Source organism: Lactuca virosa, chromosome 1, assembly GCF_052849685.1.
Source record: "Lactuca virosa cultivar CGN04683 chromosome 1, Lactuca_virosa_CGN04683_v6, whole genome shotgun sequence".
In the NCBI taxonomy this organism is placed as follows: Eukaryota; Viridiplantae; Streptophyta; class Magnoliopsida; order Asterales; family Asteraceae; genus Lactuca; species Lactuca virosa.
Genome location: NC_136426.1, coordinates 222,337,752 through 222,481,930, shown reverse-complemented (window position 1 = coordinate 222,481,930; position 144,179 = coordinate 222,337,752). Strand labels below are relative to the sequence as shown.

The following is a 144,179-nucleotide window of genomic DNA, read 5'->3' as shown; positions in this document are numbered from 1 at the left end:
AGGGGTGCCATTGGAAATTCTCTTCTTTATCATATGTATCATCTAGTTCAGAATTGTGAATCTGCACAAGAAATGATGGATATGCTAACAGTTTCCTACAAAGGCACTATAGAACTTCAAGCAACGTAGATAAACAACTTGACTTGGAGATATGAGAATTTCTTTTCTCAACAAAGTGAAACACTGAATAAGATCATTAACAATTTTACTTGTTTGATCAATGATATGCACACGCTGCGCACCACTAAACACTCATCTTAGTTGGTGCTGAAGTTTTTGGACTCAATGGGCAAAAGTTGGAAACATCATGCTGATTTTCTCAAAAACAACAAGAAGATAAACACCATGGACCTAAACTCACTTTTGGAAATCTACGTTACTCTGAAGATACCAATGCTCTTCGTGAAGACCTCATGAAGGACTACAACAATGAAATATTTATGGCATTGTTCTCAAGAAATGAGACACCTGTCAGTGAATCTACAACATCTAATCATGATGAAACTTATAATGATGTTTACCCCGATGAGTTAGTTTCTAGCACTGCATTAATTATTAAACGTTATGAAGAAAGCAGGTCAAGTGGACGTAAGAAGTTTTAGTCTAAAGGAAGTAACTCATCAGCAAGAAAGAATGTTACTAATAAAAAAGATGATGGAAAGTGCTTCAATTGGAGAAGCACCGATCAGTTTGTTATGGAATGAAAAGAAAAGAAAGCACCGCAATATTCAGAAAGCTACAAATTGTTCTACAAGAAGTTGTTGAGTCATATGAAGAAAGAAAACATTTCTCTTCTAAAAGCACTTGCTGCGAAACAAGAGAAACCTGAGGAATATATAGATGAATAAGAGTCTTTGGAAGATGAGGAACCAAGCCACCAGAGACTCAAAGATGCAAGACTCGGACTTTTTATTATTTACGTCTTGACCTTGCAAAGTCTAACTCTGAAAAGTTCATACATAAATCAGAGATTAAGGTTTTAAAAGAAAATTTGATTTTCACTGAAAATTCACCCGCTCTTTTGAAGAAAGAGAACACAAATATGTCTTTATCAAACAAATTATTCATCACTAAAAAAGAAAAATCTGATGAACTTGCCAAAAAGCTATAGCATATAGTACACTATTGGGAACGTTCACATTTTAAAGCAAACAAAATTATTAATTCCCAAACTCCTTATCAGTGTGAGAAATTCTTGGTGGCAATATTGATGACGCTATAAAAATGCTTGAACATATTGATTCTAAACCAAAATTTGACACTATTTGTGATCTTGGAAAGGACTTTAAAACTATTTTTTAGTACCACCTATATAACTTAAAGTTTCATTGAAAAATATTATGTCACTGACTCAAATAGACATACAGAATATAAATCTCACCTTACTGCTCTTGATCCATCACAACAACCGCCAACTCGTGAATATGTGTTGCCATAGACTAAAATCTTACTAAAGTATCCTATTTCAAATGGATAATTTAATTTAGTTAATTAGATTCTTAGTTAATTTCCTCAATGCATTGTATGTGACGTTGATGAGTCTTCCAACTCATCAGCGTGTGATTAGAACGTTTCTCCACAGTGCAACGTATCTGGTTCCAAAATAAATGAAAGGGTTTTGTAAATTAAATTTTAAAAGAAATCAAAACTCAAGTTTTAAAAGGAAATGTATTGAATTCAAAGAGTGCACCATTAAATAAAAGTCCAAACATGTTGACAACATCATAGTTCGAAATAAGAGACGGATCAAAAAGAAAAACTCTCTAAATTGTATTCCTAATGAATTCTATAATTTTTTCACTTCTAAGAGACCCATTTCAAAATGATTCAATGTATGCTAATGTGTGCTTTATTACTCTGGCGCTAAGAGCACATCTGGTAATTAGACAGTGGATGGTCGTGACATATGACAGGATTCAAGTCTCTCATGTATGATTATGTGAAGAACTATAAACCAATAGTAACATATGGAGACAACAACAAGGGAGTAATAAAAGGTTTTGGTTCTATAATCTGCAAATCAATGAAGGCGAAGAAGGTGATTCATGTAGAAAGCCTTCAAAACAATCTCATCTCAATGTTTCATTTATGTGACGTTGTCTATGAGATTTTCTTCGACAGGGAGGAAGGAATAATTGTGGATTCAAGGAACTCTATCATGCTTACTACCATGAGGAAGAACAATGTTTACATGTTTTATGATTTTTTTTTCTAATAAACAAGTACTTCAATTTGCTTTCTTTACTTCACTACTTTTCTTTGAATAATTTCAAAATCTTAAGATTTTTTCTTCAACAAAAATACAAAAAAACTACCTTTGCTTTTACCAAAGTAGTATACATGTTTTTTCTTACAAATTTCTATATCTAATGATTCTCGAATATGCTTCCTCTGTCTTAATATTTTAGTCTCAGGATCATCTAACTTTTCTTATGAAGATGAAAAATATCATTTTCTTAAAAAATAAAAGATTAGCTCACCTATCCTTGCACACCATTTGTTGCAGGATCATATCATTGAGTTTGGCTCTGCTTCTTTTCTCCAGCTGTTCAGAAGACATTGAGTCACCCACTCACCCTAACACTTATGCACTGACATATCTTTCAGCGTGAGATTGCCTATTTCTATTGAAAAAAATTATAAGGCTTGGGTATTTACTTTTTGATCAATCATTCATCCCAACTTTGTCCCTGGAAGCATGCTTGTGTTGGGTTATATGGATTGTGTCAATTGTATATGTTTATGTATAGTCTATATTGTAACGGGTTGGGCCTGTCCACACGGTTGTTTTAGTGATTAGGGTTAGGCTATTTATAGTGCATGCATGCACCATGTTTAGTATCGTTCAAGTTGTAACCCTACATTTCCTTTACAGTAGCAGTTCTTAATTCAGTTCTTCTAAGCCAGTGCTTTTCAATCATTAAGCAAAAATTTAATCATTGTTTTCTTTATCTTGACTTGATTACCAATTTACAATCTGTCGATCTACTCGTATTTCTTCTAACAATTTTTTTTCAGAGCTGGAGATTTTGTAAATCATACGTAGTTCTTCTCTCGAATTTAATTAGCGTTTCCGCTTTTATTGAATCTATTTTAGCCATCTTCATCGTCATTATCAATTGTATACGTTGGATCTTGATTGATATTCTAACCTAAACTCGATTTTAGTTTACACATCTTATTCTCTACAAGTTTTATTAAATCGACAACATGTAGCCTGGAGATTCACATGTTAACACCATCAATCTCTCAAGCAGCATTAGATCTACAACTAGGATCCCTATACTATTTCAAAATGATTATAAAGTGTGGGCACTGCACTTTGCGGATTACGTACCAGGTCATGAAGATAATGGTTACTTGACATGGGATGCCATAACCCAGGAGATGTTCGTTCACACTGCTACAAAAAGAGCTATCAAAACTCAAGCCTAGTAGAACAATCTGTTGGATTAGGTGTCTTAGCCCATAACTATAATTGGTATATACTTGACCCGATAGTAGCATGGTCCATTTCGGGTTGCCTTCATCAGAACAATTTGATAGGATGGATATTTGAGTATGAGGTTATTTATGATTTATTAATATATTATGAGTATAATATATTAATTGAGAAATTATATTATTTAATTAGTATTGATCAATAATTAATTTGGAATTAATTTTGTGATCAAAAGAGAATAATTAAATTAACGGGGACTGATTATGTAAATCAATGATACATATAGTCTGGGCTAAGGATCCATGATTAGTAATGGACTAAGTTTATGTGAGAGTCCATGCGGAGTTAGTCCAAAAGGCTATCATGTGGATTATTAGATTAAAGGCCCAAGGAAGTGTATTAGGGTTTACAAGTTGAAGCCCTAGGAATTCCACACTATAAAAGTAACCCCTTAGCTCCAACATTGGCACCCCAAGAGTTCTATGTAGAGCCTAGCCGATTTTGCAAGCTCCTAACCTCTCTCTTACTATCCTTCATTTGTTCATGGTGTTTGTGACTTGTTTGAGGCATCACACTTGAGGTGCTAAGCTCTTGAAAGGCCATCTACTCCAAGCTACAAATAAGAGGTATTCTTCTAACTTGTTTTATGATTCATGTACCAAATTTGCATGCTAGATAGGATTCATGCTTTGGATAATTTTTGTTGCATGTATACCTAGAGAAAACTTAGATCTTAAGCTATTAGGGTTGTACGTGCATCATAGGAGTGTTATAGTACACAAAACCCAACAGTGGTATCAGATCCAAGGGTTGTTTTCTATTATATTGATGCATGGCTTATTGTTCAAAGTTGAAAAAACTAAAAAATTGTTGTCTGGACAGTGGACTCGACGAGTCCCATGAGTGGACTCGAGGAGTTGGATCACATGAACATGAACACGACGAGTGCATAGCCTGACCCGACGAGTTGGATCATTAGATGGCAAATTTTTCGAGTTTTTAGTCTGTTTTGGATTAGTATCATTACCATAAAATGTTTTGGCTCATAAAATTCGATTTTACTAATATGGTAATGATTTTCCCCATCCAATACCATATTGATTGTCAAATTCTAAGATAATTACTTGATTTTGTGAAAAAGTAATTATTTATAGAATTTGAAAGCATTTAGCCATACGAATTCAATTACTTTAAATTAGTAAAAGATAGAATTATATGATTATTTTATTAGTTTAAAATTTGAACTAAGTGGCTTGGAAGAGCTTCATAACTTTCCCTGAAGTTAAGGAACTTGGAAAGTCTCTTTTATGACGAAAGAGAGTTATAAAACTTGCCATCAAGTTTTGGAACTCAAAAGTTTTTTAAGGAGTTACAAAGCTTGCCAACAAGTTTGGAATTCAAGAGTTTTGAATTAAGTTTTGGAATTTGAAATGTTTAATCAAAAGGTTTTAATTTTAAATATTGAATTCTAAATCATCTAGTAATTGAAAGGTTTCAAAAAGGTGCAACTCTTGGGTTCATAACTTAAAAAGTAATTGAAATAGTATTTAATTTTGAATTTTTATAACCTTGATGCCTTGAATAGTTCAATTACACCTTATGGACTTTATTAAATTGATTAAAGTGTTTAATTAAAAGAGAATTAATAAATCCATAACCATATGGTTTAAAGTTAATTAAATTAAGAGTATAATTTACTAATAGATTAAACCACCAAGTATTTTAAATGTGTAAAATACACCCTTATACTATATAACATTAAAAGTTTAATATATTATATATGTATAAGTAAAAGGTCAGTCTTACCGTTAGTAGGCCTCATTCACGAAGCCAATCTATAAGGGGGGTATAAGGTTACTGCCTATAAAATGGTGGTTTAATGGGTGTCCACTCTCACCCACCGCTTCCTTGATTGGTGGAGGGTTGTTACCCGAATGGGTAGGATAGGACATTAATTCTAATTAAAAGTATAATGAAATACAAAGTAACTAAACATTTATAAATTCCCAATCTTAGTTACTTAGGAAAAATGTGAATTTGGTGCTAATCCATGAAATTGCACATTGCACCTTATTAGTCGTTAGTAGAGCGTGTGTGGTTAACCGGCACACTAATATGGGACTAATGAAGGATGGCAATGGGTAGCTCGTAGTTTGTCATAGATGAATTTAGTTTGTGTGGTTAAACGGCACATTGATTAGGTGGACTTCGAGAGTACCAAGCTATTTTCCATGGATATTCACACCTTGTTTGTGATCCTCGGTATCCCATTCACAAACATGAAGGGCATAATCGAGATTAAACATGCCATTGACAAGTTCAATTAATCTCAAAAGAATCTAGGAATTTGAATTCATTTAAAACCTAATAGTGAATTATTGTGTTGGGTCCTACCCTTAAAATTTCATTTTGGGTGTTATATCAAGGACTTAATTTAACTAACTTGAATTTCTCCCTTGTAGACGTCTAGTTCTGACAACTATGGTCTTCTCGAATCTTTTGGAAAAAGCTTTCCATATGAAGATGATATTTCACAATATCATACTTCACTTCCTCCACCACCTCTAATTATTATCCCTAACCCACATGATCGTCGACTTGAAAAGTTTAAGGTCACTCAAGCCTATTGGATAGCAAACACCAAGATGGAAGGTCTGTGTGTGCACGTGTCTTGACATCAAGTCACACATTGACAATTTGGGAATGTTGGGTGTCGACTTCCCAAGGAAGTTGGTTGTTGACTGGGTTCTTCAGTCACTTCATGAGTCGTATAGTCAGTTTGTTACAAACTACTATATGACAGATCATGATGTGACCCTTATCGATCTTACCTATTTGCTAATTGCTATTGAATCTGCAATGATTTGGCGCACTGGTTAAGCAAATTTGTTTGGAAGATCTACTTCCCAAGCTGTCCAGAAAAGATCCCTTATCCTATGGGAAGGGAATTGTTTATGGTTAAAATATTTGACCATAAGAGAAAAGCCAGTTCTAAGATAGTTTCATGCATAAATGCCAAAGAGTCCACTTGTTTCTATTGCCATTTAAAGGGACATTGGAAGCAAAGCTTCCCTCACTACCTGAAAGATCTAACAGAGGGTAAAAATCAAATTGTATGATTCTACTTCAGGTAAGTCCACTATCTAACTCTATTAAGTTCCTATTTATAGATTCTTAATACATGATGTGATAAGATTACATTTTGATGTTTTGTAGAATCGAAGGAAGCTTAAAGGAAGAAGCAAGCTGAGTGTGGTCGTGAAGTAGATGTTTGAGTTGCTGCTTAGGAGTTATAATAGACTGCTTAGAAATATTTGATAACATAGTTTTCATTTGTAACTTCATTGTAAGGATAAGTTTTCCACAAATAAAGAAAATTTTGATTTTATCTTATTTCCTTGCAATGACATTTGAAAAAATTGATGTTTGTATGTTTCTATTTTTAGCAATGTTGGAAAATGGATTAGAAACTTCAAATCATGCAACTTGTATTGTATTATGGATGAGAACTTTCGTCTTTGGGAAATTTAGACTAATTCCTTGTTCACATGAATATGTGAGTCAAGTGAAGGACTAGGGGATCTACTACACCTTGTTGTGTACTAGTCAAGTCCAGCACAAAGAACAATAAGACTATTCACCATGATTTCCTAAAGTTTAGTAAATATGGTTATGCTTACAAGAGTAAGTGTAATTCTGAATCATTGGAAAAGTTTCAATGTATAGCTGAACGAATAAGAAGAATCAAATTAGGCAAAAAAATATAAAATTTTCTACAATCTGAAAGGAAAGGAGAGTAGTTTAGTATCATATTTTATGATCATCTTAATGATTATGAAACCATATCACAATTGATCCTCTAAGGACACCTTATTACATTTGTATGGCTAAGAGGAGGTATCGGGAATTGCTGAAATGGTTAGATCAAAAGGATGAGTCATACTTCGTTCCAAAATAAGGTCTTAGAGTCATACTCCAAGGTTGTGACTTGAGTGACATATCTTAAGTAGGTTTATAACACATCATGAAATATGAAGTAGAGAAATGTTTTCTTGCTCTTGCATATTCAAATTGGTAGTTGTGATGTTTTAGATAGAACAAAGACCAACCAAGTCCAATTATATGAAGTGTTATTCTTGATAAGAATCCACACTAACTCTTGAATATTTGTTTGTCAAGGAATGGTTCTTGACAAGAGAATCTTATATGTCAAGGGTCAGTAGGAGTCTAAATGGTATTAAGTAGTTTAAAGAACTAATCAGGAATAAAACCTATTGTTCATCACTAGCACACGACTTGAGGTTTGTAACCTATCGTGTTGACATATTCTTGTTTCTATGCCCATTCCAGTTAAAGTTGACTATGTATGTGACTTCTATGAGTTCTCAATTGTATTCTTAAGACAAAGCACCTTGACTAGTGAAAGTTCATTAATATGTAATGGTGAGCTGCTCAACAACTTGGACGACATGGTAGGCCCTTGGGCTGCCAAGTGGCAAAAAATTAAGATTGAACAAGTTTAGTCCATATGAGTTTGAATTTGTCATAGACTTTATCTTATTGTAATAGTTGGAAATGATAAACTCACATGGATAGGAACACATACACTATAAAATCTAAGTGTCGTAAGGTTTCTCTCCAATTCATGAAAATGAATAGCAGTTGTGTTGATTGCGTTCTCAAATTCGATTATGATTACGGCATCGCTCTCCATAGTTCGAATTATGAGAAATGGCAATTTAGTCCAAACATTCGGAACTTATTGCTGTAAGTTCTGAAATAGTTTAGACACACATATGAACTTTCTAATGAAAGGTGTATGAGTTAGATAAAGGCTTATCGCATCATGTCGCATCGGAAATCTGAACTTTGGAAAGAAATTCAATAAGTATTGATTTCTAGAAGTCAAGCTGAGTTTTGGGTACATGTCAAAGCTAGTGGGAGCATAAGTATTATGCTAGTAAGGTAATGATTATTATGCTATTGGGAACATAATCATTATAATAAGTGTTGCAGGTTGGCAATACAAGTTATAAGAACAAAGGTTACAAAATTGCAAAGTTGCAAAGTTTGAAAAGTTGTTTCGCTATAATAAAGGGAGAGGATACTTATACTTTATTTCGTATCTAAAAGTTTAGATTGAAGTATTAATCTGACTTAGTCATGGATATGTATATGATTACCATATTGGAATGTTTCAACATGGGAATTCTATATATAGAAGTGTTATAGCAAGAGACTGGTCTAATATCATATCTTTATGTAAGACATTATGAATCGTGTCCCGTATGCTTCAGATATAGGATCCATTGCATATGCAATAATATTCACGTGTTCTAATTTTCCAAATGCCTAGGGCATTAAGAGGGAAAAAGGTCTAGAACCAGATATGACTAAAGTTATTAAAGAACTATCAAGGGCGATCTGAGGTTCGCTAATGATTAGTTGCTTATGGATAGTTGGAAGTATAGTAATGAATGGACCATGTTGATATAATTCTGAATGGATAAGGATTCTATTAAGAATGGATAGTCATATGGAAATTATGGAAAGGTTTCAATAATGGGAGATGGATATTAATATGTTAGAAACTTTTACGTAAAAAGGATATTCGAAGGAATGTACTTTGAATGTGAGACTTCGCATCTATGGAATTGTCTTGGAAACAATCTCCAAAGGAATACCTTGTAATATCATTGGTCAAGTCTTTGTGACTTTTGGAACCTAGACATTACAAAAGGAATCATTGCATGATTGTTCAGAATCTAACACATTCTAATAATGGAAAGAATCAGACATTCTTACACTTATGATAAGGATTTGGAATTGTGAAATGAGCATCATTGAAATGTTTTCAATTGATCTATTTTACAAAGTAAGGACCATAGATAAACATAGTGTGTGTGCTTCGAGCATGGGATAACTTTTGTTTTTAATTCAGGTATTAAGTTGATTAATCGAAGCATTATACAATGAATAATGTGTAATCAATATGGTGATGAAATAAAAGGTGTTTTATTTATTTTCAAAAGTTTTGAGACCATATTGGATTCGACTATTCTTGTTTTTCACTTCGCATGTATTACTTCCCGAATAACTAGGTTATTCAAACATCCACAGTCAATCATACTTTGGAAGTAGGTAATAAGGTAAGAGTGTCATGAATCCATCTGTAGATTGTCTAAGCTCTTAGACATAGCAAAAGGTTGTTGCAGTGTTCATGAGTACTCCTGTAATAATATTTGAGTATTGGATTAAACCCACACTCATCTGAATCACTTCATGGATTTTATCACGAGTGATTGTGAGACGCTAATATGTTATATTATTGAAACGGAGAGATATGAGTTGCAATTTACAAGTCTTCTGCACAATGATGATATGTAAATGCACCAGTAAATTGGTGTTATAAAATGTATTGTTGTGTGTGATTTGATGAGTAAATAGAGCAAGCATATGAGTCAAAGTTTATCCGTTCCTTTTACCCTAAGAGGGATAAAAGCAATATTTGTGCGCCCCTTGATGATTTAGTGATGACAACCCTAAGCGCTTGGCCAACCCTGGACTGATTTGATTTGTTCAATTAGTCGGTCGTCATAAATAGGAAATCGGGAAACAACACATGAACAGTGAGAATGATTATAATCCGTGTCTCGGTTCATACAATATCTAGAATGGAGGAATATATTATCCCTTATCTAATGGACGCATTGATGATAAGATCAGAGTTCAACTGCGGTTTTTTGAGCTACAATTGCTAATCCGATTTTGGAGTCCTACTTGGAATAATAGTTATTAGACTTATCCAAGTGGGAGACTGTTGGATTAGGTGTCTAAGCCCATAACTATAATTGGTATGTACTTGACCCGATAGTAGCATGGTCCATTTCGGGTTGCCTTCATCAAAACAATTTGATAGGATGGATATTTGAGTAAGAGGTTATTTGTGATTTATTAATATACTATGAGTATAATATATTAATTGAGAAATCATATTATTTAATTAGTATTGATCAAGAATTAGTTTGGAATTAATTTAATGATCAAAAGAGACTAATTAAATTAACAGGGACTGATTATGTAAATCAGTGATACATATAGTTTGGGCTACTGATCCATGATTAGTAATGGACTAAGTTTTTGTGAGAGTCCATGAAGAGTTAGTCCAAATGGCTACCATGTGGATTATTTGATTAAAGGCCCAGGGAAGTGTATTAGGGTTTACAAGTTGAAACCCTAGGAATTCTACACTAGAAAAGTAACCCCTTTCGCTCCATAATTGGCACGCCAAGAGTTCTATGTAGAGCCTAGCCGATTTTGCATGCTCCTAACCTCTCTCTCACTATCCTCCATTTGTTCATGGTGTTTGTGACTTGTTTGAGGCATCACACTTGAGGTGTTCAACTCTTGAAAACCCATCAACTACAAGCTACAAATAAGAGGTATTCTTCTAACTTGTTTTATGATTCATGTACCAAATTTGTATGCTAGATAGGTTTCATGCTTTGGATAATTTTTATTGCATGTATAACTAGAGAAACCTTAGATGGAAAGCTATTAGGGTTGTATGTGCACCATAGGAGTGTTATAGTACACAAAACCCAACACATTCTTCTTCTGGAAGTTGCAGATGTACCTAAAGATGAAAAAGACAAGTTAATCAGTAATGTCAAGGCTATGAGGATCATCCGGTTTGCTTTGACTTTTGAAACGTTTCGATTAGTGATCTCCTGTGATACAACAAAATAGATATGGGAAAGGCTTAGATAACTCTACTCAAGTGATGCAGATCCTGAGCATTCTATTCAGACATTGTTACTTTCAGAGTTTGGAGCCTTTGTTCAATAGCCTGAGGAGAAACTGGACCAAACGTTCAACCGTTACAACTATCTCTTGAGCAGGATGGTGAAACATAAGTTAAAATGTGAATTGATAGAAAAAAAGGTCACGTTCATGAACGGTTCAAGATCTGAATGGAAAGTTGTGGTGCTGACGGTTAAAGCGCATGAGCAGATTAAAAACTACTCCTTGACGAAGCATGTTGGGATTCTTAGGTCACACGAGGATGAAGTGACCAAGGAAGGAAATATGGTGTTTGGGATGGAATCTTTGGCCTTAGTTGAGAAGGGCAAGAAGGTTGTAGAAGAAGAAAGCTCATAAACTGATTTATCTGACTGCGAACTCACAAAAGAGGAGTATGCACTGATCGTGTCAAATCCAAGGAAGTTTGCAAACAAGAACTTCAGTCACTCCAAGAATAGGAACTGGCAAGGGAGTTATAGTTCTGACAAGGTGAAGAAAGAAAAATACAACAACTAGCCAAAAGATGAAGTGAAGAAAGAGAACAAGCTGGTTGGAGATTTTGGCTAAGACTATAATTATTGTCATGGCAGGAATCATCTGGCAAAGGAGTGTATGTTAAAGAGATTTAATGAGAAGAATAAAGAAGAGGAAAAGGATGAAGCTTATCATCTTTGGAAGATAGATGATTTGAAGAAAAAGAAAATTGTTGATTCTGCTAAACCTGCTTTTATTGTGCAGGAAGATGATGACGAGTTCGGGAGAGTTGAAGTATGGTCGACTGATTCGGAGGACGTAGAATTTCGCAGACCTACACATGGCGAGTGTTTCGTTGCGAAGGATGACGCTCTGGTGTATGAAGTAAAGTGCATGATGGTTTGCAACGATGTTTTGAAGCAAAGAGGATATGCTTCGGACAACTGCTTCGCTGCGAAACCTGTCATCGAGCAGATCAGTGAATTATAGAAGGTGATAAGCAAGGTACACTCTATTCTTGAATCTTTAAATATTCATGTGTCTCGATGTGAAACTGAATTAGATAATTTAAAATATACATTCTCTAGTTTCAATGAAAGTTTAAAAAGAACCCGTGTGAATAATTCTAACATAACCGATCAACTCGGTAGGGTTTCGAACAAAAGTCAAGAAAAGTGCATGTGGATTGAAAAGTTAGAGTCAAATTTATCTAGGTCTAGGGATGATTTAATTTATTCGCAACGAGACAATTCAGGGCTTTTGAAACAACAAAACATTTTTTGTTTCATTGCTAAACATCTTTACTTTAATATCACTCAGCTGCATATTGATTTTGAAATAGCAAAGAAAATTCACAAAATGATTTTGCCGTTTCTCGAATTGAAAGTGGAAAAAATCGATGCAGAATGTTACAAGTGCGAATCCATCGTGTCATCTGACGAAGTTTCGGATGCTTACAGAATTGGACTGGACAAAATTGAATCTTACATACAATCCAAAGATCATAAAAATATGTTGAAACAAATTTTGGATGAAAAAGTCAAAGAGAAAGTTAAATCTGATACTGTATAGAAATTTGACTCTTTATGCACTAAGTTGAGTTCAAAAAATAAACTTAATGTTGAAAATGTATCTGAATTCGACGATGATAGTGACATGAGTGAGATTCTGTGGAGGATGAGGTTGATTGTTCATAATTTTTTAAAAGTGAACATGAACCTGCAAAAGTTTTAATTTCTGAATATTCAGTTGATTTTGCTTGTCTTTATGAAAATAATTCAAAGATTTTAAAAGAAAAATCTTTAGTTTTCCAAAAGGTTAAAAATGTTCCAAACCAAGTTTTTGCAATTACCGGACTGAACAAAAATCAGACAATAGAACTAACGTCCCTGGTTGAAGAAAACAATGCTGATGGGTGTGACGAATATTTTTGGTCTGCTCCCATTGACAGATGAAACCAAAGGTCTCTCTGAAATGACCTCTTGGAGAATGAAAGAAATATATGTAGTAGAACTACTAAACAAAGTCAACTCAAGCTATGAGAAAGGAAGTCCGAGTGGAACCAAGAACGTTCCAAATGATACGTCATCCGAACAGGCTGAAACACCTGTTAGAAAGTCGAAACCTAGGGCTAATCATCATAAGTCCTCTAAGCTATTTACTGCTCAAAAACATCAACGAAATGCTAGATATAATAAAAATAAAAAAGAAAGAAAGTATTTCTAGAGATCCAAAAATCCTAACTTTGTTTATCAAGAAAAATCAGCAAATCCAAGTGCGAAAGTCTCTTCACATCCGAACCCTAAAAGTTTTTCAAAAACTCAGTCTTCGTCTCCATAGGTTTCAAAAGCTAAAGTTTTTCAAAAACCTTCTTTTTCAAAACAAGTGAAACCATTGGAGAAAACAAAGTCTCACTTCTCTCCTAAAACTGATGTGTTACAATCTGGTAAAACAACGAAAGATGTTAAGGGCAAAGGAAAGGTAGTTTCGGAGCCTAAAGTACCGTTCAAGAGGTCCGAAACGAACTCAAAAAGAGTTGAGAAGAAGTTTGTTAAACAACAAATCAAAGGTAAGGAAAGGAACATATCTTCAAAAAATAAGAGCTCAAAAGACAATAGGATCATTTTTTTTCCGAATCACAAAGAAAGATAATTCCACCTTGATTAAATGATCTTATTTGGTTGATGTAGCAATTACTTTTCCTATTTCTGTGAAAGCCTCACGTACACCCAAAAAACTTTGGGTTCCTAAATCTCTTTGATTTTTTTAGGTGATTCGTGACAAGCAGTTTGATTCTGAATGGTACATTGATAGTGGCTGCTCGCGTCACATGACATGAAGGAAGGAAGAACTGAGAGAATTCACAGCATTGAAGGATGGAGGAAGAGTGAAATTCGGCAATAATTCGCTAGGAGAAATAAAAGGATACGACATGATCACGAATGGGGAATTTTCCGTTCGGAAGGTAGCATACGTGGAAGGCCTGCAACACAACCTAATCATTTTTTCTCAATTAGTTGTAGGTACCAGATTAAAAGAAGACTAAAACAGTGTTGCTAAATTCCTAGCGAAAAGGCGAGATGTATCCGTTAAATCTGAATCCTATCAAGGGAAAGCCTGTTGTCTACCTTCTTTCCAAAGAATCTTCGGATGATAATTGGCTTTGGCACCGAAGGCTATCACATCTCAACTTCAAAGACATCAATAAACTCGTACTTGGTGATCATGTGCGAGGACTTCCACTCCTGAAGTTTGAGAAGGAGCATATATGTGTTGCATGTGAACTAAGGAAGCATAGTAGGAAGAGTCATCCATCAATTGTAAACACCAAAGTGATAGAGCCACTTGAGCTTTTACATATAGATCTTTATGGTCCTTCGACTATCAAAAGCATTAGTGGTAACAAATATATTCTTGTAATTGTTGATGATTTTTCCAGATTTACTTGGGTACATTTTCTTAAACAGAAATCACAAGACACTCCTAAGCTCAAGGATTTTATCAAGCAAATCGAGATTCAAATCCGAAAGTCTGTCCGTAACATTCGAAGTGATAATGGTTCGGAGTTCAGAAACCAAGTGTTTGAAGAATTTCTAGCTGAAAAGGGAGTTGCACACAACTTCTCAACGCCTTACACTCCTCAACGGAACAGAGTTGTTGAAAGACGAAACTGTTTCCTGTGCGAAGCTGCGTAGACCATGCTTTACACTCCTCACCAAGGAAGCTCCGAAAGACTTTGACAAAATGAAATCGCGTAGATTACGAAAGGATGGCTAGTGTATGGCATTTCACATCAAGGAGAGAACTAAAGTTGATTATCACAGAGTTTTCTTTTATTTGGCTGCCAAGCATCTCTACTCGACTTCTTGTTTGGGATATATTTTGGAGGTGATGGACCAATGCAAAGAGAACAATGCATGGAACAAGAAGTGTTTCTCGGATATGATTAACTGGTACATCCAAGTTTGCAAGTCTTTGCTGAGCATAATGCCAAAAATCTTTGTAGTTCAGAAGCGCCAACAACAGTGAATAGTCTCCTTCATCAATTAACATAAAGGGGGAGATTGTTGGGTTATATGGAGTACGTTTATGTATAGTCCAGATTGTAACGGGTTGGGCCTGTCCACCCGGTGTTGTAATGATTAGGGTTAGGCTATTTATAGTGCATGCATGCAACGTGTTTAGTATCGTTCAAGTTGGAACGCTACATTTCCTTTACAGTAGATGTTCTTATCGAGCTCTTATAAGGTAGTGCTTTTCAATCGTTAAGCACAACTTTGATCGTCATTTTCTTTGTCATGATTCGATTACCTGTTTAGAATCTGTTGATCTACTCATATTTATTCTAAAAACTTGTTGTATGCATCAAGTCGTATGTTATGTTAAAACAACAAGAATTACCCAGTGGCTTACCCTGATTGCATTGTCATCAGCATAAGAGATACTTGTTTGATTCTTAGTTGACAAAGCGTTACTTCTTTTCTTCTAATATAAAACTTGATAAATTACTATATAATATCATACACTGATAAGAGTTTGAAACTGATTTGTGCCAATGGTTACACTATGTATCATAGTCTATCACACACAACAACCCCTTCTAGACTATTTTCTTCTAAAAATTTTAATTATTCAGCATAAGATGCCAGACACTGATGAGAACTTGTAAAATCTGTGCTGATGGTTATATCGTGTTCCAGGGTATATTACATGCACCCATCCCCTCTCTCCCTATTCTTCAAATAAAATAAGCTAATGATTCAACATATAAAATCATGTGCTCATGAAACTTTGCAATACTATGTCAATTAACTATAGTATCACAACATACTATCAGCAAACATCACCAACCCACCCATTATTCTGCTGCAAGTCATGATATGCTGATATCTTCCACGACAACGTGTAATATAATAATGTATTCTGTTAAAATATATGATACACTGTTTCAAAATGGTAATTCGTTTACAATAACTTTCAGTTGAGGATAAGAATATAAACTGTTACCTTGGGATTTGACGTTTTTTGTCACCTTCTCTTCTACAATGATTACATGAAAAGTGCGGGATTTTTTAATATAAATTGGAGTTTTCTCTCTCCTAGGTCACTCCATTTCTCTTTTCAAGCAAATTCTCTCAAAAATCCCACTCCGATTATTTTCATCTTTATCAAAAGTTCTGATGCCCCAGTTATAGTTCTTCAAAGAAATAATCAATGGCTTGAGTTCTACTTGCTTTCGTTCCTGCAACAAATGTAGTTAAGGCTCTAGATATTCCTGATACCCAAATTATCATCCATGCCAATAATTACGCATTCTTAGATGCGATTCCGCCACAACATCAAAATTCAGGTATCAAACACTTCGTTGAATATTTTAACTTCTGCCCTCTTCGCTACTCCATAAGTGACATTCTACAACCCTTCTTCCCAAAGCAAATATTTTTGCTTTATAACTCATTTGTTTTTGACGCAAATGCTCAGACAATCTATACAACTATCGGAGATTGTCATTCAATGGTGGAAATATCTGGAAAACTCATACGACAAGTTCTTTGTCTCCCTCATTCAGACACATATGACGAGACTTGTTCTGAAGCTAGATGCAGATAAAATCTTCCTTGAATTGCGTATGATCCCTCTATTCAGCATAAACGAGACCCAAAAAAATTTGTTCTTCGCCAATGTCTTAATGTTGGCTGGTAATATGTGACGGGGGTCATAGGGAAGTGTCTAGGTCACGAAACTAGTAACTTGGACCAGTTGAATTTGTTTGAGTTATGAATTTTATATGCCATCAGAAATGAAAAAAACCTAGATTATCTACAATTGTTCTTCAATGTAATGGTGGAATGTATCAATGGCAACATGCATCCAACATATGTGCCATATCAACAATATATTGCTCTTCTTTTGGCACATGCCATAATGGGGCTATAACATCAATCACGAGGCATCTTTTCCAACTCCAGTTCTCTCCTAAAAATAATCGATACAAACCTTGAAGAAAGAGATATTCACTTATTTTAGTGAATGATTCTCTGGGTAGAACATCCGTATAGCTATTAGGATGTAGAAGACGATGAACATGAGGATGAAGAATCAAACAATTTCTCCTGTAATGGTAAAGATGAGGATGAAACCAAATTCTCCAGTGTAACAACCCCGAAAAAAATTCCGTCACTAGTCACCATTAAGAAATAATAGGAAAATAAATGTAAAAGAAAGCATTGTAATATTCGATATTTAAGATACTAAGAATCGGATATGATGTTACATTTATTTGCTAAAATTCGTCCATTAGGCCCTAAAAATTAGTGATAAAAAATTTATGAGGTTTTCCGATTTGGTTAACATACTTGGATTGTACTTGTTAATGTGATCTCAACGATATAATATTCGTTAAAATCCAACTCTGAATGAGACTGTTATGAATTTTATCAAAATAGAAATCAACCGCGTAGTTAAAATTAATTACGTCGAAAACAGGATCCATATGAGTAAGATATAATTTTTACAAAATAATTAATTCATACACCCGTTGGGCTAAAAAATGAAAGTGAAACCGGCCATAACAACCAAAAGGAAACTTGTAGTGCATGTAGAGATCACAACGTAGATATAGAGAGGGACTAGACCAGAGCATGCACAGGGAAGTAATGATTTTCGAAAAATATTTACTTGTGTGTCAAGTGCGTGCCACCACATGCAGCGCACCTTACCCCGAATTTAAACAAATTCAAAGTGACGTAGCTGAGTAGGATGATGACACATGGAAACTTCCTATGGAGCCACAGTGTTTGAATGCACATCGCGCCTACGAATGGCACGACGTGCACCCCCAAAACATGACTATAAATAGAGGGTTGTGTCAGTCAGTCCAACACACCTTCAAAACACCCCTCTCTTTCTCTCTGGTTCGTGTGTTACCTCGTGCAGCGGTCCCTGGAGTTCTAAGCTCGTCTCTACCCTAGATCAGCGATTTCAAACCTTTGATTGGTTTCATGAACTTTATGAGATGATATGTGTCTAAAAGATATGATATCCGATAATCGAGGAGTATGTGTTACCAAGATGTTATAATGGCCAAATCCCTAGGAAACCTTAATACCTCGGACAAGATTTACGATATGCACTGTACTTAGTTGTTACGCTGCCTAAATATCCTCTTAAAACAGCCAAAGTTAGAGTATATATATATATATATATATATATATTTGACAATTTATATATATCAGATAATTATGACATAAGAAATAGAATTATCAAATACACACACACACACACACACACACATATATATATATATATATATATATATATATATATATATATATATATATATATATATATATATATATATATATATATATATGGGAAAAGTGAATATACCCTTAAGGGTATATAAGCTTAGGTAACCAAACCCACCATAATTTTGTTTCATATATTCATTATAACGTTCTTAAACATCAACCCCTAACTTGATTTACATTAAAGATTTTCGAAATTTCACTTATTATATTCCTCTTATATCACATCTTTTTGCCGAACACCTACTACGCTATATATATTATAGTTGAAAATGAAAATTGTGTAAGAGGAAGATAAATGTGAAATTTATAAAAACGTTGAAAGTAAATCAAGTTACATGTTGAAGTATAGGAACATTGGACAATTACAATATATATATATATATATATATATATATATATATATATATATATATATATATATATATATATATATATATAATACAAAACGACGTACTATGGTGAGTTTGGGAACCTAAGCTTATATACCCTTAAGGGTATAGTCACTTTTCCCTATATATATATATATATATATATATATATATATATATATATATATATATATATATATATATATATATATATATATATATAGAGAGAGAGAGAGAGAGCGAGAGAGAGATCACCAGATGATATATACCGGGGAGAGGTATGTAGAAAGATAGTGTGATATATATATATATATATATATATATATATGTGTGTGTGTGTGTGTGTATGTATGTATGTATGTATGTATGTATAGGGGTAATTATGATAAAGATAAAAGATTCAAAGATTCAAAGATAAAGGCCTAGTGTTAATGCGTTAGTAAGTTGGTTACTCATCAAAAAACCTTGATTAAATTCGGCATATCCCCAATACCTATAATCGTTAGTGTTGCGAGAGTTAGAAAATTATGTATAGATCTATACGGGTCCATGACAACCCCACCTGCGAATGCTAGCTACAATCTCGGCAGGACACCTTCCATATAAGTTACTATTCCACGTCCGACGTAGCGTCGTGGTTAGGGGTACATTTACGGTCGTTGCATCGATTATATGGGCTCACATTAATTCATTAAAAATTGCCTTAATGCTTAGATTGCCATTAGGGACGCCTGGTATGGTAATTAAATTACATTAGGATCGTCAGATATCCTAAAAAATAGTAATTTATGATTACTAACATATATCATAATTAAAATATGTTAGGATCGTCAGATATCCTAAAAAGATAGTAAATTATGATTAATAAAAGAGATCCTAATTAAAATACGTTAGAATGGTTAGATATCCTAATATGATAGAAAGCTAGATTAATAATTAAGAAAGGTTTTCTCAAAGAAAAGGATACATAAAAAGAATCCAAAAATAAAAACTTTTGCACTCACCTACATTATGTTGACTTTCAAATTACATGTATTCTCAAGAAGATGAGTGTGCACGAGTCTCCCCCAAGTATGAAGGAAGTTGCAAGGAAGCTATTGAAGTTTAATAGAGTTATTTTTAGAGTTTGTATATGTCCCTAAAACAATGAAATCCTTTAAAATTCAATAATAAATAAATGTTTAAAATATACCTTTGTGTTTTATTGTACCCATTGTCGAGATCAAATTATCCCTATGTCGCAGTGCCTGGTGTTTCCGCCAACGGCTGGGCAGGGTGTGGCAGATTGGTATCAGAACCTCAGGTTATAGCGAACCAGTAATTCCTTAGGAAATACGACTATTGCCTAGGGCATAAAAACTCTGAATTAGTAAAACCTAATAAAAGTATTAATAATAATAACTGTATGAATAAACTACTCTTCGTGTTGATAGGGTTGCTGGATTTTAGAATAGGTGTATGCCAAAATGGTCCTGCCTTCGACTTTTCCTAAGTGGCCGATCCTTGTAGTTTATAAGTACACACAGATAGGATTAAATAAAATACCCCAATCAAACATTAATCAAATAAACACTTGTGTAAACTCTTATAAATACATCCTTCCATAAAAAGATTATCCACTCAAATAAGAACTTAAGAGTTTAGGTCAAAAACGAATCCTAGGTTTAGTTAGTACTGTCACCGACCAACAACGACACATATAATGCTCAACTAAGTTTTATTATGGTCCGTCCGACACACGCTAAAACCTGGATGTCGTAGTTATCAATCTAAATGCTTAATGATTTATGGATTGATAGTTAGTACACCTAGTTAGGAAATTAGGATGAAGTCTACGACTAGAAGACGATCAGATCAATAGCACTAATCGACTCCCCCGAAGACTAGAGCCGTATAGAGCGACACGTTGAGGTTTACGCCCTAGAGTTATTAGGATCGAGTCTGACTTACTACTCGAAGAGTTCCGTTCATATCTCAAGGATGATGATCTAGGCGGCTCATACCCGACAAACCCTTAATAGAAAATCACAATATGTACTATGTCCCTATAATTATATAACTATTCATATTATGATTTTACTCTTATCTCTCATAAACATCTAACCCTTTTGGGTGTCTTATGTAGGTTGGTTGGAGCAGGCGTGATCATTAAGAGCTCATCAATGGATGAAATCTGAGATTGGTTTTCATATCCCTCCCCAGAGGGAGATCAGGTGGTGCCCCACTACCCAGTAATGGAGGAGGCAGACTACGATCCATGGATGCCGATGCCATATACCCCCACTGATATGCAGTTTTGTGAAAACAATGATACTATGCGCAGGGACATGGTTTGGAAACTCAAACCGCAAGTTAATGATTAAGATCAATATCTGCTTTTAATTAGATGTTCTAGTCAAGTCTGATAATACGAGTCGAGACTGAAGAATAGATTCAACAAAGAACTAAAATATTAAATGAAGAAACTATGAGCATAATCAAGGTAAAGGCAATAAAATGAACAAGAAGAATGTTGTGAAGGGTTTTGATTTGAGAGAAAAGTGAAAGTGAAGTAAATGAGCGTTTAGCTCTCTTTTGAGCAACAATCCGTAGTTTACTTGGCATTCATAACAATCCTTATAAACAAAGGAGGTACATCGTACAATCTACAAAACATTCTAAGGACTGGATAATAAACAGCTTTTGACAACTGATTATCTAACAGACACAAAAGGCTAAGTCGTATGAAACATTACATCAAATAAAAGACAATCATAATAATCGTTCAAACAGATGACATATCTCGGATCTTCATTCTACTTCAGACTATTCTCCATCTCGTACCAAAAACACATCTCGCACCACTACACATCTCGGACTCCAGCTGACTTCGGATCTTCATAACTTGTGATTGCTAGAGGTTGACTTTCAGGTTCCAACAATCTCCCACAAAGCGAACTTAGCAATCTAGTCAGCTCAGTTCACTTCTTCGATGATAAACACATATGCGATGTATATCCAATCTCGGACTTCAAGATACCACTGAAGTTGACTAATGAAATTGCCCTTCACATGCTCTGGGGCATCTCACATTGCTGCCTTTTTGATAAACTTTTGAAGGGATTTGGAAGCGACCAGATGCTTATCAAGGACTCGGAACCTGAAAGGCAATTTCATTAGTCAACTTTAGTGGAAGCTTAAAATCAATCTTTGCTAAGACCTTTTCGGCTTGCTAAGAACTGAGATAAATTGCTCTTGGTTTCTTCCCTTTATCTTGTTGCTTGCTGAGAACCGAGATAATATGTTGCATGTTTTCATCTATGGAGAACTATGGAGGAGGAAGAAGCAGGGACTCATCAGGGATGCTTTCAAGTTTTCGAAGAGGAGAACCTTCGTCGATAGGAGCAATTTAGGGTGATGGAACCGGGGGGCAACATTGATTGAGTGGCTCGAAATTCTTCAATATTGAGCATCGTTTTTTGCCTTTGCCTCTTCTCAACTTTTTTCCAAAACTTCAGTCATGGATGATGGCCAAGAGACTGCATACCAAATTTTTCTTTCATCTTCTGAGAGAGTTTTCGATGGGAACTTCTTTGACGCTTCAACTCGTAAACAACATTGGTAATGATCTTGTCTTCATCATCATCATCACTTGGAGCACCAGTAGGGATAATTTTCACAAAGTCATCATCAGACTCATCTTCATCTTCATGTTTGTACTCCGAGGCAAGTTTCCATGAGATGGATTGATCTCTTCTGCTAGGTCCTTCTCCCCCTCTTGCATTGGATGCTCCTGCAGCCGAGGAAAGTATGGTTGAACGCTGAAACTCTGAGAGCTGTTCGAACACCTTCTAAAAACTTGTGTTCATCTGCAGGCTTAGAGCATCATAAGCTTCAGCTGTGGGAGCCTGGGCTTTTAGGTGATTGACCAAGGATGCAAGGATCAAGAGCATTTCTTCGAATTTATTGTTTGGAAGATCCACAATACTCCAACATGCTCTGAGGAGTTTGATCAAAAATTGTTGCATAATTAGGTTCATCTCATATTTCTTCTTAATCTCCTTCTTCATTCTATGAATTTTCTTCTCGTGACGGACATGTGTTTTTTTGATCAGTTCATTTGTGGCACTAATCATCTTGTCCTAAACCTTTAACATCGTGGTGATTGTGTTAAGGTAGTGGTTAAGACCTTCATTGTACTTATGTTCAACTTCCTCTATGGTATGCTTGAGACGAAGGGAAATAAGTTGATCTAGTTGCGCTTAAATTTCTACATTCGAGGGTCCGAACTTTGTGGCTTCGGACAGGGAAAGTAAAATTGCATCCAGCTTGGAGTCGAGACCAGAAGCTTTGGCATCAATCTTGGAGTCGAGACCAGCCATAGATTTCCAATTGATGTAAGCTTCTTGATTGTTTCAGAGACCTTGTCTCGGAGTTCCAACAAAGCAAATGGATCATCATAATTGTCAGCTGATGATCCCATGTCCGAGGTGGAGTTCCGAGACTTGACTTGATTACCTTCTTCATTTATGGGAGATTAGGAGGGGCCGGGATGTGTTGTAGTGGCGGTTTGATCTTGTTTGGGAGTGTTGATTTCCGTTTCGCCTTAGAGATGTAGTTGAGCTTGGTCATCAATCTTGAATTCTTCATCAATCGAATATGATGAAGAATAGGAAAGGCCGAAGTCATAAAGAGGACTTGATTATGATGGCTTCTAAGGAAGATGAAGATAAGAGAACTTCGGAAGAGTTGCAATGGAGGCATTAACGTCATAAAACATAAACTCATCATAAAATTCTTCATTAAGATCTGGGTGAAGGGCATCATGGTGAGGAGATTTGGGAGGATCATTCGAGATGATACTGTCTTTTGTTTCTCTTGAAGCGAACTCTAAGTCTGTGATTTCATCAGTTGTAGGAACGAAGTGCAAGTTGCTCCGAATGGCCCTGTTCCTCATTAAGATAAGATTTGCTTCCACCTAAGTCATTGTGAGCTCTGGATGTCTGGCATGAGCCCTGTTAATAAAATCGCCCCAATCTTGATCAAAACAACCTATTGATCCTTTACTTGTGCCATGTATCAGACCAGTTGTGGCATCTGAGGTAGGAGGACTACTCCAGCTTCGGAATGCTTGGGGTCTGAGACAGGTAACTTGGACTGTGCTTGTATAGAAGAGAGGGGGTTTTCCAAATTCAGTCGTCGGTTTGTTCCAGGATGTGCAAGGGACTTTGTTCAACATCGACATCACCTTTTTGGGAAGGTAAGTTGGATTATGTGGAGACTCCCCGTGAGTGTGTGATGGTAATTTGGAACTCCGAAGGGTACTTTAGAAGAGTGGCCAGGTGGGATGAGACTATCGCCAGAGTCAAGTTGAATGTCTTTAGTAGAATCTTGTTGAGAGGAACTATCGACTTTGCCTTACTTTTTGGCTTTGGGTTTGGAGGGAGAGGTCTTCCTTTTGGCAGATTTCTTCATATTTCCAATAGAAGAGACTAGTTTGGCCACATCCGAGTTGGGCTCAATGGTGACCGGGGTAGACTGTGTTGGGCTATACATAATCAAAGTCACCAAGTGATATTTCAACTGAAGGGACTCAGATGGTAGAGTGGCCAACATATGTTTTGGTAGTCTACGTGTGGGACCAAAGGATATTGGTACGGAAGCCGATAAGTTTTAATAGCCTTAAAAGTAAGAAATACCTCTTTCGAAAGAGTTTCAACTGGGATGGGCTCCTTCCAGTTCTTGTAGAGTTGTTGAATGGTGAGTACCCAGAACCTTGGACTTGAGATTTCCTGAGGTTTTATGTTGAAAGAGAACTTCCGAAAGTCCTGCCACAAGACTTATGTGACGACGACAGCGTTTGATTTTCTTGAGATGATGATGTAGACGACGTAGAGCCAGTCTTTGCTCATTGTGTCTGTACCGCCGTGCTTGGTGGAGGTACCTCGAAGGATGAAGTGCATGAGAACTGTCCATAAGCCAGGAACCACTGATTTTTTTGAACTTTTTGGCCTTTAACTTTCCTGCATATCCAATGTCGTTTACAAACGACTGAAGCTCTTCAACCGTAGGTTGAGTCGTCATAGTCCATGCGATCTAACAAAAACAGTTGAGTCGTATCCCTAAGAAATGGTTCTGTTGAAGATGAAGAAGCAGAACCCTTTGAGAACTTCTTCTTGGGAGCAGTTTTGTGGATTTTGGGAGCGGATTGTAAAGACGCCATTGTTGCAGGTATTTGAATGCTTGAAGAACACGAATTGCAGGAAGAGAGAAATGAGGAAAGTTTTGTGAGCATAAATTGACAAATAGGATTCAATGGGGTTTGGATATGTTAGAAGAATGGTGGTTTAGGTAAAAGGCTAAAAAGATCAAAGTCGGATATAGGTATGGACCGCATTAAATGTGTTGCAACATTTGGAATAAGTTGACTTACAAGGATGGATTTCACAGTGCCCAGGCATGTAAAAAGGAAACCGTCAGTTGAATGACATGATGTGCACTTTATTGATACATGTCCAAAAAGGTACTAGTTTCAAGGATTAACGATAATCATCATTAAAAAAATATAACTGTTTGAGTTATTAAGAAAACGTTTCAGAATTAATAATGAAAATCCTCTTGAACTTCTTCAAAGAGAGAGATCTCGGAACAGAAAGACTCCGAGATGGATTAACACGAGGATCTCAGAGAAGAAAATGTCCAATATGGACTCAAAAAGTGATCTCGGAGCATAAAGGTTCCTAGATGAACTGTCATCAGATACTTCCAAGTTGAAGAATGAAAACATTTAGTACATAATAATGAGTATGATATTGCATAGACTCGGACTGAATATTAGAGTTAAAAGATAGGAAGACCTTAGTGGACACTTGTTAAACAGATTTTGAGACTCCGAGACAAGAAAGATCTGATTTCAGACATAGAAGAGAGATGAGAACTCAATACCGTTGCAGACTTGAATTCCTAGATGATTTTCTAATCATATTTATGAAGTATGTTCCAAGGCGAGATTAATCCAAAATACCAGTGTGACTATATTGGTCATCAACTTCATAGGACGAGGTGAGTTATACAACTTAAAAGTAGAAAAAGTGGTTAGACAAAAAGACACGTAAATGATCGTATTTATTCTGAGAAATTTTTTTTTACTTTGGAATTAGTTTACTTTATGATCTTGCCATCAAAGAGTGAAAACCTCTTCAAATTATTAAGTATCAGACATCCTCATACCCATTTTGTTGAGAAAACCATTGAATTTGGTTTCGTCTAATGCCTTAATAAAGACATCAGCAATCTCATCGTCAGATGGAACAAAAATAAGTTCGATGTTACCATTTAAAACATGATCTTTAATGAAATGGTACCGTATATCGATGTGCTTCGTCATAGAGTGCTGAATTTGATTGTGCGAGATTGCAATGGTACTTTGTGAATCACAATAGATTGGGATTTGTTGAAACCAGGAACCATAGTCCAAAAGCTATGATTTCATCTAAGAACTTGAGAGGTGCAACTTGCAGCATCAATATATTCAGCTTTGGCTATTGAAAGTGCAATGCAACTCTATTTCTTAGATGACCAACTAACCAATCTTCCGCCCAAGAATTGACATCCACTTGGTGTGCTCTTTCTGTCGAATTGAAGACCGCCATGGTTTGAATTAGAGTATGCTTGTAGGAGGAAACTCTCATTTATTGGGTACGCTACTACAAAAACAACCTTTTACGACACGCAATGTGTGTCGTAAAATGCTCAAATGACACACAAATGCGTGTCAAGGAAGGCCCTATCATAACGAAAGACGACACGCTTTTGCGCGTAGTCTATTTACGACACGCAATTACGACACACATTTACGACCCTCATTTACGACACACAATGTGTATCAAGGAACGCCCTGTCATAAAGGAAGACGACACACATTTGCGTGATGTAACCTTACGACACACGTTTATGACACGCATTGCGTATCATTAAAGCCCCTGTCATAAATAAAGATGACACACATTTGCGTGTCATTTACTTCAGCAACCATTTATGATATGCATATACGACGTGCCTTTACAATCCTCATTTATGCATAATACAAAAATATAGAAACAAATATGTACCAAAACAATCAATTTAATCCAATAACATCATGTCAAAAAATTGTAATACATTGATATTAAGGGGATCTGATTGTACATTGTTATTAAGAGGTTTTCCTTAATTATATAACCTAATACAACATTGCTATTAAGGGGCACTGTTGGGATATATTTTGTGGTTTATGCTTTGTTTTGTATGTATTATATGGTTCTCGGTTTTCGACAAAAATCTCTTAATGATTTCGATGGGCTTAGTGTTTTCAGCGAGCTTATTATGTTGGGCTTTAGGTTATTGGTTTAGTATATATATATATATATATATATATATATATATATATATATATATATATATATATATATATGATCTATGTATAGCTTTTCCAGGGTAATGCGATTTTGTGAAATACTAGCGATTAAAAGGCTAAAGGGTGTTTTGAATGTACTTGACAATTGATCAATAGAATTGTGTGCATTCATCGAAACGTGTTCTTGATACATCTAATTGTTTGTTTCACCTAGTTGTTTTATTAAGATTCCATATTAGTTAAAACAATTGCATTGATAGATTCGAGTTAAGGGACTTAAAGTGGTATCAGAGCCTTAAAAACTACTTAAGCCTGTTCTGGTATCAATTGCTTTCAAAACAACATTTAGTTTGTGGTGTTTTATGCTGTTTTGGACTTATTGTTCATCGTGTTGCTGCTCTTCGTGTTCATCATTTTCTTAAGTGTTCTTCACTCATTTTGGAAGATATTACGTTGGAAATCGTTTTTGGTAATTTACCAAATTTTGGGATTCACTGGATAAGGAAACTCGACGAAAATCCTCATTTTCGGCTAGGTCCCATAGTTTTCGGCGGCTGGTGAATAACGTTTTCGGAAAAAAGGTATTGGGTTCTCGGCTTGCATGAGTTCTTGGCCAACATATAGTTATCGGTCAACGGTTTTCGATAAATCTAGTTGACTTTCAAGGTTTTCGGTCAAAGGTCAAGTTATATTGATTTTCGGTCAGAATCAAATTGCACAATCTGATTTTTATTTTTGGTAAATAATGAGCTCTTACAACAAGGAAGTGAGTGAAACCTCATGCTCTTAGTCCTGTGAAACTAAAATAAACAAATACCGTGAACAAAATGAATTATTAGTTAAAGAAGTTTTTGACCTTAAAAATGAAATTTATGAAATTAAGAAAGTCAATAAAACTCTTAAAGGAAAGTAGAAGCAAAAACAAAGATTTAAGCAAGATCAAAGAGGAATATAGCAGCAAGTGTGTTCACTATCGTTTTGCAAAAGAGATAGTGAAAAGCTAAACTTAAAGACACTGAGTTTAATTTTAAGAAATTCGACGTGTCAAGTGAGCTAGTTGAGTCAATGATAGAAAAACAATTAAAGTAGAAAGATAAGCAAGGTAAGAGGCTAGGGTATCACAGTGTTCCACCTTCTTTCAATGATAACAATACTCTGCCCCTTGAAACCAAAGAGATAGAGACACCTGCACAATATGGCCAGCCCCCAGTAACTGCTTCAATCAAGACTGAACAATTCGGCCTAACTGAGAGTATTAATGTGAATGATACTGATGTTTTTACTTCTTGTGCAGATAAAGTAACAGTGCAAGATGGGTTCGAGCAGAACAAAAGTAATTCTAGTTCTGATGAAAATGTTTCAAAAAATTGTAATGATGATAATCCCACTGTCAAAGAGTTTAAGTCGGAAAAATCTGTTAAACAGTCTAATAAATATTTTTGTGCTTGTGGAAGTTCCTTGAAACAAACTTCATTTGGATAATGACCAAGTCACAATCGTATTTATTTGAAAAGACAAACTTGTTTTAACTATGGAACTCCCGGTCACATTCCTACTATAAACAAGGTTGGCAGAACATGCCAAGGGGGAGATCTTCCATAAGAAATCCTTCGAGGTCACGTTCAAGCAAAGGTGATTGGAATGCTACAAGGACCAAAAATAAGATTCTCAAGAACAAAGGCGTCATGTCTGACAAGAGATCTGATTTTAGACCAAGATCGGCAAGGTCGAAGTCATCTCAGCAATCGGTCTCAAGTTCCAAAGCAAGTGTTGAAGTAACCATCCAATCAAAGAAGAAAATGGTTAAACCTGACTACAGATAGATACCAAAAGTTTCCACTCCCAAATCACCTAAAAATACTAACGTCTCTTCATCTTCTGTGTTTGATAAATAGGATATGACTTGGGAACGAGTATCATGTGTTGATGGCAAATGTCAACCCAGTTTCAAAATGGAATAGGTTCCCAAAACCAATTGATCCCGTACTTTGTGCCAGAGTAGCTATGGAGGAATATCATTAGACTTCGGTATGTTAATAGTGGTTGTTCCAGGCACACATGATAGGAGACATCTCTCATCTGCATAACATTCAGAATTTTAAATAGAGAGCATGTGTCCTTTGCGGGAAAGGAAAAGGATAGATCACAAATGTGGCTTACGTTAATCACAAATGGGGATTACATCAATTGTTTAATTAGGGTTTGAATTTTCTGACTCTTCTAGTCTCTGTGACAATGATCGTCCTAAATTTTTTTAAAAAAAAACAGCCCATGATTGTAAGATTTCTTAAGATGATACGTTTCGAAGACCAAAATTCCTTTTCATTTTTATTAAGTATTTCGTATTTTTTTCTTTTGTGTTACTATTAGAAAAAGAAAAAGAAATTTGGTGACAATCTTTTGGGAAGTGATATTAGTTAGTGATTAAGAGCGAACAAAATACTTGTAATGCACTAAAGTTGAATTGTCTAAACTCTATGTTCAATGTGTTGGTAGTAGGGTTGTTCACTATTTGGATAAAACCAAATTGTCCAATTGGACAATTTGGATAGGACTATTTGGTTCGGATATTCGGATTTTTGGATTGGTTTTCAACAAAACCGAATTATTATTTTGGATTGATTTTGGTTTATAAATTAAGAACCGAATTGTCCAAAAAAACCGAATAAACATTTATTATTTATTTACTTTTAATATATATCTATAGTTATTTATTAATTTTTAAATTCGTATGTCTATAGTTATTTATTAATTTTGTAAAGTATTCTTTAAAATAGGTTCAAAACGTTTCACCAGATAAAAAAACATTAATATGCATTTTCTATGAAAAATTTTCTATCTATAAAATATTTACCTATAATATACATTCTGAGTAGTAGTTTATAAATTTCAAATCACAACTAAATAATTTGTTTACACTTCTTGTATAAAATTGAATAATATTATAATTATATGTTGTTTTAAAATGTTTCGGTTTTTGAAAACCGAATTATTAAGTCGATCCAACCGAATTGTAATTGGATTGGATCGGATTTGAATTTAGTTTTGGACTATTCGGATCCATGTTTTAAAAACCAAAATCAATTTGGATTCTCTTGATTGGATCGGATCAAACTGATCCATCCAAACGAACACCCCTAGTTGGTAGGTATAAAGGACTAAGGCTAATGGACTAGACAATGTGGATTCATTTGGACCTAAAAACCTCATTTGGACTGAGAATACGACGCTTGGATAGATTTAATAGTAAAATAGACAAGGAGGCCTATGACATAAATTGAAGCTAAATATCATCTAGATCTGTGGCTCAACACTTCATTGGCGTATGGACTTGTGTCCTTAATTCTTTTATTGATAAGGGGTGACTAAGGGGTTCTGATAAATTGGGTCTGTTTAAAATCGTTATTCTTTCTTTCTTAGTTAGACACATGTTGTCCCCTCTATGTGATCGGAAGATCCGGCCAGGGACACAACATGTGCATACATATATGTATTCTTTCTCTCTCCTAGTCATCCATATGTTGTCCTATCTGCATGATCGGAAGATCCGACCTGGGACACAACATACGCACTCATATGATGTTCACTGATTTAAGTTAGTGTCTTGTCTCGTACATATATCCTACTCTCCATGTTAGTCATATGTTGTCCCCTTTGCATGGTCTGTAGATCTGACCTGGGACACAACATATGCATTCCATAATGATTATTCACTCACCTCATGTAAAGGATTCTAAAGAAATTTCCTTGATTACCGGGATATGCCATGAAGTGGGGAACATGTTCAAGTGTACTAACTTAAACTGCACCCATAACTAAAGGCTGACTGGTAGATTTTACTGGCTAAATTTAAGTGGACAACAATATCCATGGTCGTCGTCAGACAAAATGGTCAATCTAGGAATATGAAAGATCTAGTGTGCTCAAGATTCATATTAAAATGATATTGCTAAATAACATATATCCTAAGGGTCACACTAACAACAACTTGATACAAATGATTATTTTTTAGAAATTGATTTTAGTAAATATTCATATACTCTTATAATAATTGGGAAAATATTTATTTTACAATACAAGTAACAAATTATTTCATTTGGTATGAATATAATATGTCATGTACATCTTTTTGGACCTAATAAACCTTTTGTGTTTTAGCAAAAAGACAAAGTTTATATCTTATAAACTTTGAGTTTATAAAATATAAACTCTTGACTTGTCTTTTCTTCTTGCAAACATGAGATGAGGAGAAAAGATATTTGCATTGGTATAATGCAAAAGAATCAAACCTAGGTATATGTGTTCATGACATAGGGGACAAAGTTGTGTAATGGTTAATAACTCTTGGACAATAATTCCATTATAAATAAGAGGTGAGTGCTCTCATTTTTCTTCAGTCCACTTTCCTTGGTCGAGAGCTCTCTCTTATTCCCCATCTTCTCTCTAAAGTCTTGAACTTTGAATATTTTGTTGCTTGCATTCTCTCTTGAAGTCATAATCTTGTTTTGGCTTAAAAGCTTAAGAGTTGTAACTAGCATTACATCAATTTGGCACATTGTTGGTGTCTCAAGGGTTCATCCTCACTCCATCAAATTCCAAGCCTTCCCCTAGAGGTCTCAAAGTGCTTCAAAAGTTGTTACCACTTCTTCCTTCTATGGTTGTGTTTTAAATCTTTCCTTTACTTGGAAGATGATCCTTGGTGGGTGATAAAATTTTTATGTTATTTTATAAAACTCAAGTCTTCCGTTTGCCATTATTTTTTGTTTGATGAAATTAGTTTTTTAAATAAAACCCAACAATTGGTATCAGAGCCACCTTGCAAGTTTGGTTAAGATTTTTTGATTTATGGAAATCTTAGTTTTTTTGGAGAATATGGATAACTTGTTTTTGTATAAAAACAAGTTCATACATATTTTTTTTAACAACTTTATAATTGTTATTTTATGTGAAAAAACTTACATGCATTTTTGTCACTTAAAGTTGTCTTAGAAAAACAAAGGTTGTTTTATGTTTATATGTATTTTCGTGTACATAAAGAAGCCTTGGACCATTTGTGTTGTTGTTTGTGTGATTTGGTTTGTAATATTCTTTTATTCATAAAGCATGTAATAAAAGTAGCTAGTTTTTATTCTTATTATTTTTTATCTAATAGATTAGTTTTAGACTAGATTTATTGTATGAAAAATATAACAAGATGAAGATGAATGCCATTTCTTGAAGAACCATGGAGACCCACCGTTTTATAAATATTTTATAAAAGTTCATAACTTTTATAAAGTTTTATAAAATTGCAAACAAAGTTGGTTGTCAATGCCTCTTTAAAAAAAAACTTGGTTGTCAATGCAAGTGGGAGCTTGAAGATTACATGAAGAACAAGTTGTAATATTTGGTCCCTTTGTCCCTTAGGAAGGACTTAGCACTTTTGTGTTGGGTCACAAAAGTGTTATATAGTTTAAGGCTTGTTTATGTCAAATGCTTGCATGTGTTGTTTATTTTTTAAAGTAAATATTTTGTGTGGTTGATAATTTAGGTTTTCAAACCCAAACTATATTTTTTTGGACAAAATAAACCTCACATGGATTTTGGATTTCAAAAGATAAAATATAAACATAGGATGTAACATATTCTAGCCATATAGTAAAACCGGTTTTATAAAATTGTTAATTGCGGAAACTTTTGAAATATTGAATTATTGTTGTAAAAATCATGTTTTTATAACTTATACAAGCTCCAAAGTATTATTTAATGAAAAGAAGTTTTATTAAACAATATTAAAAAGGGTTCTACATGGCTCAAACACAAACTTAATACTAGTTATTAATTTTAAAATTGAACCAAGCCGAAATATAAAAACCAGGTCTTTATAAGAACCTTAAAAGTGATTTTTAGAAAATTGATACCATGACATACTGGATGCATGCTATTGTCATGATATCACATGTTTTAATTAGAATAACAAAACATACAAAATCCCTTTTTGAAAATGCAAGTCTATGCCATCCAATTTTAGAAACATTTGCACATCACTTGTATAATGCTAGTGGGATAAACGATATCTAACCATTAGTATTATCTTTTGATGGCCAAAGTATTTTTGCGATTTCTATAACCAAGTTATAGGCCAATTGTACAAGTTTCTCTAATTGGATGACTTGATTGGAAACCTCTTGTGATAAAGGTCACCTAAGCAAGAGTGTTCCAAGGCATATATGAGACTAGACATGAAAAATTAACAAATGGATTGTTCAGGGTCTCATAAATCTAGGAATAACAAATGGTGTAATTAATAAAAGTAATTTACCTTGTTAAAATTGGGTAAATGGGATAAATGATACCTAACCATTTATTTGATTTGTAACTTGGATCCTAGACTTTAAATAATTAATGTTTATGGAAACAAAAGGGTATTATTATTTAAAGAATTAAATACTAAATGAAAACTTTGTTAAACTTTTTTAGATGGCTCCACCAATTACTGTAACACATCACCCAATGAACGTTCGATCAATTCTTGATAAAGAAAAGCTCAACCACTCCAACTTTTTAGAATGGCACAGAAATTTAAGAATCGTTTTGCAACAAAAAAAGAAAGACTATGTCCTTGAAAACCAAACTCCTGATGAACTACCTGCTCTCCCAAAGGCTGCACATGATGCATGGCTAAAGCATGTAGATGATTCACTTGATGTTTCATGTCTCATGCTTGCCTCTATGGTTCCCGATCTTCAGCGGGATCTGGAACACTACACTGCCTTTGACATGATTGAACATCTCAAGGAGATGTTTGGAAAAGAAGCTAGAACTGAAAGGTTTGACATTGTGAGAGCACTCCATGCCATGAAAATGGAGGAGAATGGGAATATGAGCACACATGTTCTCAAGATGAAGAGCTACATGGATCAATTAGAGAGATTGGGCTCTCCATATCCACAAGACTTGGCTACAGGTATCATCCTGGACTCTTTGCCAAAGTTTTATAATGCTTTCATCATGAACTATAACATGAATGGGTGAGAGAAACCTATCTCTGAGTTGCACGGGATTCTAAAAACTGCAGAGAAGAATATCCCAAGTAAAACTCACAAAGCGCTCATGATTATGGAAGGAAAAGTCAAGAAGAACAAAGCTAAGAACTTCAAGGGAAAGCCACAAGCTGGCAAGGGCAAATGGAAGAAAGCTCCTCCAAACCCACCACCCAAGAAGAAGGAAAAGGTTTCCAAAGATGACACATTCTTTGAGTGTGGAGTTGTCGGGAATTGGAAAGGGAATTGTCCTAAGTACCTTGCAGAGTTGAAAAACAAGAAGGTTGGGGAAGGCCCATCATGTATATCCATTTTCATTATTGAAATGGGATTATTTACTTTTTCATCAAACACTTGGGTATTAGATACTCGTTGTGGAATTAATATTTGTAATTCGTTACAGGAGTTCAGAAAGAGTAAGGAACTGAAAGCAGATGAGATGGTATTGCATGTGGGCAACGGAGCATGGGTTGCAGTCCAACCAATAGGACATTTTGATTTATGTTTACCATTTGGTCTGTATTTGACATTAGACAATGTGTGTTTAATTGCTTCTGTTACTAGAAATATCATTTCAGTTTCACGTTTGAGAAAATTTGGTTATGATTTCAAATTTGTTGATGATAACATTCACTCCTTCCTGAAAGGAATCTTCTATTTTGAGGCTAGACCAATAAATGGAGTTTATGAACTAAAACTAGATGACACCTCAAACAATAAGTCCCTTTATCAAGTCAACACCAAAAGGCTCAAACCAGATTTGAACCAAACATATCTATGGCATTGTCCCCTTGGACATATAAACAAGAAACACATATCTCAACTCCAAAAGAGTGAATTTTTTGGGGCAAATGACATAGAATCATTTGCCATATGTGAATCGTGTTTATGTGGCAAGATGACAAAAACCCCTTTCTTTGGAACAAGTGAAAGGGCACGTGCTTTATTAGGCATCATACACACCGATGTATGTGGACCTTTTAAAACAATGTGTAGATATGGTGACAGATATTATATCTGTGACAACCCGAAATTTCTATCTTATACAATCATGCAATTCAATCAAAGTCAGACTCGTTTCTGCTATCTTCTACCATTGTTTAGAGTCAATTTGAGTGTTCTAAGCCAAGTACCTTCAAAGTTAGGGTTTAGAAATGGATTCCCTAAGTTCACCACTTTAGAAAATAGCCAAACACTCCTTCATGAGGAGTGTACGACTATACACCACCCTTCTGGCCGTACACTCTCATGTATAAATGAGAGACTTAGCCTTCATTTGACTCTTTTCACAATCCTAAGCCAAGAAATCGTTTCTCTCTCAACTCTCATCGGATTTTTCACCAATATCTTCAAGTTGTAAGTGTTTATTCCCTTGATTTGTTGATTCAATTCACTATCTAGTAAGGATCATTGATTCCATCCATGAAATCACTTCTTTTGTTAGATCTTCAAGTGTTCTTCATTTTCACCAAGAACACCAAGAACACCTACTAAGATTTTGGACCTTAGACACCCCTAAAGGCTTCTAAATCGTAAGTACCTCTTCCTATGCTTGTTACTTACTAGATATCCACCTTAAAAGTCGTCCAAAACAAGATCATCATGGAGTGTACGGCCGTACACCCCTCATGTGGCCGTACACCCCCTTCTTTAGTGCATTTTGGCCTCAAACTCATGTTATATGCTAGCAAAAGATCAAGAACACTTAGGGGATGCAAGATAGAGCCTTGACTACACTTTTTGACCATTTCTTCAAGGAGTGTACGGCCATACACTCCATGGCCATACACACCAGGCCGTACACCTAGGTGGCCCTACACCTGGTGGCCGTACACACACTTATGTGGCCGTACACCCCTTATATGCAAACCTTTATACTTCTAACACTTCAATCTAAGTGTTTCCTAAGTCCTAGGGTGTTTTCCTTACATTATTATTTGTATACACACTAATTATATACATATATGTGTCATTATATGCTTATTATGATTCGTTTTGCTCAAGTTGTCACTTGACACTTGGCATCCTACAAACCGATCTTTCATTCGTATCACTCACTACAGATGAGTTCATACCCCTTAATTTACCTTTTAAATGATTTTAAATGCTTTTATGGGGGGGGGGGAATACAAGTAGAAACATTATAGTTATTATATCAAACACATGTGATTAATAACTATCAAACAAATGGATTTCTTATACTTCAAACTGTGTTTTCAAACAAATTGCTTCAAATCGTTTTACAAACTCTTTTATATGCAAAACTCTTTATCAAACTCTTTTAAACTTTTATTTTGTCAAAAGAATATCTATATAGATATAGTTATATAAGTAGGATTGAAAGGACTTAGGACTGATAACTCGCCTTACTTCATGTTCCTTGTTTGGTTGTGGACTTAGGGTATCGGTTGTTTGTCCGAAGGTCGTTTGAATATTAGTTATATATTATCTGTATGTATATAGATATAAAATTTCTTCATTCAGGTCAATACCTTTGGGTAGCAAAGGAGTACAAACATGTTCATTCATACAATTGAGTCTTGGTAGAAGACTACTTTAGTAGAAAATATAGGATTTTTTAGGAAATTTATAAATATTTACATCAAACACTTACAAACTGTTACATCAAACATTTACAAGCACTTTCTTCAAACTTATACAAACAATGACACTAAAATACTTATGAACTCACCAGCTTTAATGCTGATCTATGCTTTCAAAATAACTTGTATTCTCAGGTCGCCAGTAGACAGGTACCGATGACCAGGTTTTGAGAAGATGGAGCACATTCAAGACTCATCTCTTATTTTGATTTACGTTTTTGCGGTCTCATAAACTATACAGAACACACTTGTATTAAATTATACTATTAATGCAATGGATGATGTTGTTGCTTGTTTTACTATTATGCATTGTTGTGATACTGTACACGACGTCCTCCGCCCCCGAACGTTTCCGCCGTTTCGGTTTTGGGGTATGACAGATTGGTATCAGAGCATTGTTTATAGTGAATTGAGTATATCAACCCATAAAAGATATACAACTATAAACACAACGGGATTAAAATACTCTGACCAAGAGTTTATACTTTTAAATAATAAAATATTTAACCAAAGTATACATACCTGCATTCATACTAAAATCAGTGTCACTAGGACAGAACAAAAGTATTACGATTGTTGGACAACACAAGTAGGCTTGGGGACATATAATCAGATCTGGGAGTGATATATCCTGATCAACTATATCTTTCCGAGAAGTGATTAGCATGTGTCTAGGAATGGTTGTGATGTTGCAGCAAGTCTAAAAACTTACCAACACTACTACAATGAAAACATTAGAAAAGAACATAAACTTAAAATAGTATAGGAGTATTTTGTGTTACTATAATTACTTATGTGCAAACTAAAAAGGTCTTTATTAGTATGTAAATAGTTGTTGAGTGGATACTCTAAGGTTATATGTGACTAGGGTGTTATAGACTAAGAATATGTGATCTTTGCTTTACTTCCTATTCCTTGTTTGGTTGTGGGCTTAGCGTTAGGATCACTTATTCGAAGGTCTATCTTGTTTTGGTTACATATGACTAGTATGCACTACGTAAATGTTGGAGTAACTAGTAAGGATCATCTTATAATTATCTTAATTAGTACGTCTATTAATTATTTCTTTTACCCCTTTTCTCGCGTAGATAACATGGCTGGATTCCATCCCCACGGCGACCCATACTTCCCCAACCACGGCAATGATGGATGGCTCGCAATGAGCCAGAAGAGAATCATGAAATTCCGTTGGACGATGACTTCGCAGAGAACTTCTCTGAGGATTTTGACTCCGAGCCAGAAGTCAATAATTAACCCCTGGTAGCTCAAATCCCAAATCCTAACCCTCGTCCGGCTTTCCAAGGCCCGATGCCTCTGTGGGTGGAAAGTTTGGATACATGGAGTCAAGAACAGGGCCAACCCATGCCATACAATGGAGACAAAAGTTTCTACAATGTGAGCGAATGAGGCTCAGCGGACAGAGTCCTGCCTATTCTGGTCCGCAGGGTTGCTCGTATCGAAATTCAGGGTAGGACAGCTCTCAACCGAATTGCGGAAATTGATGCCAATGCAAGGATCAATAATATCCGCATTCGTCGTTTGGAGGATGCTCGTGATAGAACTGTGAGAGACCATGAGTCTCTTTTGCAAGAGCTAGCTGTGACTCGAGCTGAAGTCATAGAACATCGCGTTCCTCAGCGACTGTACGAGCGACGCCTTCTTGACATGGAGCGTCAGCTGGCCGACTTAAGGGTTCACCCAAGGGGTTCCTTGGCCAGTAGGGAATGCTCTGCTCAAATTTCCTTTTATCTAAGGATTAGCCTTCTTATCTATGCTATAAGTAGTACTTTTCCCTGTAATTTCCTGTTATCTTAAGACCTTGAACTTTCGGTCGATAGGTCTTTATTCTGTCAAAATTTTCTTATCTTGGTTTGATGTAAGACCTACTCGTTGGTCATTTTCCCGAACTTGTTACATCTTTAATACCAATATAATTGACAGATATCTAAATTCATGGAAATTAACCAAATGCTTTCATCTTACTAAGTATAAGATCTCTATTTAATCATGCTTTCGTTTGTGTTGTTGGGCTATGGAGAGTTAGTCCATGAGTCACTCTCTTCATACTCTCTATTATATTCTTACCAATATCTTCATCTTTCTGACTTTATAGCTTCAAGATGCCTCCGCGTATATCAAGCAGGCGCGCTACTCCAATCACTCCGAATCAAACTCCACCTCCTCCTGAATACAACCCAGCAGCTATTCAAGCTGTTGTGAATGCGGCTGTTACGCAGCCCTGGCACAATTCACCTCAACCGGTACTAGCGGAAGTGGGACTAATGTGCTTCCCACTATAGTTGAAGCTCCAATGCTCCCTAGGGAGTGCTCGTACAAGGACTTCACCAGCTGCAAACCCAGGGCCTTCAATGGAACTGGCGGAATCATTGCCCTCTCGCAATGGTTCGAGAAAACGGAGTCGATCTTTGAGATCTACTCCTGTCCGGAAGGGATCAAGGTAAAATTTTCCGCCTGCACCTTGGCGGACCCAGCCTTGACGTGGTGGAATAGCCATGTCAAGTCACTATCTCTGATAGTGGCAAAGGCTATCGGCTGGAAAGCTCTTAAGGAGATCATGATCGAGGAATACTGCCCGAATGGCGAAGTTCAAAAGCTTGAACAGGAACTCTGGAGCCTATCCATGAAGGGCTCCGACATAGTCTCTTATACTGCCAGATTCAGCGATCCGGTAGCACTATGTCACACCCCCAAACCAGAACGGCGGAAACGTTCGGGGGCGGAGGACGTCATGCTCAGTATCATAACCATAGTGAAGAAAGTAAAACACAACCATCATAGATATAATTTAAAAGGTTACATTGTTTCCAAAATACATGTTTCCAAATAAATTACATATGATGTTCAAAATATAGCAAAATAATCTATGCCTTAGCGTCTTGACTTCTGAAATCCTGTGATTACCTGTATTACTGATTATCTGAAAAAACAAGTTGTTTTGAAAGAGAGTATCAGCATAAAGTTGGTGAGTTCATAAGCAATTTATGAAAAATAAATGTTGTTTCCTTAAAGTTTGTTACAAGTTTGTTTCCAGAAAATCCAATATTTTCTAAAAGGTTTGTTATAGTCTTAACCGAAACAAGACTTAGTATGTGTAAGTAAATCGTCATACTTATGTGTGTGGTTTTATATTTAAATAAAACCCCTTTTATGTAAAGGTCGTAGAATTTCCGTGAACTGTATGTTTTATTAATGCTTCATGCGAGATGTTATAACCATACTAAAGACTAGAAGGCCTCGTATGCGACGTTCTTCAGGCGTCGGAATGTCATGACACTTGTCACCCCACACATGCCGGTCTAGCTGTTGCAAGCAGCTTAGGTGCGGGTTTGTCAGACCCAGTATAGATCCATACACAATTATCACGTTCTCCCTCTAGGAGATTCTGATTATAACTAAAGGACTTTTATGTGGTACTTAGAGTACCCCGAAGTAGAATGTCTCACAAATATATTTAACAAGTTCACATAGTGTGTAATGAAATGCTCGTTTTGTAAATCGATAGTGTTACTGTTTTCTTTGTTAAATGAAGTGTTCAAAACTATACCTATTTTAGTTTATCAAAAGTGTTGTATGATGGTATGAAAACTTGTTAGGCATGGTTATGTACTTCAATAAAATGACATTGAAAATACTGAGTGTAAATCTTACACACCTTGCTCAACATGTTACAAGGTGTGAATAACTCTTAAACATGTATTTGATAGTTTTACCCTTAACTGTCACTGTTTTAGAATATTTATAGAAAAATCATCATAAGTCGAAAACTGAATCCGTAAACTCTGCATATTTGGAAAAAGAGTCTACTGTATCCATAAATTTTCCTATAATTTTTGGTGGTCTCAAACCAGGGTGAAATTGTTCATCTTCACAATATGGTCCGACTTTGATGCTGCAGTGATAGGCAGTTTTGTAAAAATCACCATAAATTGTAGAAAAATCGTATGGAGATGTGCAAGTAGTCATTTAAAAGGTATAAACCTGAATTACTTGGATATTAAACAGTTTTGAAAAATAAGTTTAAGTTGGGTCAAACAGTTCGTGAACAGATCACAACGTTTCTGTTGTAAGCTGTCAAGTTGAGTTTTGAATATGTTTTGGTATTTTAACTTGTATTCCCCCCCTGAAACTGAAGAAAACTAGAAAATGTAGGGGTATGAACTCACGTTGAGTGATTTCTAAAAGAGTGGAACGTTGAAGTCGAGGAGTATCAAGTCAAGAACACTTGATGAACACGTGGAAGCTTGGATGATCCTAAGAACAATTTTTGGTGTTAAGATATGAGTCGATGATCCAAGAGTGTTATGAAATTATGGAATAACACTAGAGTTTAGGTGGAATACTTACCAAAAGTGTAGTAGAAACTCAAGAACACTTGCACAAAGTGGTGGGAAGTAGAGAGAAAATGAGGCTCTCTTGATGTTTTGAGAAGTGTTAGTGAAGGATTTGATCAAAGTGAGCAAAGAATCCTCCAGGGATTTCTTTATATAGATGATGTTGGAGCAAGTTGTAAGTTTGAAGTGATGTTTACATTGGTTTTTGTGATGTGGATAAGGTTGGACTAATGAGGAGATGACACATGGATGCAAGTGGGCACACTTGACCCACTTGTGGGGTAGAATACTACTGTTATTTTAAAATAATGATTTTTAATTAATATATCCTTGAGAAATAAACAAAATATGAGTTTTGGGGGTTTAAAATGGTAAAAATATGAATTTGGTGAAAAAATCCCATCAAAAACAGGCTTAGGAAGCGAAAGTAGTCGAAAACTGGCATTATGGACCGAACCTGCGAGGTTCGGCTCTTGGAAGTGCTGAGAACCGAAGGTAGAGCAGGAACCGAGAGAAGGGAGTAGGGACCGAAGTGGGGGTCTCGGTCCGAAATGGTGAAGGAAGCGAAATAAACCGAGCCCTCGGTCTATTTCGGTTGTATCAGGGTTCGGTTCAGCTGCAGTTCGGTCCGAGAAAGGGTAGTTCGCTTCTGACAGGTTCGCTTCTGACAAGTTCGGTTCCTAAGAGGTTCGGCTCTAATAGAAGGGTTTCGCTCCTAAGAGGTTCGATTCCTAAGAGGTTCGGTACCTAAGAAGGGTTTCGGCCCTAATTAGCTGTTTTACGATATAACTTCCCGTTTTTAGTGGTTTTTGGCCAAGTTAAGGGTCGGGATGACTATAAAAAGTTGAGAGAAATTTTGAGAGAGATTTGGGAGAGATTTCACATACTTGGACAGATTTGGGAGAGATTTCACATACTTGGAGAGATTTGGGTGAGATTTCACATACTTGGATAGATTTGGGAGAGATTTCACATACTTGGAGAGATTTCACATACGTGGAGAGATTTGGGAGAGATTTCACAAACTTGGAGAGATTTGGGAGAGATTTCACATACTTGGAGAGATTTGGGAAAGATTTCACATACTTGGAGAGATTTGGGAGAGATTTCATCTTAGTCATTATTATCGTATAATCTCGTAATGCAAGGTTCATGAAATCCGTTTTGCTTCGTTTATGATTGTTTTAAGTTCCCGAAAGGGTCCTTAGTCGTGGTTTGATGCGTTTAACTCCCTTTTTAGGGTTTTTACATTACTAAACACATAGGTTGTTCGAGACACTTGAATTCTTGACATACAAATGCACATTTTTATACATAGAATAACTTTTAATCAATACAAGTACTAGTTATGTTTGACCAGTTTGACTTGTTGACTTTAACTTTTTGACTTTGACTTTGACTTGAAATTGACGGTTGTCACATTATCCCCCCGTTAGAAGGAATTTTGTCCCGAAATTTGCATTTTGAGTGGTACTTCAAGGGTTGGGGAATAGATGTGGGTACTTTTGTTTCATTTGGTCCTCATGTTCCCAAGTAAATTCAGGTCCTCGCTTGGCGTTCCACCGGACCTTTACGATGGGAATGCGGCTTTGTTTCGTCGATTTAACCTCTCGGTCCATGATTTCAACCGGTTCCTCTACAAAGTGGAGGTTCTCGTTGATCTCAATTTCTTCCAAAGGAATGACGAGGGTCTCATCAGACAAACATTTCTTCACGTTTGACACATGAAAGGTAGGATGAACGTGATTGAGTTCCTGTGGTAATCGAAGCTTGTATGCCACCGGGCCAATCATGGCAAGGATTTCGAATGGTCCGATATACCTTGGATTTAGTTTCCCACGTTTTCCGAAACGTAGTAATCCCTTCCAAGGTGATACTTTTAGAAGTACTTGATCCCCAACTTGTAACTCCAAAGGTTTTCGTCTCTTGTCCGCGTAGCTCTTTTGTCGGTCTTGCGAAGCCATCATTCGTTCTCGAATTTGGACGATCTTTTCGGTTGTTTCCCTTATGATCTTCGGGCCAGTGAGTGCGCTGTTAGGGACTTGCCCTTTTGCTAGTTGTGTATCGCCCACCTCAGCCCATCACAGGGGTGATCTTCACTTACGGCCATAGAGGGCTTCAAACGGAGCAACTTTGATGCTAGTGTGATAACTATTATTGTGGGAAAACTCAATAAGAGGTAAATGAGTATCCCATGCTTTACCAAAGTCTATCACACAAGCTCTTAGCATGTCCTCTAACGTCTGAATGGTTCTTTCACTCTGCCCGTCAGTCTGTGGGTGGTAGGCTGTACTCATGTCCAGCCTAGTTCCCATAGCTTTCTGCAGTGACTGCCAGAATCATGACGTGAACCGACTATCTCTATCAGATATAATGGATATCGGTACTCCGTGAAGGCGCACTATTTCTTTAATGTAGATCCTTGTTAGTTTCTTCATTCTGTCCGTCTCTTTTATTGGTAGGAAGTATGCGGATTTGGTTAATCTGTCAACGATTACCCAAATGGTGTCAAGTCCACCCGTGGTCTTAGGTAAGTTGGTAATGAAATCCATCGTGATCCGCTCCCACTTCCACTCGGGTATATCTGGTTGTTGAAGTAGTCCTGAGGGCTTTTGATACTCTACCTTAACCTTGGCGCAAGTCGGGAACTTGCCCACAAAGGTAGCTATTTCGGCTTTCATTTTCGGCCACCAATACAACTTCTTGAGATCTAAGTACATCTTTTCTGAGCCGGGATGCACAGAGTAGCGAGTTTTATGAGCTTTGTTCATGACAACGTCCCTGAATCCACCAAATTTTGGTGTCCAGATCCAGTTCATGAGACAACGAACTCCGTCATCCCTGACTTCAAGATTTTTGTCCATTCTTCTCAATGCTTCATCTGCCACATTCTCTGGCTTCAAGGCTTCTTTCTGTGCTTCCTTGATTTGTGTGGACATGTGTGAGTGGATGGTCATGGTTAATGCCTTTACTCGGCGGCCCGAGTACTCTTTTCTGCTCAAAGCGTCCGCAACCACGTTGGCTTTTCCGGGGTGATAACGAATCTCACATTCATAATCATTTAGTAATTTCACCCATCGTCTTTGTCTCATGTTGAGTTCTTTTTGATTGAGGATATGCTAAAGGCTTTCGTGATCGGTGAAGATGGTGCACTTGGTGCCGTAAATGTAATGTCTCCAAATTTTTAGGGCGAAAACTACTGCTCCTAATTCGATATCTTGCGTCGTGTAGTTTACCGCGTGTGTCTTCAGTTGTCTTGAGGCATAGGCAATGACCTTTCCTCGCTGTATTAACACACATCCTAGACCTTGGTTTGACGCATCACAATAATCCACAAAGTCTTCGGTTCCATCTGGTAAGGACAAGATCGGAGCACTGCACAGAGTTCGTTTTAGTGTTTGGAACACAACCTCTTGCTTATCCCCCTAGACGAAAGTCACTCCTTTTTGAGTCAAGGTGGCGAGTGGTTTTGCAATTTTGGAGAAGTTTTGAATGAACCTTCGATAGTAACCGGCGAGTCCTAAAAATTGTCGGATCTCCGTGGGTGTTCTTGGTGCTGCCCAGCTTTCAATCGCCTTGATATTTAAAGGGTCCACATGGATTCCTTCCTTTCCGACTATATGTCCGAGGAAAATCACCTCTCGAATCTAGAACTCACACTTTGAGAACTTTGCCTACAATTTATCCGCCCTCAGCATCTCCAGGACTCGATGTAAATGATGGTTGTGCTCTTCCTTACTTCGGGAGTAGACTAGTATATCATCGATGAAAAGAATCACGAACTTGTCTAAGTAAGGTCGAAACACCCGATTCATCAGGTCCATAAACGATGCGGGTGCATTTGTTAAGCCGAAAGGCATCACTACGAATTCGTAGTGACCATAGCGCGTTCTGAAAGCTGCCTTGGGAATATCCTCCTCTTGAACTCGTAGTTGATGGTACCCAGATCTAAGGTCAATCTTCGAGAAGAAACTTGTCCCTTGAAGTTGGTCGAAGAGGTCATCAATTGTAGGCAAAGGGTATCGGTTTTTAATGGTGAGTTTGTTTAATTCATGGTAGTCAATGCACATACGGAACGATCCGTCCTTTTTCTTGATGAACAAAATCGGTGCTCCCCAAGGCGAGAAACTTGGTCTAACGAATCCCTTGCTCAACAGTTCGTTCAGCTGACTGGACAATTCCTGTATTTCGGCCGGGGCTAGGCGATATGGCCACTTGCCTACGGGGGTAGCTCCAGGAATTAAGTCGATTCGGAATTCGACTTGTCGAGCAGAGGGCACTCCTGGAGGGTCTTCTGGGAATATATCAGGCAAATCACAGACCTCCGGAATGTCCTTGATGTCTTTCACTCCTTGTTCCTTATCTACGACGTGGGCTAGGAAGGCGTGGTACTCCTTGCGGAGATACTGTTGAGCCTTGACACATGAGATGATCTGAAAGTTTGAGCTAGGTTTGTCGCCATAGACAACGAGAGTTTCGCCACTCGGCAGATTAATGCGAACGGCCTTTTCGTGACATAGGATTTCAGCAAGGTGAGGGCATAACCAATCCATGCCAATGATAACATCAAAACTTTTTATGGTGACCGGCATAAGGTCGATTTGGAAGGAATGATTGTTTAAGGTGAGGGTACACCCGATGTAAATGTCATTGGTGTTCTCTGTTTTTCCGTTAGCCATTTCTATGGTGAATGTGCCTTTTAGTGTTTGTGGTGTTTGATTAAGCAAGCGTTTAAATTGGTGGCTTATGAAGCTTCTCTTCGCGTCTTTATCGAAAAGAATGCATGCGTATGTATTGTTGAAGAGGAACGTACCGGTAACCACAGTTGGATCTGCGACGGCTTCCTCATGACCTATCGCCAGAACTCTGCCCACTTCGCTGGGGTTGGGGTTTCTTGCCTTTGGGCAGTTTCACTTAAAGTGTCCTGCTTCTCCACAACCATTGCAGGTTCGACTTGCTCCGGCGTTGGCAGCTGGTGCGTTTTATTGGACCGAAGCTCTGCAAAATCGGGCAGTGTGCCCCTTTTTGCTACAGTTGGTGCAATGCATTTCATGGCATGCACCGTTATGGTGATAGCTGCACTTGTTGCACTTGGGTAGGTTCCCGGCGTATTGCCTTATCGGAGTTGGGTTGGTAGTGGTTGTGGCAGCGTGCACAGCAACCACTTGTTGTTTCTTGGCAGAGTTTTGAGTAGGTTGTCCCTTCTTCTTATCCCAGAACTTCCTTTTGTCGTTTCCCCTTTTGCTTGCTCGGAGGTGGTCGACACAAGGCCATGGCTGGCTTTGTGGTCGATGAGTTGTTGTGCCAGTTCCTTGGCACTGTCAAAGGTTATTGGATTTGATGCGAATACGTTTCCTTGAAGTTGGGGAGATAATCCCCTTATGTACCTTTCCACCTTCATGCTTTCAGTAGGAACCAACCCGGGACACAACATGGCTAGATCGCTGAACCTTGAGGTGTACGACAGGATGTTAGAGCCTGTCATTTTGAGACCCCAAAATTCTTCTTCCAGCTTCTGTATCTTGCCCCTGGGGCAGTACACTTTCATTAAAATGGTTTTCAGATCTTCCCATGTTATCGAATTAGCCACAGGGAGCGTTAGTGCTTTGACGTGGCCCTTTCACCAGGTGAGGGCCCTTTCAGAGAATGTGCATGCACCAAATTTGACCTTGCTGGCTTCAGGGCATGTGCATATTTCGAAAATGGTCTCGGTTTTCTCGAACCATTGTAGCAACGCTATGACACCTCCGCTTCCGTTGAAGGTTTTGGGCTTGCCGTTCGTAAAGTCTTTGTAGGTACACTCTCTCGAGCGTCCCTGGCCGTCCCTGTTATTAGAATTTGAGGCACCACTACTCGCGCCTCTCGAATTACTGGGGTTGATTTGGGCTATAACGGCTGCCACTGCGGCCGTCACGGCAGCCTGGAACATTGCTGGGTCGAACTAAGGGGGTCGTGGAGGTGGTGGTGGCGCTGCAGCTCCTGCGGCGCCGCCGCGTCTAGGATTTCTATGAGATGGCATTTTCTGCCATATCAAAAATGAAAAGACAATAAGTCTTTGATAATACTCACAAGTCGAGAGTTAAAACTAAACATTATTAGTTCTTTATATGCACCATGATTCTGACTTGTAAAGATTTTGTATGAATCCATTCATACTAGAGTTCCATAGATAATGAAATATGGACTTTATGAATGCTGATAGTATTGATTCTCATGAAATGTTTGTAATAGAATCCATACCGGGCCCATCCATCGATCGTTTAAGGTATAATATTTATATATAATTAAGATTAAATAAACTTTCTAACCTAATGGGTCTGCCCTAGGCCCACAACCAAACAAGGAACAGGATCCAAGGCGGAACCACCATTTCTAGGTCGACATGATCTTAATTATATATAACTTGATTTATACACCAAACAATCATAAATCGGACACCAGTAAATTTAATCTGAAAATAGATCATGTTATGAATCTGATGTAGTAAGGAAAATAGCATGTCAATTTCATTGATATGACTTAGTATACAATATTGGGGAAAATTTGACCCGACCAGGGGTCTATGCTACATCAATGCATGGGAAAATTTTGACCGCCTAACTGGTGCCGGAAGTGTAAACACTTAAATCGCGAGATCGGACATAAACCACTAGAAAATAATAGTAATATTTATCCGCAAAACTAGATTAAACTGGATCAAGCAGTGCAAACACTACATGCGGCGGTTGAAGCTCTGAGGATCACGAAGTGTAGACACGAAGTTCCTCATTTCAGCTCTGGATTCCGCCGCTTGGCGCTCTGCTTCAGCCATACGTTCTTCTAGAGTGGCTCAGTGTTCTCGGAGTTCTTGCACTTCAGCTCGGGTTGCAGCCATTTACCGTCGAAGAAGCTCGGTGGGGTCTCGAGTCTGATCGTGGTCCTCATCCAACCGGCGAATGCGAACGGAGTTGACTTGGCTAGTGGCACCAACTTCCATGAGGTGTCGGGTGTTAACTCTTGTTTGCTCTTCATGGCGTGTGACACGGTGAACTATGACAGGGAGGGCTCGGTCGGCTGACCCTCTTCTGCTGAGATTGTAAAAACCTCGTTGCATGCCATAGGGAGGTCGTTGACCTTGCTCTCGGCTCCATCGATGTATAGTTTCGGCCCATTGGGGCGTCGGGCCCTGGAAGTGTTGCGGAGGAATAGGGGAAGGGTGGGGATTGTAAACTTCGGGTTCGGAGTCGCTTCCATCTGAGTCTTCCTCCTCTTCGCCGTCCACAGATTCTTCCTCTTCTATGGGTTCCTCATCCTCCATGGGTTCTTCTTTGGGATCTTCCTCTGGGTCTTCCACAATCCAACCGGCATTCACTTGGTTGGGAAAGTAGGGATCACCTGGTAAGTGAAATCCTGCCATTGTGCCTGTATGAGAATAGGGATAAGAAGGATATCGCGAGAAATTTTGGGAATAAGAAGTTAGTTATCGCAATTTATAAGGTGCTTATTACGGTTTTTGAGTTAAAATACTCTTATAGTATTTTTATGTTTGATTCTCGAAGTTTTTGGTTAGTTGAAGACTTGTTGTTCATCATGATCCTTCTTCGGCATACATTGGTCCTACCTTGGCTAAATATAGTTGATCAGACTATATTAATCGAAGATCTGACTACATAACCCGAAGCTGAATCATGGTGTTCAACTTGTCTTGATACTTTTAAGGTATTTCCATTATGATACTGAATTAGTATGTGCGATTGTGCGAATACTTTTATAAAAATATTAATTCTTATTTTAAAGTATTTTTTTGAAAAGCTACGTCAGAGAATTTTGTCCTGTTGTATTTATAGTTTGTATATCTTACGTGGTTCGATATACTTAGTTCACTATAAACAAAGCTCTGATACCAATCTGTCACACCCCCAAACCAGAACGGCGGAAACGTTCGAGGGCTTAGGACGTCATGCTCAGTATCATAACCATAGTGAAGAAAGTAAAACACAACCATCATAGATATAATTTAAAAGGTTACATTGTTTCCAAAATACATGTTTCCAAATAAATTACATATGATGTTCAAAATATAGCAAAAGAATCTATGCCTTAGCGTCTTGACTTCTGAAATCCTGTGATTACCTGTATTACTGATTACCTGAGAATACAAGTTGTTTTGAAAGAGAGTATCAGCATAAAGCTGGTGAGTTCATAAGCAATTTATGAAAAATAAATGTTGTTTCCTTAAAGTTTGTTACAAGTTTGTTTCCAGAAAATCCAATATTTTCTAAAAGGTTTGTTGTAGTCTTAACCGAAACAAGACTTAGTATGTGAAAGTAAATCGTCATACTTATGTGTGTGGTTTTATATTTAAATAAAACCCCTTTTATGTAAAGGTCGTAGAATTTCGTGAACTGTATGTTTTATTAATGCTTCATGCGAGATGTTATAACCATACTAAAGACTAGAAGGCCTCGTATGCGACGTTCTTCAGGCGTCGGAATGTCATGACACTTGTCACCCCACACATGCCGGTCTAGTTGTTGCAAGAAGCTTAGGTGCGGGTTTGTCAGACCCAGTATAGATCCATACACAATTATCACGTTCTCCCTCCATGAGATTTTGATTATAACTACAGGACTTTTATGTGGTACTTAGATTACCCCGAAGGAGAATGTCTCACAAATATATTTAACAAGTTCACATAGTGTGTAATGAAATGCTCGTTTTGTAAATCGATAGTGTTACTGTTTTCTTTGTTAAATGAAGTGTTCAAAACTGGACCTATTATAGTTTATCAAAAGTATTGTATGATGGTATGAAACCTTGTTAGGCATGCTTATGTACTTCAATAAAATGACATTGAATCCGTAAACTCTGAGTATTTGGAAAAAGAGTCTACTGTATCCATAAATTTTTCTATAATTTTTGGTGGTCTCAAACCAGGGTAAAAATGTTCATCTTCACAATCTGGTCCAACTTTGATGCTGCAGTGATAGGCAGTTTTGTAAAAATCACCATAAATTGTAGAAACATCGTATGGAGATGTGCATGTAGTCATTTTAAAGGTATAAACCTGAACTATTTTCATATTAAACAGTTTTGAAAAATATTAAGTTTAAGTTGGGTAAAACAGTTCGTGAACAGGTCACAACTTTTCTGTTGTAAGATGTTAAGTTGAGTTTTGAATATGTTTTGGTATTTTAACTTGTATTCCCCCCTGAAAACTGAAGAAAACTAGAAAATATAGGGGTATGAACTCACCTTGAGTGATTTCTAAAAGAGTGGAAGGTTGAAGTCGAGGAGTGTCAAGTCAAGAACACTTGATGAACACGTGGAAGCTTGGATGATCCTAAGAACGATTTTTGGTGTTAAGATATGAGTCGATGATCCAAGAGTGTTATGAAATTATGGAATAACACTAGAGTTTAGATGGAATACTTACCAAAAGTGCAGTAGCAACTCAAGAAAACTTGCACAAAGTAGTGGGAAGTAGAGAGAAAATGAGGCTCTCTTGATGTTTTGAGAAGTGTAAGTGAAGGATTTGATCAAAGTGAGCAAAGAAATCCTCCAGGGATTTGTTTATATAGATGATGCTGGAGCAAGTTGTAAGTTTGAAGTGATGTGTTACATTGGTTTGTGTGACGTGGATAAGGTTGGACTAATGAGGAGATGACACATGGATGCAAGTGGGCACACTTGACCCACTTGTGGGGTAGAATACTTCTCTTATTTTAAAATAATGATTTTTAATTAATAAATCTATGAGAAATAAATAAAATATGAGTTTTGGGGGTTTAAAATGGTAAAAATATGAATTTGGTGAAAAAATCCCGTCAAAAACGGGCTTAGGAAGCGAAAGTAGTCGAAAACCGGCATTATGGACCGAACCTGCGAGGTTCGGCTCTTGGAAGTGTTGAGAACCGAAGGTAGAGCAGGAACCGAGAGAAGGGAGTAGGGACCGAAGTGGGTGTCTCGGTCCGAAATGGTGAAGGAAGCAAAATAGACCGAGCCCTCCATCTATTTTGGTTGTATCAGGGTTCAGTTCGGCTGCAGTTCGGTCCGAGAAAGGGTAGTTCGCTTCTGACAGGTTCGCTTCTGACAAGTTCGGTTCCTAAGAGGTTCGGCTCTAATAGAAGGGTTCGGCTCCTAAGAGGTTCGGTTCCTACGAAGGGTTTCGGCCCTAATTAGCTGTTTTTCGATATAACTTCCCAATTTGAGCGGTTTTTGGCCATGTTAAGGGTCGGGATGACTATAAAAAGTTGAGAGAGATTTTGAGAGAGATTTGGGAGAGATTTCACATACTTGGAGAGATTTGGGAGAGATTTCACATACTTGGAGAGATTTGGGAGAGATTTCACATATTTGGAGAGATTTGTGAGAGATTTCACAAACTTGGAGAGATTTCACATACTTGGAGAGATTTGGGAGAGATTTCACATACTTGGAGAGATTTGGGAGAGATTTCACACACTTGGAGAGATTTGGGAGATTTTTCATCTTAGTCATTATTATCGTATAATCTCGTAATGCAAGGTTCGTGAACTCCGTTATGCTTCGTTTATGATTGTTTTAAGTCCCCGAAAGGGTCCTTAGTTGTGTTTTGATGCGTTTAACTCCCTTTATAGGGTTTTTACATTACTAAACACATAAATTCTTCGAGACACTACAAGAGGAACTGCCCGAAGGCAGGGAATGCCGGCGGAGTGGGAAGAGTTTTGGCTATAAGCCACGAGGAAGCAGTTGCCGACCCCACATTGATCACTGGTACATTTCTCGTCGATAACTCTTATACATGCAAACTGTTTGATAGTGGAGCGGAGAGGAGTTTCGTGAACCAAAAATTTTCTCACTTGGTTAAGCATAAATCGCATGCACTTAAAGAACCATTCACCATAGAAATGGCTAACGGAAAGAAAGAGAGCACTAGCTGCATATACATAGGTTGTACACTAACACTATATAGCCATTCATTTCCAATCGACCTCATGCCGGTCTCAATTAAAAGTTTTGACGTCATAATCGGCATGGATTGGTTAAGTTCTCGTCGTGCCGAAATCATGTGTTACGAAAGGCCTGTTCGCCTTAATCTGCCGTCTAGCGAAACTCTAGTTATCTACGGCGACAAACCCGACACGAACCTTTGTATCATCTTGAGCATTCAAGCCCATAAATTCTTGCGAAAGGAAAGTCGCGCATTCCTTGCTCATGTTGTCGATGTGAGCCAAGAGGCAAAGGACATAAAGAACATCCAAGTGGTACACGATTTTCCTGACATCTTTCCTGAAGAACTCCCAGGATTACCTCCGCAACATCAAGTCGAGTTCAAAATCGACTTAGTTCCAGGGGCTACCCCAGTAGCCAAATCGCCTGGGGAGAACCGGTCTTTATTAGACCAAGCTTCTCACCCTGGGGAGAACCAGCTGAGATGCAGGAGCTATCCAGTCAACTTAACGAATTGCTCAGCAAGGGCTTTATTAGACAAAGCTTCTCACCCTGGGGAGAACCGGTCTTGTTCTTCAAGAAGAAAGACGGATCGTTCCGTTTGTGCATCGACTATAGAGAACTTAACAAACTAACCGTCAAAAATAGTTACCCTCTGCCTCGCATAGACGATTTGTTCGACCAACTTCAAGGGGCGAATTTCTTTTCAAATATTGACCTGAGATCCGAGTATCACCAGTTACGAGTGTTAGGGGAGGATGTTCCAAAGACAGCCTTCCGAACTCGTTATGGGCACTACGATTTTGTAGTGATGTCGTTCGGATTGACGAATGCGCCCGCAGTATTCATGGACTTAATGAATAGGGTGTGCCGTCCTTACTTGGATCAGTTCGTCATTGTCTCCATCGATGACATACTTATCTACTCTCGTAGTAAGGAGGAGCATAGTCAATATCTGCGTCAGGTCTTGGAAACACTTCGATCAGAGAATCTCTATGCAAAGTTCTCGAAATGCGAATTTTGGATCCGAAGAGTCGAATTATTGGGGCACGTGGTTAGCGAAGAGGGAATACAAGTGGACCCTTCCAAAATCAAAGCCATTGAGAACTGTTCAGCACCGAAGACGCCTACATAAATTCGTCAATTTCTAGACCTCGCTGGCTACTATCGCAGGTTCATTCAGAACTTTTCAAGGATTGCGAAACCGCTTACAACACTGACCCAGAAGGGCGTGGCCTTTGACTGGGAAGAGAAACAAGAGAAAGCATTTCAAATTTTAAAACGGGCCTGATGCACCGCACCGATAATATCCCTCCCCGAAGGGATAGAAGACTTCGTGGTTTATTGCGATGCATCCAACCAGGGGATCGGATGTGTTCTGATGCAACGAGGTAAGGTCATCGCCTATGCCTCAAGACAGCTGAAGAAACAAGAGGTCAACTACACCACATGCGATCTTGAGTTAGGAGAAGTAGTGTTTTCTCTGAAGATCTGGAGACACTACCTGTATGGTACAAAAAGCACTATCTTTACAGACCACAAAAGCCTACAACACATATTCGACCAGAAGGAGCTCAACATGAGACAACGACGGATTTCTTACACTTCAAACTGTGCTTTCAAACAAATTGCTTCAAATCGTTTCACAAACTCTTTTATATGCAAAACTCTTTTAAACTTATATTTTGTCAAAAGCATATCTGTATAGATATAGTTATATAAATAGGATTGAAAGGACTTAGGACTGATAACTCACCTTACTTCCTGTTCCTTGTTTGGTTGTGGACTGAGGGTATCGTTTGTTTGTCTGAAGGTCATTTGAATCTTAGTTATATATTATGTGTATGTATATAGATATAAAAGTTATTCATTCAGGTCAATACCTTTGGGTAGCAAAGGTGTACAAATATGTTCATTCATACAAACAACATTACTAGTAAACTATAATAGGTATAGTTTAGGAAGAAACTACTTACTATTACTAGAACAATGAACCATACAAGAGTCAGTTCATACATGAGTCAGTACATACTATAATGAGAGACAATACTCACTATAAAGAGAAACAGATAGAGCATACTATAACGAGAAACAATACTCACTATAAAGAGAAACAGATAGAGAAAACTATAACGAGAAACAATACATACTACACACTATATAGTAGAGAACCTACTACACACTAGACAAAGAGAACATACACTGCACTAGTACATACTATAAAAATACAAGAATACAATAACATTAATGTGAGATACTACTTCATGGCTAGGCAATATACTGCTACATCACGTTTTGTACCTAGAGTGTCCTGGAGGGAGAGCGTGAATTTGTGTATAGATCTATACGGGACTGACCATCCTACACCTTGCTGCTAGCTACAGTGGGACCTGCAGGTCTACGGGTGATGAATGTCATATCATTTCGACGTCTCGAATGTCGTGTTATACTAGTCGATCAAGTATGGTTACAATCAGATCACATTTTACCTTAATTAAACAAATAAGTTTAAGGTAGTTAGTACATTGGTAGTTACCTAGATAAAACTACAGTACATCTTTATTTTCCCATTTCATTCACATTGTGATCTTCATAATAAACGGTAATGAAAAACTATATTTTGGTAATGATAGTCATACTTTGGGAAAACACACACTTTTACAAAAGAACAAACATAAAGAACAGTTGAGTCTTGGTAGAAGACTACTTTAGTAGAAAATATAGGATTTTCTAGGAAGTTCGGAAACATTTACATCAAAGACTTACCAACTTTTACATCAAACATTTACAAGCACTTTCTTCAAACTTATACAAACAATGACACTAAAATACTTATGAACTCACCAGCTTTAATGTTGATCTACGCTTTCAAAATAACTTGTATTCTCAGGTCGCCAGTGGACAGGTGCCGATGACTAGGTTTTGAGAAGATGGAGCACATTCAAGGCTCATCTCTTATTTTGATTTACGTTTTTGGTGTCTTATAAACTATACAGAACACACTTGTATTAAAATATACTATTAATGCAATGGATGATGTTGTTTCTTGTTTTACTATTATGCATTGTTGTGATATTGTACATGACGTCCTCCGCCCCCGAACGTTTTCGCCATTCCGGTTTTGGGGTGTGACAATATCACCTTCACTAACGACTACAGTCGTTTTGGTTATGTGTATTTTATGAAACATAAACATGAAGCATTTGAAAATTTTAAACTGCTTCATAGTGAAGTTGAAAATCAACTAGAAAACAATCAAAATCCTTCTTTCGGATAGAGGAGGCGAGTACTTGAGCCAAGAGTTCCAAGGTCATCTAAGGAGTCGTGGGATTATCTCACAACTCACTCCACCTAGAACACCACAACTTAATGGTGTTTATGAGAGGAGAAATCAGACCTTACTTGATATGGTTTGATCTATGATTAGTCGAAGTACCCTTCCTTTATATTTTTGGAGTTATGCTTTACTTACCGCAGCCCGTATCTTGAATATGGCACCAAATAAGAAGGTAGAGAAAACAGCTTATAAGATGTGGTATGGAAGACCTCCATCCTTATCTTACATGAAAGTTTGGGGATGCAAAGCTTATGTTAGACAAGAGACTTCCAGCAAAATTGAGCATAGATCTACCAAATGCATCTTTGTAAGATATCCTAAAGATTGTTTAGGATATTACTTCTACATACCTAGTGATAATAAGATCTTTATTTCACGAAAAGCTGAATTCTTAGAAAGCAAGTTTTTAATGGATGATGCTAGTGGGAGGCGTGTGGAACTTTAAGAAGATCAAGAGCCTCAACCTGATGCATCTCCAGATGGCAATAGTATTGAACAAGAGGTTGTTGAGGAGGAAGAGATCATCGTCCTCAAACCTACTAAAACACAAGGCTTTCGCAGATCTGGTAGAATTCGTCATGAACCTGAGAGATATGGATTTCTCATTGATGAGTGCTTCGTAATGACAAATGTTGATGAGCCGGTCAGCAACATATATATGCAATGTCAGATCCCGAATCTGACAAATGGCTTTTAGCCATGAACGATGCGATACAATCCATGAGAAAAAATCAAGTCTGGGACTTGGTTGATCTTCCTCCCAATAGCAAGACTGTTGGAAGTAAGTGGGTCTTCAAGAAGAAGATCAACATGGAAGGCAACTTACACACATTAAAAGCAAGATTTGTTGCTAAAGGATTCCCTCAAACTCATGGGGTTGATTATGATGAAACCTTTTCACTAGTCGCTATCATTAAACTAATTAGGATACCATTTGCCATAGCTGCATATTATGACTATGAAATAGGATGGTTGACAAAGCGTTCTAACCAGTTTCATAGATACCTACTAGAGAGTAAGTATTGGAGTGAGCTGTTTAAGATCACTTCATGGATCGCTGTCATGAGTGGGACTTGATAAAAGGTAATATTTGTATATCCTTAACACCTGAGATACATATTAGGGACTTGAGTGTGGGGAATGTTATGCTTTGATGTAGTCAAAAGTTGAACTTTTGTTAGGCAGTTATAAAATCTATTATCAGGCATGATGTAAACCATGCAAGAGGCGTATATAGTCAATATGGGATTTGTTCCTCTTATTCGTTGAGAGTTAAACATCTAAGGCCTGATGTAAAGTTGAACACTTACATGAGATTGACTGCGATCCATATCTCATGTTCAACATGATGTCTGTAGCAAAGGGATAACCGATAAACTTACCTTACTCACCAATTGTAGCCTTGGGGCTTTTGGGGAATTGGGCGTTGATGGAATGGCACTATATCATATGTTGTTGGGGGCAGTGAAATGTTGCTAGACGTTCACCACTATCTATATCAGTTTGATATGAGTCTTGCGCAAGTGGGAGATTGAAAGATCTAGTATGATCAAGAGTCATATTAAAACGATATTTGCTAAATAACATAAAATCCTATGCGTCACACTAACAACAACTTGATACAAATGAATATTTATTAGAAATTGATTTTAGTAAATATTCATAAACTCTTATAATAATTGGGAAAATATTTATTTCAAGGAAATATTATTTTACAATACAAGTAACAAATTATTTCATATGGTATGAATATAAGATGTCATGTACATCTTTTTTGACCTAATAAACCTTTTGTCTTTTAGCAAAAAGACAAAGTTTATATCTTATAAACTTTGAGTTTATAAAATATAAACTCTTGACTTGTCTTTTCTCCTTGGAAACATGAGATGAAGAGAAAAGACATTTGCATTGGTATAATGAAAAGGAATCAAACCTAGGAAGATGAGTTCATGACATAGGGGACAAAGTTGTCTAATGGTTAATAACTTTTGGACAAAAATTCAATTATAAATAAGAGGTGAATATCCTCATTTTTCTTCACTTCACTCTCCTTGGTCGAGAGCTCTTTCTTCATCCCCATCTTCTCTCTAAAGTCTTGAACTTTGAAGATTTTGTTGCTTGCATTCTCTGTTTAAGTCAGAATCTTGTTTTGGGTTAAAAGCTTAAGAGTTGTAACTAGCATTACATCAAGTTGGCACATTGTTGGTGTCTCAAGGGTTCATCCTCACTCCATCTATTTCTAATCCTCCCCTAGAGGACTCAAAGTGCTTCAAAGGTTGTTACCATTTCTTCTTTCTATGGTTGTGTTTTAAATTTTTCCTTTAATTGCAAGATGATCCTGGTGGGTGATAAAATGTTTATGTTATTTTACAAAACTCAAGTTTTCCGTTTGCCATTATTTGTAGTTTTCGTTTTTAAATAAAACCCAATAGAATATAATAGCTATATATCGTCATTCATGATCTGTCCTAAAAAAATGTCCTTTGTGCTTAAGTGGATCACAATATCAATGATTGACCAGAGCTTTTCATTAACGTGTGTGCTGATAAACCTCATTAATTTGCTTCATCAGGTTTGATCCCAAGAGTTTTTGTTTTATTAGAATCTGTTTATTACATTTTTGTTTTTAATTAAATTTGTACATATTTTCTCTGTTATGCACAAATTTAGGGGGAGAAATTACCAAAAATAATAAAAAATAAATGTATAAATAAAAAATAAATTAAAAAAATATATTAAAAAATGTGTGTTTAATTTTATTTTTATCTTTTTTTTTGGTCTTTGAAATGAAATATCGAAAGAAACTTTTCTTTTTATTAAAAACGAGTATTTTGTTCTTGGGCCGAAATCGTTTGGTGGGCCATCAGGTCCGAGATCATTTAAGAGCATATATAAATGTCGTCTTCAGCTGATTAGGGTTCCCACCGATAAACCCCAATCCGCCATTGTTGTCTTCTCTCCAAGCTTTTTCGAGTTTTCCTGAAAAATCTTCATTTTTCGGTGTTTGTGTTGTAAATTCGTTCGTGAATCAGTTAGATTATTGGTTTTCGATCATGCCAATGACATTTACGTTGTTTTATAGGTTTCAAATGGTTTTGATGAGTTTTTTTTCCGACGAACGGCGATTGGGACAGGCTCCGATGAGATTTCGAGATTTCAGTCTAACCTGGATTCGACCGAAATCAATGAAGATTCGGGTTTTCGGCCAAAATTAGAGTTATTGGCCAAAATCAACCATCGTTGACTGAAATCATCTGGTCAAAACCGAAAACAAGTGTTTTGACCGAAAATCGATCTTTTTGACCGAAATCGATTGAAATCTTGACTTTAACCGAAAGCGACTGAAACCTTGTATTTGACCGAAATCAATTAAAACTTTGACTTTAACCGAAATCAAATTTCAATTTCAATTTAATTAAATTTTAGACTTAATTTAATTATTTTTAAATTAGTTCTCACTTGGCTAGTTTGGTGCAGATAAATGGAAGAGTAACTAAAATTTGTAGACTCTCACAACGTTGCGGGATATCTCATGGATCCACCTGCTGCTCATCAAGAATTCAAATCTATGATGGTGGGTTTGAATAATTGCAAGATCTCCCAAGCTCTTCGTGCTAATCCAGTCATACACAGAGATCTGATTACTGAGTTTTGAAAAAATGCTTACATCAACAAACATGGAGCAGATGGAGTTGGTACTGTTGAATAGATGGTGAAGGTAACAGAAGTAATTATTTCTGAGCATGCTATTCGAGAGGTACTTGAATTTGGTGATGCATCTGCATTCCCAATTGAGTACTCTGTTGATCAAGTCAAGGAGGTTCTTGAGAAGATGTTTTATGAAGGAACCTATCCTCCCACCATGAAGAAGTTATTCTTTTGTGATTTGCATTTCTGGAAGGAATGGGGGCTCTGATGAAATTAGTCAGACTCTAACCTCAGCCATTGTCACTCTAGCTATAAACTGGGATTACAACTTCTCAAAATTCATTTTTGAAGTGATGAAGAGCAACCTTCAGGGAAATAAGAAGGATCTATTTCTAATGTACCCCCGATTCCTTTAGATGATCCTAAATGAAAAATATCCCCAAATTGAGAGGTCTTCTAACACTTTGGATATGAAAGCCTTGGGTTCTAACTCCTTTGGACTCATGAAGAAATCAAGAAAGGCTGCCAAAGTTGCTTATCAGGGAGTAAAGGAGCTGGTTAAATTTGGAAAGTTTGCTGAAGTTGAAAACACTGCTGATGTTAGTTCCATAAATGTTGTGGTTGCCGAGGAACATATGGCGCCCAAACCTAAATTTCAATTTTTCTTTGAAGAGATTGAAGTGTATGATGATGAATAAGATGAAGAGGATGAAGGAAATGAGTTGTCAGAAAATGAGTTTGAAAATTTGATTCAATAAAGTATTTCATTCCCAGAAGAGGATGTAGCTGTTACACCTCCGCTTGTAACTGAGAGGGAAAGTGATACATTGGTGCAATCTTCCTCTCTTACCCCTGAACAGATGCATGCTCTTATTGTTGAACTTCAGAGAACTGTAAGGAAGCCTCCCTAAATAGTTCATGTTGTTACTGAACCTCCATCTGGAAGGGATCTAGAAGACTCCGCCCACGCCTTACTCCCAATGAAGCGAAAATGAAGAGATCCTAAGTCGGGATTGCTTATCACAGACAAAGTTCAAAAGGAATCTACACCGATTGAGCCTAGCTCTGTGGCTCAAAACATTTAAAGCCCATTCACCGAGTCTTCTCCAGCGACTCAAGAAATGTCAAGCCCATTCACTGAATCCATTCCAATGGATCAAGATTCTGAAAGCTCGGTTGTTGAAGAAGTAGTCATGCCTACAGAAGGAGCTCAATATTCAAGAAGCTCGTTTGAAACACCTGAGCTCGACATCTAAAAAGGCAAGAGCAAGCTGCTTGGCTCTGAATTGATTTTTGTGGTTCTGCTTCAAAATAGAGTCTTTGATCTAGAACAAAGCTCTGCCGAAAAGGATTTAATAATTGGAAAGCAGGACATTAGAATCAGTGAGCTTGAAAAGGAGAACTTAATTAAAGATTCAAAAATCTCAGAACTTCAGGGAAATCTAGGTGGTCTAACTGCTTTATTCTTTAACCTGAAACTGCGCCTATTTCAAAAGTTTGGAGATGAATTTCATCCTTTAAGCGCGGAAGGAGAAAAGATCAATGCTTCCAGTTCTGGCCCCGCCAATCCAACTCCTCAATCTTCAAGTGAAAGAGTTGCAAGACCTGCTCCGGATGCCAATCTTGATACATTCTTATGATGGGTTTTGAGCATTCTAACACTCCTAAGTGTACATGCAACCCTAGAAAACCTTGGATCTATGTTTGTCGAAAATACATGCAAAATACTTTTTCCAAGGTTCATAATCCTATCTAGCATACATGGGGAACTTTAAACATAAAAATTGGCTAGAATTAGATACCTTGTAGTTGATTTGATTCCTTGTAAAACCTTGAGAGCCTAGCACCCCAAGTGTGATGCCTCAAATGTTTCACACAACACCAAGTGCTTTGGAATGACCTTGAGAGAATGTAGATCACTTCTAAATTCGGTTTGCCTTCTATTCTTTCTTAGTGTAGCCGTTTTTGGTGGATGTTATGTTACTTATATAGTGTGTTACACTTAGGGTTACACCATGTAAACCCTAATGTGACATGGCTCTTCATTTCCAAGACCCATGGGTTTGTAACTCCCATGGAGCATCCTATGGACCTTAGCCCAACTTGATAATCCATGAAGCCTTTAGCCCACTATACAAGTTGTGGATGATTTACATAATCAATCCATATATTTAATTAGTCTCTTTTTGATCACTTAATTAATTCTAGATTAATTCTTGATCAATACTAACTAAATAATTTTATTAATATATAAGAACTTATAATATATTAATAAACCACAAGTGTTATTTCTCTCATTTAGTCTATCCAAATGCATGATGCCATGCAACCCAAATGGACCATGCCGGGTCGGGTCAAGTACATACCAGAAATAGTTATGGACTTAGACACCTTATCCAACAGTCTCCCACTTGGATAAGTCTAATAACTATAACTGCAAGTATGACTTCAGGAACCGATCAGCAATCGTAGCTCTTTTCAAGGTCTCTCGGAATTGAGAAGATGATGATACGCCATTTAAGATAAGTGATCATATAATCCTCTGTTCTAGATATCAGTCAGACAAATACACGGAACAATGTCTTACTTATTGTCCAGCAGTTTGTTTCTCGATTTCCGATTTGTTTGACATAGAACTTAATTGAACACATCAATTTAGTTCTGACCGAGCCCGGTACATAGGTCAAAACAAAATCATCGAGGGGCCCAGATATCGCTTCTAATCCAAGAAGGAACAGATAAACTTCAACTCATATGCTTGTTCTACAACTTGTTGAATCACACACAAAAGCACATTTTATAACATCGAGTTACCAATGCGTTTTCGTACGATCAATGCATAACCAACTCATAGGCAACAAGTCATATTTCTAGGTTTGAAGACTTATACGATATTACCGCTCATTATCACTCGAGATAAATTCCATGAAGTGATACCAGTGCGCGTGGGTTGAATCCAATACTCAGAACTTATGAGCACTCATGAGTGTTGTAGCACCGCTTGCTATATCTAACCACATATCCCTCTACAAGCCAACTTCATGACAGTCTTAATTAATATCTACTTCCAACATATGACCGACTGTGGATAATTTGAATAATATGTAAAACATAACATAAAAATTCTGGAAGTCAAAATATGCAAAAGAAATGATATTAAACGATCGACACAAGATAGCAACACTTTACTCATAAATAAACACACCTTTTATCCATCATCAAACGTCAATTACACTTTACAAATTTCAAAATTATCTAACTACTAAATCTAATATCATCCTTCAGCCCTATGCGCCTTGCATGTTGGAGATGCTTAGACCTACTCAGTCCCTTCGTGAGGGGATCTGCTGGGTTCTCATCCGATGATACCCTCTTTACCACGAGGAGTCCTTCTTCTATTTGATGTCTGATGAAATGGTATTTTCTGTCAATGTGTCTGGATCTCCCGTGATCCCTTGGTTCTTTAGCTAAGGCAACTGCACTTTCACTATCACAGAAAATTTCCATAGGCTCCTTTATAGCTGGTACTACTCCAAGGTCTCCAATGACGTTCTTCAGCCATATTGCCTCCTTTGCTGCCTCGCTTGCCGCTATATACTCTGACTCGCAAGTTGAATCAGCCACTCTCTCCTGCTTGGAACTTTTCCAAGTTATTGCTCCTCCGTTTAAGGTAAAGACCCTGCCCGACTGAGAGCGGAAATTATCCCTATCAGTCTGGAAGCTAGCATCACTATACCCTACAACTCTCAAGTCATCACTCCCACCAAGGGTAAGGACCCAGTCCTTAGTCCTCCGCAGGTACTTGAGAATGTTCTTTACCGCAGTCCAGTGAGCCTTGCTAGGGTTCCCCTGATATCTACTGACCATGCTCAAGGCAAAGGCCACATCAGGACGAGTACAAGTCATAGCATACATGATCGATCCTACAGCAGAAGCATAAGGTACTCGACTCATTTCTGCTATCTCAGCCTCGTTACTCGGGCTCTGAGTCTTACTCAATCTGGCGTTACACTGGATAGGTAACTCTCCCCTTTTGGAATCCTGCATATTGAACCTCTTCAGCACCTTATCCAAGTAGGTACTCTAACTAAGTCCAATTAGTCTTTTACTCCGGTCTCTAAGAATCCTTATCCCTAGAATATTGGTAGCTTCTCCTAGGTCTTTCATAGCTAAACACTTCCCAAGCAAGGACTTCACTTCCTGCAGGGTTGGGATGTCATTTCCTATGAGTAGTATGTCATCCACATACAGTAGCAAAAAGCTAACTATACTCCCACTAGCCTTGACATATACACAAGATTCATCTTCACTCCTCGAAAAGCCAAACTCTTTGACTTTCTCATCGAAACAAAGATTCCATCTGCGAGGTGTTTGTTTCAATCCATAAATGGATTTCTCAAGCTTACACACTCTATTAGGGTACTCTGTACTGACAAAACCCTCTGGCTGACACATGTAAACATCCTCAGCCAACTTTCCAATAAGGAAAGTGGTTTTGACATCCATTTTCCATATTTCATAGTCATGAAATGCAGCAATGGCTAACAATACCCTAATAGACTTAATCTTGACTACTGGTGAAAAGGTCTCATGATAATCAACTCCTGGAGTTTGAGAAAAGCCCTTTACAACCAGTCGTGCCTTATAAGTGTGTACATTACCATCCATGTCGGTCTTCTTCTTGAAGATCCATTTGCAGCCAACTGTCTTACGACCTGGTACATTGTCAACCAAGTTCCAAACTTGATTGTCATACATGGACTGTATCTCGCTGTCCATTGCCTCTTTCCATTTAGCAGACCCGGGGCCTGCCATGGCTTCCGCATAGCTGTTAGGTTCATCCAGACTTATCAGTGTCTCATCACTGATAAGTGTCTCACCTTCCACAGTAATATGGAAACCATAATAGTGCTCAGGTGCACTCCTAACCCTTGTGGAACGCCTCAGAGGTACAAACTTGTCAATTGGATCAACAGGAGTTTCCTCCTCAAGTTGACTGCTAGGGTTTGAGGTTCCTTCACCACTTGACTCTTGAATTTCTTCAAGGTCAATTTGCCTCCCACTGTTTCCTTGGCTTATGAACTCTCTCCCTCTCTCTCTCTCGAAAGACACCCCTTCTTGCTACAAATACCACATTCTCACTAGGTCTGTAGAAGAGGTAACCAAAGGATTTCTGTGGGTAGCCAATGAAAATAGACCTCTCACTTCGAGGTTCAAGGTTATCATGAGTCTCGTGTCTCACGAAAGCTTTGCAATCCCAAATCTTGATGTGGGCTAGATTAGGAACTTTTCCAGTCCACATCTCGTGAGGTGTTTTGACAACCTTCTTTGTAGGGACCACATTAAGGATATGGGTGGCAGTCTCTAAGGCGTACCCCTAAAATGAGATTGGTAGTGAAGCTCGACTCATCATGGAACGAACCATGTCCAACAAGGTTCGATTACGCCTCTCAGCTACACCATTCAACTATGGTGTTCTGGGAGGTGTCAATTGTGAGACAACCCCACATTCATTAAGCTAGTCGAGGAACTATGTACTAAGATACTCACCACCACGATCAGATCGAAGCATCTTAATGTTCCTGCCCAATTGATTCTCTACTTCCTGCTTAAACTCTTTAAACCTATCAAAAGTCTCTTACTTATGCTTGATTAAGTAGACATATCCATATCTACTATAATCATCTGTAAAAGTCACATAATAACGATTAGCATCCCTTATGGCAGTTTTGAAGGGTCCATACACATCTGTGTGTACTAGATCCAACAAACTTTCACCCTTAGCACAAGAACCTGTGAAGGGTGACTTGGTCATTTTTCCAAGTAAGCATGATTCACAACAATCATCTGACTTTAGGTCAAATGACTCCAAAACTCCATCCTTTTGGAGTTGGCCTATGCGTTTCTTGCTTACATGTCCAAGACGACAATGCCATAATGATGCTTTGTCCAAGTTATTGTCATTAGTAGAATCAATACACAACACATTATTTCCTAAGTTATCTACAACATGCACAGCTTCATACACACCATCACAAGGTAATGCTTTAAAATACAACGCATTATTAAAGAAAGAATTTATTCCACGAACTTCTTTATCAAAAGAAAAGGTAAACCCTTGTTTGTACAAAGCATGAAAGGAAATAATATTTCTTGCCATTTCAGGCGAGTAACAACATTTGTTCAAATCTAAAGTAAACCCACTACTTAGCAACAATGTACAAACTCCAATATTGGTGACAGGTGAAGCTTTCCTATTCCCCATGATCAAGTTTATCTTTCCATGCTCCGCATTCTCACTTCTTCTTAGTCCCTGCAAATCAGAACAAATATGAATACCACAGCCGGTATCAAGGACCCAAAAGTTAGAATAGGGTGAGTTATTAGATAATATAGTGTAAATACCTGCATGGTTGGGTTTTACTTTCCCATCCTTCAGATCTTGCTGGTACTTTGGGCAGTTCCGCTTCCAGTGCGCCTTTTCATGGCAATAGAAACAGTCAACCTCTTTTGGGTCAGAAGAAGGAGTGACGAAACCTTTGTTGGTTCCACTTGAAGAGGAGCCATCAAGGGTCTTACCCTTGGTACCCTTCAAAGGGTTCTTCCTCTTTTTCCCTCTACCTTTCCCGATTGCCAGGACAAGTGCGGAGTTTGGAGTAGGAGTAGGAGTGGTAACAACCGACTTACCTTTAAGACCACTTTCGGCGGTCTTCAAGAGTCCTTGAAGTTTGTTGAGGGTAACTTCCTCCTTGTTCATCTGGTATGTCATGCGGAATTGATCATAACACGAAGGCAAGGAGTGCAAAATGATATTTATTGCCAACTCCTCGGGGAAGTTCACATTAAGTTTCAGCAAACGGTCGACATACCTTTGCATTTTTTGCATGTGGCCCGTGATGGGTTCACCATCATTCATCCTAGTTGGTATCATGGAGGAGATGATTTCATATCGCTCTTGACAAGCACTCTAATGGTAGCAGTGCATCAAATCCTGGTGCATTTCAAAAGGATAGTAGTCCTCATAGGACTTTTGGAGCTCGGCTGTCATAGTGGCCATCATGATGCATGCCACTTTGGTAGCATCTCTTTCATGTGCCTCATATTCACCAAGCTCCTCAGGAGTAGCAGTCGGCTCGGGTACCTTAAGCTCCTTGTCGAGAACATATTCTTTGTGCTTATACCGAGTGACCATCCTGATGTTCCTGATCCAATCTGTAAAGTTGGATCCATCAAATATGACTCTCCCACAAAGGTTCATGAGAGAGAAGGAGCCGGTAGGGTTTGAGCCAGAAGCAGCATTGTTGGAAGACATCTGAAAAAGAAGAAAAGACAAGTTTAGTTTAGATATAAAGATAGTCCTTAATAAAACACCCAAATGTAATATTAAGGCTAGGATCCAATCACAATATATTATAACTTAGAAGAGGTATGCCGTAATCCAAGCTATAACATATTTGAAAGGTAGGTGAATGACGATTCACCAATTTCCACCATGAAAAACGAAATATAAATATTAGGTTTTTAATTGGTTCTTAGAAATTCCTAGATTCTTTTGAGATTCATTGAACTTTTCAATGGCATGTTTCAATCTCGAGTGTGCCCTTCATGTTTTGTGACTGGGATACCAAGGATCACAAAACAAGGTGTGAAGTAACCATGCAAATTACTTGGTACCCTTAATGTTTTTCACTTAATCGATGTGTCGGTTAACCACACGCGCTCCACCGACCTATGAAAAACCTTAAGTCATCCTTTGTCTGCCTTGTTAAGTCTAAGTTAGTGTGTCGGTTAACCACACACGCTCCACTAACGACTTAATCAAAGTGCAAAGTGTAATTTCATGGGTTAGCACCTTATTCACATTTTTCTTAAAGTAACTAAGATTGGGAATTTATAAACATTTAGTTACTTTATAATAATCATTATACTTTTAATGAGAATTTTAAGTCATTGTCCTACCCATTCCGCTAACGACCCTCCACCAGTCAAGGAAGTGGTGGGTGAGAGTGGACACCCATTAAGCTGCCATTTTATAGGCAACAACCTTATACCCCTCTTATAGACCGAATTCGTGAATGAGGCCTACTAACGCTAAAACGACTATGATCTTCTACATATATATATATATATATATATATATATATATATATATATATATATATATATATATATATATATATATATATATATATATATTATTAACTTATAATATTATAAAGTATAAGGGTTGAATTTTAACTTTTAAATTTCTAGGGGTTGGAACTAAAGTTTACTAGATGACTTTACATGTTCCAAAACTTGAGGGCAAGTTTTGTAACTTTACAAAACCTTTCAATTCATAACTTATGAGTTATTAAAATGAAGACTCTTAATTTTTGTAACTTATGTGTTCTTTTAATGGATTTAATACAAAGTGACTTTTGGTTATCCATAACTTGAGGACAAGTTATGGACTCCATTAAAACACATAAAGATCATGAATTCAGCATTAAACAAGTAATTCCTATGATTTATCAAGAACTCATAAGAACATGAATAATCATATCAAAATTTCAAGAACATATGAACACATATAATCATGTAATTTTGACATTAGTCATTGTAAATGGATTAGAACAATCATTACACCATCTAAAACAAGTTTTAAAACACCAAAATAGTTTAGGGTAATGTTTCTAGTCCATTTCCAGCAGCAAAACTCGAAAAAACTGCACTCAGGGGATCCTACTCGTCGAGTGCAAGAACCTACTCGACGAGTAGGATGAGTTTACTCATGGGCTCGTCGAGTCCCCCCATGGACTCGGCGAGTTCATGCTTCAGAATGCATAAATATGAGTTTTTTCACAATTTTGCATCAAGTATCAAACAAACAAGCCTAAGCTCTGATACCACCGATGGGTTTTGAGCATTCTAACACTCCTAAGTGTACATGCAACCCTAGAAAACCTTGGATCTATGTTTGTCTAAAATACATGCAAAATACTTTTTCCAAGGTTTATAATCCTATCTAGCATACATGGGGAACTTTAAACATAAAAGATGGCTAGAATTACATACCTTGTATTTGATTTGATTCCTTGAAAAACCTTGAGAGCCTAGCACCCCAAGTGTGATGCCTCAAATGTTTCACACAACACCAAGTGCTTTGGAATGACTTTGAGAGAATGTAGAACACTTCTAAATTCGGCTTGCCCTCTATTCGTTTTTAGTGTAGCCGTTTTTGGTGGATGTTATGTTCCTTATATAGTGTGTTACACTTAGGGTTACACCATGTAAACCCTAATGTGACATGGCTCTTCATTTCCATGACCCATGGGTTTGTAACTCCCATGGAGCATCCATGGAGCCTCCTATGGACCTTAGCCCAACTTGATAATCCATGAAGCCTTTAGCCCACTATACAAGTTATGGATGATTTACATAATCAACCCATATATTTAACTAGTCTCTTTTTGATCACTTAATTAATTCTAGATTAATTCTTGATCAATACTAACTAAATAATATTATTAATATATTAGAACTTATAATATATTAATAAACCACAAGTGTTATTTCTCTCGTTTAGTTTATCCAAATGCATGATGCCATGCAACCCAAATGGACCATGCCGGGTCGGGTCAAGTACATACCAGAAATAGTTATGGACTTAAACACCTTATCCAACATCTTATCCTCTGGTCCTGCTTCTGCTCAAGAAAGAAGAGAGAAGCAAATCAGGATTGAGCAGCTGAAAGGGAAGATGCTCGTGATAAAGCATTCTGACCAAAATGTTCCACGTGATCACCCTGAGATGTTTTTCAGGGAAACAAGGAAGAAATTCACAGAAAAATATGGGGATCGTTCTAGCATCATCTTGTGGGGATATGATGCTGATAAAAGGATGTGGGTAGTGAAGCGAAAGAGTGGAATAATTGAATACTATGATAAGAAAGTTGACTTCTTTTCCTGGACAAAAGTTAATCTTTCTGAGCTCATCCACGCGTCTTTCCACAATCCAACCAATGATCCCATGGCTTGGTCTTTTAAGAATTTTCTTGAGCTTAAAGCGAAAAACAACTTTGATGACTTAAAGACTGCTTCATCGTTCACTAAAAAGGCCAAGGGTGTCATTGATCCTTGCACTAATAAAACCATGGTGAATGTCATGTGGCCTCCCACAAAGCAAGTAAAAGGATTCCTCTTCCCAAACGCCTACTTGAAGGAACTTTGGACACAATGAAATTCTGAATTTTTTATGAGGCTACTGCAACTATGGTGATCAAGCTGAAAAAAAAAACCAGTATCGTATTTTTGATCCCAAAGATTTATTGAAGTTTGGAGAACGAGATATCCATACTTTGTGAAACTTTCAAAAAATTGTTGAGAATGTACTGTTTGAAGCTGCTGCAAGGCCTTCACAGGCATGGTAGCTACAATAATTGACAAGAAGTTGTGGCCATGGACTTTTGACCAGGCAGACGTGCATCTCGTGGAGAAGCCTTGAAGAGAACTAAAAGCAATAAACCAAGGGGGAGATTGTTGGGCTATATTTTGTGGTTTATGATTTGCTTTGAATGTATTATATGGTTTTCGGTTTTGGACCGAAATCTCTTAATGATTTCGGTGGGCTTAGTGTTTTCGGTGAGCTTATTATGTTGGGCTTTAGGTTATTGGTTTAGTATATATATGGTTTGTGTATAGCTTTTCCAAGGTAATGCGTTTTGGTGAAATACTAGCGATTAAAAGGCTAAAGGGTGTTTTGAATGGACTTGACAATTGATTAATAGCATTGTGTGCATTCATTGAATCGTGTTCTTGATACATCTAATTGTTTGTTTCACATAATTGTTTGATTAAGATTCCACATTAATTCAAACAATTGCATTGATACATTGATAGATCCGAGTGAAGGGACTTACATGCACCTTTTTGTGTCAGATATCATGTCAAAAAAAATCCTCCATTTCATTGGTTTTCCGCCTGGTGTACTGGGCTGTTGTCCACCAGGCGTGGATGGCAAGTAATGAATTGAACATTAGCTGAAACAAAAAAACTTTTATTAATAATACAATCAAGTTTAGTTACCTGATAGAGTTGTGATATAAGTATTTTGTTAATCACACAATCAAGTTTATCTACCTGATATAACAAGTTGACACTATGCACATCAACAAGACCTGCAAATTTCAATTATGCAACCATTAGATTCACATAAGCCAACAAATCCTAATAACTCTTAAAATCACTATTTTTTAACCAAAAAAATTGTGTAGGGGCAGTTTGGTCAAAACTATTAAAATCATTATTTTTTTTATTAAAAAAAACAGTATGCAGGGGCAATTTCGTTAAAAATTCTTAAAATCACTATTTTTTAACCAAAAAAAAGAATGTAGGGGGCATTCCTGTATGTTCTAAATCTCCTTTGCATATTGAGATATTGTTCTGTCACTGCTATCCCTATAACACAATAACGAAATCAGTTAAAGGGTAGGGTATTTTGGTCATTTTATAAACATATATAAAAAGGTTCGAAAGATGTTTACTTATATGCTTCATCTACTTTGGCTTGAATGTCTATGTAGGTCAGGAGGTTATGTCCAACAAGAAAGTAGTCCCCAGGCCCATACCCTGAGTTTCACTTCAAGAGAATCAAGAAGTAGGTTGTAGTCATAGCTTCCAAATGCCTTTGATCTTATGAATTCTTTAGCCTCTTCATATCGAGGATCCGGTTTAAACTGCAAATTCAAAAAAATAAATAAACTATAATATTTAATTAACCATACACAAACCAAATGTTTTTTTTGTATTCTCACCAGTCCATTTTATCGGTCTTTCCTGATCTTTGGAACTTCATCTGTTGTTGCTCCAAAAAGGAAAAATTTGTCCTCTCCAACTTCCTCCCTGATTTCAACATTAGCCCATCTAATGTTCGTATAATCGGGCATCCATTAAGTGCAAACTCCATATTACTTGTCCCGCTAGCTTCAATGCTAGTTGTACTTAGATGTTGTGACACCTCACTTCCTGGTATAAGTACCTCCGCCACAGATACATTGTAATTAGGCACACAAACCACCTGCAATACAAAATTACAATAATAAATAAGTTCAAACACAAAAAAAAGATATGAAACCATTTTTACCTTCATGTATTCATTAGCTTTACGATCAGTTTTCACAACAGCACGAACATCATCCACAAGTTTGACTATTCTTTAGCCTTTGTATATGTTGCAAATGCTTTCCCTCCAATCATGATTGTCCTTGGTGTTGTGGCTTTTCGCTCTTCAGGGCTCATTTCCTGTTTCAACATGCATTGCATTACATTAACATAATGTTTAGTATCTTCTTCTATAACTATGATTTTTATTATCCATCTATTCAGTATTTAATTAGAAACGATAGGATAACGTACGGACCTTTAGTTCCTTGTGTCTATAAACAGCACCCAAGATATTCAACAGTTGTCTTTTATATTCATGGATACGCTTCCCTTGAATGTAAAAAAGGGTATTTCGGTCAATCGTTTCGCCTGTTACTTTCATTATGTACTGTGCTAATGTCAGCTTATTGGCCATTTTGGCTAACTCCCATTCAGCTTGAAGTTCTGGGTTGTCAGCAAACTTTTGGAGAGAGAGAGGATAAGATATAACAATCAGCAGGAGATATGTAAATCCTAATAATAGAGGGCATTTTGGTCATTTTTACATAATAATAGAAAGAAAACGAAAGCAGCATACCTCCCGCAGACCCACAAGTAGGTCTACGTTATTGACCCACTTGTCTGTTTTTAACCATTTCCATGTGGCGAGGAGGAAGCTTTGACATCACAACTTGTGACCATTTCTCCAATGCCTTAGGAAGAACAGTGTGATTTGTATAAGCAATTGACCTAGTCAACACTCAACAACAAACTCTTTGTTATTATTTGAGGTCAAAAACAAAAAGTAACATGTTTATTTTTATAATAAAATTTATAAGGCACCTTGAAGTCACATCCCAGGCTTCATCCCACCCTAGCCCTTCTTCATCCATCAACAATCTCATAAGTTCTGGTATTGCAAGAGTAGGATGTGTGTCATTCAGTTGCACTGCAACCTTTGTAGGAAACTATGACCACTCCCGTTTTCTTCCTTCTTTTCTTTCCTTGAATCTTGAAATAATGTCCTAAAAAACATAAACGTTCAAACTTTATTATCTTATCTTTTAATACTTATAAATCGACGATTGTTACAAATTCAAAATAAAAAGATTATTTTATCTTTTAATACTTTTTTTCTTTCCTTGAATCTTGAAATAATGTCCTAAAGATATGAACTTTTTGTCAAACTGGGAAAATATGATTTAAAACAACCAACCTGTTGAGCTCTAGCATGTAGCTCAGCAGCAGACTGATATTGTCCATCATTAAACTGAAACAAATAGAAGTCCTAAGCACTTGCTTTGGCTTCCAAAAGGCGAAGACTATTTGTGTTTTTAGTTTTGTATCTAGGAATTGGGATGTAATATGCTAGGGATTTTACAACCTCTCCCTCAACCCATTTTCGGCTGCAACAAATTTACCCAAATTCAAGTCAAAGTCGAAGTCAAAGTCAAACAACGTATTTGTAGTTGTGCTTACTATCCTGTAGGGAGGACTTCAACACGACCATAGAATCTGATAGGAAACACAACATCATGCCTGACAACTTCCAAAGGACTAAACTTTTGAAATAATAAAGAAAATTAGAAATGATTAATTGTAAAGAAATAAGTAAATGGAAAATATGAGGTGGGGTGGGGAGGGATGGGGTCCAGACCTCGAGCCAATCTTCTGCTATTTCTTCTTGCCTTGCTTTAGAAATGCACTGTTTGATGAGGCCATACCTGTACCTTAAACCATACCCCCATGTTGGTAGGTTTAAAGTTGCCATGGAGTCCAAAAAGCAAGATGCAAGTCTACCTAAACCACCATTCCCAAGTGTCATATCTTGGTCCTACAATTGTTATAATGCAATAGTTAAAAAAATAGAACATATTAATCATGTTAGAAAGATTTTAAAGGATTACCTGCTCAGTGATTTCTTCAAGTTCATGTCGCATTTTATTCAAAGCACTAGAATATGCATCTTGAATATCAAAATTCGCAATGACATTAGTCAATGCTCGCCCTTGACGAAACTCCATGGATAAATAATATGTTTGCTTTGTATCAACTTTATGATAATGTAGATAGGTTTCATTCCATTGCTGAAGAAGCAATTACCAAAAATGAAGCGTGGTTAGGTCAAGAGAATTAAGAAGTGAAAGTAGTCATTTCCACTGCTCACCCTATTCATAATAAGTAATAAAATCCCCATGTTAGTAATTTCAGAGATGTAAATATAATTCCAATAACCTGTAAATTCTTCAAGGAAATATGAAACCTTTTCTCATTTGTTGCTTCTTTCTGAATAGTAAACATGTAGATGCAATGGCTTCTCCTGCTTCCAGCATTCATTTCTACATGAGTTCACAATTTATTCAAACAACTTTCACAAGAGAGAGATAGTTGCAATTATGCATGTCTTTGTTTTCCCTCCCAAAGAATCTCTCAACAACCTTGTTAATTTACTATGCCTATCAAATAAAAAAATTTAAAAAAGACATTATTATAGGTAATTTACATTTCTGTAATTCAAATAATGCCAATATAATAATAATAATAATAATAATAATAATAATAATTATTATTATTATTATTATTATTATTATTATAATAATAATACCTATAAGGTATATGTCCTTCTGGAGTTTACTATCCCTATCAAATGAAACCTTTTCTCATTTCTTGCCTCTTTCGGAACCAGCAAGATGAACAAGATTCAGCTTTCCACGTCTAATAATATCTTCTCCTTTTGGAGTTCATTCCTTAATGTGAAATGTGATAGAAAATATGGAGTGAGAATGACTACTTTGTTTATTCAAAAGGGTCTCCATTGTACTGTCTTTTAGCAAATCCTTTCTCTAAGATTTTATAAATTTCATCTGCTGTTGAAACTATCTCCTCCAAACCTGACACACTCCCGAACCAGACGGCGAAAACGTTCAGGGGCTCGTGTGACTAACAATTGAATAATCATCACAATGAATATACATGAATCATAACACGATCATCACCAACATTACATAATATAACTAGCATTGTTTACATCAAGTACATTGTTAAAATACATAAGTTCAAATAGTTAAAAGTACGATAAGTGTTGTTACATAAAACAAAACCCTACACACTTGTATATCTTCCAGCTTAACGATTACCTGAGAATACAAGTTATTTTGAAAACGGTCAACATATATAGTGTTGGTGAGTTCATAAGTATGTTTGCGTAAAAGTCTTTGTATCTTTCATAAAAACCCAGAAAATCCGATATTTTCTGTAAAATGTCTGAAAGTGTTGTGAAAATCAAGTATAAATGCATGTGTGAATTTCATAGTTATAGCTTATAAAAGAGTAGTTTAGTTTCATTGTATTGTGAATAAATGATAAATGTATATGAATAATTTCCCCCAGAAAATCCGATATTTTCTGTTTTATAACAATGACTACATTCTTGCATCGTTAAATAAGTTGTTTTGCATTGACACAATCGAAGAGTTTATCTTCGAAAGTTTACTTTTGGTATTGAATCCCTATATGAGCCGTTATAACCATGCATGATAATGACTAGGTCGTCCGTCTTGGTATTTTTCCAAATGTCCGTCTTGCTAAGGATGTTGTCGCCCTAGATTGGCCTAGTCTAGCTGTAGCGAACAGATAAGGCGTGGGGGGTCACCCCGTATAGATCTATACACAAACTCATGCTTTTCTACCAGGAAACTTTGATTATAACTACAGGCTACGATTATACAGTTAGTGGTGCCAACCGACAAGTCTGAATAGATTCTCAACCTCTTTTTGTACTATGTTTAATGTTTACGTATATGTGATATGTTTTTGTATTCGAAAGGTACATGAATAAGTTTACAAAGTTTAATGACTACGTAAATGTATCATTACGGCTTACTAACATATGAAATTTCCATTTCCAAGCCCTATTAGTATGAAATTAGGCCACAAAGGCCCAATCACATGTAAAAGTGTAATTTAGGCCCAATAGGCATGTAAATGGACCACAAAAGCCCAATAAACATGTAATCCATAACTTAGGCCCAAATTAACATGTAAGTGGGTCGCAAAACCCAATAAACATGTCATGGAAAACATTAGGCTCAATACACAATTAATTGGGCCCTTAGGGCCCAATGACCAAGAAATGTGAATATTAGGCCCAATAAATAGTTGTCGACGTATTTCGTTTCTTTTGTTTTGTTCCGTTGTTTGTTTTAGCTCAAGGTTTACTAGATGGATGGTAAGAAGCTTTCTTTTGTAAAAAAATGACATTTTCGGCCAATAAACCTCCAATTTGTAATTAAGGCCGAAAGTTTTGTAGAAATGACACTTTAGTCCATAATTTATGAAAATTTGTAATTTTTTCCCAAATGTTTGGAATTTCACGGATTTAGCCCAAAAAGTTGTATTTTCACATTTAGAACCCTGTTTTGAAGAAAAGTACATTTTCAGCCCCTTGTTTGTAAAAATTTACACTTTCAGCCCAATTTTGGAAAATTTTACATTTTTGATCCAATTTGAAAATAATTGTTAATTTCACCCCTAAATTTGGTTTATTTACATTTATTACTAAAACTTTTGGCTAAATAACATTTTTAAACCCCAAACATCATTTTTTCGCAAATTGGGCCCAAAACCGTGAGGCCCAAAGGTTTTGGCCCATTAAGCTCAAATTTGCATTTTTGGCCCTTTTTAACGTATGTTTGATATAAAAATACATTTTTATACATGTAGGACCCGTTTGGCCTTTATAAAAACATAAATGTCACTTTTTGCCCTTATCTTTTGTTTTCTTGACAATTTTGTCCTTTAACAAGGTTTTTGTTGAAATATTTTGTATCTTAAACAGGTAATCACTTTTGGCTTGATAATATGATGTATATAATGTCATAGTTCATTGAACTTTGCTAAATAATACTTAAAATTTTGAGATTCACTAAGATCTAACACATTTTTACCAAATAAACAAAGAATTCACACAAAACATGCATATAACACATAGATCTAAACATTTTACTTGCATTCTCCCCCAAAAATCATATGAAAACCGAAAACAAGGGGGTATGAACTCACCTTTGCTTGATTTTTCGGTTTTTGAAGAAGAAATGAAGAAGATTTTTTATCCTAGCAAGCTTTCTTGAGTGGATTTCGAACTTAAGAAGTTCTAGGAAGCAAAATCACAAAATAGATGTTGATATGGAGTGATTTAGCTAAAGAATGAACCAATTCAACTTGATTTCACAAGATCTTAACAAGGATTGATGATATTTGTGAAGAACCTTCTCGGAATACATGCAAAAATCTCGAAAATCTTGATGGAAGGAGGAGTATTCTTGAGATATTTAAGAGTTTTTTGAAAAGGTGTGTGTGTGTGTTGTGGCTCTCGGCCGAGAGTAGAAGAAGAGAGGGAGAGAGAGAGAGAGAGGTGAGGTGACTAGCATGGATATATGATGGTCCTTACATGGATACATGATGTATAAAATGGAGGTGGCATCTCCAAGTCAACCCCACCCCCCATTTCACATCGTTTCCCCCTTTTTTTTATTTATACTTGGGCCAAGATTTTGGGCCAAGAAGAAAGGGTGGAGTGGTTTGGGACCATTAACTTTTGTTAGTATATTTGGATCCTAAACATAAAAAATTTCGGACCATTGGGCTATTGGCAACACTCACGGCCCAAATAGAATAAAAGAATGGGCTTATGGCTCACTAAGGTTAATTGGATTAGTTATGGCCCAATAAGGCCCATTAGGGTTAGAATGAATCATTCTAGGCCCAAATGGTCCAAAATGTTTTATATTTATGAATTGGGTCCAATTAGGATCCAATTAGAGCTTCTAAGTCCAATAAAGTTGAATTGGGTGCTTATTGGTCCTTTAGGCCCAATAAGGAACTCCTAGTCCAATATGGACTTAAACCATGGATCTTAGGGCTTCAGACTCTTTGATGAATATGAATGGTGAATCTAAATGAGCATTGAGTGAGATTTATTTAGAGTATATGTTTTACAATACTTGAATGGTTACCCCGGAATAGAATTTCCTAGCTAAAATGCAAGTTGTGACATCATCCCCCCGTTAGAGGGAATTTCATCCCGAAATTCTTTTGAAAACTAGGATCGTGAAGGAAAGAATAAGTGAGGGTACTTTTGCTTCATCTGGTCTTCACGTTCCCACGTGAATTCCGGTCCGCGTTTTGCGCTCCATCGAACCTTCACGATCGGGATGCGGCTTTGCATGGTACGCTTCACCTCCCTGTCCATAATCTCGACTGGTTCTTCGACGAACAGAAGATTCTCGTTTATCTCTATCTCCTCCAAAGGAATGACAAGGGTTTCATCTGATAGACACTTTTTCAGATTCGAAATGTGGAACACTGGGTGCACGTTGCTGAGCTCGGCGGGTAGCTGCAGCTTGTAAGCCACTGGATCAATTCGGGAAAGAATCTCGAACGGTCCAATGTACCGCAAGTTCAATTTTCCTCGTTTCCCAAAGCGAATCATTCATTTCCAAGGAGAGACCTTTAACAACACGCGATCCCCGACTTGAAATTCTAATGGCTTTCGCCGTTTGTCAGCATAGCTCTTGTGTCGGTCTCGCGATGCTTGAAGTCGAGCTTTGATTTGGACTATCTTCTCGGTTCTTTAACGAATGATTTCGGGTCTTGTAAGAGCACTGGCTGGCGATTGCCCTTTTGCTAGTTGAGTGTCCCCCACTTCGGCCCAGCATAGGGGCGATCTACATTTACGACCATAGACAGCCTCAAAGGGAGCAACCTTCATGCTCGTATGGTAACTGTTGTTATAAGAGAATTCGATCAGAGGCAAGTGGGCATCACATGATTTTCCAAAGTCAATCACGCAAGAGCGGAGCATATCCTCAAGTGTCTGGATGGTACGCTCACTCTGACCATCCGTCTATGGGTGGTAGGCGGTGCTCATATCTAGCTGTATTCCCGTTGCCTTCTGAATAGATTGCCAGAATCTTGAAGTAAATCTGCTATCTCGATCCGAGATAATAGATACTGGCACTCGATGGAGTTTCACGACCTCCTTGATGTAGTTTCGGGTCAGCTTTTCAATCTTGTAGGATTCTTTTATTGGTAGGAAATGAGCAAATTTTGTCAATCTATCGACAATTACATAGATAGCATCTAATCCGTGTGTTGTCTTTGGCAATTTGGTCACGAAGTCCATAGTAATCCTTTCCCATTTCCACTCAGGTATCACTGGTTGTTGCAATAGTCCCAAGGGCTTTTGGTATTCCACTTTCATCTTGGCGCAAGTAAGACACTTGCCCACGAAAGTAGCAATCTCTGCCTTCATATTAGGCCACCAATATTGCTACTTGATATCCAAATACATTTTATCTGACCCTTGATGAATAGAATATCGCGTCTTGTGGGCTTCATGCATGACTTTCTCTCTGAACCCCCAATTTTGGGAACCCAGATTCTATTCATGAAGTAGTGGGTTCCATCGTCTTTAACTTCGAGCTCCTTCTCCATTCCTCCTAGCGATTCACTAGCGACATTCTCTGGCTTCAATGCGTCCAATTGAGCTTCCTTGATCTGTGAGGCTAGGGAGATTGGATGGTGATTGACAGTGTCTTCACACGACGACTTGAATACTCCTTTCTGCTCAGGGCATCGGCCACCACGTTAGCCTTGCATGGATCATATTTGATCTCACACTCATAATCATTTAACAGTTCAACCCATCTTCGCTGCCTCATGTTCAGTTCTTTTTTATTTAGAATGTGCTCGAGACTCTTGTGGTCTGTAAAGATGGTGCACTTGGTACCATATAGGTAGTTCCTCCAAATTTTTAAGGCGAAGACCACCGCCCCCAGTTCAAGATCATGTGTGGTGTAATTTACTTCATGCGTTTTCAGTTTTCTGGATGCATAAGCAATTACCTTCTCTCGTGACATGAGGACACAACCTAAACCTTGATTCAAAGCATCACAGTAAACTATGAAGTCTCCGGTTCCCTCCGGTAGGGATAGCACTGGAGCACTACAGAGGGCTTGCTTCAAGGTTTGGAAGGCAAGCTCTTGCTTTTAGGTCCATGTCACAACTAGGAATTTTGATGCTTTGTAACTACAAAAATTATATCAATCGTGAACCAACAATGTGAAAGCATGTATGATTCTTATTCAATAACAACAAAACTCCCATCAAACACTTTATTCAAGCACTACAAATGGTCAACAAAGAATTGGAAGCCTAGAAATCCCGGTTTAAGTCCATTTTGGATAAGGATCTTCTTATTGGCCCTAATGGACCAACAAGCTTCCAATTTAACTATCTTGAACATAGAACTCTCAAATGGGCCCTAATTGGACCCATATACATGAAACTTAATATTGTGGGCCTTATAAGCCTAAAATGAACTAGGTTAACTTTAATGGGCCTTATTAGGTCACAACAAATTTATATAGCCTTAATGAATCATAAAAATCATTCCTTGATTTATTTTGGGCCGAAAATCACCTAATTGGATCATAATATGGGCTTAAGCATTAAAGGGCCCAATCTCTCTTCTTTCTTCTCCTCTTCTCGGCCCAACAACACAAAGGGGGAAGGAGTTGACTTTAGGATTGCCACCTCATTATTATATGTTGGTCTTCCATGCACCAACACATACTTCCATGCACACATCACTTCACTCACTTCTCTTCCTCTCTCTTTTCTATCCTCGGTCGAGAACCACAAAGGAAAACACACACACATTCACTTAAACACTCTCAAAGAACTCTCTTCATTCTTCATCAAATTTTTGAGATCTAAGGGCTTTTCAAGGAGATTATTCCACAAAATTCATCATATAAAGGTAAGTTGATGTTTAATCTATGATCTAACTACTTCATTTCATCAAAAACCTCCTCCTAATCTATTCAAACTCGTGATCACCATCTTAGAAGCCTCTAAGTTCGAGATCTTCCAAGAAGACTTGCTAGGATCAAAACTTTCTTGATTTCTTCCTTCTAAACCGAAAACAACAAGCAAAGGTGAGCTTCATACCCCTCTTTTTTCGGTTTTTATATGTTTTATGGGGGAGAATACAAGAAAATGTGTAGACCTATGTGTATGTGTATGCTATGTATGATTTTATGCATGTATGTGTGATTTTATGTGTTTTTGTGATGAACATGTTACCACAAGGGAAGATATCTCGAGATCTATGACATAATAAGGAAATCAAACATAATCTAAGTTATTTTACACTAAACAAGTCAAGAATAATAACTTATAAGATTGTTATAAATATATTTCACCACAAAACTCATTTTTGGGCTTAAATTGTCAAAAATACAAAAGTTGGGTTAAAAATTGCCAAATCACGGTTTCTTAAAGGTTAAAAGAGTCAAAACAGTTACAATAATTGTTTTTATGAACATTATAACCTCCAAAGGACTTAAAATGTAAATATTAGCTTAATGGGCTAAATTTTGGGCTTTTCGGCCCAATAAACCCAAAGTTGCGAAAATATGACATTTAAAGGGGCTGAAGTGGCAATTTCTTCAAAACAGGGGATAAAAAATGTAATAAAACTATTTCAAGGGTTAAAAATGCTTTTCATTTTCAAAAAGGATCAAAAATATAAAGTTTTTGGATTTTGGGCAAAAATTGTAAAAATTGCAAAAAGTTGGGCTTTAACCAAAAAATACTCTTCTGGAAGGGCTGAAACTGCCAAAGTATAAGTCTTGAGTCAAAAAATATCATTTAAACAAGTCTATGATGCAAAAGTGTCAAGAAAATGTTTTAAGGGCTTAAAATGTCTTTTCGTTTATATAAAGGATTAAAATTGTTATTTTTATAAAAGAAAGGGGTTGAAAAGGTCAGACCACTATTTCTAAGTAAATTAATTCATTTAAAGAGTATCGAGCCAAAAATACTAACTACGACTTACGAAAAATTGTAAGATGAATACACGCATAAATCCAAATATCGTTGTAAAGAAATCCACCAGTCTCGAGTCGATACAAAAACAACAATCGTTCAATCGAACCCTCCAGTAGTTATGCGATACCTAAGACAAGTAAACATTCGACACTTGGGCTTGAAAGTTTCAAATCATGCTTGTTGGACCTTGCAAATCCATTAACATGATCTTTGGGGCCCAAGGGAAAATGATTATATGTTATTGGGCCTCCTATGACCCAATTCCATATAAGGGGACCTGCAATGGCTTTTATGTGCTATTGGGCCCTAGTGGTCCATTAGTATTGCTAGTAAGGTCAAAGTAATCAAATGCGAGATGGGCCAACGTGTTCTTCGCATCCCCGACAGCCTAAAGTAACTCACGAAAGTGGTAGGACTTCATACTCCTCTTTTCTCGTTTGCTAAGGCTTGTGAGTAATCAAGTAAACAGACTCAGGTCGTTAATCAATAGTAATCAAGGTGGTTTGGATTAAGTGAGTAATAACGGACTACACCTCTAAGGGTCGTTTGTAGTTGGAAGTTATAACCAGTCATTATCAAGCATAGTTATAACGACTCACTAGAATTGATAATCTCCGACACCACCCGAGTAATCAAGGAAGAGTAATCAAAAATCATTCGTTGTGGCGGTATAGAAATTAGTAATCAAGTATATCTTTCGTCATCGGAAAGCATCGGGTTTTTCGGGGAATTCAACAACACTCGCTCGTAATCTAAATAATTGTAATACAAAACTCCCTTTTTATACACGTTATGAAATCATTCATGCATCAACTTATGGATCTTCACACTTTGATAAACTATTGCCTTTTCAGAAAATATTGGATTTTCTGGGTTTTACAAACTACACAAATCATTTTTATCACAACATTGCTTATGAACTCACCAACATTTCATATGTTGACGTTTTCCAAAATAACTTGTATTCTCAGGTAACAGGTAACCGGAAGGGTAATATCAAGAAATGTTAGGATGTTATGTTTTTGAAAACTCTCAACCAATTTATGTTATGAATGTGTAATATTTAAAACAATGTACTGGATGTAAACAATATCAGTTGTAATGTATTGATGCATGGTGATGTTTATGTTATGATTCATGTATATTCATTGTGATGGTATTCAATTTAAATCACGCGAGCCCCCAGACGTTTCCGCCGTCTGGTTTCAGGGGTGTGACAGGTTGGTATCAGAGCTCTGTTTATAGTGAACTGGCATATCTAACCACACATTGATATGCAACTATAAACCAAAGAGGGACTAACACAACTCTGAACAAACAAATGAAACACAACGATAAAACATCCTTACTTGTGTGATATAGGAGAAAGAATATGATACCAAATCAAATAAGATAACATTGACATCTCGGTTAAGTCGGGACTGTTCATGGTTGTAGTAAGGGGTGAGTGTAGCCTGATCAACTACATTTTCTCCGAAGTACAACTATCACATGCTCCGGGAAAACCTCGATGGTCAGTAAACTTAAAAACATACCCCTTGATACCAAGAAAAGAACATCAACTAGAATTACATAGTAACTAAAACATCTTAGAAATAATGATTAGTACATTTATACACTCTCGCAGACAGTATGGCCGGCTTCCATCACCCCGGAGATCCGTATTTTCCTAACCAGGGAAATAACGGATGGCTGGAGGAGGAACCCGAAGAAGACCCCGAGGAAGGGTCTGAAGAGGAACCTGAGGAGGAAGTCGAGGGCGGACCTGCCGAGCCAGTGGAGGTCCTGGAAGAAGAAGAAGCCGGAGAGGACTTCGAGGAAGAACCTGGCAATGATGATGATTCGGACACAGAGTCCGAAGTCATCAACCCCCCTTACCCGACTAGGGTGCCCGCTCACCAGATGGGCCCGACCGGCCCTACACCCCCCTGGGGTATCGATCTTTGGAGATGGAGCAGACAGCAGGGACAACGACCTCCATTCGGCATGTCACGCGAGTTCTACGACTTGAGGGAGGGAGGACCAGCTGATCGAGCACTTCCGGTCATGGTGAGACGACTGCGGAACACTGGCGACCTGGCGCAGAGCGCCGCTGATCAGATGCACCAGATGCGGACTAGATTTGAGCGTGCAGAACAGGAGACGCGAGAGGTTATCCGAGAGTTCCACATGAGGCAGGTGAGATGGGAGACTCGCCTCCGAGATGCGGAACGATAGGTGGCTCACCTTCAGGGAGCGTCCACTTCTTCAGCAGCACCCCCTGGCGCATCCCACGATGACTAGGGCTAGCCATATCTATCTTTAGTATTATGCTTAGGTGATCTATGCTATGTACCATTGACTCTATGTTTAAGTGATTACACTACTCATAGAGCCGTTACGCTGCCGAACTTGCACCACTTATGTATGCTCTTCTGAGCAAAAAATTTCATGTATCAAAAGTGCGGATAATATTAAGGAAAATTTTTATGTGTTCTATTGATGTTGTGATCTGCTATGTGTTATATATACATGATTGTATGCTAACTTGTGAAACCACTTAAGTTCATGCAAAACACCTAGTTTATAGGACCACAACCTCACAAAAATCATAGGCACTCAACATCTTTCCGTTCCATGACAGAAAGATGCCTCAACGACCAACTCATGGAAACCCTGGACCAACCCCACCCGAAGTCAACTCAGGTGCATTCCAAGCAGCTGTATCTGCTGCGGTTACTGCAGCCATAGCGCAAATCCACCAAGGGAACAATGGTGGAGTCAATGGACAAGGGGTTGGGAGTTCGAACAACGGAGCAAATCAAGGACTTACCAAGACATGCTCCTATAAGGACTTCACCAACGCCAAGCCACGAACCTTTAATGGCACGGGTGGAATGATAACTCTAAAGAGATGGATGGAAAAAGTGGAATCGGTATTTGAGATATGTGAATGCCCCGAGGAGGTGAAAGTGAAGTTCGCCGCATGCACATTCGTTGACCAAGCTCTTACTTGGTGGAATGGACATGTAGAGGCCATGACTCTCCCCGTAGCCAACGCTATGCCGTGGACGGAGTTGAATGAAATGCTGATGGCTGAGTACTGCCCGCGAGGCAAAATTCAGAAAATGGAGCAAGAGATGTGGGATCTCACCGTCCGAAATTCCGACATAGATGCGTACATATCAAGGTTTAGCGAGCTGTCATTGTTGTGCCCTGGCATGATTACTTCAGAGGGAAAGAAAATCGAACGATTCATCTGGGGATTAACCTCCCCAATTCAAGGAAATGTGATAGCTGCAAATCCTGAAACTTTCGACAATGCCAAGAGATTGGCTAAGAAACTGTACGACCACAACAACAAGAAGGGCGAGAAGCCAGTGGAAACCAAAGGCAAGAAGGAGAGTGACAACAAGAAAGGAAAGAACAACAAAAGAAAAGGACGACAAGGCTCAAAATCGTCAAAGAAGCAACAGGCAGTGACAGTCAACGCTGCAACCACCCAAGTACACTCCACACCACATGCTCCAGCCTCAGCTAATCCAAGTGCCCCTAAGCAGTATTCTGGGAATCTTCCAAAGTGCAACAAGTGCAGTCTCCATCATAATGGCGAATGCAAGGAAATGCAATGCACCAGTTGCAATCGGAACAGTCACACGACAAGGTATTGCAGGGCCTATCCTCCCCAGAACCAACAACAAGGGAACAACAACAACCGCAACAACAACAACAACACCAACAATAGCGGCAATAACACAGGATCAAGCCCTACCTGCTACGGATGTGGAAAGACTGGACATATCCGTCGAAACTACCCCAACACCAACAACCCTGGGAACGGAGGAACAGGAAGGGTGCTAGCTATGGGTCAGGGAGAAACGGTTCAGGAACCCGCTGTTGTTACCGGTATGTTTCTCCTAAACCACACTTATGCATGCATCCTATTTGATACCGGGGAAGAATGAAGTTTCGTGAGTAATAAATTCAAGCATTTGTTAAAACAACAACCCCAGAAGCTTAATGAAACCTTTACGGTGGAAATGGCTAATGGGAAAACAGAATCCACTGGGCAAATCTACATCGGATGTACCCTGGCCTTAAATCACTAAGTCTTTCAAATAAACTTAATGCCTGTTTCCATTAGGAGTTTTGATGTGATTATCGGCATGGACTGGTTAAGCCCCCACCATGCTGAAATTATGTGTCACGAGAAGGCCGTTCGCCTTCATCTCCCAAATCACAAAACCCTAGTTATTTATGGAGACAAGCCCAGCACGAACCTTCGCCTCATCTCGTGCATTAAGGTACAAAAGTACCTACGAAAGAAGGACTTGACGTTTCTAGCCCATATAGTGGATAAGTCCAAAGAAGAGATCAATATTCGAAACATCCTTGTGGCTTGTGATTTCCCGGATATCTTTCCGGAGGATCTTCCGGGGATACCCCCAGAAAGAAAAGTCGAGTTCCGAATTGATCTAGTGCCAGGAGCTACTCCCATCGCCAAATCACCCTACAGGTTGGCTCCTGCGGGATGCAAGAGTTGTCCAGTCAACTCAACGAGCTTTTGGACAAAGGATTCATCCGACCCAGTTTCTCACCTTGGGGAGCTCCGGTTCTCTTTGTCAAGAAGAAAGACGGTACCTTCAGGATGTGTATCGACTATAGAGAACTTAATAAGCTTACCATTAAAAACCGCTATCCACTTCCGCGAATCGACGATCTATTTGACCAGCTCCAAGGAGCTAGTTACTTCTCAAAGATAGACCTGCGATCTGGATACCACCAACTTAAAGTCCGGGAGGAGGATATTCCAAAAACCGCCTTCTAAAGTCGTTACGGACATTATGATTTTGTCGTAATGCCCTTCGGTCTAACGAATGCTACTGCCGCATTCATGGACCTAATGAATCGAATCTACCGACCGTTCCTCGATAACTTTGTCATCGTTTTCATCGACGACATCCTCGTCTATTCTCGAAGCGAGGAAGAACACGGCCGACATCTCCGACAAATCCTGGAAACCCTACGAACCGAAAAGTTATACGCAAAACTCTCTAAGTACGAGTTTTGGCTCCGTAGTGTGAACTTTTTGGGACATGTTGTTAGTTAGGAAGGAATTCATGTGGATCCTTCTAAAATCCAAGCCATCGAAGGATGGGCGATCCCAACAACACCTACCGAAATTCGCCAATTTTTAGGCCTCGCAGGCTACTACAGGAGATTCATTCAAAACTTCTCCAAAACAACAAAGCCACTTACCTCGCTTACACAAAAGGGCGTACCCTTCGAATGGACGGACAAGAAAGAAGCTGCATTCCGGACCCTGAAACAAGCACTCTGCAGTGCGCCGGTGCTGTCACTACCAGAAGGAACAGAAGACTTCATAGTTTACTGTGATGCGTCAAATCAGGGTTTAGGATGTGTACTAATGCAGCGTGGAAAGGTGATAGCTTACGCGTACCGGCAACTAAAGACGCATGAGGTAAATTACACCACTCATGATCTGGAACTGGGAGCAGTGGTCTTCGCCCTGAAGATTTGGAGGCACTATCTCTATGGTACTAGGTGCACCATCTTCACCGACCACAAGAGTCTCCAGCACATTTTGAACCAAAAGGAGTTGAACATGAGGCAACGAAGGTGGATTGAGTTGCTGAACGACTGTGAGTGTGAAATCAAGTACCACCCAGGCAAGGCTAACGTGGTAGCTGATGCCTTGAGTCGGAAAGAATACTCGAATCGTTGTTTGAAGACTCTCTCCATAACCATTCGATCCCACCTAACCTCTCAAATTAGGGCAGCCCAGTTCGATGCCATGAAGGCAGAAAACAAAACAAGCGAAGCGTTGCGTGGAATGGAGAAGAACTTTGAAGTGAAGGAAGACGGAACAAATTACTTCATGAACCGCATTTAGGTCCCTAAACTTGGGGGATTCAGAGAAGTAGTCATGAACGAAGCCCACAAGACGCGATACTCCATCCATCCAGGTTCGGACAAGATGTACTTGGATGTTAAGCAACATTATTGGTGGCCTAACATGAAGGCATATATTGCCACTTACGTTAGCAAGTGCCTCACATGTGCTAAAGTAAAGGTGCAATATCAGAAGCCCTCCGGGTTACTACAGCAACCAGTCATTCCCGAGTGGAAATGGGAAGGGATTACCATGGATTTTGTGACCAAACTACCCAAGTCGACGGATGGTTTGGATACCATATGGGTAATAGTTGATAGATTAACAAAAGCCGCTCATTTCCTACCAATAAAAGAATCATACAAGATGGAGCGCCTGACAAGAATCTACATCAAAGAAATCGTGAGACTCCATGGAGTGCCCGTATCTATCATCTCAGATAGAGATAGTAGGTTTACGTCACGCTTTTGGCAATCGCTTCAGAAAGCTATGGGAACACAACTTGACATGAGCACTGCCTACCATCCACAAACGGATGGTCAAAGCGAGTGAACCATTCAAACGCTAGAAGATATGCTTCGCGCGTGTGTGATAGATTTTGGAAAATCGTGGAATACCCACTTGCCTTTGATCGAGTTCTCATACAACAACAGCTATCACTCGAGCATTAAAGTCGCTCCTTTCGAAGCATTGTACGGGCGTAAATGTAGATCACCGTTGTGTTGGGCTGAGGTAGGAGACACCCAACTAGCAAGAGGACAAACGCCAAACAATGCCTTAATGGGACCGGAAATCATACGAGAGACGACCGAGAAGATAATTCAGATCAGGGCCCGACTACAATCATCACGAGACAGACAAAAGAGCTATGCCGATAAACGACGAAAGCCCATGGAATTCAGAGTCGGAGATAGGGTGTTACTAAAGGTCTCTCCTTGGAAAGGAGTAATTCGTTTTGGTAAGCGGGGAAAATTGAACCCTCGATACATTGGACCCTTCGAGATTCTTGCCCGAATCGGTCGAGTGGCGTATAGACTGCAGCTACCCGCTGAGCTCAGCAGTGTACACCCCGTCTTCCACGTTTCCAATTTGAAAAAGTGCTTATCCGACGAGACTCTCGTCATTCCATTAGAAGAAATCGAAATCAATGAGAATCTTCTGTTCATCGAGGAACCTGTCGAAATCATGGACAGAGAGGTGAAGCGTACTAAGCAGAGCCGCATTCCGATTGTGAAAGTTCGATGGAACGCGAGACGCGGACCAGAATTCATATGGGAACGCGAAGATCAAATGAAGCAGAAATACCCTCACCTATTCTCACATTCTCAAATCTAGCTTTCAAAAGAATTTCGGGACGAAAATCCCTCTAACGGGGGGATGATGTCACAACTAGGAATTTTGATGCTTTGTAACTACAACAATTATATCAATCGTGAACCAACAATGTGAAAGCATGTATGATGCTTATTCAATAACAACAAAACTCCCATCAAACACTTTATTCAAGCACTACAAATGGTCAACAAAGAATTGGAAGCCTAGAAATCCCGGTTTAAGTCCATTTTGGATAAGGATCTTCTTATTGGGCCTAATCGACCAACAAGCTGTTGGATTAATGTCTAAGTCCATAACTGTATTTGGTATGTACTTGACCCGACCCGGCATGGTCCATTTGGGTTGCACTTCACCGACACAATTTATATGGATAGTCTTTTGAGAATAGTATATTGATTATTTATATTAATATATTATAAGTTCTAATATATTAATATGGAATCATATTATTTAATTAGTATTGATCAAAAATTAATTTATAATTAATTAAGTGATCAAAAAGAACTAATTAAATATGGACTCTTATATATATAGAATGGGCCAAGTTCATTTAGGTTGGGCTAAGCTTTCATGGATGGTCCATGGAGCTTTTAACCCATGGATCCTATGTAAATGAAAGGTCATGGGTATTGCGGTTTACATGGATGTAACCCTAATCCCCCATAATATATAAAGGGGTCCTTGGCTCACAAAATTGGCACAAGTGTGTGAAAATAAGAGTGGGCCGATTTTAGTGTGCATACATATTCTCTCAAGTTCTTCCAAGGTGTTTTGGTGATTTGTGATTCCATTTGAGGCTTCCACACTATTGGGGCTAAGCTCTTAAAGCTTGAAGACATCAAGCTACATCAAAAGGTATGTCATCTAACTAGAACTTTGTAGTATAGGTGCTTCATAATATGATAGTTAGGATGAAACCTTGGAATAGTTAAGATTTGCATGTATAAAAGAGAAAACATAGATCCAAGGTTTATAGGGTTGCATGTACACCATAGGAGTGTTAGAATGCTCAAAACCCAACAGTGGTATCAGAGCCATGGGTTGTTTTCTGTTATATTGATGCAAATGTTTTATTTTCAAGTTGAAAAAAAAAGGAAAAAAAAACATGACGTTTGTCAAATTTTAAGATAATTACTTGTTTTGTGAAAAACGAATTATTTGTAAAATTTGAATCATTTGTTATTTGAGTTGAATTAGGTCAAATTTAGTAAAAGATAAAATGATATGATTATTTTATTAGTTTTAAAAGTTTGATCTAAATGTTTTAAGGAGTTACAATATTTGTCATAAAATTTTGGAGCTCAAAAGTTTTCTTTTTTAAAGTTGTGATCTTAAGAGTTTTGAAACTTCCATAAGTTATGGATATGAAAGTTTTTTTTAATAAAAAAAAATTGATTCAAAGTTTTTATGGAGTTACAAAACTTGGTGTTAATGTTTTAAAGAATTACATAACTTGTTCTTAAGTTATGGAACATGAAAAGTTTCATCATAAAACACCATTAATTCCATAAGTTATGGAATCCAAAGGTTTTCAAGAGTTACAAAACTTGTCCTCAAGTTTTGGAATTTGAAAAAAGTTTTTTATGAAAAAAAAAAGAATTGAATTCTAAGACTCTTAGGTTCATAACTTAAACAATTAATTAAATGGTTTTAATTTTGAATTTAATAATTGGAATTATGATGTTTTGTTGAATAGTTCAAATTAACTCTTATGGACTTTATTAATAGTTAATTGAAGCGTTTAATTAAATGAGTATTATTAAATCCATAAAGATATGGTTTGAGTTTAATTAAATTAAAAGTTTAGTTTAATTAATAGATTAAACCACCAAGTATTTTAAATGTCTAAAATACACCCTTATACTATTATAATAGTAAAAGTTTAATATATTATATGTATAAGAGCAAGTCGTCTTACCATTAGTAGGCCTCATTCACGAAGCCGGTCTATAAGGGGGGTATAAGGTTACTGCCTATAAAATGGCAGTTTAATGGGTGTCCACTCTCACTCACCGCTTCCTTGACTGGTGGAGGGTCGTTAGCCGAACAGGTAGGACGAGGACTATAATTCTCCCTTCATTATAAGTATAATGATAAATACTAAGTAACTAAACACTTATAAATTCCCAATCTTAGTTACTTAGGAAAATGTGAATAAGGTGCTAATCCATGAAATTACACTTTGCACTTTGTTTAAGCTGTTAGTGTAGCGTGTGTGGTTAACCGGCACACTAACCTGGACTTAACAAGGTAGGCAAAGGGTAACTTAATGTTTATCATAGTATCGTTGGAGCGTGTGTGGTTAGCCGGCACATCGATTGAGGGGTAAATATTAAGGGTACCAAGTATATTTGCATGGTTACTTCACACCTTGTTTTGTGATCCTCGGCATCCCAGTCACAAAACCTGAAGGGCACACTCGAGATTGAAACATGCCATTGAAAAGTTCAATGAATCTCAAAAGAATCTAGGAGTTTCAAAACCAATTAAAACCTAATAATACATTTCGTTTATCTTGGTGGAAATTGGTGAATCGTCATTCACCTACCTTCAAATATTTTATAGCTTGGATTACGGCATCCCTCTTCCAAGTTATAAAATAGTTTGTTGGGTCCTAGCCTTAATATATCATATTGGGTGTTATATTAAGGACTTAAATCAACTTTACGTGAATTTCTCCCATTGTTGATGTTTGGTTTAGACAACAATGATCTTCCCAAACCAAGCTTTCCTAATGAATATGACTTCCCGAGTTTGGCTCATGGAAGTCATACTTCTCTTCCTCCACCTCCTCCAATTATTCTCCCTAACCCACAAGTTCAAGGTCACTCAAGCCCTAATGGCAAGCGAGGTCTATATGTGATCACATCTTAGAGATGAAGTCACATATTGACAAGCCGGGAGAGTTGGGTGTCAAAGTCTTGAGAAAGTTGGATGTTCAATCACTTTCTAAGTCATATAGTGAGTTCCTTTCGGACTACTATGAAACAGACTATGACATGAACCTTAATGATCATATCTATTTGCTTGGTGCTGCTGAATCAGCAATGATTTGGAACGATAGTAAAGCAAATTTGATTAGAAGATCAACTTCCAAAAAAATTTATGGACAGTGACAATGGTGACACTGGAAATCCAGAAAAAGCATTCTCTTCCCAATGGAAAGGGATTGGCCATAGTCAACCCGGTTGACCAAATGGTAAAGATAAAGGCTAAGTCTGAGATAATCCCATTACCAAAGGGTCCATATGTTTATTTTGCCAAAGGAAGGGGCATTGATTGCAAAGCTGCCAAATTTACCTAAGGATGTTAAAGTCAATAAGTTTGACTCTACATCAGGTAGAGCCCATTATCTAACTCTTTTAAGTTCTATTCTGAGATCCTCATTACATGATGTGACTGGGTCACATGTTGATGTTTTAAGAATCAAAGAATAGAGAGAAATCTTAAAGGAAGTATATGCTGATTCTGATCGCGAAGGTGGATTTCGATCGCATCAGAATTTTGAGCAGTTGCTTAAGAAGTTATGATATATTGCTAAGGAATAGATAACAACAATTTTCCATGTGGATTGTAAGGATAAGTTTTTCCGCAAAGTTTTAAAATAAAAGAAAATTGTTTAATTTTATTTATTTGAAGTATCCTTACAATGACATTTGTGGAAAATTGTTACACTTTGCACTTTGTTTAAGCTGTTAGTGGAGCGTGTGTGGTTAACCGGCACACTAACCTGGACTTAACAAGGTAGGCAAAGGGTAACTTAATGTTTATCATAGTATCGTTGGAGCGTGTGTGGTTAGCCGGCACATCGATTGAGGGGTAAATATTAAGGGTACCAAGTATATTTGCATGGTTACTTCACACCTTGTTTTTTGATCCTCGGCATCCCAGTCACAAAACCTGAAGGGCACACTCGAGATTGAAACATGCCATTGAAAAGTTCAATGAATCTCAAAAGAATCTAGGAGTTTCAAAACCAATTAAAACCTAATAATACATTTCGTTTATCTTGGTGGAAATTGGTGAATCGTCATTCACCTACCTTCAAATATTTTATAGCTTGGATTACCGCATCCCTCTTCCAAGTTATAAAATAGTTTGTTGGGTCCTAGCCTTAATATATCATATTGGGTGTTATATTAAGGAGTTAAATCAACTTTACGTGAATTTCTCCCATTGTTGATGTCGTGTTTTGACAACAATGATCTTCCCAAACCAATCTTTCCTAATGAATATGACTTCCCGAGTTTGGCTCATGGAAGTCATACTTCTCTTCCTCCACCTCCTCCAATTATTCTCCCTAACCCACAAGTTCAAAGGTCACTCAATCCCTATTGGCAAGCAAGGTCTATGTGTGATCGCATCTTGGAGATGAAGTCACATATTGACAAGTCGGGATAGTTGGGTGTCAAAGTCTTAAGAAGGTTGGATGTTCAATCACTTTCTAAGTCACTTAGTGAGTTCCTTAGGGACTACTATGAAACAGACTATGACATGACCCTTAATGATCTTATCTATTTGCTTGGTCAGCAATGATTTGAGAACTAGTAAAGCAAATTGATTAGGAGATCAACTTCCCAATGGACATTGACAGTGGTAACATTGGATATCTAGAAAAGCCTTCTCATCCCAAAGAAAGGGTTTGACCATAGTCAACTAGGTTGACCAAATGGTAAAGAGAAAGGCTAAGTCTGCGATAGTCACATGTACCATTCCCAGTGAGTCCATATGTTTCTCTTGCCAAAGGAAGGGGCATTGATTGCGAAGGTGCCTATTTACCTGAAAGATCATAAGGTTGATCAAGTCAAGAAGTTTGAATCTGCTTCAGGTAAAGTTCACTATCTAACTCTGTTAAGTTTCTATTCTGAGATTCTTATTACATGATGTGACTTGGTCACATGTTGATGTTTTAAGAATCAAAGAAAAGTGAAGAAACTTAAAGGAAGTATATGCTGATTCTGATCGCGAAGATGGTTTTTGATCGCATGGTTCGGTGATCAGAATTTTGAGTTGTTGCTTAGGAGTTATGATATATTCCTTAGGAATAGATAACAACAAGTTTTTCATATGCATTTGCATTGTAAGGATAAGTTTTTCCGGAAGTTTAAAAAAAAACAGGGTTGATTTATTTATTTTAAGTATCCTTACAATGGCATTTGTGAAAAATTGTTGTTTACATGTTTCCATTGATAGCAATATTGGAAAATAGATTTGATTCTTTCATTTGTGGTAGTGTCTAAATTTACCAAATAAGGAAAGTTTCTCATCACCCAAGTTTTCAATTGGACCGAAACTTGGAATCATGCAAGTTGTATAGTATGATGAATGAGAACTTTCAGCTTTCGAAAATTAAGACTAATTCGTTGTACACATGTATATGTGAGTCAAGTAAATGACTAAAGGGATCGAGTACACATTCTTGTGCACTGGTCAAGTCCACCACAAAGATCGATAAGACTATTCGTCATGATTTACTAAAGTTTAGTAAATATGGTTATACTTACAGGCTTAAGTGTAATTCTGAAGCATTGGAAAAGTCTCGATGTATGGCAGAACGAATGAGAAGAATCAAATTAGGCAGAAAGATAAAACATTCTCAAATCTGAAAAGATGGGAGAGTACTTTAGTATCATGTTTTGTGATCATCTTAATGATTTAAGAACCACATCACAACTGGTCTTCTAAGGACATCTTAGTGCATTCTTATGACTAAGAAGAGGAGTCATGAATTGTTGAAATGGTTAAATCAAGAAGATGAGTCATACTTCGTTTCAAAACAAGTCTTAGAGTCATACTCCAAGACTATAAGTTGAGTGACATATCTTAAAGAAAGGTTTATAACACTTGTCAAATGTAAGAGTAAAAGTGTCCTACTCTTGTACATTTGAAGTTGGTAAGTTCTGATGTTTTGGATTAAACAAAGACAAACTAAGGCCAATTGTGTGAAGTGTTTGTCGTGATAAAGAATCCGTACTATCCCTTGAATATTTGACAAGCGAGTCTTATATGTCAAGAGGACAGTGGGAGTCTTAAAGATCTTGAAAGTCTCAAGAACTAATCAAGAGTAAAACCTGAGGTTCTTCACTAGCACACGACTTGAGGTTTATAACCTATCTTGTTGACATACTTCTATTTATGTGCCCATTATAGTTAAAGTTGGTTTTGCATATGAGTTCTTAGAGTTCTCAATTGGTTGCATAACAACTGTGAAGCAATGGCAGGCTCTTGTACTGCCAGGTGGCAAGAAATTAAGATTTAGTTCAGTCCATATGAGTTTGGATTTGTCACCAACCTTGTCTTGTGATTATGGTTTTGACAGATTCACATGGATAAGAAAACATACACCATAAAATCTAAGGGTCATAAGGTTTCTCTCCGATTCATAAAAATGATGGTGAGGAAACACTTCCACCAAGTAGATTTGAAGCAGATGACAAAAGGTCTAAACAATTGAGACTATGATTACGGCATCCCTTTTCATAGTTCTGAAATTGTTTAGACACACATGCATGCTATCTAAGGAAAGGTGTATGATTTTGATCAAGTTTTATCAAAGCATCTCGTATCAGAAATCTGAACTTTGGTAAGAAAGTCAACAAAGTATTGATTTCTAGAAGTCCAGCTGATTTCTGAGTACATGTCAAAGCTAGTGGGAGCATATGTGTTATGCTAATAATCATCATGTTAGTGGGAGCATGATAATTATTGTTAGTATTGCAAGTTAGCAATGTTAATTATAGAAAACAAAAGTTTCAATTCGTGAGGCTGCAGGGATTGAAAAAGTTGTTTTGCTATAATTAAGGGAGAGGATATACTTCATTTCAGTTCTAAAGGCTTAGATTGAGACCTTAATCATCTTTAGTCAAGAATATATATATGAATTTCATGTTGGATTGGTTCAACTTAAGGAAATTCAATATATTGCGTTCTCAAAATTCGATTATGATTACGGCATCCCTCTTCATAGTGAAATTTTGAAAACATGGCAAATATAAATATTGTAGCAAAAGACTGGTCTAGAATCATGTCTTTATGTGAGACATCATGAATCGTGTACCATTTGCTTTGGGTACAGGATCGATTGCATGTGCTATAATATTTTTCATTTCTAAATTTTTCCAAATGCCCAGAGGCATTAAGAAGGGAAAAGGTCTAGAATTGGATATAACTAAAATGATTAAGCAATTGTCGAGGACAATCTGAGGTTTACCAAAGATTGGTTGCTCAGGGACAGTTGGAAGTATAGTGCTAGTTTTGGAAGGACCAGATTGACATATTCTGAAAAGAGGCTTCTCTTATTCAGAAGTGATAATCAAAATGAGAATATGGAGTTGTCTCCATAGGTGGAAGTTATCTGTGTAAGATTAGAAAACTTAATGCAAGAAGCATGTCCAAAGCAATGTACTTTGAATATGAGACTTAGTTTCCATGGAGTTGATCTCCATTGGAATACCTTATAATGACTGTTGACAAGTCTTTGTGACTTTGTACATATTCATTACAGGAGGGTCAGTGCATATAAGTTTAAAATATAAACAGATTTCGATAAATGATAGGAATTTGAAATTCTCACATTTTTCGATAAGGATTTGGGAGTGTGAAATTAGAATCATTGAAATTATGTTCAATTGGATTATTTCACAAAGTAAGGATCATAGACAAACATAGAGTGCATACTTGGTGTATGGCAAAGCTATTGTTTAAGAAAAACATAGTGTACATGCTTGGAGCATGGGACAACTAGTGTTTTTAATTCAATTATAAAGTTGATAAAACCGAAAAATGAATAATGAGTAATTAGTATGGTGATAAATAAAAGTGTTTATTTATATTCGTAGGGTTTGATACCATATTTGATTCATTTATTCTTGTGTTTCACTTTGCATGTTTTGACTTCCAGAATAACTAAGTCGCTCTTCCTGAATGATTAAGTTATTCAAACCATCCACAGTAGGTCATATGTTGGAAGTAGATATGAATCAAGACTGTCATGGGTTGGTTTGTAGAGGTCCAAGTTGGTGGACAAAGTGGTGCTACAACACTCATGAGTGCTCATAAGTTCTGAGTATTGGATTCAACCCGCGCTCATTTGAATCACTTCATGGATTTTTCACGAGTGATCATGAGACGATAATATCTTATATTCTTCAAACCTAGAGATATGAGTTGTTACTATGAGTTGGTTGTACATTGATTGCACGAAAACGCATTTGGTAACTCGATGTTATAAAATGTGCCTTTGTGTATGATTCAACAAGTAGTAGAACAAGCCATATGAGTCGAAGTTTATCCATTCCTTTTACCTTCGGGATAAAAGCGATATATGTGGGCCCCTCGATGATTTAGCGATGACACATGTGAGTGTTTGGCCAAGCCAGGACTGATTTTATTTGTTCAATCAGTCGGTCATCATAAATCGAAAATCGGGAAACAACAAATGGACAGAGAGAATGATTATAATCCATGTATCAGTCCATAGGATATCTAGAATGGAGGAATATATGATCCCTTATCTAATGGACAAGTCATTGACAAGGTCAGAGTTCGACAACGGCTTTAAGAGCTACGATTGCCAGTTAGGTTTTGAAGTCATACTCAATAATAGTTTTAGACTTATCCAAGTGGGAGACTGTTGGATTAATGTCTAAGTCCATAACTATATTTGGTATATACTTGACCCGACCCGGCATGGTCCATTTGGGTTGCACTTCACCGGCACAATTTATATGGATAGTCTTTTGAGAATTGTATATTTATGATTTATATTAATATATTATAAGTTCTAATATATTAATATGGAATCATATTATTTAATTAGTATTGATCAAGAATTAATTTAGAATTAATTAAGTGATCAAAAAGAACTAATTAAATATGGACTCTTATATATATGGAATGGGCCAAGTTCATTTAGGTTGGGCTAAGCTTTCATGGATGGTCCATGGAGCTTTTAACCCATGGATCCTATGTAAATGAAAGGTCATGGGTATTAGGGTTTACAAGGATGTAACCCTAATCCTCCATAATATATAAAGGGGTCCTTGGCTCACAAAATTGGCACAAGTGTGTGAAAATAAGAGTGGGCCGATTTTAGTGTGCATACATATTCTCTCAAGTTCTTCCAAAGTGTTTTGGTGATTTGTGATTCCATTTGAGGCTTCCACACTATTGGGGCTAAGCTCTTAAAGCTTGAAGACATCAAGCTACATCAAAAGGTATGTCATCTAACTAGAACTTTGTAGTATAGGTGCTTCATAATATGCTAGTTAGGATGAAACCTTGGAATAGTTAATATTTGCATGTATAAAAGAGAAAACATAGATCCAAGGTTTATAGGGTTGCATGTACACCATAGGAGTGTTAGAATGCTCAAAACCCAACACAAGCTTCCAATTTAACTATCTTGAACATAGAACTCTCAAATGGGCCCTAATTGGACCCATATACATGAAACTTAATATTTTGGGGCTTATAAGCCTAAAATGAACTAGGTTAACTTTAATGGGCCTTATTGGGCCACAACAAATTTATATAGCCTTAATGAATCATAAAAATCATTCCTTGATTTTTTTTGGGCCGAAAATCACCTAATTGGATCATAATATGGGCTTAAGCATTAAAGGGTCCAATCTCTCTTCTTTCTTCTGTTGGATTAGATGTCTAAGCCCATAACTATTATTGGTATGTACTTGACCCGAGAGTAGCATGGTCCATTTAGGTTGCATATCATCAGGACAATTTGTCAGGATGGACTTTTGAGAGAAGGTTATTTATGGTTTATTAATATATTATAAGTTATAATATATTAATATGAAATCATATGTTTTAATTAGTATCGATCAAGAATTAATTTGGAATTAATTTAGTGATCAAAAGAGACTAATTAAATCTATGGGGACTAATTATGATAATTAGTTATATTTATATGTGTTGGGCTTATGATCCATGTTGGACCAAGTTTATGTATGGATACATAAAGAGTTGGGCCACATGAACCATGGATCATAAAACCCATGGGTATGGATTATGGGTTATACCCATGACCCTTGGAATCCTACATATAAATAGGTTACTCCATAGCCAAAATCACCACTTCGTTTCTTAGAGAAATATGGAGGTGTTTTGGTGCATGGAATTCTCTCACAAGAGCCACTTTTGTCCTAGGTGTGTTGTGATTCCATTTGAGGCATTTCATACTATTGGTGCTAAGCTCTTAAGGCCAAATACATCAAGACTTCAAGCCACATAAAATGTATGTTTCCCTAACTAGTATATTATATGGTTTATGTCAAATGCATGCTAGTTATAGGTTTAATTCCTTGGAAACCATTTACATGTATAATAGAGAAAACATAGATCCAAGGTACTTAGGGTTGTATGTTCACCATAGGATGTTGTCGTATACTAAAACCCAACAGTGGTATCAGAGCCATGGGTTGTTTTCTATTATATTTTATGCAAATGTATTTTGTTTTTCAAGTTGAAGGAAAAAAAAGAAAAAAAAACATGAAGTTTGTCAAATTTTATGATAATTACTTGATTTTATGAAAAACTAATTATTTATAAAATTTGAGTCACTTTACTACAAGAGTTGAATTAGGTCAATTTATTAAAAGATAGAATGATATGATTATTTTATTTGTTTTAAAAGTTTGATCTAAATGGTTTTAAGGAGTTACAAATTTTGTCATAAAATTTTGGAACTCAAAAGTTTTTTTAAAGTTATGATCTTAAGAGTTTTGAAACTTCCGTAAGTTATGGATGTGAAATGTCTCATTTATTAACTCTTTAGGTTATGAATTCCAAGAGTCTTCAAAGGATAATTGTCAAAGTTTCAAGATTTGTATTAGTTTATATGATTATCTAATTTCTTGAAAATTGTTGATGTGAATTATCTTTACTTATGAGTTTAATCTAGATCATAGAAAAATTATTTGATTATTGTGTTAATTGAAATATTTTATCTTAATGGTTTTTATGAACTCCATAACTTGTCCTCAAGTTATGGAAAGTGAAGAGTTTTTCTTTTTAAAGTGTCATTAAGTCTCATAGGTTATGAAAATAGAAGAGTCACTATTTTTAATGTCATCATTAAATGATTTAATGTCTTCCATAACTTGTCCTCAAGTTATGGAACTTGAATTTTTTTTTCATTAAACCTTAATTAAACTCATAAGTTATGAAAAAATCCAAGAGTTTTTAAAGGTTTCAAAACTTGTCCTCAAGTTTTGGAATTTGTAAAGTTACCCCCCATGTATACTTTAATTCCAAACTAGACCTTAGAATTTTAAAAGTTTAAAATTCAACCCTTATACTATTATTATAATTTTAATTATATAGATATGTATAAGATAAAGTCGTCTTACCATTAGTAGGCCTCATTCACGAAGCCGGTCTATAAGGGGGGTATAAGGTTACTGCCTATAAAATGGCAGTTTAATGGGTGTCCACTCTCACTCACCGCTTCCTTGACTGGTGGAGGGTCGTTAGCCGCACAGGTAGGACGAGGACTATAATTCTCCCTTCATTATAAGTATAATGATAAATACTAAGTAACTAAACACTTATAAATTCCCAATCTTAGTTACTTAGGAAAATGTGAATAAGGTGCTAATCCATGAAATTACACTTTGCACTTTGTTTAAGCTGTTAGTGTAGCGTGTGTGGTTAACCGGCACACTAACCTGGACTTAACAAGGTAGGCAAAGGGTAACTTAATGTTTATCATAGTATCGTTGGAGCGTGTGTGGTTAGCCGGCACATCGATTGAGGGGTAAATATTAAGGGTACCAAGTATATTTGCATGGTTACTTCACACCTTGTTTTGTGATCCTCGACATCCCAGTCACAAAACCTGAAGGGCACACTCGAGATTGAAACATGCCATTGAAAAGTTCAATGAATCTCAAAAGAATCTAGGAGTTTCAAAACCAATTAAAACCTAATAATACATTTCATTTATCTTGGTGGAAATTGGTGAATCGTCATTCACCTACCTTCAAATATTTTATAGCTTGGATTACGGCATCCCTCTTCCAAGTTATAAAATAGTTTGTTGGGTCCTAGCCTTAATATATCATATTGGGTGTTATATTAAGGACTTAAATCAACTTTACGTGAATTTCTCCCATTGTTGATGTTTGGTTTAGACAACAATGATCTTCCCAAACCAAGCTTTCCTAATGAATATGACTTCCCGAGTTTGGCTCATGGAAGTCATACTTCTCTTCCTCCACCTCCTCCAATTATTCTCCCTAACCCACAAGTTCAAGGTCACTCAAGCCCTAATGGCAAGCGAGGTCTATGTGTGATCACATCTTAGAGATGAAGTCACATATTGACAAGCCGGGAGAGTTGGGTGTCAAAGTCTTGAGAAAGTTGGATGTTCAATCACTTTCTAAGTCATATAGTGAGTTCCTTTCGGACTACTATGAAACAGACTATGACATGAACCTTAATGATCATATCTATTTGCTTGGTGCTGCTGAATCAGCAATGATTTGGAACGATAGTAAAGCAAATTTGATTAGAAGATCAACTTCCAAAAAAATTTATGGACAGTGACAATGGTGACACTGGAAATCCAGAAAAAGCATTCTCTTCCCAATGGAAAGGGATTGGCCATAGTCAACCCGGTTGACCAAATGGTAAAGATAAAGGCTAAGTCTGAGATAATCCCATTACCAAAGGGTCCATATGTTTATTTTGCCAAAGGAAGGGGCATTGATTGCAAAGCTGCCAAATTTACCTAAGGATGTTAAAGTCAATAAGTTTGACTCTACATCAGGTAGAGCCCATTATCTAACTCTTTTAAGTTCTATTCTGAGATCCCCATTACATGATGTGACTGGGTCACATGTTGATGTTTTAAGAATCAAAGAATAGAGAGAAATCTTAAAGGAAGTATATGCTGATTCTGATCGCGAAGGTGGATTTCGATCGCATCAGAATTTTGAGCAGTTGCTTAAGAAGTTATGATATATTGCTAAGGAATAGATAACAACAATTTTCCATGTGGATTGTAAGGATAAGTTTTTCCGCAAAGTTTTAAAATAAAAGAAAATTGTTTAATTTTATTTATTTGAAGTATCCTTACAATGACATTTGTGGAAAATTGTTGCTTATATGATTCCACTGACAACAATATTGGAAAATGGATTTGATTCTTTCATTTGTGGTAGTGTCTAAATTTACCAAATCAGGAAAGTTCCTCATCACCCAAGTTTCAATTGGACCGAAACTTGGAATCATGCAAGTTGAATAGTATGATGAATGAGAACTTTCAAGCATTGGAAAATCAAGACTAATTACTTGTTCACATGGATGTGTGAGTCAAGTGAAGGACTAAAGGGATCGAGTACACATTCTTGTGCGCTGGTCATGTCCACCACAAAGCTCGTTAAGACTATTTGATTTACTAAAGTTTAGTAAATATGGTTATACTTACAAGTTTAAGTATAATTCTGAAACATTGGAAAAGTCTCAATGTATGGCAGAACGAATGGGAAAAATCAAATTAGGCAGAAAGATAAAAGTTTCTCAAATCTGAAAAGATGGGAGAGTACTTTAGTATCATGTTTGTGATCATCTTAATGATTTATAAATCATATCACAATTAGTCCTCTAAAGGTCATCTTAGTGCATTCTTATGACTAAGAAGAGGAGTCATGAATTGTTGAAATGGTTAGATCAGGAAGATGAGTCATACTTCGTTCCAAAACAATTCTTAGAGTCATACTCCAAGATTGTAACTTGAGTGACATATCTTAAAGAAAGGTTTAAAACACTTGTCAAATGTAAGAGTAAAAGTGTCCTACTCTTGTACATTTGAAATTGGTAAGTTGTGATTTTTGGATAAAACAAAGACCAACTAAGGCCAATTGTGTGAAGTGTTTGTCTTGATAAAGAATCTGCACTATCTCTTGAATATTTGGCAAGATAGTCTTATATGTCAAGAAGACAGTGGGAGTCTTAAAGATCCTAAAAAGAATTTCAAGAACTAATCAAAAATAAAACCTAAGGTTCTTCACTAGCACACGACTTGAGGTTTATAACCTATCGTGTTGACATATTCTGTGCCCATTCCAGTTAAAGTTGGCTTTGCATAGGAGTTCTGAAAGTTCTCAATTGGTTGCATAACAACTTCGAAGCAATGGCAGGCCCTGTACTGCCAGGTGGCAAGAAGTTAAGATTGCATAAGTTCAGTCCATATGAATTTGGATTTGTCATTATCCTTGTCTTGTGACTATGGTTTTGACGATTCACATGGATAAGAACACATACACCATAAAATCTAAGGGTCATAAGGTTTCTCTCCGATTCATGAAAATGATGGTGAGGAAAAACTTCCACCAAGTAGATTTGAAGCAGATGGCAAAAGGTCTAAACAATTGAGACTATGATTACGGCATCCCTTTTCATAGTTCTGAAATTGTTTAGACACACATGCATGCTATCTAAGGAAAGGTGTATGATTTTGATAAAGTTTTATCAAAGAATCTCGTATCAGAAATCTGAACTTTGGTAAGAAAGTCAATAAAGTATTGATTTCTAGAAGTCCAGCTGATTTCTGAGTATATGTCAAAGCTAGTGGGAGCATAAGTGTTATGCTAATAATCATCATGTTAGTGGGAGCATGATAATTATTGTTAGTATTGCAAGTTAGCAAGTTATTTATAGAAAACAAAAGTTTCAATTCGTGAGGCTGCAGGGATTGAAAAAGTTGTTTTGCTATAATTAAGGGAGAGGATATACTTCATTTCAGTTCTAAATGCTTAGATTGAGACCTTAATCATCTTTAGTCAAGAATATATATATATAAATTTCATGTTGGATTGGTTCAACTTAAGGAAATTCTATATATTGCATTCTCAAAATTCGATTATGATTACGGCATCCCTCTTCATAGTCAAATTTTGAAAACATGGCAAATAAAAATATTGTAGCAAAAGACTGGTCTAGAATCATGTCTTTATGTGAGACATCATGAATCGTGTACCATTTGCTTTAGGTACAGGATCGATTGCATGTGCTATAATATTTGTCATTTGTAAAGTTTTCCAAATGCCCAGAGGCATTAAGAAGGGAAAAAGTCTAGAATTGGATATGACTAAAATGATTAAGCAATTGTCGAGGACAATCTGACGTTTACTAAAGATTGGTTGCTCAGGGACAGTTGGGAGTATAGTGCTAATTTTGGAAGGACCATATTGACATATTCTGAAAAGAGGCATCTCTTATTTAGAAGTGATAGTCAAAATGAGAATATGGAGTTGTCTCCATAGGTGGAAGTTATAAGTGTAAGATTAGAAAACTTAATGCAAGAAGCATGTCCAAAGCAATGTACTTTGAATATGAGACTTAGTTTCCATGGAGTTGTTCTCCATTGGAATACCTTATAATGACTGTTGACAAGTCTTTGTGACTTTGTACATATTCATTACAGGAGGGTCAGTGCATATAAGTTTAAAATGTAAACAGATTTCGATAAATGATAGGAATTTGAAATTTTCACATTTTTCGATAAGGATTTGGGAGTGTGAAATTAGAATCATTGAAATTATGTTCAATTGGTTTATTTCACAAAGTAAGGATCATAGACAAACATAGAGTGCATACTTGGTGTATGGCAAAGCTATTGTTTAAGAAAAATATAGTGTACATGCTTGGAGCATGGGACAACTAGTGTTTTTAATTCAAGTATAAAGTTGATAAAACTGAAACAATGAATAATGAGTAATCAGTATGGTGATAAATAAAAGTGTTTATTTATATTCATAGGGTTTGATACCATATTTGATTCATTTATTCTTGTGTTTCACTTTGCATGTTTTGACTTCCAGAATAACTAAGTCGCTCTTCCTGAATGATTAAGTTATTCAAACCATCCACAGTCGGTCATATGTTGGAAGTAGATATGAATCAAGACTGTCATGGGTTGGTTTGTAGAGGTCCAAGTTGGTGGACAAAGTGGTGCTACAACACTCATGAGTGCTCATAAGTTCTGAGTATTGGATTCAATCCACGCTCATTTGAATCACTTCATGGATTTTATCACGAGTGATCATGAGACGATAATATCTTATATTCTTAAAACCTAGAGATATGAGTTGTTACTATGAGTTGGTTATACATTGATTGCACAAAAACGCATTGGTAACTCGATGTTATAAAACGTGCCTTTGTGTATGATTCAACAAGTAGTAGAACAACCCATATGAGTCGAAGTTTATCCATTCCTTTTACCTTCGGGATAAAAGCGATATTTGTGGGCCCCTCGATGATTTAGCGATGACACATGTGAGTGCTTGGCCAAGCCAGGACTGATTTGATTTGTTCAATCAGTCAGTCATCATAAATCGAAAATCGGGAAACAACAAATGGACAGAGAGAGTGATTATAATCCATGTCTCAGTCCATATGATATCTAGAATGGAGGAATATATGATCCCTTATCTAATGGACAAGTCATTGACAAGGTCAGAGTTCGACAGCGGCTTTAAGAGCTACGATTGCCAGTTAGGTTTTGAAGTCATACTCAGTAATAGTTTTAGACTTATCCAAGTGGGAGACTGTTGGATTAATGTCTAAGTCCATAACTATATTTGGTATGTACTTGACCCGACCCGGCATGGTCCATTTGGGTTGCACTTCACCGACACAATTTATATGGATAGTCTTTTGAGAATAGTATATTTATGATTTATATTAATATATTATAAGTTCTAATATATTAATATGGAATCATATTATTTAATTAGTATTGATCAAGAATTAATTTAGAATTAATTAAGTGATCAAAAAGAACTAATTAAATATGGACTCTTATATATATGGAATGGGCCAAGTTCATTTAGGTTGGGCTAAGCTTTCATGGATGGTCCATGGAGCTTTTAACCCATGGATCCTATGTAAATGAAAGGTCATGGGTATTAGGGTTTACATGGATGTAACCCTAATCCTCCATAATATATAAAGGGGTCCTTGGCTCACAAAATTGGCACAAGTGTGTGAAAATAAGAGTGGGCCGATTTTAGTGTGCATACATATTCTCTCAAGTTCTTCCAAGGTGTTTTGGTGATTTGTGATTCCATTTTTGGTTTCCACACTATTGGGGCTAAGCTCTCAAAGCTTGAAGACATCACGCTACATCAAAAGGTATGTCATCTAACTAGAACTTTGTAGTATAGGTGCTTCATAATATGCTAGTTAGGATGAAACCTTGGAATAGTTAATATTTGCATGTATAATAGAGAAAACATAGATCCAAGGTTTATAGGGTTGCATGTACACCATAGGAGTGTTAGAATGCTCAAAACCCAACAGGTTGATCTCACGAGAGGACATCATTCTGTTGTATGATGGGAAAAAGCTTCGTGGGTAACTATGATTATTTCTAGTCATACCTTTTCTATGCTTATAGATATGAACTTATGCATGTACGCATATAAATCACATGTTTTGTTATACGTTTCTTGTTGTTTCGACCTACATCCCTACGATGTATTTACGATTGAGAGTAGAATTAAGCATCACATTAATGTTATGTTTTATCGGGATATGGTATAGCCATCTATACAGTGGTTGGATTCATATCACATGGGTTCTTGGAGGGCGTACCTCTCTTGGGTTACCATTATTGGTTACGGTTTAAGACGTTATAAACCTAGGGCGAGTAGTGTGGTGATTTTCTTGTGCCGAAATGGCGCACCAAGTGCTCGGACATCATACTCATTTCACGAGCGGCCCCTTCCGCTCTTTGTTCTGCTAAGGTTGTCCTAGTATCAGTTGTAATCGGGTGTTGTCTCAGGGTGGTCACTTCCTCCTTTATGGATGTTGTAGTATACTAAAACCCAACATCTTCATTAGGATAGCTTGTTCCTAAAGATTTGGGAAGACCATAGTTGTCTGAAGGAGACATCTATAAGGAAGAAATTGAGGTTAGTTGATTTAAAGTCCTTAATATAACACCCAATATGAAATATTAAGGCTAGGATCCAACAACCTATTTATAACTGGAAGAGGGATGCCGTAATCCGAGTTATAAAATAGTTGAAGGTAGGTAAATGACGATTTACCAATTTCCACCATGAAAAACGAAGTATAATTAAGTTTTAATTGGATTTGAAACTCCTAGATCTTTTGAGATACATTGAACTTTCAATGGCATGTTTGAATCTCGATTGTGCCCTCTCAAGTTTGTGACTGGGATGCCGAGGATCACAAACAAGGTGTGAATAACCATGCAAATTGACTTGGTACCCTTAACTTTATCACCTAATCGATGTGCCGGTTAACCACACACGCTCCACTGATCTATAATAAAGTCAAGTTACCCTTTGCCACTCTTACTAGTGCTTATTAGTGTGCCGGTTAACCACACACGCTCCACTAACGACTTGGTAAGGTACAAAGTGTAATTTCATGGGTTAGCACCTTTTCACATTTTCCTAAGTAACTAAGATTGAGAATTTATAAGTGTTTAGTTACTTAGTATTTATCATTATACTTTTAATGAAGGGAGAATTATAGTCCTTTCCTACCCGTTCGGCTAACGACCCTCCACCAGTCAAGGAAGCGGTGGGTGAGAGTGGACACCCATTAAACTGTCATTTTATAGGCAGTAACCTTATACCCCCTTATAGACCGGCTTCGTGAATGAGGCCTACTAACGGTAAGAGTGACTTTATCTTATACATATCTATATAATTAAAATTATAATAATAGTATAAGGGTGTATTTTAAACATTTAAAATACTTGGTGGTTTAATCTATTAATTAAACTATACTCTTAATTTAATTAAACTTAAATCATGTCTTTATGGAATTATTAACTCTTTTAATTAAACACTTTAATTAATTTAGTGAAGTCCATAAAGTTTGAATTTTAATTTTTTTAAAATTGTAAGGGTTGGAATTAAAGTATACATGGGGAGTTAACTTTACCAATTCCAAAACTAGAGGGCAAGTTTTGAAACAATTCAAGACTTTTCGTTTCATAACTTATGAGTTTAATGGTTCATTAAAATGAAGACTCTTCACTTTTATGTAACCTCTTATTCTTTAATAACACTTTTAAAGAAGTGACTCTTAAACATTCATAACTTGAGGACAAGTTATGGAGTCATAAAATAGTTTAATGAAAAAAAAACTCTTCATTTTTTGTGTAACCTATGGCACTTTTATGGGTTTTAAGATTCATAAATGTGACATTTTATGTGACTTGAAGAAAAGTTACAAAAACACCTTTTATGAACTTCTTTTAGATTAATATGGATTGAAAGCAACTAACAAATAATATTTTTCATCAATCTAAATTAACTCATAAAACTGTTGGATTAGTGTCTAAGCCCGTAACTATATTTGGTATGTACTTGACCCGGTTATGCATGGTCCTTTTGGGTTGCCTTCACCAAAGCAACTTGACAAGGTAATTTGAGGAAAAAGAGAGGATATTATGGTTTATTAATATATTATAAGAATAATATATTAACGGAGAAATCATAATTATTTAATTAGTATTAGTCATAAATTAATTAGGAATTAATTTTGTGACTAAAAGAGATTAATTAAATAAAGGGGTACAAACTGTCAAATGTGTGATAGTTGAGTTTTGGGTTGGGAAACCTAATGGACTAAGGGGGAACGAAATTGTGATGAGGGATCATCATATTTTCGTCAAAGGGCCTTATTCCAGAAGGTTCTTTGGGCTACTTGGTGGCTAAGGTATCTATTAGGGTTTAGACTGAAACCCTAGCAGCCTGCACTATAAATAAGACCCCAAGGCTCTAATTTTCGGCCACTTGTTCCCAAGAGAAACCCTAGGCTCCAATTTTCGGCCACTTGCTTGAGGTGTTTGTGATCCATTAGAGGAGTTACAATTGTGACTTATGCATAAAATCCATCAAAAACAAGGTAACACAAAAAAACTTTTCATGTTCCATAACTTAAGAACAAGTTATGGAATTTTAAAACATTAAGACCAAGTTTTATAACTCCATAAAAAACTTTGAATCAATTTTTTTTTAAAACCTTTTCATATCCATAACTTATGGAGGTTTCAAAAAACTCTTTAGATCAAACTTTTAAAACTAATAAAATAATCATATCATTTTATCTTTTACTAAATTTGACCTAATTCAACTCATATAGTAAAGTGACTCAAATTTTAAAAATTATTTTTTCATAAAATCAAGTAATTATCTTAAAATATGACAAACTTCATGTTTTTTTTTCTTTTATTTTTCTTCAACTTGAAAACAAAAATACATTTACATCAAATATAATAGAAAACAACCCATGTCTCTGATACCACTGTTGGGTTTTGAGCATTCTAACACACCTATGGTGTACATGCAACCCTAAATACCTTGGATCTATGTTTTCTCTATTATACATGCAAATATCAATTTTCCAAGGTATTGTTCTAACTAGCATAATATAAAGTACATGTAATATAAAATCTAGTAGAATTACATACCTCTTTGTTGGTGCTTGATTCCATGGAGCTCAAGAGCCTAGTGCCCCAAATGTGACACCTCAAATGGTTCACACAACACCATGAACATTTGGAATAACCATGAGAGAAGATATGAGTTCATAGAAATTAGCTTGCCCTCTCATTATTATGCACTAGTGCCAATTTCACCAACCAATGGGGTCTTTATATAGTGTGCACATTAGGGTTACACCATGTAACCCATAACTTTACCCATTCCTTATGCTCCATGGGTTTTAACCTCCATGGAGTATCCATGGGCCACCACATGGGTTAAACCCAACATAAGGAATCATGGATCATAAGCCCACATATATAAGAATCAATGATTTACACAATCAATCCCCATATATTTAATTAGTCTCTTTTTTATCACTAAATTAATTCCAAATTAATTCTTGATCAATACTAATTAAATAATATGATTTCATATTAATATATTAGAACTTATAATATATTAATATGTCACAAATATCTTCTTCTCATTAAAAGGTCTACCCAAATGTTTCGATGCCATGCAACCCAAATGGACCATGTCGGGTCGGTTCAAGTATATACCAATTATAGTTATGGACTTAGACACTAATCCAACAAGGGTGTCATCACTAAATCATCGAGGGGCCCACAGATATCGCTTTTATCCCTTTGAGGGTAAAAGGAATGGATAAACTTCGACTCATATGGCTTGTTCTACTACTTGTTGAATCATACACAAAGACACGTTTTATAACATCGAGTTACCAATGTGTTTTCGTGCAATCAATGTATAACCAACTCATAGTAACAACTCATATCTCTAGGTTTGAAGAATATAAGATATTATCATCTCACGATTCACTCGTGATAAAATCCATGAAGTGATTCAAATAAGCGTGGGTTGAATCCAATACTCAGAACTTATGAGCACTCATGAATCTTACAGCAACTCTTGTTATGTCCACTACCTTGGACATCTATAAACCCGATTCATGACAGTCTTGCCTTAATACCTATTTCCAACGTATTATCGACTGTGGATGGTTTGAATAACATAGTAATTCGAGAAGAACGACATAGTTATTCTGGAAGTCAAAACATGCAAAGTGAAACACAATAATAATCGAATCCAATATGGTCTCAGAACTTATGAATATAAATAAAACACCTTTTATTTATCACCATATGATTACACATTATTCATTGTATACTGTTTCAAATTATCAACTTTATACTTGAATTAAAACACTAGTTGTCCCATGCTCCAAGCATGTACACTATGTTTTCTAAACACTAGTCATGCCATACACCAAGTATGCATACTATGTTTGTGCAAACATTAGTTATGCCATACACCAAGTATACACACTAAGTTTGTTTATGATCTTTACTTTGTGAAATAGATCGATTGAACATAACTCCAATGATTCTCATTTCACAGTCCCAAAACCTTATCGTAAATGTAAGAATTCCAAATTCCTACCATTTACTTAAATCTGTTAGATTTTAAACTTATATGCACTGATCCACTTGTAATGATTATGCACAAAGTCACAAAGACTTATCAACAGACATTACAGAGTATTCCAATGAAGATCAACTCCATGAAAACATCCTTCTTGCATTAAGTTTTCTAATCTTACACAGATTGAATAATTTCCAACTTTGAAACATATCCATATTCCATTTTGACTATCACTTCTGAATAAGAGTTGCCTCCTTACAGAATAAGTCAATATGGTCCTTCCAAAATTAACATTATACTTCCAACTGTCCTTGAGCAACCAATCTTTGGTAAACCTTAGATTGTCCTCGACAATTGCTTAATCATTTTAGTCATATCCAATTCTAGAATTTTCCCTTCTTAATGCCCTAAGCATTTGGAAAATTTAGAAAGGATGAATATTATAGCACACGCAATCGATCCTATATCCGAAGCATATGGGACACGATTCATGATGTCTCACATAAAGACATGATAATAAACGAGTCTTTTGCTTACAATATTTCTATTTCTATTTGCCAAGTTCTCATAATTCAGATTATGAAAAGGGATGCTGTAATCATAATCGAATTTTAGAACGCAAATAATGGACCCATATATAGAATTTCCTTATGTTGAGCCATTCCAACACAAAATTCATATATGTATCCTTGACTAAAGATGATTAAAACCTCAATCTAAGCTTTTAGAATTGAAATGAAGTATAAATTCCTCTCCCTTAATTATAGCAAAATAACTTTTCAACCCATGCAACTCCATGAATTGAAACTTTTGTTTTCTATAATTAACATTGCTAACTTGCAATACTAAACTTAATAATCATGCTCCCACTAACATGATGATTATTAGCATAACACTTATGCTCCCACTAGCTTTGACATGTATCCAGAAATCAGCTGTACTTCTAGAAATCAATACTTTATTGACTTTCTTACCAAAGTTCAGATTTCTAATACGAGATGCTTTGATAGAACTTTATCAAAATCATACACTTTTCCTTAGATAGCTCACATGTGTGTCTAAATATTTTCAGAACTATGAAAAGGGATGTCGTAATCATAGTCTCAATTGTTTAGACCTTTGCCATTTCTCACAAGTCCATGTTAGTGTGCCGGTTAACCACACACGCTCCACTAACGACTTTGAGAATGCAAATATCACAATTGCTGTCTACTTAAAATCTACTTAGTGAAAGTATTTCCTCACCATCATTTTCATGAATCGGAGAGAAACCTTATGACACTTAGATTTTATGGTGTATGAGTTCTATCGATATGAATTTGTCGAAACCATAATCACAAGGCAAGGTTAATGACAAATCCAAACTCATATGGACTAAACTTGTGCAATCTTAAATTCTTGCCACCTGGCAGTACAAGGGTCTGTCGTTGCTTCCAAGTTGTTATGCAACCAATTGAGAACTTTCAGAACTCATATGGAAAGCCAACTTTAACTGGAATAGGCACAGAAATGTCAACACGATAGGTTATAAACCTCAAGTCGTGTGCTAGTGATGAACTTCATGTTTTTATCCTTGATTAGCTCTTGAGACTTTCAAGACCTTTAGGAATCCCACTGTCCTCTTGACATATAAGATTCTCTTGTCAAATATTCAAGAGATAGTGCGGATTCTTTATCAAGACAAACATTTCACACAATTGGCCTTAGTTGGTCTCTGTTTTATCCAAAACATCACAACTTACCAATTTCAAATATACAAGAGTAGAACATAATCTACTCTTACATTTGACTAGTGTTATAAACCTTCTTTAAGGAGTGTCACTCAAGTTACAATCTTGGAGTATGACTCTAAGACTTGTTTTGGAACGAAGTATGACTCATCTCCTTGATTTAACCACTTCAACTATTCAAGACTCCTCTTCTTAGCCATTAGAATGCACTAAGATGACCTTAGAGGACTAATTGTGATATAGTTTCTTAATCATTAAGATGATCACAAAACATGATACTAAAGTACTCTCCCATCTTTTCAGATTTGAGAAACTTTTATCTTTCTGCCTAATTTGATTCTTCTCATTCGTTCTGACATACATTGAATCTTTTCCAATGTTTCAGAATTATACTTAAACTTGTAAGTATAAACATATTTACTAAGTCTTAGTAAATCATGACAAATATTCTTATCGATCTTTTGTGGTGGACTTGACCAGTGCACAAGAATGTGTACTCGATCCTTTAGTCCTTTCCTTGTTCACATAAGGAATTAGTCTTAATTTTTCCAAAGCTAAAAGTTCTCATTCATCATACTATACAACTTGCATGATTCCGAGTTTCGGTCCAATTTGAAACTTGGGTGATGAGAATCTTTCCTTATTTGGCAAATTTAGACACTACCACAAATGAAAGAATCAAATCCATTTTCCAATATTGCTCTTAAAGGAATCATATAAGCAACAATTTTTCACAAATGTCATTGTAAGGATAATTAAAATAAATAAAAATAAAACCTTTTTCTTTTATTTTAAAACTTTGCGGAAAAACTTCTTATCCTTACAATCCATATGAAAAACTTGTTGTTATCTATTCCTAAGCAATATATATCATAACTCTTTAAGTAACAACCCAAAAGTCTGATCACCGAACCATGCGACCGAAATCCATCTTCGCGATCAGAATTAGCATATACTTCCTTTAAGCTTCCTCTCCTTTCTTTGACTCTTAAGACATCAATATGTGACCCAGTCACATCATGTAATAAGAATCTCCAAGTAGGAACTTAATAGAGTTACACAATGGACTTTACCTGAAGTAGAGTCAAACTTTTGACTTTACCAGATCCTTCAGGTAAATCTGGCAGCTTCGCAGCCAATGCTCCTTCTTTTGGCAAAAGAAACATATGGAATCTTTGGAAATGGTACATGAGACTATCTCAGACTTATCCTTTCTCTTTACTATTAGGTCAAATGACTTGACCATGGCCGATCCCTTTCCATTGGGAAGAGAAAGCTTTTCTGGACTTCTAATGTTACCATTGTCAATGTCAATGGAAGTTTGGGAAGTTGATCTTCCAATCAAATTTTGCTTTACCAGTGCCCCAAATCATTGCTGATTTAGCAGCATCAAGTAAATAGTTAAGATCATTAAGGGTCATGTCTTGATCTGTCATCAGGGTGTGACTGAAGAACCAAGTCAACAGCCAGCTACCTCGAAACTTCGACACCCGACTCTCGCGGCTTGCCAATAGGGATTGAGTGACCTTTAACTTTTCAAGTATTTGAACTTGTGGGATAAGGAGAATAATTGGAGGAGGTGGAGGAACTGAAGCATGATTTCCAGTCCCATTAATGCACAACAAAGGGATTAATCTTTCACCTTGATTTCCATGTGGGATATCATCTTCAATAGGAAAGCTTGTTCCTAACCTTTAGGAACAAGCTATCCTAATGAAGATGATATCCCAAATGGCAATCAAGGTGAAAGATCAATCCCTTTGTTGTGCATTAGTGGGACTGGAGTTGACTTTAGGATTGCCACCTCCTTATTATATGTTGTGGGCTTAGGGTTGTATGTGCACCATAGGATGTTGTAGTATAATAAAACCCAACATCTTCTCCTCTTCTCGACCCAACAACACAAAGGGGGAAGGAGTTGTCTTTAGGATTGCCACCTCATTATTATATGTTGGTCTTCCATGCACCAACACATACTTCCATGCACACATCACTTCACTCACTTCTCTTCCTCTCTCTTTTCTATCCTCGGCCGAGAACCACAAAGGAAAACACACACACATTCACTCAAACACTCTCAAAGAACTCTCTTCATTCTTCATCAAATTTTCGAGATCTAAGGGCTTTTCAAGGAGATTATTCCACAAAAATCATCATCTAAGGTAAGTTGATGTTTAATCTATGATCTAACTACTTCATTTCATCAAAAACCTCCTCCTAATCTATTCAAACTCGTGATCACCATCTTAGAAGCCTCTAAGTTCGAGATCTTCCAAGAAGACTTGCTAGAATCAAAATTTTCTTCATTTCGTCCTTCTAAACCGAAAACAACAAGCAAAGGTGAGCTTCATACCCCTCTCTTTTCGGTTTTTATATGTTTTATGGGGGAGAATACAAGAAAATATGTAGATCTATGTGTATGTGTATGCTATGTATGATTTTATGCATGTATGTGTGATTTTATGTGTTTTTGTGATGAACATGTAACCACAAGGGAAGATATCTTGAGATCTATGACATAATAAGGAAATCAAACATAATCTAAGTTATTTTACACTAAAAAAGTCAATAATAATAACTTATAAGATTGTGATAAATATATTTCACCACAAAACTCATTTTTGGGCTTAAATTGTCAAAAATACAAAAGTTGGGTTAAAAATTGCCAAATCACGGTTTCTTAAAGGTCAAAAGAGTCAAAACAGTTACAATAATTGTTTTTATGAACATTATAACCTCCAAAGGACTTAAAATGTAAATATTAGCTTAATGGGCTAAATTTTGGGCTTTTCGGCCCAATAAACCCAAAGTTGCGAAAATATGACATTTAAAGGGGCTGAAGTGGCAATTTCTTCAAAACAGGGGATAAAAAGTGTAACAAAACTATTTCAAGGGTTAAAAAAGCTTTTCATTTTCAAAAAGGATCAAAAATGTAAAGTTTTTGGATTTTGGGCAAAAATTGTAAAAATTACAAAAAGTTGGGCTTTAACCGAAAAATACTATTCTGGAAGGGCTGAAACTGCCAAAGTATAAGTCTTGAGTCAAAAAATATCATTTAAACAAGTCTATGATGCAAAAGTATCAAGAAAATGTTTTAAGGGCTTAAAATGTCTTTTCGTTTATATAAAGGATTAAAATTGTTATTTTTATAAAAGAAAGGGGTTGAAAAGGTCAGACCACTATTTCTAAGTAAAATAATTCATTTAAAGAGTATCAAGCCAAAAATACTAACTACGACTTACGAAAAATTGTAGGATGAATACACGCATAAATCCAAATATCGTTGTAAACAAATGCACCGGTCTCGAGTCGATACAAAAACAACAATCATTCAATCGAACCCTCCAGTAGTTATGCGATACCTAAGACAAGTAAACATTCGACACTTGGGCTTGAAAGTTTCAAATCATGCTTGTTGGACCTTGCAAATCCATTAACATGATCTTTGGGGCCCAAGGGAAAATGATTATATGTTATTGTGCCTCCTATGACCGAATTCCATATAAGGGGACCTTCAATGGCTTTTATGTGCTATTGGGCCCTAGTGGTCCATTAGTATTGCTAGTAAGGTCAAAGTAATCAAATGCGAGATGGGCCAACGTGTTGTTCGCATCCCCGACAGCCTAAAGTAACTCACGAAAGTGGTAGGACTTCATACTCCTCTTCTCTCGTTTGCTAAGGCTTGTGAGTAATCAAGTAAACAGACTCATGTCGTTAATCAATAGTAATAAAGGTGGTTTGGATTAAGTGAGTAATAACGGACGGCACCTCTAAGGGTCGTTTGTAGTTGGAAGTTATAACCAGTCATTATCAGGCATAGTTATAACGACTCACTAGAATTGATAATCTCCGACACCACCCGAGTAATCAAGGAAGAGTAATCAAAAATCATTCGTTATGGCGGTATAGAAATTAGTAATCAAGTATATCTTTCGTCATCGGAAAACATCGGGTTTTTCAGGGAATTCAACAACACTCGCTCGTAATCTAAATAATTGTAATACAAAACTCCCTTTTTATACACGTTATGAAATCATTCATGCATCAACTTATGGATCTTCACACTTTGATAAACAATTGTCTTTTCAGAAAATATTGGATTTTCTGGGTTTTACAAACTACACAAATAATTTTTATCACAACATTTCTTATGAACTCACCAACATTTTATATGTTGACGTTTTCCAAAATAACTTGTATGCTCAGGTAACAGGTAAGCGGAAGGGTAATATCAAGAAATGTTAGGATGTTATGTTTTTGAAAACTCTCAACCAATTTATGTTATGAATGTGTAATATTTAAAACAATGTACTGGATAATATCAGTTGTAATGTATTGATGCATGGTGATGTTTATGTTATGATTCATGTATATTCATTGTGATGGTATTCAATTTAAGTCACGCGAGCCCCCGGACGTTTCCGCCGTCTGGTTTCGGGGGTGTGACAGTCCAATTGAAGGGTATGCCTTTTTGGGTCAACGTGGTGAGGGGTTTGGCTATCTTGGAAAAGTTCTGAATGAATCTTCGGTAGTAACCTGCAAGACCCAATAATTGGCGAATTTCTGTTGGCATTGACGAAATTGCCCAATTTTCGATTGCTTTGATCTTGGAGGGGTCCACATGTATTCCTTCTTGACTGACCACACGGCCCAGAAAGTTTACACTGCGGAGCTAGAATTCGCACTCGGAGAGTTTCGCATAGAGCTTTTCAGCCCGTAGGGTTTCTAAAATCTGTCGGAGGTGTTGGCTATGATCTTCTTCACTTCGAGAGTACATGAGAATATCTTCGATGAATACGATCACGAATTTGTCAAGGAATGGGCGGCAGACTCGATTCATGAGGTCCATAAATGCAGCGGGGGCATTTGTTAAACCGAAGGGCATTACAACTAATTCGTAATGACCGTATCGAGCTCGGAAAGCAGTCTTAGGAATGTCCTCATCTCGGACTTTGAGTTGATGATAACCGGATCTCACATCTATCTTTGAAAAGTAACTAGCTCCTTGAAGCTGGTCAAATAGATCATGAATTCGTGGAAGTGGATACCAGTTTTTGACGGTGAGTTTGTTTAATTCCCTATAGTCGATGCACATCTTGAAGGATCCGTCTTTCTTTTTAACGTAAAGAATCGGAGCTCCCCACGGCGAGAAGGTGGGTCTGATGAATCCCTTCTCCAGGAGTTCGCCCAGTTGGCTTGATAATTTTTGCATTTCTGCAAGAGCCAACCTATAGGGTTATTTGGCTATTGGAGTGGCTCCAAGCACTAGGTCGATTCGGAATTCAATTTGTCGTCCTGGGGGTATTCCCGGGAGATCTTCTGGAAACACATCCGGGAAGTCACACGCCACTGGGATGTTGTGAATGCTCCCTTCCTCTTTGGTTTTATCCACCACATGAGCAAGGAATGTGTAGTTCTTCTTTTGTAGACACTTCTGTGCCTTGATACATGAGATAAGGCGAAGGTTTGCGTCGGGTTTATCTCCGTAGATTATTAGGGTTTCGTGATTAGGAAGTTGAAGGCGAACGGCCTTCTCGTGACGCATAATATCGGCATGATGGGGGCTTAACCAATCCATGCCGATGATCACATCAAAACTCCTAATATTTACTGGCATCAAATTTGTTTGGAAAGAGTGTTTGTTTAGTGTTAACGTACATCCTATATAGATATCTTTTGTTGTTTCCGTTCTCTCATTAGCCATTTACACCGTAAATGCTTGGTTGAGCTTCTGGGGTTGTTGATTTAGCAAGTGTTTGAATTTATTACTAACAAAACTTCGTTCCCCCCACTATCAATTAGGATGCATGTATACGAGTTGTTAAGTAGGAACGTACCGGTGACAACGGCTGGGTCTTGCACTACTTCACCCTGACCCATTGTCAGCACTCTCCCTGCTGCTCCTGCCCCTTGATTGTTCGCATTGGGGCAGTTTCGCCTGAAATCCCCGGTCTTCCCACATCCGTAACAGGTATAGTTGGCTCCATCATTGGTGTTGTTGTTATTGTTGTTGTTGTTGTTGTTGTTGTTGTTGTTGTTGTTGTTGTTGTTGTTGTTGTTGTTTTTCATCTGGTTCTGTGGGAGCTGAGTCCTACAATACTTTGCTGCATAGCCCTTCCAGTTGCACCTTGTGCAACTCATCTCTCTACACTCCCCATGATGATGGAAGTTGCATTTGTTACACTTGGGAAGATTTCCTGAATACTGCTTTGAAACATTCGGTGTGAATGAGGCTGGAGCATGTGGTGTAGTGGTAGCTTGTGTTGCAGCATGGACGGATACCGTTTGTTGCTTCTAAGATGATTCCGAGTTTTCCTTTCCCTTTCTCTTGTTGTTTCTCCTCTTCCTGTTCTCACCTTCTTTCTTGACCTCTGCTTCTGCTGTTTTGGCACCCTTTTTGTTACCGTGATCGTACAGTTTCTTGTCCAGTCTCTTGGCGCTATCAAACGTCTCAGGGTTTGCCGCAATGACATTCCCTTGGACATGTGCAGTCAATCCCCAGATAAGTCTCTCAATCTTTTTCCCTTCTGAGGTGATCATTCCAGGACACAGAAGATATAGATCGCTCAATCGGGATATATATGCGTCGATATTGGCGTTTTGAACCGTGAGGTTCCACAACTCTTGTTCCATCTTCTGAATTTCACCTCTAGGATAGTATTCAGCTAACATCTCCTTCAGCTCTTCCCAGGGCATCGCGTTCACCACCGGAACTGTCATGGTCTCTACATGGCCATTCCACCAAGAGAGAGCTTGGTCAATGAACGTGCAAGCTGCGAACTTGACCTTACACTCATCCGGACATCCGCAAATTTTGAAGACGGATTCTATCTTCTCGATCCATCGCGTAAGGGCTATCACGCCTCCTGTCCCATTAAAGGTCTGAGGTTTGGCGTTGGTGAAGTCCTTGTATGTGCACGATCGTGCGGCTCCGTGATTTGTCCCTTGATTGGTGCTTCCGGCTCCCTGCCCGTTGCCTTCTCTGATGTTTCCATTGCGAATCTGCCGAAGTGCTGCAGTGACCGCAGCGGACACTGCTGCCTGGAATGCAATCGAGTTTATCTCAGGTGGGGTCGGTGTTGCGTTGTTTCCACAGTTGGGTCTTTGAGGCATCTTTCTGTCATGGAATGGAAAGATGTTGAGTGCCTATTTTTTTGCGAGTTTGCGATCCTATAGGTTAGGGGTGTAACGTGTGTATTTAAGTAATTTCATGCATTAACAAGGAACATAAAACACATAGCAGATGACACCGTCATGATAAAACATAAAGAATTTTCATTAATACTAATAGTTTTGATACATGAAAATTTTCCAGGAGGCATACAGTACATGAGGAAAATACAAAATCCGGCAGCATAACGACTCTATGAGTAGTGTGATCACTTAAACATAGAGCCGATAGTATATAGCATAGTACGCCTAAGGGAATTACCTTGTCAAACATAAATGATCTATCAATCTGTTTGTTAGCTATATGTTGAACTGTTCAAACTTCTTTCTTGTTCTCAGTACTTGTAATCACTACTGGTGTGTGTGCTTTTCTCTAATCATCACTCAATGGTCTATATGTTTAGAAACACAACAATCAAGAAATTTTTGTAAAAAAAATCCAAATTCAGTTACATATATATGCTTTAATAGAAATTTTACAGACCTGCATCGCACGATGACTTGAACATTAACACCTTTTTTCTATCATCTTTACCATTCATTTGTACTTCTAGTCTGATATCTCTTACTGCCTTCTCAGTGGACCTTGGGGTGTGTGAGGGTGAGCTTGGGACCATATTTCCTCCTCTTTTCTCCATAGTTAAGATATAGTTGCTCAAATAACAAGTCTTGCAGATTTTGAAACTCAATGATTTAATGGATTCTAATCAGAAAAATCCAATGTGTACATAAAATCAGTTATTGACAGAAGAATTGATGGAAAAATACCTATCTAAAAAGAAAATTCAATAACAAGAATGTTCTCATACAGATAGATTCTCGTAGTGTACAAAGACCAATAACCTATGGGTTAATTAGTTTTGATTTAAATTTAGTAAGATGATTATGGTTCTTTAGTTAAATGTAGTTGAAGAGACAAGAGTAAAACAGCTCTAGCTCTGTAGTCTATATAAGAACCATTTATTTTGAAATCCCACCATAAAAAAGAAAATAACCCAAGGACACAATACAAGAATTATAAGCTTAACCTAAAACTTGGATTGCAAGTGTCGATTCATTACCATGGATGTGGATACATTGATAATAACCAGGTAAAGGCTCAACTAATTAAGGTTATAATAAGCCTAAAAATCAAGGAGAAGATACCTTGGTCAAGTGGATACATCACATAATAGTACGACGCAATTTGAATCGATGTTAGATGTTCATAACGTTGTTTGGAAGGGAAGGTACGTGGCACCACATGAACTCTTTGAACCGGATGTTGGTGGAAGGAGAAAATTAGGGTTTTTATATGTAATAGTGATATTAAAGAGGTAGAATGATGGAGACGGGGTGGGAATGAGATCCAGAGAACAGAAGAAAGGATAAAAAGCCATTGTATCTTTCTTGTACGTGCTTGCTATTGTAGGAGATACAACCGAGGGTGTGAGAAGAGATACGTACTTGGTAGAAAGAGGAAGAGAAAGATCGAAACGATGGTAGATCAGAACAAGGCGGGTTTTTTTATTTTTTTGGGATTTCCTTTTCCATCTAGCTACTAAGCAAAACGTGTATTTTGTAAAAAAGTATAAAGTGACACGTCTACACGACACACATATTTTTTAGGTGCCTTTCGTGGTTTTTTTTTTCTTTTATTGGGACACTAATTTTAGGCCACGCAAAATTGCGTGTCCTAAATCCTTCTAATTTTGGAGAGATGACATTATTTTTAGGGCACACACTACTGCGTATCATAAATTTGTGTGTGTCATAGTTTGTGTGTCATTAAAGGGCTACTTTCTAGTAGTGGTACCAGATTTCGAGACTCTTTGCACCTTTGACGTATCGGAATATTTGCTTAACCGCCAAGAGATGAGATATCTTTGGATTGACCTGAAATCTGGCACATAACATGTAGCTAACATGATGTCTGTACGACTTCCTATTAGGTAGAGTATTGATCCAATCATTCCCCTATATTTTTTTTCATCAACAGCAACCCCTGATGGGTCCGAGAAGATTTTGTGTCTGAAACCCATAGGTACCTTAGTAGAGGCACAGGTGTCCGTTGAATATTTCTTGAGAAGCTCTGAGATGTACTTCTCTTGATGAATAAAGATTCCTCTATTGGTTTGATTTATTTAAAGAGCGAGGAAGAAACTCAATTCACGATTCATACTCATCAGAAATCAATTGATTATTAACTTAGCAAAGTCAGCAACCATAGATAAGTTTGTGGATCCAAAAATGATATCGTCAACATATATTTGGACAAGCATGAGATATTTTTCATTTGAACTTCGGAACAGGGTAGGATCGAGAATACCTCTTTTAAAACCAGAACGATTGAGGAAGTCGGTGAGAGTCTCATACCAGGTGCGAGGAGCTTGCTTGAGGCCATAAACAGCTTTTCAGAGTTTGTAGCAGTAGTTCAGAAAGGAAGGATTGAGAAAAATGGGAGGTTGTTGGAGTTGCACTTCTGTATCTAGTTCACCATTCAGAAAAGCACTTTTGATGTCCATTTTGTAAACCTTAAACCCTTATGAGTTTCATAAGGAAGAAATATTATGATGGCTTCGAGACAGGCTACAGGTGCAAAGGTCTCGTCGTAGTCAAGTCCTTTGATCTGTGTGAATCATTTAGACACAACTCTTGCTTCGTTTCCAATGATAACTCCAACGTCTTCTAGCTTGTTTCTGAACACCCAACTCATATCAACAATGGGGTGTTCTTCAGGAGGAATGAGAGTCTACACTTTATTTCTGTCAAATTCTGCCAACTCTTCCTGCATGGGTGTAATCTTGTCAGCATGTTCTAATGCTTCCTTGATGGATTTGGGTTCAACCATTGAGATAAATGCCGAGAAATGACATTCATTTTGAATACTTGTGGCAGAACAAGTTTGAACACCGGCGTTCGAATTTTCAATAACTTTGTTCGGAGGATGATCCTTAGTCCAAATGTGTAGTCTTGGAAGCCCTTGTGCAGCAGAAGATTCAACATCGACAATGGGGTTGTGTTGCTCCCCCTGAATAGTTTGAAATTGAGGATGATGCTCCACCTGAACTTCAAAACTGGATAAGTTAATGTCATCTTCAGGAGGGAATCGAAGAAATTTGCATCATCGTCGCTGTTGATCGGAATAGGATCAAATTCAGTAAATTGATCAGCTGCATCTTGGAATCCATCTACATTTGATTCAAGGGAAGGTTGACCATTCTCCTCCTCAACCTATGAAGGTTGAAACGGTTCGGAGTCAAATTGAGGAAAAGTGGGTGTCCGACCTAAAACGCTTTGGGAAATTGGAGCGGCAGTGGATGAGGTTTGTTTTGTTCGAGATTTCGAATCAATAGCTGTTTTTGAAGGTCCGAACAGGGTTGCAAAGTCAAGTTCATAAATTGTTTGATGGTTCAGACACCCTGGCGCTGGAGCATCGGTCTCTATTATGTGGGTTGTGACATAGGTTGGGCCAGAATTCCGAATGAAGTTGTCATCAAAGTTGACATCAAAGCTTTCGTCCAGAACTCGAGTTCGACGATTTAGAACTCGATAAGCTTTTTTATTTGGCTGAGTATCCAGAAAGATTGCTTCATCGACTTTGGGTTGAAACTTTGTAAGATGATCACGGATGTTTTTGATGAACCATCTGCATCCGAAAACGTGAAGAAATGAGATACTTGGCTTACGACCATTCATGGCTTCGTACGATGTCATGTTGAGGCGTCAATTGATGATACTCCTATTCTGAGGGAAGCAAGCTGTTGACACCACTTCAGCCCAAAGATTGAGTGGAAGATTTGCAAAGTTAAGAATGGATTGAGCAACTTCAACTAGTTTTATGTTGTGTCTTTCAACTACACCATTTTATTGTGGAATGTAGAGAGCAGAGAAGTTGTGATCAATACCTTTCTCGGTGAGGAATTTCTCAATAGTGACATTGGTAAACTCCGAACCATTATCACCTCGGATTCTTCGTATATGCAATTTGATGAGAACTTCAAATTCCTTTGATAAAGTTGAAAAGTTCCAAAGCTATCACAGATTTCAGCCTAAGGAAGAAAACCCAGGTGAACCTAGTAAAACCATCCACAATCACAATAATGTATTTTTTGTGATGTTGACTGTCTACAGTTAAGGGTCCACACAAGTCAATGGGCAGAAGTTGTAACGACTCTGAGATAGATTTTTCAATGATGACAGGATCACCCATATTCGATTGCTTTCCGCACTCGCATGTGGGACACAAATGTTCATTTTCGAATTTGAGGAGTGGCACACCTCTTACCATTTCACCACAAACATGATCATTCATATATATGAAGTTTAGATGAGCAACCCTTCGATGCCATAACTAAATGATGTTAGGAACGGATTTTGAGAGTAGACAGAGTTGAGGCTTGCCAATGATCATGTTGATGTCAAGAGGGTACATGTTCTTGTTGTGATTAGACATGATCAAACATTCCTTCCAGTCTTCTTACATGACATAACTATGTTTCTTGCAAAATTCAACTAGTTGATTCGCATCAGTGACTTGAGCCACACTTATCAAATTATGCTTCAAGTCAGCTACAGATGCTACATTTGAAATGAAGAAATTTCCATTGGTGAGGATGCCATAACCTCGAATCTGAGAGTTGGAGTTGTTTCCATACGTCACGTAGTTAGCATTTAATGAAAGTTTGAGATCTCGCAGAAAGTCCTTTTGCCCTGTCGTGTACATGGAACAAACACTATCAATATACCATATTGTTTCTTGTTCTGAAGCACAGATTTCCTGCAAAATTAGTGAGTTGTGGAGTTTTTAGGCTCCGAGTTAGGTTTTAGGGCAAGGACACGGGCTTTGTACTTTAGTTGTGACTTTTAAGCAACATATATCTTTGAGGGTTTATTTCGAGATCCTTTTGAAAAGAAACAAAAAGCCATGGTTTTTTCATCAATGCGGAAATCATACTCAATGATGGGTTGTTTCGGAACAACTTTTCTGGGATCAACAACTTTCAGAGCAGTGGGAATCACTGTGTCTCTCGGAGTTGCAGTTTCATTTATGAGATTTTTAACTTTCCATAGAAAATTTTGTTTTGAATCATTTGAAGATTTTTGAGAAACAATTTTCTTACCAACTCGCTCTTTGCTTGATATTACATTTTGTTTTGAAAGTTGTTGAGGTTTGAAAATAGTACCATCAGATTTAGCTATAAAAACAGATGAAATAGTCCGAGGAGATTTACTTCTGACAGATTGAGTATCTACAATATACTTTTTCAGAGTGGGACTAACAACCTTGTTTTGTTCTACCGGACTAGAAGGAATGGATGGCGTTTTGAGAATCTTAACAAGCACAAATGTGTTGTGACTCCTCGTCGATGGCCTAACAGCCCGATATGCTTTCTTTTTTGAGTTTTCAATGAATCTGCAATTTTGTCTTGACCTAATTTCCTTTTTGAGAGTGTTTTTGGCTTCTATCTTAGGATCGACAACATCTTCCCTATTCAATGATCGTTTCTTCCTAGAGTTGGAAGATGACTTAGAGGTTTGAACTACAAATGGATTGTTAAACACAGGTTTGATTTGCACACGAGTTGTTTTTTAAGTCAGTTGAGAGTCAGAAACACAAGTTTCAGATGAATCATCAATGTTACTATCTAAAGATGTCCAAACAAAATATGATGTATTAGGTTCAGTTGTCTCAAGAATAATTTCCTCAACAATACAGTTGTTAGGAGGACTGCGGTTATGAACTTGAACGACAGTGTTTGGAATGCTAGAGAAGGATTCTGAGGTCCGATTCAGGTCCCGATTTGTAAGAGGTGGAAGGGGTGTAGAATCGGGACACTTGAAAACTATTGGCTGAAACTCAGGAATTGGAGACGCAAATTGGTCTGAAGTATCAGGAAGGGGTGACAATAACGAGACAGGAGTATCTGAATATTGATGGTTGGGAATGTCTCCCATAAAAGTTGGGTTTTGTAACTCCTTCAAATGACAAGCAATAGGTTTTGGAAACTCGTTTCCGAGCCCAGCTGCTTTTGACCAAGGATGACGAAAATTATGAGTCATCCGTTCATTTTCTTCAAGAATGTCTATGGAATTATGCAAAGCATCTATTTTGGCATTGAGACGTTTGTTATCAGAAATTAAAACATTTCTTTCAGAATAAGTGATTTCACATTTGTCTTTAAGAATGATACATTCATCTTTTGACATTACAAGCTCACGTTCTAAAGACTCTATCTTAAGCTTTTTATCCTCGAAACGGAAGCTAAGATGACTCAGTTCACTTTCCATCATCTCACTCGCTTATATGGCAGACTCATAGGCTTTATAGATGGTGTTCATATCTGATTGGATATGGATTAGATATGGTTCACAAAGAGATAAATCAAAATTATTGTCAGAAATCATAGATTTTACCTGTTGAATGATGCTTCTTCCGGGTGGGTCGTTGGTAGCCATGTAGCAATAGTTTGGTTCAACATCATCATCATCTTCCTCTAACCGAAATGACCAGTAGCCTTTATCACATTCAATTGTTTGTCTTGACATAAGACACATGTTTCTGAGAGTACTCACATCATCTACACCTCCAGAAGACTAATACCCTTCTACATCTCTAGACACAGTGGTGAAAAATGACTTCTCACTTGCAGCCATCTCTTGAGCTCGACGTGTATAGTATGCAGAGTCCTTGATTTTGGGTTTCCGTGGGACTTTAGCGAAGTAGTCTTTCGCATATTTGCATGGCCACATTTGTGGCAAACGACCTTGGGTTTGTCTGACATCGGAGTCTGTTGAGATTCTGAGGTGTGGTTTGGTGTAGAAATGGTGGGTTTATAAGCTTGTGGGTTCTCTGATGGTTTTTTAAACAATTGAGGGTTGTTTTGGTGTGGGGGCATGGAAATACTTATGACATGGTTTGTGAGTGGGATGGAAGGGATGCTTGTATTTCATGGAAAGCAAAGCAAACTCCTGTTGGAAGCGGAGTTCGGAGTCCATTTCTTCAGGTTCGAGGTCACCATCAAATTGATAGTTAGAGGTGGTAGGAGCAGGTAAAGCTGGTGGTGAAGGTTGAGTAGGTGGAACGACAGTTTTGAGGGGTTCCGAGGCAGATGGGTTCGAGACATGAGGTTCAAAGGAACTAACAAGAGCTAAAGGACCTCCTAAATGCTCTCTCAATGTTTGTGCAACATTTGACTCATGACCTTGAAGCTCATCAAACATCTGATAAAGCTTCAGCTTCTTCAGAGACCCATTTCTTTGAAGACACAATTTTAGGTTACCCCATCCTTTACCAAGACTATTTATGAACTTTTTGATTGTATCCGAGAGGAGTTCGAGTAATACCATGAGCTGTCATTTTGTTGACAACAATTCGGTATTGCTTGGAGGTTAGGGCAACTGATTCTCCAGGGGTTGTTGTGAATGTTTGACAACAGAAGTCAAGCACTTTCCTTTCATGTTCTCTGAGCCCTCGAACAGATCTTGGAGTGTGTCCCAAATCTCTTTAGAAAAGGCATTTCAGAAAAGGCAACTTGATCTGCATGCAGCTTCTCGATATCATCAGCAGTAAGTGGAACTTGACGCTGTTCTCCTTGTCCCATGAGAGTTGCAGCAACATCTCTAACAGTTCTTTGAACTGGAACATGTGGACCTTCTTTAACGGATCTCCAGATAGCTTTCACCTTTTTCTTTACCAAGTAAGAACCTTTCCATTCTGACTTTCCAATGATCATACTCTTCAACAACTAGCAGTGGGGCACGAGTAGGGCAACCCATGCTATTTGCTATTTGCATAGAATACATTTGTTGAGAATTAGAAGCAGCCATTGAAGTTAAGATATCTTGAGAAAAGTGGTATATAGAAGAACTTTTATCCTAAACACAGAAACGACTGAAATACCAATGTAATTTTGAGTCAACGATAATCTGATCTTTTGGATTCAAATGACAACCACTCAAGCTCTGATACCAATTGTGAAAACAAGGATACTATCGCAGGGACAAGGTTTGAAAATTCAAACCTTGATTTAATGCTTAAGATCAATGTCTGCTTTTATATAGATGTTCCATTCAAGTTTGGTAATATCAGTCGATATTGAAGAATATATTCAACAAAGTACTAAAATATTAAATGAAGAAACTATGAGTATGATCAAGGTAAAGACAATAAAATGAACAAGAAGAATGTTGTGAAAGGTTATGATTTGAGAGAAAAGTGAAAGTGAAGTAAATGAGCATTTAGCTATCTTTTGAGCAACAATTCGTAGTTTACTAGTGATTCATAACACTCCTTGTAAAGAAAAGGAGGTACATCGTACAAACTACAAAACATTCTAAGGACTAGATAATAAACAACTTCTGACAACTGATTATCTAAATGACACAAAGGCTAAGTCCTATGAAATATTACATCACATAAAAGACAAGTATAATAAATGTTGAAACAGATGACAGATCTCGGATCTTCATTCTACTTCGGAATAATCTCTATCTCGTACCAAAAACTCATCTCGCACCACTACATATCTCGAACACCAGTTGACTTCAGATCTTCATAACTTGTGATTTCTAGCGGTTCACTTTTAGGTTCCAGCAAGTTTATCAAGGATTAAGAGCCCAATGATGATGAGGAACCCTATAAGGACGATGAGCCACTGTAGGTGGATCCGTACAATGAGCAGGAAGGATGAGATCCAGGTGATAGCTCTCCATATCCCGAGTTGTCATCCCATGGTGATGGACATCCCGAGACTTATGAGGAGGATACTTACGAATCAGAACCATCATCAGAGTCTTCAGCCTCAGACCAGCCTTCTAGTGTGTATGCCTTAGGACCTAGTATGTTTTACATCCCCTGAAAATTCATTCTTATTCGATCCCAAAAGAGAGCAGCCTCACACCCATCATCCCGAATCGATCCAATAAACCCTGGCCTACCCATATATGGATGCCCAAAGTAGACGAGTGATTCCAGGAGGACAACATTTGCCACTATGAGATCGGAGAGTCATCCCAGGCTCCGAGATGCCGTCCTATCCCTTGGGATCCCACAGATCGAGCGATTTTAGTGTTAGTTCGGCGTGTGGAACGACACGAGGATCGCCTACATCAGTTAGAGGAGGATCGCGACTCATTGCGGAGGAAGGTTAGGAAATTGACCGATGTCGTCATAGGTTTAGAGGAGAGAAAGGATTTTAATGAGATGAGGATCCACCATGCTTATGATCATCTAGAGAAGACCCATTTTCTAGTTCAAATTCACCATATTGAGATTGAGAGTCTCGATCAATGCGTGAGAAGGGCGGAGTTGAGATTGTTGTTGTCAGAGATAGGAGCAGCCACTCTGGAGGAAATGGTCGGGTTCCTACGGCAGCAGTTAGCAAATATAGTGATTGGTCGATAGTTTACTTTAGGTTGTGATAGATAGTTCTAGCCTTGCGTAGCTACGAACTATGATATTTTTGGGTTTTAGGGAGGGAATAGCAGCATAGCCGATATAGGATTCTGCTACTTCTTTTATGCAGAATAAATCTTATTCATGTTCAAACCACACTTGTATACACTCCTTTGGTTATGATAAACTGATGTAAAATGTTTATGAAAATACATCAAGGTTTGTATAATCAAAATGTTTATGTGTTATTTTTTTGTTTCGATTGCTTTAATTATGTTAACCCTTCTAACTTAGCAAGATAAAATAATAACTAAATCATACCTTAAATTTAGAATCGTGCCTCGCACTAGACGTAACCCAGGAACACCTTAAAGGAATCCCGAGCCAATGAGCTCATCCGCGATTGAGGCACTGGTTGCCCAACATGTAGCTGATGCCATAAAAAGTTTAGAATCCCCTAGGAATGTAGAATCAAGAGTCAATGGAGGTGAGAGTTCGCAAGGAGAAAAACTAGTTCCCACTAGAGTATGTTCATCTAACGATTTAATAAACTGTAAGCCAAAACCCTTCCATGGAAAAGAGGGAATTGTTGGGCTGACTAGGTGGATAGAGAAAATGGAATGGGCAATTAAGCTAAGTTTCTACCCAAAGGACTGTAAAGTCAAATTTGCCGCTTGCACCCTGCCAGATGTAGCCTTGATGTAGTGGAATAGTTACATCAAGACCATGGGTATAAACGTAGCTAACGCCATGTCTTAGGATGAGTTGAAGCAACTCATGATTAAAGATTACTGTCCGTGCGAGGAGATGCAGAAACTGGGGAAAAATTATGGAATCGGATGACGCAGGAAGCTGATATTGCTACCTATGCAAGTCGCTACAATTAACTAGCCACCTTGTGTCCCGTGATGGTTTACCCGGAGGAGAAGAACATATAGAGGTATATTTGGTGTTTACCTCAGCCTATCCAAGCCTTAGTCAGGGCCTCAAAACCTACTACCTTTGATATCACCAAGAGATTATCCTTTAGTCTGACCCATTAAGAGGTTCGTTGAGGAACGATGGTTCAGACGACTGACCTTCCCAAGGCAGAGGGTAGAAAAAGGAAATTTGGGAAGGAGGCCAAAAGGAAGGCTAGGCAGTCATCATATAAGAAGCAAGAAGTGATTTGAGCGTTTACAGTTGCAGCACCCTGGGTAGGGACTAATTTAGGAGGTAGTCCTAAGCACAAGGAATGTGGGTATAATCACCATATAGCAGCTTGGGTTTGTACCATCTGCGGTAAGTGAGGCCATATTGCAAACAAGTGTTGAACCCCATCCAATAGAGATAGTTGAGCGAGATATGAGTGGAAAGAAATTGGAAACCTCATAAGTGAATGTCCAAAATTAAGAGGTCTGGGAGGTGCTGCTAAAGGAAGGGCATTTGTTATCGAAGCGAGGGAAGTCGTCGAAGACCCGACGATAGTGACAGGTATATTACTATACTGGCACCGATACAAGATGTATTACTCTTGAATTTATGAATTTATTAAATTGCCCCTCTAATAAACTTAGGGAAGCCTATATAATAGAAATGGTTAACGGCAATGTCGGTAGTATTAGGGAAATACATAGGAACTGTACCTTATCTCTAAATTTTCTTCCATTTCTCATCGACCTTATGCCAATGGTCATTGGATGTTTCGACGTCATTATTGGAATGGACTGGTTATCTGCTAGCCACGCCGAGGTGCTTTGCATCAAAAAGGCCCTACGTCTACCCTTACCTAATGGAGAATCTGTGATCATATTCGGCAACAAGCCTAGTAGAAAACTTAGGATGATCTCGTGCATGAAGGCTAGGAAATACTTGTAGAAAACGTATTTTGCCTTCATATCTCATTTTGTTGATATGAAAGACAATAAGAAGAAAAAGATCAAGTAAGTTCCTCAGGTGTGCGAATTCCGTAATGTATTCCCTAAAGATCTACCCAGTCTACCGCCAGTTAGTCAAGTAGAGTTTAGGATTGTGCTAGTCCCAGGAGCTACCCAGTAGCAAAGTCTCCTTATAGATTGGTACCCTCGGAGATGCAAGATCTCTCTAGCCAGCTACAAGAACTTTTTGACAAGGGTTTCATCAGACCAAGCTTTTTGCGTTACGGAGCCCCGTTTTATTTGTCAAGAAGATGGACGAATCATTACAAATGTTCATAGACCATAGAGAGCTAAATAAGTTGACAATTAAGAATAGATATTTTCTATCCTGAATAGACGCTCTCTTCAATCAATTGCAATGATCCACTCACTTCCATAAGATCGATGTGAGATCGGGATATCATCAACTTTGAGTCATGGAAGATATCATTCCAAAGTTGCGTTTAGAAGACGCTACGGTCATTACGAATTCTTGTTCATGCCATTTGGATTAACCAATGCCCAATAGTCTTTATGGATCTTATGAATCGAGTGTGCAAACCCTACTTGGATAAACTTGTGATTGTATTCATCAACGATATTATGGTATACTCACGAACCAAGGAGGAGCATCGGAAACACCTTCAAGTAATCCTAGAGCTGTTAAGGAAAGAAAAGTTGCATGCTAAATTTTCTAAGTGCGAATTTTGGTTAAGACAAGTACACTTTGTTAGGCATGTGGTGAGAAGTAAAAGAATTCATGTCGACCCTTCCAAGATAGAAGTAGTCAATAATTTGGAAGCACCCAATATGCCAATGGAAGTGCGTCAATTTCTAGGACTGGCCCACAAGTACCAGAGATTTATAGAGAACTTCTCTCGTATATCCAAACCCCTCACAATGTTAACCCAAAAGGAAGTAAAATTCATTTGGGAAGACAGACATGAAGGAGCTATCCAAAAGCTGAAAGACATGTTGTGTATTGCACCAACACTATCTCTTCCAGAAGGCAACAATGACTATGTAGTATGCTACGATGTTTTACACCAAGAAATAGGATGCGTATTAATGCAAAGGAAGAAGGTCATAGCCTATGCCTGAAGACAACTTAAGGTGCATGAGAACAACTACACTACCCACGACCTAGAGTTGGGAGCGGTAGTTTTTGCCATCAAAATCCGGCATCATTACATGTACGAAACAAAGTGTATGGTATACACACATCACAAGAGTCTGCAGCACATCTTCAACCAGAAGGAACTTAATATGAGGTAAAGAAGCCAGTTAGAGTTGTTAAACAACTATGATTGTAAGATTCGCTACATCCAACGTAAAGCTAATGTCATAGTAGACGCTTTCAGTCGTAAGGAATGAGTGAAACGTCATGGAGTAAAAGCCCTTACAATGATTGTTCAGTCAAATATAATCTCCCAAATTAGAAGAGCTCAATTCAAGGCTTTAATAGAAGGAAACTTTAAATAGGAAAGCCTGAAGGCGCATTATTGGTGACCAAACATGAAAGCTGAAATTGCGACTTACGTCAGCAAGTGCCTAATATATTCAAAGGTTAAGGCAGAACATCAACAGCCCTCGGGGTTATTACAGTAACCAGATGTTCCCAAATGGAAGTGGGAGCAGATTGCAATGGACTTTGTCACCAAGTCACCAAACACTACTGCAGGTTATGAGACTATATCGGTAGTTGTCGATTGGTTAACCTGTTGGATTAATGTCTAAGTCCATAACTATAATTGGTAAGACTTGACCCGACCCGGCATGGTCCATTTGGGTTGCATGGCATCATGCATTTGGATAGACTATAATGAGAGAAATAACACTTACGGTTCGTTAATATATTATAAGTTCTAATATAATAATAAGGTTATTTAATTAGTATTGATCAAGAATTAATTTGGAATTAATTAAGTGATCAAAAGGAGACTAATTAAATATATGGGTTGATTGTGTAAATCATTCATTCTTATATATGTGGGCTTGTGATCCAAGATTCCTTATGTTGGACTAAGTCCATGGGGTGACCCATGGATACTCCATGGAGGTTAAAATCCATGGAGCATAAGGAATGGGTAAAGTTATGAGTTACATGGTGTAACCCTAATAGCCACCATATAAAAGAATCCCATGGCTCAAGAAATCGTGCACTAATGTGTGAGTGGGAGGGCTAGACGATTTCAAGGAGTGTTCAAGTTTCTCTCAAGTTATTCCAAGTGTATTTGGTGTTATGTCAACCATTTGAGGTGTCACACTTGGGGCACTAGGCACTCAAGCTTCATGAAGACATTCTACATCAAAGAGGTATGTATTCTATCTTGTTATATTTATTATTTTGTATGCTAGATTAGGATAATACCTTGGATGTTCATAATTGTATGTATAATAGAGAAAACATAGATCCAAGGTATTTAGGGTTGCATGTACACTTAGGAGTGTTAGAATGCTCATAACCCAACAGTGGTATCAGAGCCTAGGCTTGTTTTCTTGTTATACTTGCAAAAGTAGCTGAAAAATCGAGTTTGATGCATATATTCGATTGTTTTGGCTGGAATTGGACTAGGAACATTACCCTAAGATGTTTTTGGACTTATAAACTTGTTTTTGATGTGGTAATGTTCATGCTAATCCAATTTCTAAGATAATTGTCATAATTTCAAGATTTGTATTAGTTTGTATGTTCATGCTAATTTCTTGAAGATTGATGATTTGAATTATCTTGTTCTTATGAGGTTCTTAGATTAATAGAAAAGTTGTGTGAAATAATTGTTTTCAATCCATTTTAATCTAAGAGTTGATTCCAAAGTGTGTTTTTGTAACTTGTCCTCAAGTTATATGAAAAGTCACATTTAAGAATCATAAAACTCATAAAAGTTGGCAAAGGTTACAAAATGAAGAGTCTAGTTCTAATTAAATGGTTTTATGACTCCCTAACTTGTCCTCAAGTTATGGAGGTTCAAGAGTCTCTTCATTAAATTAAAAAAAAAAGTGTAACCTTAATTAGTTCCATAAGTTACAATAAAAAAAAAGTTATTTTTTTTATTAATTAGTTTAAAGTCTTCCATAACTTGTCCTCAAGTTATGGAACTTGAAGAGTTTTTTTTTTTTTTTTTTTTTTTTTTAATTAAAACTACTTTAAACTCATAAGTTATGGAATTAATTAGTTTTGAATAGTTTCAAAACTTGCCCTCAAGTTTTGGAATTTGAAAAGTTTTCACTTATGAATACTTTAATTCCAAGTTAGCCCTTAGAATTTTAAAAGTTAAAATTCAACCCTTATACTTTATAATATTATAAGTTAATAATATTTATATATATGTATAAGAGTAAAGTCAGTCTTACCGTTAGTAGGCCTCATTCACGAAGCCGGTCTATAAGGGGGGTATAAGGTTACTGCCTATAAAATGGCAGTTTAATGGGTGTCCACTCCCACCCACCGCTTCCTTGACTGGTGGAGGGTCGTTAGCCGAACGGGTAGGACAAGGACTATAATTCTCCTTTCATTAAAAGTATTAATGATAAATACTAAGTAACTAAACTCTTATTAATACCCAATCTTAGTTACTTAGGAAAATGTGAATTTGGTGCTAACCTATGAAATTACACTTTGCACTTTGCTTAAGTCGTTAGTGGAGCGTGTGTGGTTAACCGGCACACTAACATGGACTTAACAAGGTAGGCAAAGGGTAACTTAATATTTATCATAGTATCGGTGGAGCGTGTGTGGTTAACCGACACATTGATTAAGGGGTAAATATTAAGGGTACCAAGTATATTTGCATGGTTATTCACACCTTGTTTGGATCCTCGGCATCCCAATCACAAAACATGAAGGGCACACTCGAGATTGAAACATGCCTTTGAATAGTTCAATGAATCTCAAAGATCTAGGACTTTCAAATCCAATTAAAACCTAATAAATTATTTCGTTTTTCATGGTTGAAATTGGTGAATCGGCATTCACCTACCTTCAAATATTTTATAGCTTGGATTACGGCATCCCTCTTCTAAGTTATAAAATAGTTTGTTGGGTCCTAACCTTAATATTTCATATTGGGTGTCATATTAAGGACTTTAAATCAACTATCTTGAATATCTCCCAAAAAGATGTCTGGTCTAGACATTTATGATCTTCCCAAATCTCTTGAAACAAGCTTTCCTAAATGAAGATGATGTCCCATGGATATCATACTTCTTTCACCTCCTCCAATTATTCTCCCTAACCCACAAGTTGCTAAAAAGTTTAAGGTCACTCAAGCCCTATTGGCAAGGCAAGGTCTATGTGTGATCACATTTTGGAGATGTAGTCACATATTGACAAGCCGAGAGAGTTGGGTGTCAAAGTCTTGAGAAAGTTGGTGGCTCAACTACTTTCTAAGTCACATAGTGAGTTCTTTTGGGAATCCTGTGAAACAGACTAAGACAAGACCCTTAATGATCTTATCTATTTGCTAATATCAACTTCATAAAACGCTATGGACATTGACAATGATGACATTGGATATCCAGTAAAGCTCTCTCTTCCCAATGGAAAGGGATCGGTCATAGTCAACTCGGTTGACCCAATGGTAAAGAGAGAGGCGAAGTCTGAGATAGTCCCATTATCAAGGGTCCATAGGTAACTATTGCCAAAGGAAGGGGCATTGGTTACGAAGCTGCCAAATTTACCTAAGGATGTTAAAGTCAATAAGTTTGGCTCTACTTCAGGTAAAGTCCATTGTCTAACTCTATTAAGTACATGCTGATTCTGATCTTGAAGATGGATTTCAATCGCATGGTTCGGTGATCAGAATTTTGGGCTATTACTTAAGATTTATGATATTTATATTGCTTAGGAATAGATAACAACAAGGTTTTCATATGGATTATAAGGATAAGTATTTCCGCAAAGTTTTAAAATAAATGAAAAAGGTTTTGATTTTATTTATTTTAAGTATCCTTACAATGGCATTTGTGAAAAGTTGTTGCTTATAAGATTCCACTGATAGCAATATTGGAAAAATGGATTTGATTCTTTCGGTTGTGGTAGTGTCTAATATTACCAAATAAGGAAAGATTCTCATCACCAAAGGTTCAATTGGACCGAAACTTGGAATCATGCAAGTTGTATAGTATGATGAATGAGAACTTTCAGCTTGGAAAATTAAGACTAATTCCTTATGTGAATAAGGAAAGGACTAAGGGATCGAGTACACATTCTTGTGCACTGGTCAAGTCCACCACAAAAGATCAAGAAGACTATTCGTCATGATTTACTTAAGTTCAGTAAATATGGTTATACTTATAAGTTTAAGTATAAGTCTGTAGCATTGGAGAAGTTTCAATGTGAGACAGAACGAATAAGAAGAATCAAAGTATGGCAGAAAGATAAAAGTTTCTCAAATCTGAAAAGATGGGAGAGTACTTTAGTATCATGTTTATGATCATCTTAATGATTAAGATACCATATCACAATTGGTCCTCTAAAGTCATTTTAGTGCATTCTTATGACTAAGAAGAGGAGTCATGAATTGTTGAAATGGTTAAATCAAAAAGATGAGTCATACTTCGTTCCAAAACAATTCTTAGAGTCATACTCCAAGATTGTAACTTGAGTGACATATCTTAAAGAGGGTTTGTTAACACTAGTCAAATGTAAGAGTAAAAGGTTATCTACTCTTGTACATTTGAAATTGGTAAGTTGTGATGTTTTGGATAAAACAGAGACCAACTTAGGCCAATTGTGTAAAGTGTTAGTCTTGATAAAGAATCTGCACTATCTCTTGAATATTTGACAAGGGAGTCTTATATGTCAAGAGGACAGTGGGAGTCTTAAAGCTCTTGAAAGTTTCAAGACTTAATCAAGAATAAAACCTAAAGTCCTTCACTAGCACACGACTTGAGGTTTATAACCTATCGTGTTGAAATTTTTGTGCCTATTCAAGTTGGCTTTGCATAGGAGTTCTGAGAGTTCTCAATTGGTTGCACAACTACTTGGAAGCAATGGCAGGCACCTGAGCTGCCAAATGGCAAGAATTTAAGATTGCACAAGTTTAATCAATATGTGTTTGGATTTGTCACTAACCTTGTCTTGTGATTATGGTTTTGACAAATTCACATGGATAAGAACACATACACTATTAAATCTAAGTGTCATAAGGTTTCTCTCCGATTCATGAAAATGATGGTGAGGAAACACTTTCACTAAGTAGATTTTAGCTAGATAGCAATTGTGATATTTGCATTCTCAAAGTCGTTAGTGGAGCGTGTGTGGTTTACTAGCACACTAACATGGACTTGTGAGAAGTGGCAAAGGTCTAAACAATTGAGACTGTGATTACGGCATCCCTTTTCATAGTTCTAAAATTGTTTAGACACACATGTGAGCTATCTAAGAGAGGTGTATGATTTTGATAAAGTTTTATCAAAACAATCTAGTATCAGAAATCTGAACTTTGGTAAGAAAGTCAGCTGATTTCTGAGTACATGTCAAAGCTAGTGGGAGCATAAATGTTATGCTAATAATCATCATGTTAGTGGGAGCATGATAATTATGACAAAGGTTGCAAGTTAGCAATGTTAATTATAGAAAACAAAAGTTTCAATTCGTGAGGTTGCAGGGGTTGAAAAACTTGTTTTGCTATAATTAAGGGAGAGGAAATTATACTTCATTTCAATTCTAAAAGCTTAGATTGAGATTTTAATCGTATTTAATCAAGGATATATATATGAATTTCATGTTGGAATGGCTCAACATAAGGAAATTCTATATATGGGTCCATTATTTGCGTTCTAAAATTCGATTATGATTACGGCATCCCTTTTCATAATATGAATTTTGAGAACTTGGCAAATTGAAATGGAAATATTATAGCAAAAGACTGGTTTAGTCTTTATGTGAGACATCATGAATCGTGTCCCATATGCTTCGGATATAGGATCGATTACATGTGCTATATTCATCCTTTCTAAAATTTTCCAAATGCCTGGGGCATTATGAAGGGAAAAGGTCTAGAATTGGATATGACTAAAATGATTAAGCAATTGTCGAGGACAATCCAAGGTTTACCAAAGATTGGTTGCTCAAGGACAGTTGGACGTATAATGTTAATTCTGGAAGGACCATATTGACATAATCTCTAAGGAGGCAACTCTTGTTCAGAAGTGATAGTCAAAATGGAATATGGAAATGTTTCAAAGTTAGAAATTATTCAATCTGTGTAAGATTAGGAAACTTAATGAAAGAAGGATGTTTCCAAGGAGCTGATCTCCTTTGGAATGCTCTGTAATGATTGTTGTCAAGTGTTTCTGACTTCGTGCATAATCATTAAGAGGATCAATGCATATAAGTTTAGAATCTAACAGATTTCAGTAAATGGCATGAATTTGGAATTATTGCATTTGCAGTAAGGATTTGGGACTGTGAAAATAGGATCATTGGAGTGATGTTCAATTGATCTATTTTACAAAGTAAAGATCATAGACAAACATAGTATGCATACTTGGTGTATGGCATGACTAGTGTTTAGAAAACATAGTGTACATGCTTGGAGCATGGGACAACTATTGTTTTAAATTCAAGTATAAAGTTGATAAAACCGAAACAATGAATAATGAGTAATAAGTATGGTGATAAATGAAAGTGTTTATTTATATTCATAGGGTTTGATACCATATTTGATTCATTTATTCTTGTGTTTCACTTTGCATGTTTTGACTTCTAGAATAACTAAGTCGCTCTTCCTGAATGATTAAGTTATTCAAACCATCCACAGTCGGTCATATGTTGGAAGTAGATATGAATCAAGACTGTCATGGGTTGGTTTGTAGAGGTCCAAGTTGGTGGACAAAGTGGTGCTACAACACTCATGAGTGCTCATAAGTTCTGAGTATTGGATTCAACCCGCGCTCATTTGAATCACTTCATGGATTTTATCACGAGTGATCATGAGACGATAATATCTTATATTCTTCAAACCTAGAGATATGAGTTGTTACTATGAGTTGGTTATACATTGATTGCATGAAAACGCATTGGTAACTCGATGTTATAAAACGTGTCTTTGTGTATGATTCAACAAGTAGTAGAACAAGCCATATGAGTCGAAGTTTATCCATTCCTTTTACCTTCGGGATAAAAGCGATATCTGTGGGCCCCTCGATGATTTAAAGATGATACATGTGAGTGCTTGGCCAAGCCAGGACTGATTTGATTTGTTCAATCAGTCAGTCATCATGAATCGGAAATCGGGAAACAACAAATGGACAGAGAGAATGATTGATAATCCATGTCTCAGTCCATATGATATCTAGAATGGAGGAATATATGATCCCTTATCTAATGGACAAGTCATTGACAAAGGTCAGAGTTCATCGACAAGGTCAGAGTTCGACAGAAGCTTTTGAGAGCTATGCTTGATGATTGGTTCCTGAAGTCATACGCAATAATAGTTTTAGACTTATCCAAGTGGGAGACTGTTGGATTAATGTCTAAGTCCATAACTATAATTGTTAAGACTTGACCCGACCCGGCATGGTCCATTTGGGTTGCATGGCATCATGCATTTGGATAGACTATAATGAGAGAAATAACACTTAAGGTTGGTTAATATATTATAAGTTCTAATATATTAATAAGGTTATTTAATTAGTATTGATCAAGAATTAATTTGGAATTAATTAAGTGATGAAAAGGAGACTAATTAAATATATGGGTTGATTGTGTAAATCATTCATTCTTATATATGTGGGCTTGTGATCCAAGATTCCTTATGTTGGACTAAGTCCATGGGGTGACCCATGGATACTCCATGGAGGTTAAAATCCATGGAGCATAAGGAATGGGTAAAGTTATGAGTTACATGGTGTAACCCTAATAGCCACCATATAAAAGAATCTCATGGCTCAAGAAATCGTGCACTAATGTGTGAGTGGGAGGGCTAGACGATTTCAAGGAGTGTTCAAGTTTCTCTCAAGTTATTCCAAGTGTATTTGGTGTTGTGTGAACCATTTGAGGTGTCACACTTGGGGCACTAGGCACTCAAGCTTCATGAAGACATTCTACATCAAAGAGGTATGTATTCTATCTTGTTATATTTATTATTTTGTATGCTAGATTAGGATAATACCTTGGATGTTCATAATTGTATGTATAATAGAGAAAACATAGATCCAAGGTATTTAGGGTTGCATGTACACTTAGGAGTGTTAGAATGCTCATAACCCAACATAACCAAGTATGCCCACTTCATACCGATAAAAGAGACGGACAAGATGGAAAAGCTGACCTGAACGTACCTTAAAGAGATTATCAGATTAAATGGAGTACCCTTGTCCATTATCTATGACAGAGATAGTTGGTTTACCTCTCGTTTCTGGCAGAGCTTACAGAAATCCCTTGGTAGATGCCTAGATATGAGAACAACTTATCATCCTTAAAATGATGGTAAAAGAAAAAGAACCATTCAAACGTTGGAAGACATGCTTAGAGCATGTGTGATAGATTTTGGGAATGCATGGGATACTCACCTAACCCTGGTTGACTTTTCATACAAGAATAGCTATCACACGAGCATTAAAGCAGCGTCGTTCAAAGCACTATATGGTCGGAAACGTCATTCTCCCATTTGTTAGACAGAAGTTGGTGAAACCCAACTAGCCAAGAAGTTTACAGGGAATACCTTACGAATAGGCCCATGGATCATCCATGAAACAACATAGAAGATAGTGTATACAATAGAACGCATGAACACCGCATGTGATCAACAAAAGAGCTACGCTGATATGAGGCGTAAACCCCTAGAATTCAAAGTGGGAGACAGGGTAATGCTCAAAGCATCTCCTTGGAAAGGAGTAATGAGTTTCGAAAGGAGAGGTAATCTAAAACCAAGATACATAGGACCATTCAAGATCCTTGGAAGGATAGGTCATGTTGCGTATCTACTCATATTATCTGTAGAACTTAATAACGTGCACGACATCTTTCATGTGTCAAATCTTAAGAAATGCCTTTCTATCACCCCCCCCCCCCCCTGACCGAGGCAGCGGAACATGTCGGGCTGTGCGACTAAGTTCAAGGATTACAGATAAACTGAATATATAGCACAAGTACAACAATAAACGAAACAACATTTGTATTCCATCTTTATATTTGAATATAGGGTTCATATAGATAATAGTAATACATGAATTTCCATAATAGTTAGGCTTACCATTACAAAAACAAGAAATTTAAATTGCCTACAATCCGTAATTTTCCAATGTCTGAATATGCTTGAAATCATTTATTCCCTGAGAATACATGTAGTTTGAAAGTCAACACAAGGTTGGTCAGAGTTACAGGTTTTTTGCTAACCACGGTAAAATACTTTTAAAAAGTCTAAAAAGTAATTGTATTTGTAAGTATAACCATACTTAAAAAAAGTTTGAAAACAACCAAATCCATGGTTTGTTGAAAATGAGACTTTTTAGTTAATGTTTATAGTGAGTACTATCACCGAGCTATGTGACTGCATCTACCCCTACAACGCTTCATTGGACGTTGCAGCAACGAATGTGGACACTTATCACCCGCTTGGATTGATTGATTAAGGCTGTAGCTAGCAACCACAAGTGGGGATCTCAACTTCGTATAGATCTATACATATGTATCTCGCTCCTAATATTAACGGTTATAGTAGTGAGGGTATACTAACTGGTTAAACTTAGCTAATAAATATAGTCTCACTAAAATGCTCTTAACTAGGGTAGTTGAAGAAGATCTCAGCCTAACTTATAAGTGGATATGTTATTAGGCATAATGAATTTTATAGAGTATATAAAAGCCAAGCATAAATGGTATGCATGTGTAGTATAAGGCACAAACTTTTATAAACTAAGTATGTTTCTTGTATAAACTCCATAGTATAAAGAGGCAAATGTTATTTTAATAGTTGTATTATTCTTACAACATAACATACTAGGATATTAAAGTTTAAGACGATATTGTTTACTTATTATATATAAGTGTTAAACAATGTTTTGTAACTATTATGTATAGACGAAAGTCAGACATGAAACACCGGAGAGCAGGATCATTTTAGCAATTAAGCTATTCTGAAATCCAACAACCCAAACGGTCCTTCAAACCAGATTCCCCATATCGTAATTAGTCAAAAGGTAGTATAGTAATGATTTTGTATAATTTATAATAAGTAAATACAAAAGACGGGCCATAACACTCACCCGGACATGTGGATATCCAATTGTTTTGAATATTGCATGCGAGAATAGTGACGTGTTTTCGTGAATTCGAACTTCCAGGCTTAATTTTATTCCCTAGAATACTTCAATTTAAATTAATATTTGGAAGGGTATATGGTATTTTAACTAAGTAGAGGACTCATTTAATAATTTTTAAAATTCTAGTTAATCCAAAATTTATTTAAATAAATTTTATCTAACAATTAAATTTAATATTTTCCAAAATTTTAATTTAATACAAAATTTATTTAATAATTTCCAAAAATAAATTCAATCTAAAGTTCATTTAATACAAAATTAATCAATATTTTCTAAAAAAATTATTAAATTTTTGTATTATAGTTTAGGATTTATTTGAAAGTATTCTTCAACATAGGGGTAGGATTTGAAACTTTTAACTGAAGTTTGAAGGTTTGGACTAGTTTTGTGATAGAATTTCAAAATGGAGGGGGCATTGTGGATAATTTAAGTAAAGTTTATGTCATTTGGACTGAAATTGTAACAGTTTTAAAATTTGGATATAAATGGTTTATTTGTAATTGAAGTTTGAACAGTGCATGAAGGAATTATATAGGAGGTAATACCTTCTATGCTTCGTCACTTCCCTGTATCAAGAAAAAAGAACGAATATTGGCTTCTTGTTCGACTTAGTTTCGATTGATATCATAAAAAAAATAATAAACGTGGTGGGGAGGACTTACGGTGGGTGATGGAGGTCGAAGGGAGGTGGTGATTGGTAGCAGCAAGGCGACAGTGGTGGTGCTGTGAATATGGAAGAAGTCCGGCAGCTTACTGCTATCGGTTTTCTTTATTTTCTGGTGAAGATGAAGACAGAGGGGGGTGGAAGGACCTCACAAGAAGCAGTATAACAACAATGGAGGGTTGATTTTGGAGGTGGCAGTAGTGAAATCAGAGGAGGCAGTGGGGTGGCAGGATGGTGATGAGGAAGTCTGACAGCCTCCTGCTAACGGTTTTTATTGCTGTTTGATGAAGATGAATGAAAGGGGAAGAGAGAGCACATATGGAGGGGTGTTTGGGAGGGCTGTTGGTCAAGAAAACAACAAAAGATGGTGATAGAATGGTGGTTCGGTGGTGGTTTTATAGTGGTGTTATGGTGTTTAAAAATCAGAAGAATTAAGCTGTGAATTTGTAAGGATGATCAAGTCCTAAGTGCCACTATTTATAGCTTAGCAATGCACTCTCAAGCATTAAGCACCTTGCTTCAAAATGCAATATAAAAAACCATTGCCCAAACTTGTACCTTTTGGGTAGAGCATAAGGAAGAAGGAATGCACTCAAGTAGAAGAAGAAAATGTTGGTATAAAGGCAACAAGTGTCTGGTCATTTGAAGTGGGGCCCACGAAGATGTCATACATTTATTAAATGCTCAAAAACTAACTTATTTTTGGAGTATCGGGATCCGTATATCAAGAACTTTTTCAGAATGTGTTGTTAGATAGAGTCTGTTTAAAGTATTCCAAAAACTCAAATGGATTAATATTTCGAGTTACGGAACTCTGCGAAACGACGTTTAAAGTTTCGCGTCTAAATAGCCCATAACACTTGATTTTACGATTTTCACAAATATTTTTGCTAAAAATATTTTGAGTATGAAATTAAATAACATGCTATAACCCGAGTCTAAAAATTCACACATAATTTCCATCGGAGGTGAGTAAGTGTCTCAACGGATCGATTTGATTTTACTCGATTAAAGAAAACCATTTATTGTCTATTTTCTTAAAACTGTCATATCTTTTGTATACGAACTCCGTTTTGGATGTTCTTTATATTTTCGTAAATAGGGTAACATGTACGATAAGGTTTTAATGTTTTCTTCGCTCATAACTGCTTAATACAATTTTTCAGTTTTTCAGATGCATTAACCAGTGTTGTAGTTTGAGCTGTTTGATTCGTTTGACAGTTTACACAATTAGATGTAAGGTATTGTTTCATATCTTATAATATTTGAAACGAACTCATTTATTTTACATTACATGCACTAAAACTGAATGAGTAAAATTAACTAAATGATTTACTGTAATTTAGTCGTTCATAGTCTATGACCTAAATTTCGGGATGTCACATTACCTTCCCGTTAAGGAAATTTCATCCCAAACTTATTAAGTTCTAGGCTAACTTGTGTTATCTTTATGTTGTTTTACTAGTAGAGGGAGCATCGCTGAACAAATGTTGATACTTCTATTTCATTTTATCCTCACATTCCGAAGTAAACTCCGACTCTCTACGAGATTTCCATTAGACTTTTACTATAGGTATGCGACTTTGGTTGAATCTTTTGATCTCCCGATCCATGATCTCCACTGGTTCCTCCACGAAGTGAAGCTTAGTGTTGACCTAGATCCCATCGAGTGGAATGATGAGGTTCTCATTAGCTAGACACTTTTTGAGAATTATACACGTGGAAGGTATCATGAACATTGGTG

At 37.0% G+C, this 144,179-nt stretch overlaps 1 protein-coding gene, 1 long non-coding RNA gene and 1 pseudogene across 2 annotated transcripts; 1 reads left to right on the top strand and 2 right to left on the bottom strand.

Moving 5' to 3' along the window:
- Positions 1-56,161: 56,161 nt before the first annotated feature.
- LOC145127534 (putative mitochondrial protein AtMg00820) lies at positions 56,162-56,575 on the top strand. The gene has a single exon (XM_079062716.1). It carries the CDS (start codon positions 56,162-56,164, stop codon positions 56,573-56,575), a length of 414 nt encoding a protein of 137 aa, XP_078918842.1.
- An 8,660-nt stretch (positions 56,576-65,235) lies between these two features.
- On the bottom strand, positions 65,236-68,527 carry LOC145164953 (uncharacterized). The gene is made up of 3 exons (XR_013739882.1): positions 68,204-68,527; positions 65,552-66,458; positions 65,236-65,459 (listed from the first exon to the last, which is right to left on the bottom strand). It is a non-coding gene; the product is annotated as an uncharacterized LOC145164953 (long non-coding RNA).
- Positions 68,528-70,074: 1,547 nt separating this feature from the next.
- On the bottom strand, positions 70,075-126,558 carry LOC145127529 (alpha-glucan phosphorylase, H isozyme-like; annotated as a pseudogene).
- Between the last annotated feature and the right edge of the window lie 17,621 nt (positions 126,559-144,179).

Coding starts and splice junctions, on each gene's coding strand:
- LOC145127534 (XM_079062716.1), top strand. CDS start 56,162: ATGTCAGATCCCGAATCTGACAAATGGCTTTTAGCCATGAACGATGCG.